The sequence below is a fragment of the Calidris pugnax genome, unplaced genomic scaffold (genome assembly GCF_001431845.1).
Source record: "Calidris pugnax isolate Ruff unplaced genomic scaffold, ASM143184v1 scaffold70, whole genome shotgun sequence".
In the NCBI taxonomy this organism is placed as follows: domain Eukaryota; kingdom Metazoa; phylum Chordata; class Aves; order Charadriiformes; family Scolopacidae; genus Calidris; species Calidris pugnax.
The window spans coordinates 7,976,272-8,104,941 of NW_015090862.1; the positions used below are offsets into that span (position 1 = coordinate 7,976,272).

Consider the following 128,670-nt stretch of genomic DNA (forward strand, 5'->3'; position numbering starts at 1 on the left):
CGTCTCTGGCCTAGCCTTTCCTCACCGCAGGGATTAGTTATGTAAATTGGGACTTTAATCCCCTAAAGGCAAATTTGCAGTTCAAGTCCAAGTGTCTGCTGGCATGGCCAACTGGAACCAAGACCGGACGGCGGATGTTTAACATTTTGCCCTGCAGTCTAGGGCAATCTTCCACCGCAAAGATCTCCTTCAGGTTACAAAGGCAACCAGCCAGATTCCGCCCCCCCCCCCCCCCCCCCCCCGGCTCCAAGATAACCGCGACTATTGTCATGCCATGCTCAAGCTGCCAAATCCCGCTGAGGAGCGGGTTCCTTGCGGAGCTAACGAAAGGGCACGATTCCCTCCCAGTTCAGAACCATGGACAACGCCTGCTCACACCTCCCTCCCAAATACCTTGTGGCTATTGATGTAAACAACGGGCAATTCAGTTTAAAGATTTTCGTCCAGTAATTTAGTGAAGTGAATTCCAATTCTAGAACAACACCCTACCATTAATTCATGCTAATGTTTCAAGTCCTATTCATTACTGATTTTATAGATTAATTTATAAGAGGGGGATTTAAATGTGAACGTGTATTAGTCAAGGACCTGGACAAGGAAAAGCCTCCTCTTTTACTTCTAAAAGAACCCCTACTGCAACATTAGCCTCCTCAGTGTATCATATGCGAATGTCATTTGCACTGAATACAGCTGTAATATTTTGCCATTTATGGAGTATTGGAAATACAGCAGGCAACTAAGTATTTATTGATCCACTGCCCAATCATTAGAGACAACCTTAACATAATCATAAAATGTAAAATGGCTTAAAGCATAATACAATTTGCAGCTTGTTTTTATTGGAAAAAAAAAACAGTGCTGAAGAATTATGGAGCAATATATATATGTATGGAGTACTGGGAAGAAAAGAGATGTAGTTGATACAACCTTTAAACTGTGATAATACGTACACTTGATGTTGTTGTATAGGGGAACAATAGAAAAGAAAGATTAATTAGCCTGTAAGCCTTCACAGCTGCACCAGTTTTGGATACTTACAGTGTCCTGTTTTCCTAGAATAACTAGAATGTGCTTGAAAAATTAAAATCTTTCTCATTTGGTAATGTAGTATAGGAGTTTTGAAAGCAGCATTAAAAAAAAAAAGAAAAGCATCAAAGTCCCAGTTAAAATTCAATATCATTTCAATGAGTCTTTGATTTCAATGCAACTGCACAGGACTAATGGCTCAATTCCTCATGATCAATAACACTTGATGAATTTATTCAAGTATGTTGTATTGTTTGTAACTTCTGAAAAAAATGCAGTACATAGTGATTTGTGACAGAAGGTTGATATTCCCCATTATGGAAACTGTTTTTGACTTTAAGGCAAAACACTTCTATGTTATGACAGAAATGCATTGACACAGGTAACAAAGAGAGAACGTATTGATGGCTATATACTTGTTTCCAGCAAGGTTTTCTGTAGTCTACTCAGTCAGTTTGACATATTTTACTGATCTTGTCTACTGGATTGTGTAGAACTTTGTGTCTAGTTTGAGTGAACCACACCTGGGTATTATCTGAAATATCACTTATTACCAGCTTCTGTGATGGAACAAGTATCTGAGGTTTTATGTGAGTCAAAAGATTTTTGAACTGTCAAACAGCAGCTTTGATGAAAAGCAAGGGGAAGGATTAGAGTCCATGTAAATTTCTCATCAAGAGATGTACATGGGCCAGGCAGTCAGGAGAGACTTTTTAGTAGACATTGTTCCAATAGGACTCATAAGGGATGTCTTTAATAATTTTGACAAAAGAACCTTTCACAATTTGCTGTGGTAATACAGTGGCTCTGAGTGCCATCTGACTTGGGGATCTGTACAATATGTCCTACATAATACCTAGTTTTAAGAAGTACAATGTCTGAAACATCTAAGTAGCAAAAGGGAGAACTTCGATAAGAGGGGAAGGAGAACACTCCACAAGATTTCCTCGTACTGCTGAAAGCCAGCCATTGTCTGCTGGCTGCCAGCTGACTTGAACAAAGCAAAATAATACGTTATGTCCCAGCTATAGACCCTCAGGTTTCTGTGTGTCAACACTGTGTTGAATCAGAAAAGATCTTTATTTCTGAGACTATAGGTAGGGAAGACAGAGACACACACCTTTATGAAAAAAGACAGGGACATCCTTATAAGACTTTTTGAAAACAAAAAATATAAGTTACTACTGATTCGTTTCATCATTGTGGACAGCTGAAGAACAATCAAATTTGATTAAGATAGTATTTCTGTTCTGGTTTTTATCATTGATGAGGATAGTAAAGCTGTTAAAAAAAAAAAAAAAAAAAAAAAAAAGAGTGTCTCTAACCCAAATATGTTGCTAAGATTTCTTTTAATTATGAGGATAGTAAAAGGATTAAAAAAAAAAAAAAAAAAAAAGAATAAAACCATGCTCTTTCCAAAGCATATTATTAAAGCTTTATTAATATGACAATGGGATGGCTTGTGAGGAGGGCCTCGTGTGTCCCATTGATCTAGAGAGCAATCCATTACCATGTTATAACTCTTAGTCAGGGCTGCCTTAGACGAGTCAACAGCTAGAGAGAAGATGAAAACAGACTGCTGGTTGACAAAACTAACAGCTGAGCAACTGATAAGCAACCCATTCCTGGAACAAACGATGCTATGATGTCTGCTCCTGCAAACAGCACCGTAGTCCTAGTGGAACCTTGTTCAGGCTTGTTAAGCAGCATTTGACAGTGCAGGAAATGTCTGTGCTCTGATATGATTCCATTGTTCCTTCACCCTGTCACTCGTCAGTTTTCTTATTTTCATAAAACGTACAGAGCTTGAGCTAAAGGTTGCAAAAGGAAAAGCTTCTTGTGCTTTCAGTGGGCTTCATGCATCACCTGTTGTGAACAGTACTTCATTATGAAGAATAAGTATCATCAAAGACAGGATTTATGATTTCTGGTTGTTCTGGTAAAGATAATTTCTAGTAAGCTTTTATTCAGGGATATGTTTGACATAATATTTTTTCTGGTTTTGGCTAAAGAGGATAACTAGAGCTCCTGTTTCTTTGCTGTGAACATATTGTAGTCATGTAGACATGGAGATGAAACATTACTTTGTACAAGAATTGTATGAACTGATCACTTTTTTCATGGAAATGCTTTCCATTTTGTTTTCGCAAAATATAAGAGCAATTTTAATTTTTTTTTTCCTTAATGGCAAACATTTTGGAAAGCAGGAATACGACATAGTGCTTTACTACTGAATGGCTTTCAGTTGTCATGCTTGGTGTGTTCTGTGCACTGTAACAGTGAAAGACAAGAAAATAATGATATCTTCTTGTGTTACTTCACCTGATCTTGGAAAATTCCTCAAAAGCTTTAGAATCTCCTGCGGATTTATGCTAGACTGTAATAGTAGAACTATCTAAGTCTGGGTTCTACGAAGATGAGGATAAGAGTATCCTTTTCTAATGTTGTTTTGAAGCAACTGTTGCTACTGATCAACCTGAAATCAGGATGCAGAGTGGCCAAAAGACAGTAATTAAAGAATGTGATTCCCAATATTAGCCAAAAAAAAAAAAGTTAAGCATATTTATCCTGTAATGGCATTACTAGGCTGACCAGTTAAAGTAAAATAAACAAAATATTTCAAGTGCTTCACAGTACCACATATTAGTGCTGGGGGGAAATGAGCTTTGATGCAGAAAATCTTGCTGTGGTGTATCGTTGCTTCCCTATTCAAAACAAAAAAACAAAACAAAAAAAAAAAAGAAAAAGAATAATTCAGGACCATATGGGAGTCTAATAAAACTGAGTGTCAACAATCCTCTCACATCCATTCCAGATGGTTTAGACTTTCCTTGGAACTGAATGTCTCATGCAAAATTAGCTCCCTGTTTATTCTCAGTTAATAACAGTTGCAAAGGTGAAGAGAAGATTAATATAGCAGAAAAAACATGAGAACAGCAAGATGTGTTTCTTGTAAAATGGTTAATATTGAAATATACAATTCCGGTATAAGAGCAGAAGGATATGACTGAAAATAAGCAGTTTGATTTACTACGTGTATTCAAACATATGATGACACGCAAAGAAAAGGAATCTTTCAGAGTAAGAAAGGGCTTGTTTTCAAAAGGAAGAAAAAAAAATATTCCTGACTAAAAGGAAAAATCCTGTCTGAAATTGGGAACTCTGTGTGATTTCCCATATCTTTTCCAGTTCTTGATGTCAAATAAACCGTTGTCTTTCACTCTGAGGCCTTTATGAGCAGAGTTTGATACTTAAGCAGTTTTTTGTTCATAACTGCTAATAACTGAGATTTAGGATGAAATAATTCAACTTGACGTAGCAGGCAATACTAGGTATTATGTACCAACAAAGAAATGAAAATTCATCTAACATTTCATCCTTACAGGCTAAAACGGTATCCTACATGTGGTTTTTTGTGCGCTGTGTCTGTAGTAAATATTGCGGTCTGCTGTTAATTTTTTTTTTTCTTTTAAAATGAGTGTGACTTTTTTCCTTCAAAATCCATCTCAACACAATTTGAAGTATGTTCTACTGATGGTGAGATATATGGGTTTGAGTTTGCATAACTGCTTTTACAATAATAAATCTTGCCTTGTCCGTGAGCTAGTTGACCTTTTGCTGCACAGGTTAAAAAAAAACCAACACAACAACCAACCAAAAAACCCCAATAAAAGTTCTTAATTTCACACTGTCACTCTCTTTATCCTATTTGAAAACTGGAGATTTCGTTTTCTCTGACAGAGCAGCAATTGTATAAGTGTATGAGGTCCAGCATGGAATATTACCACATTGGAGCAAAGAAAAAACAGTCTTGCTCCGTTTTCTTTCTCTTCCCTCTCACAAATATTAGGCATCAAAATGTTTAAAACTTCATGTCAAACAACATTACCTGTTTTGAGTTCTCTGTATCCATCTGACTTGTTCTTCAGTTATGTTTTTAAGGAAGAGTAAGAACCTAGCTTTTTTGAGTTGTGGGGTTTTTTTTGTTTGTTTGGGTTTTTTTTTTCATTTTGTGGTTCTGTGGGTTTTATTTGTTGTTGTTGTTTGTGGTTTTTTGGGTGGGTTTTGTGGGGTTGGTTTTTTTTTTTTTTGGTCTTTATGTATTTATTTAAATGCTAGTGGCAACCTTATTTATTTACACAACTATAGATATCAAGTGAAAATTCTGAAGTTTGAAAGCTGATGATGAATAAAAGACATGATCAATTACGGCTAAATATTGGAATTAAAGATAGATTTAGGTTTTGCATGAATTAATAAAGCCTCCTTTAGTTCAGGTATAATTACAGTTTCACCAGTATCTTCTTCCAAAGGCTTAGAACTGCAGAATTGGTGCAAGTAAGTGGAGAGTTGCAGTCAGCTTCAATTTTAGCTATGAAAATATCAAAAGAGACACATCACTGCTGTGAAGGAGAGGTCTATAGGAAGATGTATTTCCCTAACATGGATATTGTGACAAAATATTGCCACAGAGTTGAGTGAAAACATAAGGCTTTTTTGGTTGAAATAGGAGCAATATGAAGTCTAGTTGTGCTTTTGTATTGCTTTTTACTTAAAAATTAAATACAGCCAACATGTCTTAGATAATCTGGTTTGACTGCCTGTTGTGATGCAAAAATCTTATTGCATCTTAAAAAACATTTTTTGAGATTTCATGGGGTTTTTTCCAGTGTTTTTGGTGCAAAATTGAAAAAGAATTTTGGTGTGTCCTGACCAAGTATTCTATGAAGCCTGACGGGGTTTTGCCATTGATTGGCATATGGGTAAATAAAAAGCGTACAACATTTTATATACATACACGCACTTAATATAATCACCAACCTATAATAATCAGTCCTTTGATATTCTTTAGTAATAACCTAACAGTATAGTTGTCACGGACAGCTCTGTTGCTTATCAGCTGTATATCTTGTGCACAGAATTAGTCTACACAAAAATAATTATTTTTGTGAGTCATTGTTCTAGGCCCAAAGATACTATGCCCACTTGGCAAAAACAGATTGCTATTAATATACGAAACCTGCTCTGAAAAATAATTCAAACCAGTTTGCAATGATTGCCTTGTTCTTGTTGTTTGTCTTTAAAAGGTATTTAATTCTGAAGAGATATTGGATGCTGGGGATTTAAAATAGATCTAATGCAAGTTGTTCCCTAATTAATTTTAGAAAGTCTTGATGTAGTTTCTTTTGTACAGTTAATTTTGCTTGCACAATTGGCCCTACTTTACAGTCTAGATTTATTATCTGATATTATTAAACTGAATATTGTTTGGGAATACTATTTTCTAAGCATGACTCTTGATGGCTATATTTCATCCAAATGATGCTCTGTCACCTTCTAGGGGGTAACAAATGGGTTCAAGTATCCATCTAGTTTGTTCTCAATACGAGCAATTCCTTTTGCTCAATAAATTCAGTGGTTTATGTCTAGCTGTCCCATTTTAGTCTTTGCTGCTGTTTGAGGTTTACAAGGCCAGTTTCTCTCTCTGCTACGTGACTCTCTAAAAGCTGGAAGGAAGACACAAAAGTTCTGTTTGGTTAAACCAAACAAATAGTTCTGTGGCATCAGGACTAGAAGTGTCTGATTTATTTCTTGAGCTTTCTTTCGTTTTCCTTTTGTTTTGAACTGTGAGCACTGAAGTTTGATCTATGTAAGAAGGCTCAATCGCATCTCTGTTAGACATGTTCTGATGCCTAATAAAGTAAGAGGGTTGGTGGGTTGGTTTTTTCAGTTATAGCATTTCTCCCTTTTATCTTGCTGCATGTTTCAGAAAACTTGTGGGATTTGAAAATTTTAAAAATTCTCTTCCCTTCCTCTTTAATTTTTTTTTTAGTTCAAAAGTTTTTAGGGAGAGAGCACACAAATAAAAAGAATGCATGATGGTATAATCCTTATTTCTGGAATAAATGGGATTAGCAATGTATGTGTCATTCTTTGATTTCCACGTGTATGTATGCATATATTAGGTTAAAGAATCTGTGTTTCTCCATTTTGGTGTCCTACTAGGTTACATACAAAAGATATGATGCATCGAATTTCATTTAGTAACCTAACAGAAACATCATTAGTAAGGGGAAGGCAATTATTTCTCTTCATTAAACTTCTAAGTGCTTATTTTAAAGTAATCAAGAGATCGTGTGCTTTATAGTCTTGCATAGCTAATACGTACCCATTTCTGCATTTTCTGTAACACCAAAGCTCAAAATCACACTAAAGGGGTTAGAACGTATCTGTGGTCGTATAGTGATTTCAGAAACGGCTATTAAGAGGTGTTAATTAAATTCTTAGTTTTTCTAGATACATGTTTTAAATGTTAAACAGAGATTAATATACACATCTGGCTACTACAGGAACCTGTAAAAATGTGTTGCTGTGAATGTTAACCTGAAGTTAAATCTCTAAGAGTTGAAAAGGTTTAAATAATCTGTTTTGTTTGTTTGATCCACTAGAAATGGATTTGAAGCCAGTATCAGATATAAGTGATATAAGTGTTTTTTTTTCTCAAAGGGAGTTAAGAATCTGAACCCATTTAACGCACTAATCTTAAATCTATGCTCAACCAAAACTAAAGAAAATTAACAAGGCTTTAATAGAAAGGCTTGGGGTTTATTCGGGGTTTTTTTTTTCCTCTCAGCAGGCCATTTAAATGTAATTCAGTAGAGGGGGGAAGAAAAGGCTTGGTAAACTATAATGAATTCCATTGGAAATGGACTTCATTCCAAAGGGCAATGAAACACCTTTTAAAATCTTCACAATATGTATTTATTACTTATCAGATGTTCTTCCTGATGAATTCTGTGGTTTCTTCCATTCAAAATGCATTATAATGACTCTGAATGTTTGGGAATGTCTACTTGTGAACAAGTAACTCCCTGATTTTAGGAATTGTCTGCTGCTAAAGAGAGGGCTAAGGAATGAGCTTGGGCACTAGACCTCTTGTTTGCCTGTGCTGTAGTAATGTTAGTCTGTCCCTTGGCTGTATTTTGGAGAGCTTCAACTAGCTCTCTCTGGGATGGCTGAATAGGGCAGTAGATAAATCTCCTCCAGAATCCAGGCATTGTTTTCTCTGTTATGCCAACGGGCTTTGCATCTTTCATGTGATCTTGTATTTATCTCAAAGCATGCATGAAACCTTTAGTTTTGTGTAGTTTTATGCATAAAAACATACTGCTTTGGAAGGCTCTAGTACAGCCCTTATGTTATTTCAGACACTCGTAAGTGGAAAAAAGAGATCAAGGACTAAATGCTGTGTAGTATGTGGCCTAAGTCCCTGCTCTGGAAAGTTTCTCCCTTGATAAGCTGTTGTAGCTGTATTTTGTTATGTTATTATGTTGCTGCAAAATGGATGGATAAGTAAATTAAAGGTTTCAGAATTCTAAAGAAAAATAATTTATTAGTGTCATGAAATAGCACAATGAAACTGCAAATAGGAACTAGTTATAAAATAGTAAAATATGTGTTGCAATAGAATGATCACTGCAAAAAAAGAGAAAATGTTTAGACTTGGTGCAGAAAGCCAGACTGTGGCACAGAGTACAACCTTAATATTTCAGAATTAAAATACTATTAAAACTAATAATGGCAATGCTTTACAGATAAGATAAAGCATAAAGTATCTCATATGACAGCCTGTCGGAAGACTGTTACTTTAGGTTTTATGTTGTGCGTATGTACTGCTGCTTATTGCGAACCAGTTAGAAGAACATGATGTCTTTGCGGTAAATTTTAAAATATATTTAGAATTAATTTTTCCTTGCTCTCAGGAGCAATTGTAACACTTGGTGTTCTAAATCCCACTGACTTTACATGACATTTCATTAGACTGGCTCAGAATACTGAATTGAACCCCTGTAAACCACACATTGTAAGTTCTGATAAGTCTTGGTGAATAAATGTCACAATTCAGTTTATTTTTTAACTTTTCAAACTGTGGACTAAGATATAAATAGTCATTGACTTGTGAAGGCTCCACTGCAGTATTATTCATTAAGGGTTTTTACTGTGATCCAAGTCCAGTCTGTGGTATTTTGTTTGAAAGCCTGTGGTGTCACAAAAACACCATGCTAATTAATCAGCCTCTTCAGAAGCCAAGTGCTGCAGCAGTGTCTTAGATTGGTTTTGTCTCCAATTGCTCCTATTCATGCTCTGTCCCTGCTTTCTGTTCTACAGAGAACTCCTTGGATTCTCAGAGGACAATTGGGAATTTAATCATTTAATAAAAAAAAATAATGTGGAAACGAATTCATATTAGCAAACTTTAAACAGAAAATTCAGTAAATTTGGTTTGAAATGTAAGTAAATCAAATATTATGCCTTAAGCTGCTCACAGATTGATGATCTGTAGCTTGATAGTTTTAAAGAACTGGCAAACTTGGGCTTTCACTAGGTTATAAAGTTGGGAGACTATACCTGCACATCAGTACTGCATCATTGCCCTCCCTTTCACAAAATATTGTGGGTTGGTATGTTTTTTATTTCTCTTATTTTTCTTACAATTACCCAACCTTAGATTCTATTGTTAGTGGTAGCAGATAAATTGCAGTCTTGGCCTTCTTAAACTCAAGCTCTTCACAGGGCTTTTGAGGAGGAGCAGTTTCCAAAGAGCAGAGAGTGCCCAGGAGAGAATGCTCACTAAGGAGTGTATCTTTGTTTAGTCTGCACAAACTTCCTTGTCCTGCGAGTCACAAACCTCTCTATCTCATGCATGCCAATGTTTTGTATTAGCATGCTGTAGGAAAAGCTTTTACCCTTCTAAGAGGTAGTTCAAAACAATTTATCCTTTGTTGGATCGTGATACAGTTCCCATGAAACTTTTCAGAAATGATTGATGATAAATGACTCAAATTTTAGAGAATTTCACAAGCTTTTGTATTTGCTAGGTGACATTCTCCTGGTATAGCAAAGAGCTCTAGTGTGTAGCTGGAACTGAAAATAGTGAGTTGTCACTTCTTGATATAATTTTAAGTAGCTATTAAAAAACAAACAAAAAAAAATCCTTGATGTTCTTGCACTTTTTATTTTGAAGCAGGATACTTGCCAGCAACAAAGGAAAACGCGTGATACAGAGACAATAATTTACTGGTAAACCACTTAATAACAATAAGCAAGCAAAAATAAACCCCAGGTGGTACATTTTAGCAAGCCTCCTATATCTCTCTTAAAGTGTTCTCCTTGGATCTTCACAGCAACACAGAATAGCAGAGGTTGGAAGGGACTTTTGGAGATCATCTAGTCCGACCTCTCTGCCAAAGCAGGTTCACCTAAAGTGGATTGCACAGGAACTCATCCAGGTGGGTGTGGAATATCTTCAGAGAAGGAGACTCCACAACCTCTCTGGGAAGCCTGTTCCGCTGCTCTGGCACCCTCAAAGTAAAGAAGTTTTTCCTCATGTTGAGATGGAATTTCCTGTGTTCCAGTTTGTGCCTGTTGCCCCTTGTCCTGTCACCGGGCACCCCCAACGAGAGTCTGGCCTCATCCTCTTGACACCCCCCCTGTAGATACTGATAAACATTGATAGGATCCTTTCTCAATCTTCTCTTCTCCAGGCCCAACAGACCCAGGTGTCTCAGCTTTTCCTCATAAGAGAGATAGATAATCCAGTCCCCTGATCACCTTTGTAGCCCTCCGCTGGACTCTCTCCAGTAGTTCCCTGTCTTTCTTGAACTGGGGAGCCCAGAACTGGATGTAGTACTCCAGATGTGGCCTCACCAGGGCAGAGCAGAGGGGGAAGATGAGCTCCCTTCAGCCTGCTGGCCATGCTCTCTTTTAATGCACCCCAAGAGACCATTGGCCTTCTTGGCCACATCTTGACAATGTGTGGAGTCCCAACATTGATGACTATTATTCCCTCTACTTCCTTTGGCAGCGTGTCACAACAACACAATAGTATCTCCAGTTCTGACAACGAGGTGTTATTCCTGGCAGTGGTGGCATCATCTTCACCTGTAGGTTCCCTGGATACACTTGCAATAATGGTTGGCTTACCTTCTCATTTTTCTTTATGCTGCAACTTCCTGCTCTCCCTGAGTTTTACTGTACATTATAACCAAAGTATTGTCATATATTTATTATATCTTTCCTGCTCTGCTCACTTTTGGTTAAATTGTTAGATCATATGATTTACAGAGTATTAGACAAATATTTACTGTATACATAGTCTTATTTACTTACACCATGCATACATCTTCAGAGGTGCAGGCTCCGGCCATATATCCTGGCATCTAGGCAAAGGCATTTTTTACTGGATTATGGTCTCAGTGTTTGGGGGTTTTGACAAAAAATTGTCATTGGTGTGAAGGGGCCTGCAGACAATTAGATCCTGAACTACACTGCAGATTTTTTAGCACTGTAACCTTTCTCTGGAGCATGAGTTTAGCAAGTCAGCTCTGTTTTGAAGGCTTCATTGATATAACATGCTTTGAGATCCTAAGATAAAGTAATATAATGGATTGATAACATTTCTATAGTATAATTTTATCTTCTTTGCATTATTCTTTGTGGAAGAAGGAAGACAAGACCAATAAATATAGTTTCATTTGTATTTATACATCTGAGCTGGTGAAATTTCATTTGAAAACATTTCGCTTCACATCAAACAGAAAAAGACCCATTTGCAGCTGCTTTAGCTTTCATTCAGTAGCTGGATCTAATCCTTTTGCAAAATTTAATTATGTGCTTTCTGAAATGAAAGTAAGTGGCAATTTTCTTAATGCAGTTAGCACCATACTTAATATTATAATAATACTGATTTATACTCTTCTCATGTCTCTCTTGAACTATTGTTTAACACTGAAAAATGTCTTCTAACATTTGCTGGAATGAAAGAAGGTGAATATAAATACAAATATGCATATAGGTGTTAGAAGGTGCAGTTTCTGAATATAGCTATTTTGATCTATAATTACTTGCCAAGAATCTTTCAATGGCTGCTAAATGGAGAATGAAATTCAACTCCATCTACATATCATTACAAGGTAAGGTTAAGTTTATAAAGCATTGAATGAGATGCTAATCAGCTCTTCTAAAACTAAAGAGGAATTAAGTGATTGAAATCTGATGGAAGGTATTTTCAGCTCTAATCAGGCAGTTTAATGGAGGTGTGCACATTGTGCCAAATATATCCTTTTCTTGCAGCTGAGTTGACTGGTCTTGGTTTTGACCCACAATTATTTAACGAATAAAGAGTTATTATGAAGACATGCTCAGTTCTTGGACTGATAAGTTCCTAACTACTGTAGAAGTGTGATGAGGCTGCATGAAGTATTGGGACCTGCATTACTCACTGAAGGATCAATACACAAAAATCCACTAAAGACTAATGTTTCATTAGAGATGCCAGTTCTGCTCTGGACTATGGAAGAATGCCATAGAGTCACTAAATTAAATTAACCAAGCAACAAGGTAAAATAATCTAAAAATGTCATATTAAGAGAAAGTGAGTTAGTATCAATGCATCAAATTAATTAGGTTAAACTGAATTGCGCTTCGAATACCGACAGAGCCTTACAATTTCTCAGAAATCATTTTGAAACTTAATAAGCACTGTTCTATCAATCTGGATGCCAAATGGTACAAATTCCACTTGAGTAGACTGGAAGAACACTTTAGTAAAGTGTGGTACTTGAAAATAATGTTCTAATGCCAGTACTAATTGGAATAATGCCAATAAATTCTGTTCACGCTACCAGTGCTTAGTTTTCTCTCCACTTCTACACTTTCAAGCACTCTAGAATGACTCCACCTCCTCCTAAGGCAGCGTTTAATAACTGAACAAGACCATAGGAGTTTATCTGCTTTTAGCTTTTTTATATCAACAGGGACTTCTGTAATACGTAAGCTGTTCTTGTTGCATGAACAAATTTTCTGTGTGTGCCATCTGCTGGACTCTGCTCAGAGTGCAATGTTAACTCTTAGATCTCTTCAATTATATTTGTACCTACATAAAGTTAGCTGCACCTAAAGAGATGATTGCAAAAATATGAACAGCACAACATCATCTCACTTTATGAAAGGAGCAGAGTTTATTGAATGAATGTATTTCACAATATATAATTCTAAAAAAAACAGTTCTGGATGTTTTTGTCTTCTATGCATTGATGCATTTGAATGGAGTGATTGCTACAGTAGTGTAGATCTGTGGAACTGGGTGCTTTTCTGCATTGTGAAATGAAAGGTTTGTGTTTGAAAACATTGGAGTTATAACAGTATGTAAAACTAGCACTTTTATAAAAAGATATCATAAAGTTTAAGGGTTACAGTTACTGTAGATGGGTAATGTTGTTTTGAGCCCTAACAGTCTTAACCTTTCAAGTCCTGGGTAACTGCCACATTAAAATGGGTATGTCAGCAGCAAATTCCACTCTGAGATTAGAGAAGGATTTATTTCACTGTAGATCAGAGCAGATTTGGCTCCAATATATTAACTGTTTTCCTCTATCCAAGTCAGACATTCCTTTCTGCTCTAAACTTTCAATGGGCATTTTCTTTTAAAGTTAAGAATTTATCTTAATGGGATATTAACTGAAGCTATAACACTGCATTGTATTGGAGAATGCAGAAAGTGAACAATCTAATAAAACTGACAATTGTTTATTAATGGTTCAAAATTATTAATAGACCTTGTAAAATTCCATGATAAATGTTTTCACTGGGAGTATCTTGTGATCAGGTTACTGTCTGAAAAATCTATCCACTTGCACCCATATTAAAGAGTTCTCATGCTTTATTTTTTTTAATTTTTTGTTTTACCGAGCCATTTCCTACCTTCCTGTTTTCTGTCATGTAACTACCTCTTCCTCCTCCTTTTAAAGTTTCAATAAAGTGCATCGTTAGACAAGAAGTCTTGTATGAAATGAAATTACTTAATCTATTTCTGCTTTCTTACTGTTATTAAAAATATTTGCAATAGTATGCCCTCCGAAATCAAGGGGAAATCTGAGTTTAGAACATCCCAGATTTCATCCTTGTATTTAATACTTTTAGCAAGCAGTTCGTGCATGCATACACATTCATAGATTTAAATGCTTTATTGTGATTCTTAGATTGAGAAAACACAATCATGATTTAAAACTTGTTTTTGAGCGTACAACTTTTATTTCATTACTATTTTATTTTCTAACAACACCCACATTTATGTGCTGTGAGCAGCCCATAATCACAGTGATGTATAAAACATAGTCTTCAAGTCTGGTCTATGTTGATGTACTGAACATTAATGGAATAGCCACTTGATGACAGTAGAGTTGATGTGGTTTTAAGCCACTTAGATTTTTACAGTACCTGGTAATAAAACACCATTTAAAATCAGAGGTCTGTTTTATACAATGGCATATATACATTGAAAGGATTTAAACTGTTTATATCCACATGGCAAGCTTTGAAACACTGCTTCACCAACTGCAGTTCTCAAACGTAAGTAAGTATATGGGAAAGGGAAATGGATCTTACCATGCAAATATTCATGCAAATAGACCACTGCATAACAGCCATAACAGAGATATGGAGAATGGGGCTCAGATTAGCTAATAGCTGAGATTAATTAACAGGTCTGTTGTCCACATTTGGATGGAATTAAGTACTGTAGAAATTTGAGGACCAGAAACACAGCGTGCAAAGCATATCAGAAAGAAGATACTTAAAATACAAAGGGAAATAGTTCTGCAGGCTTGCTTACAAAAAGTAAAAAATGAACCTGCTTTATTTCTTCCATAGGATAATTATGGTAATCATGTTTCTGAAATTCCAGTCTACAAATTCAACAATATATAATACATTAAAAAAATCAGAACAGCATGCATTTTTCATATATCTACATGATTTTATATAATTGTTTCAAAATTTGAATGATAAAAGTAATTTATTAATTCCAACCTTGTGAAAAATTTTACTTGGGGGAGAGACCTATAATTATGAGATGGAAAATCAGAGAGTAACTTATCACTGTAAGAAATGTTTTTTGTGTGTGAAATAAGCAAAGATGTGTACTGCGTATGAAAAAGTAGTTTATTCCCAAGAAAAAAGACCCTTCAGTGGGCTTCTTTTTAAAGTTCCTGAACAAATGAGAAATGTGGGTCCACTGAAGTACCCTTTTTGGTATTTTAAAATACAGAATGAGTAAGAATGGGATTTAATAAGTTTTTGTGGGGTGGGTTTTTTTGGGGGGGGGTTGTTGTTTTATTCTCCCAACAGCTCTAGCAATTTCCTAGTTTAAAGGCTAGAGAGAATGTAGAAATAGAGGTTACATTAGATATTCCAAAGGTTCATACCACTGTGTTGCTTCATGACATAGTAGAAGTCCCATATTTCTATACATCTTTAAATGCCCAATTTTGTCTGTGTTTATGGGTGGTATGGGATTGCCCTTTACTATTGTTATTTTTGGGTACCATGCAAATGCTATGGAGAAAGCTTTAAAAGCAACCTACCTACAATAAATTATTCTGCTTTCAAGTTTGATTATTTTTTTTAATTATTCTAGAAAATTTACATGCTGTTTTGAGAAAACACCTAAATGTGCAGTTCCTCTTCTTTGTCAGCAGCCCCAGCCTGACCTAACTCATTGCCTTTGGCTGGAACACATAATTATTTAGTTGGTTTATGCAATTTTTCCATGCTGCTGGATAGATATTCCTCTGGTGAACCTGCACCTGAGAGCAGTGGTCTGAGGGAACAGATTAGTTAATCTAACTAATTCTAATTAGATATTTGAAATAAGGCCATACACAATACATGAACAATTTTTTTTTTCTTTTTACAGTTTAAGTGACTTGGAAGGAAAAAGTTAATATAAAGCCTATTGGTTGGTTGGCTTTATCAAGGCACTTTATCCAGAAAACTCCTTTCTTTGGGTTACACAGTATGAAAACTTGAGCTTACTGAACGTGGGAAGTCTCTGTCAATGGATGTGATCATTAAGCCGGGAGGGTTTTTTTCTTCTTGACCAAACCAATAACTCATCATTACACTGATAGAGATATCAATGAACATCAAGATTCTACAGATTTCAAGATAGGTCCATTTTCAACAAGAAATTGTGGGTAGTTATGTATCTTTCCTGTTAAGGACTAAGTATAATACTAAGCCTAATTAATAATTAATATAAAAATCTGTGTATGTAGAAAACCCTTTAAAAAATGTTATCTGGAAATCTGATTATTACTTCAGAACTTCTCTTCTTTGCCACTACAGAACTCTGAGCATTTACCCAATAAGACTGCCATCTTACCTTGAGTAGATGAGTGAAGCCCATTTTACCTTTAAAAAAAAAAAAGGTCTACCTCTTGAGCCAGTGTTTCTCTTTTGATGCTACTGGCTTTCTTTAAATGAGTGGGTGTGAAGCAGGATGCTTGAGAGCAGGATGCAGCCTGGTGCTCTTTCTGGAGAAGCCATAAGAGCTTTGTGAAAAATTTGGGAGGGACTTTCTCTCCTGCTGTGGTGTGGGAACATGGGCAACAACTCTGAATCTTACTCTCTGAAGTTGAATCAAGCAATTGAAACAGGATTTGGTACTGCTTAGGCAGCTTAGAGAGAATTTGAACTGCTTCACCAAACTGCGATGAGGTGGGCAGTTCCTTCAGTTACCCAGATGAGCTGGAGCTGTGACCGTTTTTCCTTCTGCCTTGTGTAATACTAGCAGTAATGTTTTATATTTATTACCTTTTTCTCAGCTGATCATTGCTAAGATGTTTACAGATCCTCTGTAGCAGGATACTGGGTTTCAAGTTGTCATATTACTTAGTGCTCTGAAAATTACTACCCTCAGTGCAATCTATCTGACACTGTAAGTCTTTGGTATCTGTTCAAGATGAAAGTAAAACACAGTAGAGAAAAAGTTTTGAATGACTTCTTGTACAAACATTTTTTTTATAACTTGTTTATGTCCTAAATAACATCAACTTTAGTATTATTCAGTCAGATGTTTTCAAACCCAGATAATTAGAGCTTTTGCAGTAGTTAAATACTGCTAGGTCCAACTTCAGGAGGTGGGGGCAAAAGGGGAGTAGTTCTGGAACTGAATACACATCAGGAGTGTTCTTTTGTTGACCTCCAAACCTTTGAACTTGTGCTGTTTGAAAAGCAAGGCATAACTTTGTCTGAACTTGAAGGTTTTATAAAGTAGTCAGGAATCCTGCATATAGTGTGGTGTCACCTAGGAGCTATTTTGTAGTTTTAGTCTTTATTACACTGAAGTTGTGGCCAGAGTTCTGCTGTGCAGGCAGAACAAGTTGTCATATGAAGCTGTAGTGATTTAGGGGCCAAAAATTGTTTTACTCTAGAACTTTACCTAGGAACAATGGGGCTTTCTTAGTGGCTGTGGCTGAGAAAGCCCTGTGACTTCAATGCTGGTGCCTGATCCATTTTAGTCATCCTGATTTTTGTTCGTGTTTCTTCTTGGTGTGAAAACCATCTCTAGCAGAGGCTGCCTTTCTATTGGGTGCATGGATAAGTCATTGTTTTTCTGGATGTTGTTAAGGCCTCTTCCCTTCATTGTCTGTACTCTGCACCGTCTCAGAAGAGTCACCAGAATTGCTTTCATCATTACCATGGCAATAAACTTTCCTACACAGCCCCGAGGGCCAAATCCAAAAGGTTGGAAGTAGCGTGAAGGAACCTGCACAGAATAATATGAAGAATAAACTTTAAGACAGTATTTAATTGGCTAAAAATTAGGATTTCCATTTTGGTCTAGAAAAGATGTTTACTTTTATTTAGGAATTAAAAAAAAAAAAAAGAATAAAATGGGTGGTAGATTCCCAGTCTCTCCAGAGCTACTATACTGTTTCACCTATCTGGAGAATCCTCATGTGGCCTTAGCTGTCTTGTACTGCTTGCACGGCTCTAGCTCTCTGGAGACTCTGTTTTGTCCAATGTCAGAGGATGTAATGGGAACTATGAGTGTCATTGACAAATTTAACTAGAAATTTTTAATTGGAATTAAGATGTCTGGAAAAAACTTTGTATTCAATATCATAATTATTTTTAAGAGGCACTTTGACAGGAAAATATCTGCCTAGCTTTAATAATAATAACAACAGTAATAAGCAGGATGTATATCTAGCTAGAAACATCAAAGGAAAAACAGTCTAATGGTCACAAAGTTCTTGATGAAAATAAGAGAAAGATACATTGTCAATAAATTATAACCAATTTCTTGTAAGAAATAAGATAGAAAACTTACATTTTTCTCAAAGTTTTCAAGAGAAAACTCATTTGGCTTTGGGAAGAATTCAAGCTTATGCATCCGTCCAATATTGAGAATAATGTTTGTTCCCTTTTTCACAGGATAGCCATCAATTACATCATCTTGTAAAGCTTTTCGCATGATCAAGTCCACAACTGGCTGATATCTCATGCTCTCATAAATAAAGTTCTCCACGATTTTTAAGTTTGGCATGTCATCACTCTGTATGTCTCTGTCACCTTGAGGAATAAAACAGATGGTAAAGAAGCTGGTTATGAACTGAATAGCTTAATTGTACAAATACAAAAACATTTTTGGAAGACTCTCAGTTCCTGAAATGGTAAGAAGGATCCAACAGCTTCTAATGAGTTTTATGTAACCATACATATTTGGGAAATCTGGTATATTTTTCATCAGCATAAACCCCAGTTTATTAATTTACAATATTCTCACCTTTTCTCCTGCATACATTATGAGTCTTTGTTCTGCTTTCTTGTTAATGACAAAACTCCTTCCTTGACTTTTGTATCACTGAGGGCAACAAGACACAGCAAATAAATATTTGCTGAAGAGTTGACAGCAAACGGAACCTGGGAGTAGTCTGCAGATGGGAGATAAGCTTGTGGGGACCTTAAATTTTCACCATGTGATTGGCTGGATATACCACTAGGTCCTACTGTGGCCTGACTAATTTTGGTTACCATGAGTAACTTCCTCCCGGCTTGATTCCGTCAGCAGCGGTATCAGCATTGCCAGTGGGAGCCTTACTTCAATTTTCAAGCCACGAGCAGTTTGAGAACTACAGGCTCACCACTGCACTGGCAGGTTTTCAACATAAAAGGCAGCTTTGCTACCCGAGTTGGTCATTTGCTTAAGGAAAAGGCAACAATATTTTACTGTCTTAGAAATAGGCAAGATGAATAAGTGAGTGGTCAACTTTCATGAGGGCAATAACATAAGGTTAATTGAAAGTACCTTAGAAAAAGAGTAAAAGACTTGTTATACACTTTCCAGTGTTTAACTGACCAGAAGAAATATTGAAAGAGAGTGGATGAAAGTAGTTTCTATATTAGTTCAGTATCAGGCTTTGAATGAAGTCTAGAGATATGGGAAAATTTGGAATATCTTGATTGTATTTTGAGTAGTTAGTAATTAAGGAGGAGACCAGTTTGATATCAAAACGGATGACAGCAGAATATAATTTTAATTTTCTCTAATCTTTCCCTTCTGCAGTCATAGTGAGACTTAGAGAGATTCCATGTATACACAGAGAAATATTGATGATTAGAAGTATTTGAAATGAGTACCCCTTTGCTATTTCAAGGTAAATGGAAAATAATTTCAATGGAACTTATGAGGCGAGTGTTGATTTGCACTACTATTGCTGAGGAGTGACTATAGTGCATTCTTTCTAATAGATTGTCATTTCTGATTATGCCTATTTATTTCACAGATTGCTCATCTTCTTTCATTTGAACTTGAATACAATCTTCTTGATATAATGGTAGTTTGCATATTTTACAGCACATGCTTCTGTTAGAAAAAACACTTAGAATGTTCAGCCCTTGAAGAATCAAAATTAGATCACTGCTGAAACAAAATTATATTCCCACATCACTGAGTTTGCAGCTCCTGCTTACCCATAACAGTTTCAATTTCTCTCATCATCTCCTCTTCCACTGTGGGGTGCTCTGCAATCAGTATAAGCATGAAGAAGAGAGTCACAGACAGAGTATCAGGAGCAGCAATCATCATCTCCAGCACGCACTGGTTCACGTTCTCGGCAGTCAGATCCCCTCTATTCTGAAAAAATTGGAAATTTTGGGGAAAATGTTGATTGCTGAACTCTGATGCCAAACAAAGGTCCTATAGCAGTAGAATCAGAAGGACTTAAAATATCTGCTTTAAACAAAAGTAAAAATCTTGACAGTCTTTCAATCTCATCTCATTTTTTGTTTTCCAGAGAAAAACAAAAAACTCATGTTTTGATGGGTGTGTATTATCTTTCTTTTATTGTCCAGAGGAGGCCACAAAGATGATCAGAGGGATGGAGCACCTCTGCTGAGAGTGTTGAGGTGGTTCAGTCTGGAGAAGAGAAGGATCCAGGGAGACGTTATAGCCCCTTCCAGTACCTAAAGGGGCTACAGGAGAGATGGGGAGGGACTCTTTATGAGGGAGTGTTGTGATAAGGCAAGGAGTAACAGTTTTAAACTGAAAGAGGGGAGATTTAGGTTAGATATTAGGAAGAAATTCTTCACTGTGAGAGTGTTGGGACCCTGGCACAGGTTACTCATGGAAATTGTGGATGCCCCATTCCTGGAGCTGTTCAAAGCCAGGCTGGATGAGGCTTTGAACAACCTGTCTAGTGGGAGGTGTCCCTGCCCATGGCAGGGGGGATGGAACTAAATAATCTTTGGGGTCCCTTCCAACTCTAACCATTCTATAGTTCAATGATTCTTTCTTTCAGAAAAGCAAAAGTTTGTTCTTAGCTCAGATTCTTATTGATTTATTGCCTTTCCTCACAGAGTTTGTGAGCTGTCAGAGATGATACAAGATAGGATTTTCATAGCATTTGAAGTGTTTGCAAGCAAAAGATAATACATCAAGATAAAAAACAGGGATTAGGGAAAGACTGGAGGACAATCAAGGATAGATGCAAGAGTTGTAAAGATGTTGTTTAAGCCATGAAAAAAATCAGACAACCACCTGTTCCAAAAACCACAACTATTCAATGTTTGAATTGCTGTTAGAGACTCTCCAGAACTAACTACTTTGTATCCCTTTATGATGACATGACTTCCAAATAGATACATGAAATTTAAGTTGCAAAGCCTGTATTGGTAGTGACAGGAAAATGTCAGAAAAGTCAAAGTTAACCATATTTTGAGTACATTGCCAATACCTGTGCAAAAATCAACTGGGATGCAAAATCCATGTGTTCATCCAACTTTTCAACAGTGGAAAGCTTTTGTCGTTTTTGTTCTATTAAGATTTCCATTGCTCCTTTCAGATCCTTGCTGAAAACAGGTGAAATCCAACACATTGACTTCTAGTATACACTAGCATATTATTAGAAACATAGAATTTATACCAATAAAAACATCTAAGAATGGCAGAAACTAAGTTTTCCTAAGAGTGGTTATATGGTTCTCTACAAAGGCATTCATAATTAAAGGAAAGGTATATTTTCTTATTATCAGCGAATTGCTTGTTAGTTTGGACTGAATTTATTTTTTTAATAGGAGAGACTGAAAAGGATGTGTATCCTATTAATGAATAAAGTTTTTAAAGATTTATTAACACTTCCAAATAATTTGTTTATTTCCTCCTGGTTTATACTGTATTTTAACAGTGAATAAAATGAACTTCGAGAATGTGAGGGACAATTCTTAGAGAAATGTAGATAAGTGTTAGAAAAACTGTACTGTCTTGAAGGTAGAGTTGGTCTAATACTCTGTCAACAGTTTGTATTTCTGTAGTGGAAAAAAGCAAAGTACAACAGCTTTTATAATTTTACTTGGGATTTTCAATTATCTATAGATTAGAAGGCAATTCTTTTTAAAAGGTATTTTGAAAAGCTTTTGAATGAAATTCTCATTTCCATTGGTGTTTGTTATTGTTGGAGTAGAAAATTTAACTGGGTTTTGTAGGGGTAAATGCATTTAAAACTTCAAACTTGGTGTAGTTCTTACTATTTATAACATTTTTTTCTGTATTAGAAATAGCAAATCGTCCTTTTTGCCAGCTTTATCAGAAGTCATCATATCCTGTGGTGGTCCTTTGCATTGCTTTAAGTCCATCAATCTTTATAATTTTTTTTACAGTAGAAATTTATGAATAAGTCTATTTTAATGGGATTGCTTTTGAAACATCATTTGCCTGCAGGGTAGAGTAATAATTGGGCCACCACAGTTATCTGTTATTAGAATCACAGGATAAAGCACTGATTGGTGCCATAATAAAACTGGCAAGCAAATGTTAGAGAAGGTACATCTTGTGTCTAGTTCATAAGAGTTGTCAATTAGTTTAGATGAACGTCCATCTTTCCCTTAAAGCCTTTATGTTATATTGCACTATCAAAACAATTTATTACACATGCTTCATAAGTAGTGGTTTCTTTCACTCGATGGAATCCAGATCCAAAATGCACCAACCGATTGCCAGTTCTTTTTACAGCCACTCTCTTTTGGCAAAAGACAGCAAATAAGATTGTAAAAAAAGAAGAGGCATTTTATGTTTTTGCAAAGAGGAAGATGGTAAAACATATTTGTTCCTTTTTTAGGAATAAAAAAGCCTCGAAATGGATTATCATGCTGAGCACCAAATTTTAACTCAAAAATGCATGTTGGAGGCACCAATACCTAGAATTGTATCAAGGGTTACCTCTTCTGGGACAATGCCACGAATGTAGATGGGTTTTCTTGTTTTGATGAATTGTAGCCTACTATTGACTATTCTCAACTAGAGAGCAAGTGTAACTTCACCCCATATGGTGACTTTTCCTTCCCTGTTTGAACCGAACCAGTGATTTCAATTTAGTTTCACATTTGGGCTGGTGATAACTAATATTTTAGTGAATAAACTAAGACTGGATAGGTAAGTGCTTTAAATCATCCCCCCGGATCAGCCACTTGTAGCATCAGTGGCAAATTTTGTTCTGCTGCTATCTTGGGTCTGCAGGTAGGGGACTTCAGCCAGCCACCTTTATGAGTTTCACAGTTTATTTTCTAAAAGGCAGAGGAAAATACCAAGGAAGATCTCTTTCTTAGAAAGAATCTTATGCAAATGATTTGTAATACTAATAATACTTACACTGCCTCTTCGTATTTCTTGCACAGCCAAGAAATCTTAAAAAAGATGTCGGGTTTTAATAAAAGTGCTTGCCAAGCATCAAAGTAGTTCTGAATCTTTAGTACAATGGCACTTTCTGAAAATAAACATTAACAGAAAACATTATAAAATATAAATCTCAATAGTCAAAGAACACAATTTTTTCAGAAAAAATAAGGCCCTGTTCCCTATTCTAAGTTCATGGGAATTTGATAAACAATTGGTTTTAGTATGTGGTAAACAGCATTAGAAAACATTCATAGCAGACTGTAGAAAAGGTATAGACCTATGTAAAAACTCCTGGTAGCTAGCAAAAAGGAGATAGTGATGTGTCAACCAGAGTCAAATAGTCTCCCACAGGAGAGCAGAAGCAGAACTCTTGCAGCATATTGAAATGGGATAATTTATACATCACAATAATGTTATTTCTATCATATGGTTTTGAGGATGAAGAAATTGCAGAGAACATAAATTTTCCAGTGAACTTTTCAAGGCAATCATTTAGTTTGGCAGAAAGATTTCCGATTCTTGCATGCGTATAATATCGGGATTGTACCAACTCAGTGTACAAAAATCCCTTTAAATGGTAGTACTTATTAAGGCGAATGTGACAAGCTAAATGTATATTTTTTCATATAAAATTCTCCTTTAGAACTAAAATAACTCATAAATCAATTTCAATTAATTATATGGTGATGTAAGAGTCTGTTCTGAAACAAACTGCTGAGTGATGTCAATGAGTTTTCTTTGGACTTGTGCTTTAGATCCATCATAAGGTATAAAAATAAAGGTGTTAGTACCGTCCAAAGGGATCCCGAGAAAAAGCTTGTTAGATGTGTCAAGCATGATCCGTCTCATGAGGTTCAACACGTTGATGTTTCCTACTTCAGTGGTTACCTCCTCTAGTTTGTCCAGGTGGTCAATTGTTGATTCAACACAAATTGCTATCATACGCACCAGACCAGGGCCAGACAGAGCTGAAATGCATGTGCAAAATGATCATAGGATTGGTTAACTTTCCTACTTAGTTACAACTTTCCAATTGGCAATAATGGTGTCGATAAAATGTGAAACATTACCATGTGAGCGATAGGTATAAAATCATTCTGAAACTTACTGATTTTTCATGTTTTGAAAGAAAATTGTCAGCATTTTGATTGAAACTGGCAATGAACTCGAACCCCAAACTTTCCTTGCATCCAGCCACCTCGTATCTCAGACACACATTTTATGTTGGATTAATACCACATTTAGGAGAGAGATTTGGCATTATTTGTGCTACCTTCCTGTGGGAAGGCATCCGTATCCTTATCTCCATTACAGGCACCGTGGATGTCCTGACTCATTTCCTTGCAATGACACTGAGCAGGGAAGACAGCTTGGAGATTTGTGGGGTATTTCTGAAAACGTAATCCCTGGGTGCTCTTAAGGTGCACGTCAGGGACCTACTGGCAACCTGTAATGTTGCTCTGGACATGCTGAAGCCTAGCCTGGTCGTGGGCTTTGTGTTAGCCTGCCTTGGTCTGCCCACCTATTGGTGGAGGTAATGTCATGATGGATTTATTGCATTTTAAGAATTCAAAATCAACTAAAACCAGTGGTCAGTTCTGCTGCTATGCAATTCAGTGGGATTTTGATAGGCTCCAGCTGGAATGGATTCAGATAATTTTTGAATGACTTTGGAAATCTTGCCACAAGTATTCTATTTAAATCAGTTTTCCATACAAGAATGGCTGTAATTGCCTCAAGGGCATTATTTTTTCAAATGTGAGAGGGTTTGTATGTTTGTAATTGAGAAGAGAGGAGGTTTGTTTTGTAAATAGAGCTGGTGGTTGTAGGAATAAGTAGAAAAACAATTTTTTTTTTTCCTGCCATCTTCAACCAGTACAAAGTTGCTGATGTTTTTCAATAGCAAAATCATGTAGGAAAGGCCTAAGTGTCATATAGGAGCACAGATATATCAACAGAACAGCACATAAAATTTAAACCAAACATTTCTTTTAGGTGTTGCTTTTGCTTTCAGGCTCTGGAATTACTGTCATAAACCACTGCAGTCTCAGCTGGTGAGAATCTGTTCTGAACCATGGAGGTTGCAGAGCAAGAAGTGTGGCAGTTTTGTTAGGAAGGCTGTAGCATCATCAGAAATAGCTAATACTAATGACGTCAAAGGCTGAAAATTTTCCATTTGTGGCAAGAAGGTGAATCAAAAAACTGCAGACTCACAAAATAGTAACACTGGAGTTTATTTAGGTAATTTCCTATTTGATTTCAACCTAGCGATATTAATTACTTCAATCTTTTTTGCTGTTACTACATTGATTTCTATCATATTAAAGCGATTAATAAGTAGTTCTGCTGTGCACATCTTCTAAATTAATTTTGAAACTAAAGCTTTTTTGTTTTTTCTCCAATTAAAATAAAACAGAAAGGTCTTTGAACTTGGTGGAGGCTGGGATAGGAACAGCCAACTACATTTATGGAAATGCCAGTTGAGCTCCTCTAAATGCAGGACTTGAAATGTAAAAACATTTAAAAACATGGCTTGTGGGCATTATTTAATTTTGTTTTAGTTGGATGAAATTAAGAATCTTCAAAACTACTTCAGGACCATTTCAAATAATGTATCAAGCAGGATAAGTGTGAAAGAACATGTGCAATAAAATATTTCTATGGGATATATAAAGAGAACCCATTTCTGTAATTTAAGTATGCAAAGGAAAAACATCATTTCAGAAAAGATAGACTATATATATATACTATATACAGTGTATTAACGTGCACTGATTTACCTTTGGTGAAAAAGGGTCGAATTTCTTTCCAGTGTGCTGGGTTGTTATTAAATATGATCCCATTTTCATACATGCCAATGCACTGTAATCCAAGCTTGCTCCCAAATCGAGAAACATAGTGCCAATGTTTCATTACATGGAAAACACTTGAGGATCTGGGAAAGAAAGAGGGAGAGAAAAAAGCCCAAAACATAGACTGTATGGAGCATTTTTATTCTGACATTTTGTAGTTGCTCTGCAGTGCTGACTTGCATTCTCAATTTAGCAGGAAGTAGAATGCTTGACATGAAATATTGTTCCTTTTACATAATTAAAGGAAATTGATGGTGAATGCATTCAGAATGTATAATAGATTTCAGATTTAAAACAGTTTTTCACTTAAAATGCAAATAGTTACTGAAATATTTTAATCTGAATAGTGCATATATATAGAGACAGGTAGATACACTTGGGCAATGACCAATGTCAGATATTTCAGAAGATGAGTTGTAAAATATTTGACAGTTGATGATTTTGTTAGACAGTTGACAGGTGTGTGTTGAATTACAGCTATATTTTTGTAGCTATTTGGTACATACAGGAAGCATAAATACACATGCTTCGTTTAAATATGCCACATCATAATAGGATGGTATGTGTGGGATAAATATTCCTCAATAGAAATGTTAGTGAAATCCATCACGTGTATAATTCTTTTTACGGTTCACAAGGTTTATTGGTATGTGCTAGCAAACAAGTTGTGACCAGCATTATTGCTTTAAGATATAATTTCCTTTAGAGGGAGCTAGTGTTTTAGAAATGCTGACACGATGAAAATCTGATCAAATGAAATCCAACAAAAAGAAAGAAAATCAGAACAGAACCTGAAATGAAACAATATGCTACTTTCTTTGTCACGTAGCATACTTTATGGACCAAATCCCAGGCTTCTTAGGCAGATTACTTTAGTTTTTCAGTCAGGCAAAGTAAATGGGACTCAGCAAAATACTGACTTTGGCAGTGCTAGGTTTTCCCTGTAGTTTTGCATTGCCAGAGGTAAAGTTAACAGTGAGATGCTGTACGGTACAAATAGATAAACATGGATTAAGGACTGGAGTAAAAACAGGGAGGAGTGTATCTGCAGGTCCAACCTTCCAAGGAATTCAGCATGTTTTCTCTTTTCTACACTTCTCCACATCTGCTCTCTTTTCTCATTTCCTTAAAGGTTTTTTGCATGTCAAGGAACACAATCTGTATTTTCATGAACATGAAAAGATAGTGTTGAATTAAGACAGCTGTGCTGAGGAATGGAAAGGTGCAGGAGGCTCATTTTGCTTTCCATTGCACACATCTACACAGGAGACACGTAATAATGCTTTACGGAAGGATTTTGACATGTGACCTTGTATAAGCAGGTTTTCCTTATGAAACTTTTTTATGAAGTCCTCTAAAAGATAACATCTGTTGTAACCGAGACTGCTACTCCTTTCTCTCTATGCATTAGCATCTTGGTATGGTTAGATTTGATGGTAAAAATTCAGATTACCTTGGTGGAAATAAGAATCTTTTATAGAATCCAGGTTATATTTAGTTTTGTGGTGAATTTATGATTCACTGAAAACTTTATTCTAAATTATTGTTTTTTTAAAAAAAGTTAAACACTAGTTCTTTATGTACTGTCAATGCTTTTAAGCAAAAATGAAGTCTGAAGAAAAGTGATGTATTGACTGTAAAGTCTGCTGCAGCTGTGGCATCGCCTATCGGCACTCCTGATTTGTTTCTGGTGAATTGGCAATACAGGAGGTCGAAGACGGCAATAAGAGTTCATAGCATTTTACGTTCCCAAAACATAGCACGTTAGTTGACCTTTATAAGACCTATGTAGGATAGAAATGTAAATAGTTTTGCTGTCATGATTACCTCTTTTTGCAGCCATAAAACCAGACAGAGATGAAGCTGACTTGCTTCACGTGGCTAATCCTGTGATAGTCCTCTCTACTACGTTGCCTTTTGAAAGCTTTTACATAATGAAAACTGAGTATGGGTGGATTGATATTGCTAATAAAAATGTTGTGATTCTTTATCGATTACACATGGTAAACGTTTTACTAGTTTTTTTCATAGCATAACTCAGAAGCATCCAGAAGATCTAATGTAAGAAGAAAGGAACCATCCATTGGAGCTAATAAAATGATAGACTGTGGTTTAGCATTATGTTTAATACTGTGTATAATCAAAGTCTATGAGCAATCTCATTAATTGTTGTTCCACAACAATTACTCATTATCCTATAACGCTGCATTTGTTTAATTAGCCTGCTGAATTTGAGCCATAATCTTCAATCATTGCTCCCATTTTAAAGAGAAACTTAAGAATTTTGTTTAAGGAAACAAAAGTTTGGCTAATCCTATGTTGCAGTCAGTCTAGGTTCCTGTATAGTACGTAATCCTAATATTAAATAGAATAGTAAGAGAGACAGTAAACTTTTTTAGGATTGAGCCACAGTGCTTACTCTTCCTTTCCATGAAGAAAATGAGAGAATACATATAGACCTCAATAGTAGAGTCTTTAAAGAAACTAAATACTAGAAAAAGATCTGTGACGAGCAGGAAGTAAAAGGCTTATATTAGGATAATTTTTGAAAAAGAATAACTTCAATCCTCCTTTAGAAAAAAAAGTAGCAAAGAGGTTGTAAAGGCATGCAAAAGCTCCTTATATTATTAAAGATAGAAAACAAGGATTTACTTGCTGATTATAAATGTTTCTTCACCACTGATCCAAACTCTCACAAATTCTCCATATGTCTTATTGTAGTAGTTGCAGGCGTTACCTACTCCCATCCAGAGAAATCTCCCATGTGAAATGAGGGGACCGATTCCCATACAGTATCCTGGCCCTAGGAAAGAGGGTAAGAAAAGTTTGGTCTGCATAGTGCTCACTGACGAGGATATATCTGATCATCACCCTTTTCAAAGGAGCTTTTTAATGGAACAGTCAGGTCTGCATTGCGCAGTTCACATATACGATCCCATTCTCTGGTTCTGTCATAAGGAAGATTGCATCTAGGTTGTTGACACCTATGTTAGCCTATATTATTATCCTATATTAATATCTGTGGAAGTCTATAGTCCATTCAATGTACATACAATAAATGATATTCATTACTTTTTATACAACTCCAAATTGTTGCTTTGGGACTAAGGAGAAATGATCTACAAAAAAGATATATATGGTTTATTAATTTGTGGTTTTAACAAATCCTTTGAGTGATTTTTGTGTTGAAGAGACATAGTAACACCTACAAAAGTCAATATCCTTTTGATGTAATTAAATGTAATTAATTACATTTATCCTAAAGTCATTAATACTATAGTGAGAAAACAGATATTTAAAGGAAAAAGTACTTTACTGCTGTGAATTTATGAAAACATGCTTAAGTAGGAGCTAAGAATAGATTAATAGAGCTTTAGTCAACAAAATTCTCAACTAATTCCTTCCACTGTAACTCAGCACCAAATTTCCTTCTTACAACAAAAAGGAAAAAGTGGAAACAACAGGAGAGAATTTGCCTGTAATTATTTTTAAAAGAAAGTTTCCTTCTTCAGAGAGAGCTTAATTTGCCTCTTTTATCTGCAAAACAAAAATCTAGCTCTATAAAATGAAACAAATCAATTAATTAAAAAATTCTTGCATAGGGTTTAAAAGTGTAGAAGTTGCTTATGGATCCACTGTGAACTAAATCATATTAATTTAGATCTATCTTCATTAACCAGATCAAGTATTCAAATAGAATGCATAACCTTCTGTGAGTACTTCCCCTTGTTCTCTAACTTTTGATGCGTTTTAGCATATTGAAGGATATTTGGCAAGGGTCTTTTCTCAGAATTTCATTCAGGTGCAACTCCATTAGTTCAGGATTATTCCTGTCAACACCTCTGGGAGGTGTGTGCACTGCTCTCACTCAGGCAGTAGGTCATTGCATTGCAGCTAATGAAAAACAGGTTGAATCAATAACCATAGTCCCCTGCCATAAGCCCCCAAAACATTACAGATGGGGCCCTCTGAAAGGAAAACCATTTGATGTTGTTCTGTTCTGTAGGGTCTTCTGTGCCAAACATGGAGAGAAAAGTTGATAATCTACTAAAAGCAGAATAATTTCATAAATAGTATTTTGTTTCCAGTAAAGATAATTTAGAAAGCTTACTTAAAGCATGTAAGAAATAGAAGTTTATAGTGCACATGAAAATGCGAACATCTAGAGTTTGTAAAATGGTATTATATCTTTGTAGCATATATATAATAAAGCAGAAAACTAAATGTCATATATTTATATAACCAAGCCAGGTTTATTATGGAAGTTCTGAGGTTAAATAGAGCCTGATTTCTTTTATCAGTTATTTTAAAAAGCTATTTTACTTAAAATGACTCAGTAAATTTTGTTGGCATACAATCATTATTCAGCATGACTTTCCCACTTAAATTTGAGAAACCAAAGCTTTTAGGTGATACTATAGCTAAAGTTAAATTACCTGGTATTGACGAAGTTTCTTCATGATTCCATATTAGAAACAGAAAGCACACAAGAATAAGTATGGGCACCGTGGCCACTGGCATCGTATCTGGTAAAAGGCTGGTGATGTTGTAGTACATTGGATTCAGAGTTTCCAGTACCATCTTTTCCAAGAGATTCTGCTTTGCTTTACAGAGAGAGAAAGGGGAAAGAGGCAGTTTTTCAGTGATTCAGCTTTAGTCTGTACCTCTCAACCCCTTTGTAGGTCCTGTAAATGAGCAAATTAGCTCTTGAGGTAGCTTTATTTTATAATGAGAGTGAGTGCCTGGACTGCTTGCCAGGACAAGCTACATCACAAGTCAAAACAGACATGCAGCAGACACTCTTTTTGCTTGGAAATAACAAAGCTTTTCTGACCTTGATATCGAAGCATAGTTTTGGATGCTTTGGCTGACAGAGCTTTTATCTCTGATATTGGCTTGGCTGGGCAATACTGAGGTTTACTCCTTGCAAATTTCTAACCAAAACACAAGAAATTAAACTTTCAGCACATGTGGAAGCACTGAATGAGTTCACCCACAAGCTTTTATCTCTATTACTTAGCTCTTTTCCTTCCTGCATGCCTATAGTGCCAGAGTCCTTGAACTTCCAGAGTCACTACATCAGTTTTTCGTGATGCAGATAGAGTGTTCTCTAGGTTTTTGTTTGAAACAATATATTGTGGTTTGGTTTTTTTTTTTTTATTATTGTCAGTCTTTGAGTGTACTATAATGCATTGCATTTCTTTATGGTTCTTCTGCTAAATACTTTGAAAAATACAGTGTATGCCATAACAAACAAGATCATGGATTGTCTGTTGCTATATTTTTCCAAGGGCAGTAACCGGCACTTGGCACAGGAAAGAAAAACGAAGCAAGTGGACAGGTCTATTATGCACAGGGGGAGTGGAAGGATTCCTTCAAATTTGTTTTGCATGTTTTTGCCTTTAAGTTATAAAATATGAGAGGTTATTGTACCTGAGAAGGAAGATGTTATTCTATGAATGAGAACTCACGTAACCACTGAAAGATATTGCCTGCATCTTCACAGTAATTTAGTAATACAACTTCTTAATCCTGCTCTGACAGTAATTAAGAATACATTTGCTTTGTTCCTTCCAGTGACAGTATTTCAAAATTGAAGGATGTATTTACTTAATAGGAAGCTTTTTGTTACTGTTTACTTTCAGCAACTGCTTTCTTGTTGTTCTTGTACTTTGATCTCACATCGCAGAAGAAAGTACAGCTTACTTTGTAGTAACTGTCAGTGCTATAGTTATATTAAACTAAGCCAAGTACATGACAGATGCTTTCTAGCTAGTAAGGAGGTTGGTATTTATGGTCTAAGGAGAAAACTTATAGAGGACAGGCAAAACCCCAGGGAAGAGAGCAAGCAGTGGCTCAAAACCTTGCAGGTGCAATCAACGGTCCGGTATTTTGGACAATTGCTCTGCTATGCTGCTCTGCTATTGGCATGCTATGCCAACAGGTAGCAATAAACCTCTTAGGAGAGTGTTCATGTACACAGCAGTTCTTGTGCATGTTCAACTGTTGTATTGTCTTGCATGTTGTGAAAAAAATGTTTTTGTATTTATTAGTTTCACTACTGTACTGTTGCACACTAATGATATTTGTTTAGTACAAGTAAAATGCTAGCTTTAAACTTCCTTGAGGACTATTCACTACCACAATAAAAACATGCCTACATGTATATATATATGAATACTTTTATTAGTTTCAGCCCCTTTCACTATATGAGCTTACAGCTCATGTTATAGGAGGAAATAACTACACTTAGGGCATATGGTTTTGCTCTTTTATTGCTTTTCTCTGGATCTGGATGAACTTCATCTGTGTACTTCTTTGCCAGAGGTGGGCTCTGATGTTCTTTGTTTTTTGTTGTTTTTTTCATCTCTGAGACATTCTGGTGTGTCTGTACAGTAGTTTCTCTGCCTCATATTCCCTATGAAGAGAAGTAATTAGGTAGTTAAGCATTCGGGTAGTATGAAATAAACACACCTATATGTACAAACCTGTATCTATGAATGTTAAATTCGTAGTTTATACGGTGGAGGCAGGGACGGGAATGGGGCAAAAAAGCTTTCAAAATCAAATAGCGGGAGGAAAGAGACTTATAATAAGGAAGTGCTTTTGTGACAAGAGATGGATGTGCATAGGCTGCAACGATTACTGTGGATCTTAACAGCTGGGAAAGCATTTGCCAGCAGAGGGCCCCTTGGATCACTGATCTTTAAGTCTTGACTGTAAAATACAAAACACTGAGAAAATTCTGCGTTCTGTCGGATGTTTTCTTGCAAAAGGTGATATGATGACAGGGTCCACAGTAAACAAAAAAGTCCATCTATCTAAAGGATAACTGCATTGACCCCTTTTATTCCAGTTAGAGCTTTGTACTTAATGACTGTATCAGTAGAAGAGCAAATTATGCATCATATTATGGAATTGGAGCTGAAAATTTCTGATAATTTTGAGATGAAGGTTGTAAAACTTTGTGAACACTCTTGAAGAACCATTCCCGAGTGCTGGAATTCTTTCCTCTGTAATGGTTCATCTGTCAGGAAAGATATTGGGGAAAAAAACCTGCTACTAGTTATAAATCTCTAAATGTTAGAGACTAATATCAGCAGTATCTGAAGCAATTACCTAGGTTTAACTAAACAGTTTGGAAAAACAAAATTTTAAGTAGACTGTTTTCAAATAAAGATAAATCTATTGGCTTATATAAGCCCAGTAAGTCTTTATTTTTCCAGATAAAATGTTGTAGCCTTCCTGTCTCTCTAGGAGCTGATTTTATGTATTGACTGTTTTTATGCGCTTGAGTTTGACAGTTTCCTGCAGACTGTAAAGGTTCAGTCTTCTATGTGTAAGTGTGTAGATAGCTTTTGCTGTGCATTTTACAACTAGAAGACTACTGTCTAGCTAGGTAAGTAGTGGGTTTCTTGTATTTGTTCTGTGGATGCTGCCTGAGTGTGCAATAGTCCAGGAGGACAATGGCTCATGGTGTCTGGTGGTTGAGTTTGTATTGCGGTCTGCTTTGATAGCAAACCTTCAGATTATTCCCATTCCCTTGCTTCACTACATATCACAGAGCAATCTCAGAGCATGCAAACTGAGGTCTTTTGGGATGAAAATAAATCAGGTAATGTACTCCAAAACTGTGTCTCATGCACACGAGATTTTAACAGGGATTCAAATGACAAAACCAGTATAGATCTATATTGAAGTGAACTCCAGTGAAATGTGTATAGTGTAGAGAGTAGATCATTACCAACTGGTTTTTTTTTAACAGATCTGCTCTCGTTGTATCACAGTGTTTGCCAATGTTGGTTGCAACCTTCATTTTGTGCAACATTCATCTTTGTGCCTGTCATTCTGGGTCATCTACTGAGATATCTGTTGGATTAAATTAGAAGTTGTCACGTTTTAAACATGGAGTCATTTAAACACACGTTTAGATATTGTGGAGGAGCCATGTAATGAGCTTGGAGCTGTAATTTCTGCAAGTTGAGAGTCAAATAGGTATCCTACAGGTGGCTCTTGTGATTTATATAAGTGATTTTTCTAGTACCATGGAGCTGTAAGCCCTGCCTTTAAACATTCCAAAGAAGTTACTGGATCCTTCCAGTGGTCCTTAATGCCAAAGATCTAATATTGCTGACATATAACCATGTACTGATCAAGTGATAAATTATTGCTGAAATGGCTAAATTAGGTTTTTATGTTGCTATTAATCATGGAGCTTAGTAAGCTTCCAAAATAAAGTATTTATAATCTACTGTCAGGTTGGTTTGGATGCTGTCTTTGGGAGTAGCCAGTGAAAGTTTTGATATTCTGAACGTCTTGATTGAAGTGTATCCTTCTAGAAATTGCTAGTTACTTTAGATGTCTAAACTGATCTTCAGAGGATGAATATTCACATCCTGAAAAATCACTTTCCACTAGAATGTTAAGTCTTCAAAGTAGCCAGTTGTAAAAACACGATTGCCTGTAGTGAGCAAGACTTGGAGTGATAGTGTGCTCTGTGTAAATAAAAATTGGTAGCCATCTCTCTCATTTCTGGCCAGTGTCCATACTACTTTCTTGTAGCTATTTGTACAACATGGATGTGCGAGACAAGGAACGCTATGTGCTTCCCAGATAACTGTACAATATGGGTTTCTGCTTTCTGAACAATCTGTAATTATATGGTGATTTTTCTTTCAGAAGAACAATGATCTGAAATTAGAATTTGTCTATGTCCTGTTCTGATGTTTTAGTTGCAGTCTGATGTATGATTTGGAAAAATAACTTGCCAGTTTCAGTACCTTTCACAAAAGGTCTGATTGTTGCTTAGGAACCAATATAATGTCCATTAAAAGTACTATCCACATGAGATAGTAAAAGGGTTTCATCTGAAATGTAGATCTCCTGAAGCAGAATAGGTGTGTCAGTGCTTGTAAGCCATCAAAAAGAGCTGTGGGGATGTGCAAACTTCTGCAGTGTTGTTAAGAATATATTTTACTGCCTGTCTACCTCAGAGTTTCCCTGGAATGCTGTAATCTGTACTTAACTCAAAGCTAACCAGAAAATGAGTTGTGGATGGACAACTCAAAAGTGTGTCTCTCAGGCACACTTTTTGTCAGACTTCCTTGTTACAACTATGGCAAAACAGACTCCATAAGGAGGGGTTTCTGTATGTAGCTACTGTTGGTTTTCCTCTACTCCTGGGTGGGTAGTTTTGATTCTAATTTGACAGATAGAAGGCCATTCTCTCTGCCATAATTATGTCTGCTGTAGTACTTTTATTGCTAGCAAATACTTTGATCAACTTAAGCAAGAAGTTAGTTAGAAAGGACTACTCTGTAAGAAATGTAAATTAAATTTTTGGGTTTTTTTCTGGCTATAAACACCAAGTATTCTATCAAAGTATGTAAATTAATCCTGAAGAAAATTTATCTATTTGGAAAAACAAAACTAAGGAAGAATGTGTGACTTCTCAAACCATTCTTCCTGCAAATGACTTTATTAATCAGGATATATATCATTATAATGTACAGTATTACTATATATATGTTATATATATAATAATTATTATTATACTAACTATTAACTCAGGTGTAGCAGCTTAAAGAAAGACAGCACTTTTCTATAGCCAGCACCAACTGAGAGAGATCAAGCCAGGATAGAATAAAAAAATTCTCTGGGTCACTTCCCGATTTGTTCTACCTGATGACCATCTTTTGACCTCACTCATAATATATTTTTTCCCTGCTGTTACAATGATGCTTGGAAATGTTGGATTGTCCGAATTCACTCGCCAACTAATTCCACATTGCTGTACATCATCAACAGTCAACAGTGTCCACTCCATGCAATGTATTCTACCTTAACTTCGTCATGATACAAATCTTTGCATGAAATGTAGTAAATGGAACAAAGTGCACTTTAGGGTACATAGAATGAAATCAGAGACCATGGAAACACTGAACAGCTTTGGTTTTTTTATCAGTGGAGCCTGATCATAGCATCTATAAAACCTAAAAACTTTTAGTATTTGTTGATGTGATATAAACAGTTTGAAAGGTTGAATGAAGTGAACGCTTTCAAAGGATGGTTGTTCTTTGAGAACATCAGGCTATTAGAAAGAAACTTTGTAGAATACTTACAAAATATATAACACGTTATTGTTATTTTAATACCAAGGATTTGGTTTAAGACCTGGAGATTTTCTACTAAAAAAAATAAATATATATTTAGATAGTGACAACATATAATTTACACAAAGTTAATTACAGTAACTCAAATCAAAGCAGCTCCAGAAGGCACACTTCCCACTCAAAAACAAAATAATAAACATTTCTGTAATCTCTCACACTGTTTGAAGAAAAAGGCTAGAAAACAAATTAAGAATTTACCTGTGTCGTCTTGTTACTTCTTGATTTTTACTAGTGAAGAGTGCTATCGTTGTTACTGATGTGCTCCTTTTAAAGATCTGAATAGGTTTTCTGGTGATCACTCTCTGTGGCATCTTTTATGCAGGTGCTTCTTGTTGCTAAGAGATCAGTTGCTTAGAGATGGAAGTTTGTTTTTTGTAATAGATCAGGGGCCATTGCTATTGAAAAGAAAATTTTGTAATTTTACCTCTACAGCCCAATGTATCTGCTGCAAATAGCCAATGATAGAGATACACATGCCTCATGCTGATTAGAATTGTAACTGGAGAGTAAAACAGAAAAGTAAACAAAGTTTCTAATTATGTTTGATGGCTCTGAATATCCAGGAAAGAGATTTGTCATTTAACTGGAGGTGAAACTAATAGAAGTTATGTTAATACTTTGCCTACATATCTGAACTTATTTTAATTTCCAACAGAAAGGAAGAAAATTCTGAAAGCTTTATTCTAAAATCGGGGTGCACAAAGTTGACAGTAATCTTCTGTAAGATACAATCCTGCACTGACATTGGAAAGTCTTACTGACTATGCTATATATTTTTGTGCATACTGTTTCCTTTATATTTCCAGTTGGTTTGCTAACTCTTCAGAATTACATTACAAACTAACAGCTGGTTTCTCTGCTTTGTGATGCTTCTCTTTTTTGCTGTAGACTTGTGCAACTTAAACTTAGGAAAATCCAAATGTTTTCAAGAACTGCATTAAGCAATTGCAGGAGACAGTAAAATAATGACTGAAGAGCTATAGGAGAAGGTAATGATGTTATGAAAAGATGATATTAACATAGAAGTATGAATAAAGTAATTGTGCCTGTTACTGTTTTGACACACCAATAGACGTCTGAATTTTCTCAGTTTCTGCTATGGGAAATCCTTAGCTGACTCAGCTGCCTTTTCTATGAATTTACCCTGAAGAGTCCAAATAGACTGTTTTGTGAAATAGGTTAAAATAATCTTTTTTTTTTTTTTGCTTAGAGCTGTCAAGTTTAGGAAATCCAGTCACTCCAGTCTGTTTTCAGCAAGGCCGTGTTACATCCTCTGGCAGCGAGACACCGTGCATCCTTGTCTTTCACTGCCAGGCCACAAATGTAAAAGATTCCCGTAAAATGTTTTCGTTTTTCTTTTTCTGAATTCACTTAAGGCTTTAGCATTAGCATTTAAAAGGAATAAAAAAAAAAAAAAAAAAAAGAACACTTTTAATAAGAAAACCCATCTAATGGGTAAATGGTCTTATATCTAAAGGACTGTGATCTCACTTGGAACAAAAGGTATTTAAGGGTTACGCACAATAGGTCTAGTGATGGAATATTTTTAACTCGGAGAAGTCTAGAATTTTATTGAATGTGAAATCTCTTTTGAGAAGCCTTTCTTAAAGTAAGCAAATAAATAAATAAATAATGCAGACAGTTTGGGGAGAATAAGGACTGAATTCATGCGGAAATGCTTCCGGCATTACTGCAACCTCATTGAAGATACACAGCTTGCACAAGCAGAAGCCAACATAATTTCAGTTTGAGAACTGAACTCTTGTTCTTTTTCCATGTGCACACACTCTTCCATATCTATTTATTATGCAGAGAATTGTCTTTCAGAATAATTTCACTGTATAATTTTCCTGGAATCAAAAGTACAAGCAGAAATGGGCGGAACTTTAGTGAACAATTCTATTGTGTCCTGTATTTAGAGCTGGTCATAATGATTAAAACCTGTTGTATAGTATTTGGTGTTCCAAAATTGATAGTACTACTTTGTTTTATTTCAAAAAGAGATGATAGTTGTTTTAATTTTTATGCCTACCTAAAAATTTTGGGGGAAGTCATCCGTTAACGTTTTTTTTTTGTTTTAACAAGCCAGCTGTATGAGTTACTGCTTGCAGACTAAAGATATTAACATTCTGGAGGAGCTAGATTTGGAGGCCGATTTTGGTCTGTTTCATGTTATATTTTTTATAGATTCTTAATGTGGACAAACTAGTATGAATGACCAGTTCTGAAGCAGATGGATAATTGTTCCATGGATACCAAATCAAGCTTTATGTAGCAGTATCAGAAAGTTACCATAGAAAGTTTCCAGCTCTTTCCCATGATTTGAAACTGGTTTACAGCGTTTAGTATTTCTTTGGTTTCAGCTGCTGAGAGGAATAACCGCTTGCACTGAACTTTGCTTGCTGGTTTTCTTGTTGTGTTTTTCTTTGAGTATTTGCCGCTGCAAACACATCTCATGGATTTTGTGTTCTGTCTAGGTTATAAAGAGAAGTTATAATACCTCAAACCCTTGTGTGGTTGCAGCTGTCACTCACTGACTTTGGAGATGGTATATTGTTTTATAGGTGATGGATCAGGCTGTAGTATTAGATAGTAACTTGGCTATTGGAAAAAGAGCTCTGGGAGGCATTACTTTAATTATTGCTGAATTACAAATAAAACAAATATGAGCTTAATTTGGAAGCACCTATATCCTTGGTAAGTATAAACGTATAAACTATACAAATGGTAAGTATAAACTACTTAACTATCCATGTTCTTTTAAAAAACTTCAGAATGAGGACTAAAAAAGTTAATACAAGGAATGCAAAACCAATACAATTTCTTTCTTTGTCAGCATGTGTTGCTTGAGGTTTAGGGGAGTCCAAGAATGATCTGGCTGATTTCCCACACAAACATGTTTTGATTCCTTGCTCCATGATCATTTATTTAATCAAAAGTACTGATTTCTAAAAGGAAAAATCTAGTAGTTTTTGTTGGGGCTCCTTCTTCTGTCACTGTTATGTATCTACTTACTGATATAAAGAATTTGTGCATGAATTGTAATTCAGTGCCAAGAAGCTAATTGAATTGCTCATGAAGAAGTCAGAATAGGGGTTAAATAATGTCAAAATACTTGTTTATAGTTAAACTAGGTTTTGTCAACACTGACTTCTGTGGGATATATCTTTAAATCAAATATTATTTCCATGTACCAGAAAATGTATTTAAGTTCTTTCATGCCAAAGAATTCCTGGAACTTTGTATAATGCAACCAGAATGATTGGACTTGTTGTTCACTACAAAGATCTATGGTTGAATACTGCAAATTCTTCAGAGCCTGAGTAGGCATTCACTGAATTAACAAAGTTCTTTTTTATACCATTAAAAATAAAGCCGTTTTTTTTTTTTGTCCTGAGTATTTTACAATAGACTTTTGAGAAAAAAGGATGCAAAATGCTCTTCATAGTTGAGCAGAAGGGTACACAACCCCATAGAGACCCTGTGGCTCATATGGTAAAATTGATTAGAGTTCTGTTTTAGTAATAAGGGCTTGAATCTGATCTAGTAACTATGTAGAAAGAAATTAACTTCAGTTAAATCAGTGGACATGAAAATCACTAATATAAGAAGCCGTATTGTGAAACTAGTAGTATGGGATCAGGCTCAGATCTTAGTTCTTTTTAAGTCCTGATGGTTTTACTGCAGTCATTAGGGTATGAGACAAATGCTTGCCTTACCCCAAGGATGGACAGCCACTGGCAAATCTGTCCCTAAGATACTCCATGCTGGTTTAGGATAAAAGGAAACAAAGACATCTGTATGAACATAAAATGTCAGCACAAGGTCACACTAAAGATCCATCTGAGTTGGTGCTGCATCTCAGACCCCAGAACAGATGCTAAGTGGCGAGTATAAGTATTGGGCAAATATATATACCTTCCTCTCCCTGCCTCCCCTCCACTATATAAGGATAAAGAAATTTAAAGTGACAGTCTTAGTCATCCCTTTGATTGCAATAATGGCTACCTGTCTTCTCTAGGAACTTCAGGAAAGACATTATAGTAATTTAACCAAGCATTTTACTCCTACCTTTTCTCTTAACTTTACCATGTATACTATTTTCCTGTTATCCTAAACAAGTCAATTGTCAAGTTCTGAGAGAGCTGAGACTACTGCAAGTACCTGTATTCAAAAATTTCCTGTGCTACTTTATAATTTAGAAGTGTATATTAGCCACAGGAATAGCTAATATTGAAACTGTCAGGTCTCCCGGTGAGCAAAATTATTCAACGAAGCATACACTGAATTTGTCAAAACTTATAATTCCCTTAAAATTTTCCATAGAGGTCTAGTTACTTCAATAACATCTAAGCCATAACTGCTTTCTGCCTTATATGTTTCTATTTTGTAATTAAATGAGTTAGAAAAAAGCCCAGATCAGCCAAATAAAAGAAATATAATTCGCATCTTTTTGTCTTCCCTTGAAGAATAATAAATAATAGAGGAAACTAGAAGAATAGTGGGTTCTGTGAAGCAAACACTTCTCCATGTAAAATCGTTCTAGAGTGACCAACTTTTTTCTCAGGTAATAGTTGCCACTGCGTTAAGCAGGAGGCTGAGCTACATAACTTCCCCAGGTCCGTTTCAACCTTAATTTTCCTGTGTCCCTATTCTTCTGACATCTTTCCAGCAGCACATCTGCTTCTCTGGTCCCAGCCCAACCTATCTCTACCTCACACCAGTGGCTTGGAAACGGAGGGGGTTTGGGATCCCATTTTCAGTCGTCCATAATTCAGGACTCTACTTAGTAAAAAAATTTTGACTACTGTCTCCTACTTCTTCCTCTTCAGCAAGCAAAGAGAAAGTTTCTGCATAAGCTTGCTGTAACACTCCTGTGCGTAGCAGCTAAATATTTGTGGTGGCTACTAATCTGATAATATATTATATGTAAAAATCAAAAATCTGTGTGTACAGTGCAGTGGTCTTAAGCAGACATTCCACATGCTTCCACTAATTACAGGATGCTTCCCCAGAATTTCTGCTTGCTGAAAATTCTTTAGATAAGTTTAAAGAATACAAAAAAGAAATAAAAGCTTTGGAGAAGCTCATTATGCTGTCAGGTACAAAGCATTCAATAAGTGCCTCTTGAAATCCTTTCTGCCTGTACTGCCTTGAGATAGGTACAAGTCTTCAGAGATTATCACCTTTGTGGATTTGGTGTTTATGTTTTGTTGAGTTTTTTTGGTTGCTTCTGTTGTCAATGGAAAGAGGTTATAAAAGAAGTTCTGTGTGGGCTTAAGCACTCAGAAAGATCTCTTCAGTAATTTCTTTTATCTGTCTGGAACAGATGCAGATGGAGGAAAAACTGTAAGTGGTATGGCTGAATGCAGCTTCTTTAGGAGCCACTTGTGTACACGTGCTTTTATTGTGTTAAAACCAGGTTTCACTTGGTGCATGTGTGCTCTGTGCTTTATTATGACCATTCCTTCCCTGAACAATACATTTGTGTGTAGCTGCACAGGAGCCAGTGGGCTAGTTCAGCTTTTCTTTTAAGGGCCATTTTTCACCCCAAACCTGTATTGCTTAGCTTAAAGGAGGAGCTGCACACACCACATTGTTGTTTTGGTGGTTTTAAATCTTTTAGCTACTAATAAAAATTATATAATTCACTCTGGGATTGTATTAATATGAGAATATTAACTGTTACTTGAGAATCGCCTACCTCAACTGCTACTGCATGAACTGATTACTGTTTTGGACTGTACCTTGGAATGTTTTGACTAGATTTTAAAAAATATTTGAATATCTAACAGCCCTTCTGTGAAGGGACTAGTGACGGCATTCATTGATAAGTCTTTTAGAAATACTTGTAAAGAAAAACTGTCTCTTTGCTTGGTAGTATTGTCTGTAGGAGGTGGTCATAAACCTATTGCCAGGCCTCCAAAAACACGAAAACCTTTCCAAAGCTGCAGTTTAGCTATAAGGAAGTGATGGGCTGTTTCCCCAGTATTTGATCAGGGCAAGATGCTAGTCCATATAAAAATACCAGATTCTGACCTCTGAAGGTTGTACTGGTGTACTGTTTGACTATCAGATTGATAGATTTTTTTGTTTGATGAATGAGGAGATAATTTTGACATTTCTTCTAACTTTCAAGAGCTTGACTTGCTGGGAACTTTCAATAGCATTTTGTTATACTCCTCATGCTTATGGCAATTTGCAGCAAAATAGATTTTTCTTAACACTGAGGCTGTGTAAAAAGGCCAAAAAAATAATGGAAAGCTTTTGAGAAATGGTGTCATAGGAAAGAGGGAAGTGATGGATAATAGAAAAATTATGTATTTGTATGTAGTTACACTACTATGTGGGGCCCAACTACCAATTTTAAAGCATTTTGCTGCAGTGCTAACAAAACATGACTGAAAGATGTGCTAAAAAGTCTCTCTGTGCTAAGGTGTGTGTAGGGCATAACGCTGTTGGCTCTGTACTTATAGTGTTCCCTACATTGAATATAAAAGTCTATATACTCAAAGGAGCACTGAGTAGACAGTGGAATTCAATGGAGTTTCCACTTTAAATGATGGGCTTTTTGTCCAAACTTCAGTAAGAATAGGATAGGTGTCATTTAAAGTATACAGGAAGATGATAAGGTAAGGTTCCAGGGAAAGGGTTTTGAAGTTTGATTGTTAAGGCTTGACTTGTCTCTGCCTATTTTAACCTCAAAATCTTCTCTCAGAAATCGAGCCTATGCTAGTGGTGTGCATTATGAAATTATCCTTCATCCTAATTTATGGTTATCTAGAAAACAAGTTCACTTATCTGCCATGTTTTCCAAATATATCTAATAAGGTTATTATTCTTTTTTTAATGATCATAGGGGTCCTAGGATTGAAGGGATGTACTGGGCTTTGAGATCCTTGAAGAAAAAGGATTATATTGCTATTGCCTTTTGAAATAGGCATTAGGTAGCTGTTACTCAGCACTTTTCTTGCCCATTGAGAGGATTTAACCCTTGTAATAAAATTAAACTGTGTTTTCTTGGTGACTTCCCCCTGAATAACTTTTCATTCTGTCCACATCAGGTTGGTAGAACAGTATTAAAAAACTCCTAATGAAAGTCAAAATGGAAAGAGTTAACAATATGGATATTTTTCTCCTACTAGTCTGCCTCCATAAATTCAGATCTTCAGACTTTGGTAGACTACACTTGTTAATTCAAGAAGTACTACTTATTTTGAAGATGGGGACAGTGTGTTCTTGTCACAGGCAGAAGCAGCTGTAATGAAATATTATAGGAACAGGTCACGAATGTGCTATGTAAAAAAAAAATGTAAAACTAACTCCGTATCAAGTATCTGAGCATCTACAGTTTCAGCTTGTTAGCTGTTCAACTTGTTTACATTTTTTTTTTATTCTCCTGAATTCGTATTACAGCTGGCGAGAAAAAGGAAGAGGTGAAGACTTTTTTGTCCTTGATGTGCAGGAACTAGTGAAGACTATCTCAGATTATCTCTCTTTGTCCATGGATATAAGACTAATTGGAGAACAGCTCTTTGGGGTATGGAGAAAGGTGGTTTGAAGGACAATCTGTTCCCTTGTCACAGAAAAACATTCAGGCTATTCCAAGTAGTTTAGGCTGAGTCTTCAGATTGCTACAGGTTTCTTTGACAGCTAAATTCTACCCCCACCCCCACCCCTTTTTTTTTCCCTAAGTTCTGCTGCCACAGTCGAGTGACTATCTCTGCAAGTCTTGTGCAGCATTCTCTTATGTGAAGACTACAATAAAAGTGATACAGACTTGTACTTGAATGTGCAGCCAGAAGCAGGGTACATTCTGATAAACTGTGTTTTTCTCAACCTGTTGGAAGGATTCGGGTTCTGTCTTTCTTTGAGAAAAGCTCCCAAGGAGATAATACACAGCACTGCTAGTTACCTCTTTTTTCCATTGTTAAGCTTTTCCCTTTCTTTTGGAGCTTGTCTGTTGCTGCTTACCTCTGCAAAAGTTTAAATTGCTAAGCACTGGTTTTGTTGCTGTAATTATTCCTACTTGATGGACTGTGAACAAACCTTTTCCCTAAATCCTATCAGCTCATCCTATAGAGAAGTAGGGATCATTGGGAATATCTGCTTCTCTGAGCTTTCTTTGCACTGTGATTCCAGTTTCTTGGCCTGTTTCTAAAGTGGATGTGGATGTTTTAGGTACTTTTTAACAAATAGGGATGCTTTCCACCAAAAGTTCAAAACAAAAATGTTAAACTTCTGCTAAAAGGAAAGTACAGCCGAAGCTCTAGTGCGTATAATCCCAACCAGTCAAAGCAGTCATTATAAGAGTGCTCACAGAACAAAACATTTTCAATGCTGAAGGTGCTGCAGGCATTTCCTCAGTAGAATTAAAACACTCAATACAATACTCGAGTTTAGCTCGGAAAGAAGGTACGCAATAATCAAATGAAAATGCTACTAACCACTTCTGGGTTTTCTGAATCCTCCAAACTGCTTTTTCAAGTGCTGTTGCTTATTTTGCTAATGGTACTGATTTCTCTGTCAAGACAGCCCTGGCTGCACAAGCTCTGAAGTGGACAGGGTTCAGAGAAGCCTCTCTGCACCCGCTTTCTGACTGCTGTACTGCTTGAAGGCATGGCAGGTTTGCAAACACATTTTCTGTGCACAGTTTTTATTGCTTAACTAAAAGCGTTTTTCAGTAAGTGGTTTTTTACTGTTATATAAATTTGCCTGTACATCAGTCCAAGTTCTGAAGTATTTTGTGACTGATCAGCTCCTCATAAAATGCTGTGTTTTTTCCATTTGTGCTGTTTTGGCAAATACCAAAAGCAAGGATTTTGAAATGGTCTATGGAGAAAAAAATATAATGAATCCAACTTAAAGCCCTGTAGAATTTCGGGTTGAAAATGCTCCTTTAAAATAATTCCCTCCGTGTTGAAATATATTGTTTTAAACTTCTGTATTGCCTTTGTGTTGTCAAGGCTGAAAATCAGTTTTCTAGAGTCTCACATTTTGTACATTTAGGCACTCTCATGTAAGTTTTTGATGGAATATTACAGCTTAATGCTATACAACACCGTGCAGTAATTGTAATTTTCTGCAGAAGAAGCTGCTGGCGAAAACAAAATCGTTACATGGGGTTATGTACCAAAACAACCAAAACTGCCCTGCAGGACTGCAGTCCTACAGCATCCAGTTTGTCGTGTACATTCAAAAGTCTGATAAAATTACTCTTTTCTTAAAAGTCTTTCTGACTTGATGTACTTATTTAGAAAATTACTAGGGTTTTTTTATGTCACAATTTGTGGCATTTCTTAACCTTTTGGTATCTTCAGATCTTTTAATGTGGAGACAAGAAACATAAATTCAGTAAGTGCAATCTGAGGAGGTTCTTCCCAGACTTGGAATGTGCCAAATTGCTTGCTTGCTGATGTGGGCTGTAGCTACAATGCCTGTAAAGGAACTGAGCATTCTGCCAGGGTGCCCCCTCCATCCCGTATTCCCAGAACAATTTGAATGTTGTGTCATAGCCGTGTGCCATTTTGAGATCTGCTCGGACTTGCACATTTTCTACTCTGCAAATTAAGACGTACGCAGCTCTGAAACAAAGGTGTTTGGGGAAGGGGAGAGAACACGCCCATTCTCCCCCCTGGAGAAACCTCAATCCCTTCCAATGTGGGTTTTTTTGTGTGTACATTCCATTATTGAGTTTTATGTGCGGCTTTCCTGAAAATTGTCTATCTAGGCCATTTATATAAAAAACACTACTTAAATTAAAGTCTAATCTGATAATAACAATCTAATATGTAAGGACTTCATCTCTTGTTTCTTTGTTTAGATGCTATTCCTGTTCTGTGACACCTTGAGATGAGATAATAAAATCTTTGAAATTGACAGTCTTTTAAGAAATGTGTCTGAATAAGGTCTATATTAGTGTCACACTTTCCTTGAGTGGTAATACTGCTATGGATACGATTCATTTTCCTTAACTTCAGACCTGTAAGTCTAAACCTGTCTTCTGGACTTGCTTTGTTAGCAGTAAAGGAAGAGTAGTCATTTCTAGGTTGTGATTCCTCTTGTTCTAAGGTAGAAGTCTGTGTGGTTGCTCAGTTTCCATATCTGTCTGTAAGAGGCATTGAGGTGTCTGGGAGCAGTATTTAAGGTTCCTTGTTGGTTAATCCAGTGTGTGTGATTTTTATCTTGATTATGGGTAAATAGGTACTTGGTAATTATTAGGTTACTAATTCTAACTCTTCTGACAGAAGAAGTTCCAATTCCAGATTATTAGTAGACTTTAAAGATGAAAATGGCAGATTAATTTAAATTCCTTTAATATAATTGTTTTAAAGTAATTCTAATGCATGATTTTACTATCTTTAATAGAGTCTTCTACTTATCTTTCAGTTATCCCTCTGTATCTTTAAAATTACAGTAAGTTTTGCTATCAGGACCTCAAGAAATATGTTCTGTGGGTTTAACTTGAGTTGATATATAGTGCCAATAATAATCTAATATAGCTAGCAGTTCTCTTTTTCTTGTGAATGTTCTGAGATCACATTGCCATCTTCTCCAGTTTTATAAATTATCCCAGTGCAGTTGGAGCATTTCTTTTGCAGCTATTATTATGTTCACTTTTCCAAAAGTTGCAGATACCTGTAGTAAATTCATTATTTGAAATTTCTTCTATATTATTTGTTAAACAGATTATATAGTGCTATTTCTTTCTCTCGGCTTTATACGTAGTCTTATGATGTATATTTATGTGTGTATAGTAATATATCAAATGAATACGTTAAAAGTGCTCAAATAGAGAAAAAAATAGTTTTAATTCCCTGTGAATCACAATGGTAAATAATATCAATGACAGAAAGTTGAGGGGAAAGAAACTCTGTTTGTATTCAATAATTTCTGGTTGAAAATTGCCAAGAGATACAGATAGCTTTAGTCAGCTCTTTGTTAGATTGCACTATGTTCAATACTCGCTGTAAGAGGGATGGATGCAATGTACGCGTGATATAATGTGAAGAGGAGGAGAAATTTCTGAAGCAGAGGGGCAACCTTAATGCTGCCCTACATTATATCCAACTATTTTTTTTCTTCCAGTCTGATATCCTTGGGCCACAGAGATATTGACACTTTCTCCTTAGACAGATTCCTGTTAGGTGGATGATGTAAGAGGGTTCCCATAGTATACAAACTTCAAATTTTCCCTTGGTTGTTGGAATGCCTGTACCAAAAAAATTATTTTTTTGCTATTTCGTCTGCTACTCTCAATATAGAGACAATTTTGGTTTGATAATTTGTTTGATAATGAATATTCAGTATTTGATTCCTGGCTGGGCTTGGGGGAGGTTGAGGAGTGTCCTTTGATTCCTTACTAAACTGCAGGACCCTTTGCAAAAAGCAAGGCCTGTTTTTCAAGGGTAGCTGTCTGTGGATTTCTCCAGTTCTAGTCATTGTTTGCACATTCCGGTGGTGTTACGAAGATGTGCTAGATCTGTTGACCTCCCTATCATTTGTCATGTGTTTTGATCAGTTGCTTTTATTCCCATACTTTAAACTATGAATGGGAGGTTGTAGCCATGGTGCTTGAATTGTTCTGTTTGACTTTGCTCCTTAAGTCTTCTTTCTGTATGATTCAGCTTCAAATTTTGTATAACATACGTATGTGTGTTGGAGGAATTCTGAGTAGTTTTCTGGGAAAATAGTCTTTAGCTGCCAGTGCCCTAATGATGCATCTCTAAGGCATCTTCCTCTGAGATTACTGAATGTTCGTTCAAAGACAGTGAAACAGTCTGCTGATGCCATTGAATAGTACTCTTTGTGCTGCACTACTTGCAGATATCTATGGGGTTTATTTTGAATTTTAAACACCGGCTTGGCTTACCTAGTAAGAAATTATTTTTCATTGGTTCTTAATTTATGTTTTATCATTAAGACCAGATATTCCAAGATAACAACCGGTACATCCTTTGTGCTGCGTAACTTTATTTATTCTTGCAACTCTGCATTAAGTAGGAATTTCCTGAAATCAGAGGTGGTACTTAAGATATATGTTTCTGATTCCTTAAGGAGCTTCACATCCTTGTGCCACTGATATACACAACGGAAGCTTGAAGCGTCAGCTTTTTCAGATAGTAACTTGTTAAGCATCATTTAGCTATTCCAATTTCGTGCTATTGCTTGAAAGGATGTTGCCCTATCTAATTAAATATTCCTATCACAAATTTTACTTATTCCAGTACTGTTCAATCTGTAACCTTTTTTTTTTTTTTAACTGGCTGCTGTTTTGGTAATAATGTATGTCTGTTTAAGGCCAGTCCAATTTCTGGACCTGAATTAATGATAAAGTCTTCCTGCCAAAGTATTGCAATGAAAAAATAATTACACACACATTTCTTCCTATTAATACTTTCCACCCCAGGCTGAAATACAAAACTACTTGCATTAACCTTTCTGCAGTACTATATGGGAGCATCCAAGGCTTCTTCCAAGAAAAAAAGCCCTGCCTCCCCTGATACAAAATGATCAGAATCATATTATTTTCTGTATATTTATTTCCTCTAATTTCCTCCTTATTTCCTCTAATTTTTCTAAAAAAAAAATTTGTTTTTTTCAATCTCCTTCCTTGAAAAGCAAGGCTGTGTATCCAATATGCTATAATCTCTGTGGAATGTGTGTGCAGAAATGGAGTGGGTTGCATTCTGGTGTCTCTCTCTGATACAAGCATGAAGTAATTCTGTGGGGTGAGGTTAATGACGGAGCTTAGCATATTCTGAATCACTGTAAGTCTGCTATTGTAGCTGACCTACAGCTACTGCAAAACATTTCAAACCTACGTATTTTTTCCAAACATGAATAGACTAGGACCTAATATGAATTTCAGAATCAAGCCTTTCTTTCTGCATGTGGTCAGAAGCCCTTTAACATTTTAAAGCTAAGCCTTTGCTTATAGGGACAAGGTTGGTTTCAGTGCCAATATTGAATTGCAACTGTGCTTGGAATAGAGGAACTCGGCTGCCAGTGTGTCACAGGGTTGGAGCAGTGATAACAGAGGTGAAGAGAAAGGGCGTTTCTAGCTCTTACTGTCCTTCCTGAGCATATTCAGGCTCAAGATGGAGTTGCAACATGTACCTATATCAAATTGTGGCAAAGAAAGCACAAGAAACTAAAAAGCATTAACTGTGCATCAGTTTGAGAGTCCAAAGAACAATCTTCCCCTTCTACTTTGTTGGTTTGGAGAGCAGAGTAGCTTTGGAATCCTAAAACAAATATATTAAACCTCTATCGTATTTCCTAAGAAGAAGGGGATTCAATAAAATCTGGCTGTTATCATAGGAGGGTAGGAAAGCTTTGTAAGACTTATTTCACTTTAACTAGCTCAGGAAAAAAATAATACATTCTTTCTAATAGCACTCATAAAGATTATAAACTGTACAATCTTTTAATGGCATCACTAGAGGAAGTTTCGTTATCTACTAAGAGCATCATCCTCAGCAACTCAGCCCATCTCTCAGCATTAGCTACCCAAGTGAAAACAACATGCCAGTCTCCAGTGGGCTTTATCACTGGGAGGCTGCCTAAATAGATGAGATTTCATTAATAACTATTTTTGCAAAGTAAAACATCAGTGGGAGCATTAGTGCTGTATGGATAGACCAACATTTCAGGTGTGTTATACAGGGACAAGAGATCTAGAAGGAGATGTAGGATTATAGGGCGGAAGCAGAGGGTGAGAAGATATGGATATGTTTGGATGAAGTACTGGTTAATATGGTATGAGGAGAGACTCGGTGGGAAGCTGGGAAAGGCATATCCGTAGCCCAGTAAGACAGCTGCTTCTGCTGCTGGAGGAGCCAGTAGGACTTTGTAAGCAGTCTGAGCTTGGGAACCCCTTTGCCATAAAACTGCACTGTCAACTGATTATTGACTTTAAAAAACAGGGCAATTTCTTGACAGAGGTTTGTGTCCTAGCAAACTAAGCATGGTACTGCCCAGACTGCCATGTAACCATATAACCTGTGGTATAGGTAGCAGCTTTGGAGCAATTAACAGTCTGGGGAAGAATCTCACAACTGTGCCAACTAAGCAGGATCTGTACCACAGCCTTGGTTAAGATCTTCACAGTGATCCAATGGCTCATTTTTTTAATGAACAACGTTCAATTTTTTTTTGATCGTGATGCAGAGAAAGTCCTGCAAGATTAGCCAGATTGGGAAACAAGAGTGCTGTATTGCTTCTGTTATTCTCCAAATGGTAGCTTATTATTATTATACTCTTTTTACTTAATCATTATGCTCTGAAAAGGACAATAAAGATGAAGAATTGCTGTTTGTTATCTATATGGTCTCTGGAGTGCAGTTTTATTTATGTTCTCAGAAAGAAAGCATTAGTTTCCTGTTATGATAGATACTTAATAGTTTTATTATACCTGTGAAATGATAAACTAAGCTTGCCTAAGATACAATGTCTTCTGGGAATTCTATGCAAGGTCATATTTCTTTTTTTTCCTTCACAAGATTAATACTACAAACAAAACTCAAATATGCACTTCTATGATAAGCTAGGATATCAACTGCAGAGTAAATAATTATTCCTGTAATCTTCATTGGAATCAGAAAGACTATCCACATATAAGTAGAACTTTGTGATAACTTCAGAATAGTCTGTCAAGGCCCAAGATGTGCTTTTTCAGGAGGTTTTTTACATATTTGGTTTTGTTATTATTCCTTAGAATGTCAGTATTTTAGAGGTGGAACACATTCTAAGACTGTTCATCCTGCAAAAAGATATGCACATCTGGATAATGTTAGTCGTCTTACACAGAATAGATTATCTGCAACAATACGGTAAAGAGCTCAAGCAGTAATTTACATTTCAGTGAGATTCTTTTTTTTGGTGAACATTTCATAGGAGGCTACTAGTGGGAATATAAATAGAATCAGATAATGAAGTTGCTGTTTTGTCAAGTTGTTTGAGTTTTTTTAATAACCAAATTAATTTTGAAATAGTGTACTGTTTTCTGAAAATAGCAATTCAGGTATTAGATTCCTGATTTTTTTTTTTATAGAAAGCTGGAAAACTTACTGTGATATGGCAGAATTTGAGCAGAACAGATCTGAGAGTCTAACTGGTTCCTAGACCATAATGTGTAGGAAGTACTTGCACGATACAGGGGAACTTTGGGGTTTTTTCCAAATCTGTCTGCTGTACAGGGTGAAAAAGGCATTTTGTATATATTTGCAGTATGTATGAGCTACCAAAGAGATCCCCGTGATCCTGCATTACAGCACACACAAGAGTAGACTTTTAAGATTGTGCAGTGATGCTACAGGACATCTGTTCAGAATTTTGAGAAAGAGATTAGCATTGCTGGAGCAGGCCCAGAGAAGATGATCAGAGGGAGATTCCCGTGAGGACATGCTGAGAGAATTGGGGTTGTTCAACCTGGAGAAGAGAAGGCTTTGGGAAGACCTTAGTGTGGCCTTTCAGTACTTAAAGGGGGCCTACAGCAGAGAGATGGGGACAGACAATTAAGCCCAGCCTGTTGCGACACGACAAGGAGTAATGGCTTTAAACTAAAAAAGGGGAGATTTAGACTAGGTAGAAGTGAAAAAATGTTTACAATGAAGGTGGTGAGACACTGGCCCAGGTTACCCAGAGAGGTGGTCAATGTCCCATGCCCGGAAACATTCAAGGTCAGGTTGGATGGGGCTCTGAGCAGCCTTATCTAGTTGAAGATGTCCCTGCTCATTGCAGGGGAGTTTCACTAGATGGCCTTTAAAGGTCCCTTCCAACCCAAACTATTCTGTGATTCTGGTCTGGTGAGCCTTACACCTTTGGATGTATGATGATTTTCTTCTGTCTTATTTGTCATTACATGATGAGATGCAATGATGTCTGTCCCTTCTACTTTCACCCTGCTCTACCTAAATCTATCATGACTGCTTCAGAAGGAAAGAGTCTCCAATCAATGCCTGAGGACACTTTTTGCAGTATTTTTTTATTTCAGAGAGATGAGAACTTTAATATGATGGAGTTATTTTGGCTTCTCTACTTTGTTAACTGATGCAGCGGAACCACATGTATTCAATTCGTTTTGACCAAATAGTTTGCCCTTCAGTGCCCTGTGGGATTAGTGTGAATTGCAGGTCAATGGCATAGTTAGAATGGAGGCCAAATGTTGTCCCTCTTCAGTTGTAGAGAACTGCCATTATGACAAAGTTGGGATCAAGAACCTGCTCTTGTAGGAAACTTGGTATTCAAAAAGCTGTGGATTTCTTGAGGCCGATTTGTAGTAGTAACAGTGTAAGAAAGCACCTCTGCTTTGTCTTTGAAATTAAAATGTCAACATTTTAAATAACTTTTCTAAAAAATGTTCTGAGTTTAGTAACTTTTATATTCTTCGAGCAATTTTCATATTCAGTCAAATTCCGCTCTTCTTTCAATAGTGTTATTCTGGATAATTCCTTTTCTTATCTTTCCTATGAATTAATTGGGAGCAAAATCTATTCCATTAGAGGTGTCCCATGTCACAGAAGGGTTCGCAGGAATAATTTCTGAAAAGCTTGTGTTTGAACATCTAAAGCGACAGGTAAAGTGTTATTAGTGAATGACAGGAGATGCTCTTAAAGCAGCAAAGTGCTTGTACGAGCTGCAGACTGACGGTGCGTGTGGGACGGGGGGATTTTGGCAATGTGCAGGAAGGGAGCAAAGGCGAACGCTGGTACCTGGGCAAAGCCATGTGCGATTGCGATCGTTTAGCAGCACGCCGTGAGCGCGGGCAGGGGCAGCTCAAGGCTGTCCCGCCCGTTCATTCCCCTCTGAAAACCACTAACCGCAGCCCCCGCTCCCTCCCGGCTTGGGGGCTGCCCGGGCCGCGCTCCCTGCCCTCGCCCCCGGTCCCGGCCCGGTGCCTCCGCTCCGCCGTCCCGCCGCCACTCCTCCCCCGTCCCCCCCTCCAAGCCGGCGTCCCACGGCTCCCGGCGGGGGGCACATAAATCCCTCCCCGGCCGCCGCTGGGCTCCCCGCGGCGATGGCGGGCGGGCGGGCGCTGCCGTGCCTGCTGGCCGCCCTGGGGCTGCTCTCGGCGCTCAGCGCCGCCGGCACCCTCTTCCTCCTGGCGCAGTGGCGGGAGCTGGGCGCGGCGCTGCGGCAGCTGGAGGCGGCCAACGGCCACCTTCGGGACCTGCCGGGCACCCCCGGTCCCCCCGGTCCCGGCCCGGCTCCCCCCGCCCGCAGCAAGCGGAGCCGCCGCGGGGAGCGCGTCCGCGGGGAGGTGCGCGCCGAGAACGAGGAGATGCTGATGCTGATGACCTACTCCATGGTGCCGGTAGGGCGGCCCGGCCTTCCGCGGGGCGCTGCCCACGAATGGCTCCCGCTGGGGCCAGGGCAGCGGCGGGGGTGCCCCGGAGGGGGCCTGCGCGCATAGACACGGGGCCCGCCTGGGAGGGAGGGAGGGGACCCGGCAACGACAGCCCTCGGTGCCACCGGCCCCTGGGGCTGGGGACTTTGAGGACAGCGGGGCTGAGGCTGGTCCCAGTTTCCACCTGAAGCTGGACCAGGCTGGACTCGAGATGCTGGCGTTTGCGGTGCCAGGTCTGGCCCACTGCTGCTGCGGGGTTTGTGCTGTGTAAAAATACTTACTTGATGCTTTCAGACCACAGTACCTAAGAAACAGTAGTCACCTGCTGTCATCTGAGATCTTAAGAGCCCATGGGCCACATAGCTTACAGGTTATGATTAAACTTTTAGAATTATAGTTGCATAGGCAAATGGAGTAATTTGTAGTAGCATGTATTTAACGAAACTTCAAAAACTTAGTTGCAATAAAAAGCCTTCCAGTTTCCAAGGTTTCAGGTTTTTAAATCTCTGCACTACTAAAGGACACTCCCCTCTCTCCTCCCCATGCTGTGTTTTCTGCTCTTCAGCACTGCAACACGAGGTGCTGGATGTTAGTTTACCGTCACATTTCTTTGTAATTGATGCATGGCCTCTCATTAAGTGTTGAATTTAAGGTGGTATTTGATGGGTTGGAAGAAGAGAGCTCTGTCCTTTCTCTGGCAAAACAGCATAGTTTTTTGCACTTCAGTGAAAAGATTAGCCTTGCTTGGTAGGAACTAGGTCATACAGTTGAAAAATTATACAGGTCATACAGTCGAAAAACTTTGAATAGATTGAAAAGCTTTTAAGTTCAGAGTCAGAAGAAATGCAAGAAAAATATTACTATTGAAGGAAACTTAGGGGAAACTCTTGCCCAGTAAGGATTGCGGCCCTGGGCCCCCAAAAAAGCAGGAAAGACTGACTCAAGCTCTTAGTTACTGAGGTAACTAATATCACTGACTTAAAAAATTACTTACAGGAAATACCTTTTCAGTGATTTCTGCTGGCATTTTTGTTAATCAGTCATTGCAATGATTTAACCGTGGTAGCATCTCCAGTAATATTAGATCTAATGAGATTGTAGAGCACAGATGTTCGTAGCATAGAGTTTTGATAATGCAGATGTTTTGGGTTTTAGAATAAATAATCATTACTTTTTTTACCTAAGGCCATTTAAGTCCTTGTGCTTTGAGTTTAGAATTTGCAGTACAAGACTTCTGTGAGAATGTCTTTTTTATTGAGAGGCAAGCCGAAAAGATAGTGGATATTTGGTTCTAATTCCTACTTCCACTTACTAAAGTAGCAACAGTTTTCACTGGACCCTATGTGCATCTTACTGGAGCGTTTAATTTCCTGAAGTCTTAAAACCATATGGTTTTCTACTCAAAATGGTCTTAAAAGTAACACCAATAATACACATTTCAGCTCTTTGTCCATTCATAAAGGAAATATATATTATTTTAGGTCAAAGTGGAATGGAAATCATTGGTTTTTGAACCATAGTGCTGTTACTGTTACTGAGGGGGCTATTTCAAATTCGAAGACTTAGATGAATTTCTAGAAACATAATAAAAAAAAGGAAAAAACCAGTATGTTTTCTTTAGATCTGTTTGGATAAAGTAATGTTGAAAAATTTGCTGGCCCAGTGAAATACTCTTCTATGCGTACCTAAGCTTTTCATCGAAACATTTAGTCAAAGCTTTATCCTGTTTCTTTTAAGAAATCATCTTTGTGTTTGGCAGCTACAGGCCATTGTGTTCCATCCAGTCTGAATCCCTTCTTTGAGTCAAAGGGATCCACAAATAAAATTATCAGTGAAAAGGTTCAGATGCTGACAGGGACTGAACGCTGTTAATGCTGTTCACCGTCAGGTGCTCAGGCTGCAATCATTCATGGCAGTGGATGTCTCGATGGCAGTTCAAATTTTTGAGCATCCCCCTCCCATACCTTCAGTTTTGTATGTTGTACTGAACTCACACTAATGTAATAACAAAGGCCTGGAGACTTCTGTAGCGTGAGACAAAGCTCCTTACAGCTGGCGAGGTAATCCCTGCTACACTGGTGGGCCATAGAACAATGTTCCAGCCTCTGTTGAAGGTGGGCCCTGAATGGAGGCTTTGCCTGAGCAGGATCTCTCCTGTAGTGGAGGCACAGATTTCTGCAGGTCGGTGTCAACATCCCTGCTCTGCACAGCTCTGCACAGCCGCTGGGCCGGGGGGGCCTGTTGTGGCCACTGGTCAAGAGTCTTTGAAATAACTTCAGGCATCAAAAATCATATTTTAGCTTTAATAGCATCTATGTATTTTAGGTTCTGTGCCTTTTGTTTATTTATTTATGTATTTATAAATCTATATATATTTATCTTGTAAGAGTAAATATAGGAAACTGGAAAATCTGCTGCTGTAGAAAGGCTGATGAGAGGGTAAAGGTCCAGTAAGTTTGTGAGTAGTAAGTCTGAAAGTGAGATGTAAAACAGTGCAAGAAGTGGTGGTTTATGGATATCTAATTATCTGAGTAGTGGCCCCATAGTTTAGGTTGTCTTTTTTTTTTTTTTTTTCCCCCCTCTCTTCATGAGAAAACTCAGCTTTTAGCATTTAAATAGGATACTTTTATCTGTAGCTTTTCTTCCTGGCAGAGGTGATGCTGGCCCGTTGGATTACTGGGGTACTCGTCTTTCATAGTTAAGCTGGAGGTTCTGTTGTGGGCTGTTTGCTGTAACACTCACTTCGAGTGCCATGTTTTTTAATTGTCACCTGACTTACACTGATTGGTAAAAATAATGCTGCTGAGCTCATTGGAGGGCCCCAAAGCAAGTTGTAATCACTTCAGCAAACATTAGATTTTCCCACAAAGAGTTGAGGCATTTCCAGTTCATAATATTCTCATGTTTCTAATATTCATATTTCTGCTGGATGTTTTGATGAGTTGCAAAACATTTTAGAGTGTGGACTCTCAGCATGCAGGACATGCCACGTGAACATTTGCCCAGCCAAAATCCATGTATTTAGTAAAGATGGCTTTTTAATTCATAACATGTAGCCTACTCTAGATTAAAAGCATCTGTATGAATGTCCTCTTCCAGCTTGGTTTTTATGAAGTTGAGATTTGTGATTGGGATGTTGGGATTTACAGATCTTGGTTATTCCAAGATAAGAAATCACTTGCCTGGAGCATAGGTCATCTTTCTCTCTGGATATGCAGTGCTGGAAAAGTTTCCATCATTTGATACAAATATAAAATAAAATTGATTATAGTTTTTGTTGGCTGATGTTGGCTCTTAATACCTTCCACTGGTAGAATCAATGCATAGACAACCCCACATGTTTTAAGTAGCGTGTGAACTTTAATGCCTAGATGATACATGGATTTGGCTGCCCAGTATTTTCTTCATATTTTCAGTAAGGTTTAAAATGAGGTATATTGAACAGATTTCCTATGAGAGAATCACTGCTGAAGAGATGGACGGTGTTATAATGCTAAAGTATTTCTAAATAGTTTATTTTTATAAGCACAGAGCAGACAGTCATATCGTTGTTTTTGGAATTATTTCTGCAGGCAAAGTAAACTAGATAGTTCTATGGTATGCATTGTTTTCAACTTTACTTTCTTTGCAATATTAGGTCCGAGTGATGGTGGATTTATGTAACAGCACAAAAGGGATATGCTTAACAGGTATGTTTATTGCCTTAGGCATTGCACCTGTGTTACCTTTAGGAACAGAGAACGACAATGTTTTAAAAGAACTTGAGGTCAATGGCTACGTCAAAGAACTATGCTATTTACTCTTATCAGAATTTACGTATCAATTGGGTTATTTATTTAAAAAACGATAATAGGTGCTACTTTGGGACTTACCTATACCTGCTCACTATAAATGCTGGAGCTCAGTTGATGGTCTTTCTTTTCTGAGGTATTTCTTTCCCATTTTCATAAGCAAATCTTATAGACTCAGGTATTTCAAATACTAGTTGAGGTTTAGTTTTGGTATTTTTGAGTATGTCCCCACACTTTGAGGCAAACGTGGGATGAACATATAGAGTGTGGAATCTTGCTTCCACTGTTGTAACTGTTGTGGAGCAGTGGGACGTTGATGAGCAACGTGTTTGCTCATCCTGCCTTGGACCATGGTAACAGGACGTTTGGTTTCACATGTTACCGGGGGGGAGCTGGGACAAGACAGTATGTGACATTTATGTGGGATTTGCTGCAGAGAATGTCGGGTAGTACCAATTTAAGGGCTATGGTCTAGCTTTAAAGCCTATAACACACTGAGTCGTGTTCTTTTTAGCAATGAAAAAATAAGAAATAAACCACTCTTTATAGGTTTAAGAAAACACTTCGCTTGCTGTCTGGTTTGTATTTTCAAATGGCTATAAGGTGCATTTGGCTCAACCGATTTCAACGTAAATGAGAACTGCCAGAGTACATGCAGATGTTAAGCACTTCTGAAACTGTAGATCAGTTCTGATTGCAACTGGGGCAACCACAGACAACCTGAAAGTTTGTTTCTTCAGGCTTCAGACTCCTGAATTCATGCTACTTGGTGCCTTCTGCACCCCTTTTGCTCTCTTGACACTATTAAATTTTGTCTCTATTACTGGCTTTCTCTGCTATGCAACATTTCCTACTTTTCAAGCACCTTTTTATTTATCTTATGCTTATGCAAGGAGAAATCAAGATCCTCAGTTTTTAAGATGAGGAATTAATTGAATGCACTAATGGACGTAACATTGTAGTGTGGACAAAAAAGGTCATTTACTGGAAAATTGGCAGAAAGATGTTAACTGATGTTACTGCCTGTACTGATTAAAAGGGATAATTGCTGTAATGGTATTATAAAATGGTTTTCACTTTACTCATAATGCTTTCTAATTAATGCTGAAAATTGTAATCTATAGGGAAATCGGGTAATTACTGTTATTTTCTGTTGTAGAGAGATTTGTTAAACAAGACAGTACTTTGCTGGCTGGATAAAAGGTCACAGAACTAATTTGATTCTTTAATTGCAGCTACCACCTTTCTTTGTATTCTCTTAACCTGCTTTTCCTGTTTGTTTTTGTGATGGTGTTTGATTTTTTTAAAATTTTTTTTAAATAAAATGTGTACTGGGGATCACATAAGATATTATTACAGAAACATTTTCTGGTTTACTCTTGCTTTACTCTTGTGCGCTTTGCTCTCTTCTCATTAAGGCCCTGTACTTGAACTGAGCCAGAGAGAGTGACAGATTTTATTGTGTTACATGTTGCTGAATACCTGAAGTGAGTCCAATTTCTATTACACCAGACGGGTTCTGTGGGGACCTTGGTCCAGTGTGGAGAAACAACTATGTGAGAAAAGCCTGGTTGGGATTTAGATGTAGTTAATAGGAATGACAAGACTGTTTTTTGGTTTTTTTTGTTTTTTTTTTTTCTTTCCTATTTAAATAGTCTGAATCCTGAACTGCAATGAAATACACATGAAACACAGAGAAGTGTAGTATGTAGTTTTATGTGTATTTTCAACAGGATTTTTATTTGTGACCTTCATCAGTATTGTAAGGCTATTCTTCTTCTATAGTAGGATCTTGGAGAACGCTTACATAAAAAAAAGGTGTTCATTTTGAAATCTTAGGGGCTTTCCTCCCCAATTACTGTTCTGATCTGGTGTTAATTCAATTTGGAATTGCTTTTTGTTTTCTTGCCAGGTTAAACTCATCATTTCTTCTTTCTTTTGCTTGTTCTTGTTGTAGGTCCCCCAGGCCCCCCAGGTAAGATACTTGGACAATTGCGGTTGCATTTTTGGGTAATTGAAACACTTGCTGGTACAAAATGTTGAAATGGATCTTTTAAAGAATAGTCTTCCTTTGCTAATTAGAAAGAGGAAGGGTTGAATGACTGCCTGCCTGCCTTTATAATTTTTGTATTTAGGTCAACTTGTGTCCCTTCTGAGAGGGGGGAGGTTTTAGACATTAAACTTTTTTAGTGCTAGGAATAGAATAGTTTCACATTTGCTAAAACATATTTGATCAAAACCAAATGGAATTAAGAGTGTTTAAGTAGCATTTAGCTGAAGAGATGAATATACATATATTAAAAAAAAGCCCAAGTAAACAATATTATAATTTAACACTAAAAACATCTCTTTAAAAAACGTTGGTTACTGATGCCTCCCCCATTACTTTTCCTCCTTTCTTATTTAATTCCCTCTCTCTGTTGTCACTCATGGTTGCTAGGCTGGATGAACAGTCACTTGTGCTTTTTTCTGTGCTGCTGTAGCTGTGGGCCTGCTTAGAATAATTCCCTGTATCGGAAAAGTGTCAGGTACTTTGTGGGGTTTCAAATAGCGACACAGAGAGAGTGATGTCTTCTCTATCAGCCAAACGTGATTTGGCACTGCAGTGTTCTGGACTAGTAGGTAAATGCTTTCCTTGCGTTAGACCAGTCTGGCTAATATCATAATTAACATTAAAACTTATGTGGCTTCTGGAAGGTTTTATAGTCACTGTCAAATTCAGAAATAGGATGGATTCCGCTGTGTTTGTCCTTCAAGTGGAATCCAGAGGGCTGATCTGTGCTGGCCTTGACGCAAAATGTGTGCAGTGTCCATTTCTTCCAGTTTTCTTATGTTAAGGCCAGGGAAAAGTTTCATAGTTTTCTGTTTCTTAGTTGTGGGTGGGTATTTTTTGTTTGTATTGTTTGGTTTGGTTTGGCTGTGGGATTTTTGTTGGTGTTTTGGTTGTAGTGGGTTTGTTTTGTTTTGCCTTTTTTTTTTTTTTTTAAGGAGAATATTCAATTGATATGGAAAACATAATGGTCAGTTAGAGGATTTTATGTGGTAGATTTAAGGATAAGTTGCATTTAACAGGGAAAATTCAGATATGCTGTTTGGTGTGTTCAGGGCCTCCTGGACTTGATGGATTGCCTGGCTACAATGGATCAGATGGAGTCCCAGGTATACCAGGACAAAAAGGAGAACCAGGAATAAATGGAAAAAGAGGAAAAATAGGTAAAATTTTTTGGGGAAAGGGGAAGGGTGCTTGTAAAAAAGAAATCCTTACTTACTGTTATATTCGGATGTAGCTACTTTTAGACCTTTGTACAGGGTGAACGGTTTCAATGTTTACAAAGTTGCACATTACAGAATTCTATAGAAGATGGCATATATAGGCTATAGAATATTGCAAATATCAAAAACAAATTACAGCTACCCAGTTAAATACAGGTGTAAAAAAAAAAAAAAGGTAGAGTGAATACGTTTTGTATTATAAAAATGTATTGATGGATGCTTAATACTGCAACAGTTGTTCTTGGTACTAAAATGCTTTTCATTTCTAGGTGTTCCAGGACCAAAAGGTGATCAAGGACAGAAAGGAGAGCCCGGACAAATAGGTTTACCTGGCAAGGATGGGATGCCAGGAGGAAAAGGCGCAAGAGGAGCCAAGGGTGAAAAGGGGGATGCAAATAACGATGTGATATTAGAAGGTAGGAAGAAGTGCTCTTAGGAGCTCTCTTGAAGCAGTGGACTCGACAAAAAAATACACTCTGCTTCTGAGGCGTGAATGTGACCTTCAGGAGTAGCACCAACCAGCACAACCATGTTATCCACAGTGAAGTTTGACTATTGCTCTGCGCAGGAGATTATGTTCTCTTTTTAAAGCAAGTCTTCACAAAAACTTTTCTGCTTGGGCTTTAGGTTGAGGTGTGCATGAATTCCACTCTTTCCAGTGCACTTTGAGACAGCTGAGCTCCTCCTGCTTTTTCTTGCAGTGTAGTTTTATTTTTCTATTACAAAAATGAGGGGCAGATTTCCATTCAGGAATACATGAAACAGCCACAAATATAAGCTGTGAAAAATTAATAACACTGTAACATCTGAAGTTGAGGTCTCAGAATACAGTAAGTAAAAGGCAACAGTGCTCTATAACTCTAATGTAATCCAGACAGATAAATTGCATTGAAGTCCTATAGCTTGGGAAGTTCCATATTCACCTTCTAACAAACAGCATCCCACTGAGTTTATTGTATTTCTATTTGCAGAAGCCTCTTGAGAAGAGAGAGGCTGTTTTAGAGATCTCTCAAAGGTGACAGGTGGGCATGTACAGTTCTCTGCAGGTTGCCTGTTGCCTACAGGGCCTGTGACGTTGTACTCTGTTTTGTATGTAGGTGCAAAAGGTGAACCTGGACCCCCAGGGCCCCCTGGACCACCTGGACCCCCAGGGCCTCCAGGGAAACGTAAAGGCAAAGGTAAAGCACAGCTTGAGGAGAACATATACAGCAGCAAATGCACAGGTTAGTTCTTTCCAGTGTTCATTTTAGTATTATGAAAAGGTTCAAGATTAAACCCATGGCTCCAAGTCTCACAAAACAATAAGCATGTGTTTCATTTTGTTGGCATCTGAGCATGTGCTTAAGTGTTTTGCTGAGGTATAATCTGGATAAGGCAGCAAGCTATCTCCAGTATATTTTTCATCTTTTAATCATGCTATAGTAATATTCAGGCAAAGTATTTATACATGGTGTTTTCTGTTAGGTAGGGTATATTTGGAAAGTAAGAGAAATGAAGTTGAGCTCTTTAGCTTTTAAATGCTGAACTTTAATTTTACATGTAAATATAACCTGTTAACTGGGCTATGTTTCACTCTATTCTACAAAATGAAATTGCCTGGTCGTAGGCAGAACTGAAGAAAGCTTGAACTAGATAAGACTTCTAAAAGCTGGAGGAATACAAAAGGATTCTCAGACTTTGAGTCCATTTGAATATGTAAGTTTGGGAGCAAAGTGATCATCGGTTCTTTCCCATTGTTGCTATTTATCATTATTTTATCCTGAATGACAGGGAGATCCTGAGTCCCTTTTATTTGCTGTAGCTGTGTTGATGAGATATACAGCTAATATTAAGAAAGGGAAATTAAAGACAGAATAGATTCTCTTCAAACTGGGACTGCAAACTTCACAGCAGATACTGTTAGAACCAAAATACAAGTATACAGACTGACAGGTCCCAGACTGTGTGCTGAAATGTGGCAGCTGATACACTTTTTCTTTGTAGTCACTGATTAGAGAGTCAGTGCTGACATAATTATGAGTTTGTCATGAGATGTCTGAGGTATGACTTTCAGGTGTGCTGGGTACTGGCCGATACTCATGGATTGAACTTGATGTTGTGGTTTATTGAAAAAATCATGTCAGTGTTTCACGTCACAGCTTCTATCCATGTCTTAGAAGATCTTTTTCTCAAATAGACTGAGATTGTGCCTCAGATAAAATTCATGTGTGTGCGTGCATGTGCCCATGCGTGTGTGTTAATGACCAAGATGCTGCCTCTGCTGTGTGGAGCACATCTAGAGAAGGTTAGTTGGCATAAACTCCCCCTCCAGCAGGTGACTGGTTGGATGTACTCTGCTGTCTTGAACAGTGCATTTTATAAATGCATTGACAGATACAGTGTCCTGAGCATATTTTTCCATGCCTGACATTTATATGGATTTAAATATATTAATAATAGCTAAGTACTTTGTGGAAGAAAGTGTTGGTGTCAATGTGATACCAAAGGCTATATTAATATTCTAAAATCCTTCCGTAGTAAAGACATTTCTTACTGTGTTTTTATGGATATTTATATTTATCATAGAAGAAATAATTTTAAATGGGATTTTTCAGATAGGCTTGTATTTCTTTTTGCATTTTGAGTGGGAATAGCTTCTAAGATGTTAACAGGGAAATTGTGACTCTCTGTGAAAGTATTTGCAACTTTTGTAATCAACTTTATTTTCAACAGCATTGAAAAGAAAATGTAATTTCTGTGATATTTGATCTCTCTAATGCTCTGAACAACTCTGTTTTGAATTAGAGGTATTGAATGAGGGCTTGATTTTTCTAATGCTTTTAAGTGCCACTTCAGGCACATTGAGAGGAAGAGTGGTCACGGTTGGGAAGACTGGTGCTTGGAAATCAAGGATGTTCTTACTCATTTTGTCATGAAAATCAACAGATGTCTTTTAAAAGTATTTTAAGGTGGATGTCTGAAGTTGCTGGACTTGTGAAAATTTTGGCCAAAAATGTTGTCCTCCATTCCTGAAAACTCTCTCTCTCAAAAAGTCTGGTTTTGAGACTTGCAGTTCAAATCATTTTTACATACTGGAAGAGAAGAACCTTTTTTTTATTATTATTTTTTGGCCAGTGAAGAATTAGCGGTAGAAGATGAGAGGAGCTGGTGGTTTGGATGATCAGAACCACGGGTTCCATAAACATTGTGGCATAGTGATAAGTGGAAAATTATAGTTTAAGCTATTAACTGATTGTGGAAAGCAAAGAGCGTTGTATTTCTTGCTTACTCCAGCTTGAGAATAGAAGCAAACTTTTGGGTTTGGATGTACATACTGGATCTGGCTGTCCTTGTCCTTTACCCCTGGATGGTGTTGTATTTAAGATGGTTGTAGCTTTCAGTGACTGTTGCTACCCCTGCAGTTTGGGGATGAATTTTCCTCCCAGCTGAGATACGGGTTTTCAGGGAGGTCAGAGTGATCCTGTCAAATAATAGCGAAGGATGTCTCAGTTACTAATCTTCCACATTTCTGGGAAAGAGGAGAGTTATCTGCAACAGCGTTTGGTAAAGTGGGGGTTCTTTTGTAATTGGGAATGTAGTTTTGTGACAGGCACACCAAAAGGGAAGAGCAGAACTTTGTGCAGTTATTAAGGGTGAAACAAGCAGAGCAATTTGTATGTCTCTCCATTAACAGGGTGATAAGTTTTTATGTCACCATCATAGTGCACAGTTTGCTGAGATGAAACATATGCTATTATTATAAATGCTTTTAACCAGTGGATGTTTAATACCGGGTGCAACGTATATCAATCACTTCCACCTCTTATTTTTAATATAGCATGTAATTTAGTAGCATGTAATAACCTCAATCAGGAGACACTGGGTATGGAAGTGTTAGAACAGAGTCCAAAGAGCCTCCTTACAATGGAAAGTAGGAAGCTGGAGCAGAAATCTCATCCTATTTGAAATTCAGAAATGCATGAACTGTTACACGAGATGGAATTGGACCATTTACTCAGGTACCTCTTTTCAAGTGTTGCAACAGACTGAAGTGCTTTGGAGGATAAGCCATCTGATGGATTTTAAATCTCAGAGTGCAAATGGGAGTTATACTCAAATAACACTCTGCAAAGGGATCTTCCTCAATGAGCATTTATGTTTTATGAGTCAGTAGGCTGTGAGATCCTATTAACAAAATTCAAAGTATAAAGCAGCTTTTGTAATTAAGTATTCATATCCCTTTGAAGAAAAGAGAATACACATGCTGATTTACAACTGTAATTAACTTATTACATAAGAATACAAGAATGTTTTTTTTTTTAAATTAAATTTCGAATCAGGTAAGATTTTATGTCTTCAAGAGAAGAGGGTAATTAGTTGGAATCTCAGGTGTATTTGTTCTCAATGGTAGTTAGCTAATTCTAAAGGAAATAAAACATCCCTCCTCCATCCTTCCCACCCTCCCCAGACAAACAAAATCAGTAGTTTTAATGTCATGTAAACTCCAGTAAATCTCAGCCAGAATATTTTAGGACAGAATCAGTAGGTTATTTATCTTTTTTTGATGGAAGGAAAGCAGTGGAAATTCCACATAAAAGTCTCTATCTTTTTAATCTTAGTTGCTTTCTGTTTCATGCACCTGAAAGTTCACAGAAAGCATTGCAAATATCCTCAAATCCAAATAGTGCACTCGGCTTCATAACAAACACTGACCTGGTCCTTGACTACTCCATAGTCTTAGATAAACTACTGTATTAGGGAATGGCTCATTCAGTTACCTGCAGCTATTAGACTTGGCACAAGAAAATTAACTTGTGCGTTGCAACTCATAATTTCTGCTGAGTGGATTCCTTTTTTTGAGATATTTTGAGATCAGAAGCTGGAAAGGGATCTAGAGGGATTGCTATAGGCTTTCATCGTCCGTGGTTGGATTGACTTTGTGCCTTATTTTGGAGATGCTCTGTGACACTCCCAACTTTCAATGTCGTATCGCAAAATGTCCTAGATAAATGCGTGGGAGAAATAAGCGTTGATCTTGCTCTGTCTTGGACTAGTTTCCTTCTGCAGGAACAAAGAGAAGATACAACCTAAAGGAGAAAAAAACAATCCAGTATTTTGTGCCCTTTCTTTCCTGAATGTCACACTACCCTTTCAGCATTATTTTATAGTTATTTCATATTTGTACTATCTTTCTCATTTAAACTACATCACAACCCTATAAATCATAGAAATATATTGGAAGGCAACAATTAAAATGCATGTCCAAAAGAATTTGGAGCCTGCATGCCAGACAGCGTGAAATGTGTGACAAGATAAAAGTTGGGAATGGAATTAGAAAACAAGGCTACAATGGAATGGGGATCTCTTCAGCAAAGAGCTGGGAACTGTTCTCTGTCATTATTCATTCTAAGCAAAATGAGATGTGTTGCGTTGTTTTAAAGGCAGAAGAGGTATCTGGCTTTATAGAGAAAGATCCATAAATAATTTCATTCAGGCATTGTTTTAACAGTGAACACTAAGAGAAAACCCAACCAGTTACAATTTAAAGAGTTGAGGGGTGTGGGAAAATGTTTTCAGGTGTTGGTTTCTAGTGTGAACCGTTTCCCTGTGTATAAGGAATATGGTGCAATTTCCCTTAGACTTTCACACTGCTTCTTTAGAGCCATGGATGGCTGACCTGCATTCGTATGTGTTGTGTGCTCAGTGTATTTGTTAGTACTTCATTACTCTTGGGCATTAGCAGCACAAGCAAAACTTCCAGTGGTGCCTACAGAATGGCCCCCCTCGATGGCGTATGCAGATTTGGGCATGAAGCTTTTGAGATTAGACATCACTCATTCCCAAGAAAGCATTTTTGGTGTTACTGCTAAATCAGCCAGCTGCCAGCTACCTCGGCTGTTGGAAGTTATCCAAGGAAAGGTCTTTCTAAGCAGCTGCTCTGAAATTCACAGCTAATGAATTAAATCTATTGAGCAAAATTATTTACTCCTTTAAAGTTGACTGTCAGCCTGACAACTTTAAGGAAACAAACCAGCCAGCCCAAACACTTCATTTTCTTGGTAGAAGTGAGAGCAAGTTGGTTTTTTTATCTCATTTTGTGACCAGACCAACCTAAGCTTTTTTCCCAGGTGAAACAAAGTCCCAGTTGTCATTCCTTTATTTCAGTGGAGTCACCTATGTGGACATCTGTCATGTCTAATCTAGAAAGATGACACGTGTTAACCCTTTCTCTCTCAACTCTAGGTGACACGTGTGCTGTACCGAATGATGATACCCTGGTTGGAAAAGCTGAAGAGAGAACCCCTGGTCCTTCAAAAAAAGCTGGTAACCTGCTACAGAGCGTGATTAACTGCTACTTACTGTTTTTATGTCACAGATAACGGACATGTGCTTTTTCTCTACTAGAATGTGTCATAACATCTGTAGGAAGTCCTGTTCACTTTGTCAGCGTCCAGCAAACGTTTGGAACTTGGATGCGGGAACCTGCAAATATAAGCGATGAAAGGATCTGGCTTACCATGCATTTTTCAGGTACAGTAGGAGTAGTCACTGATCAAAGCTTAGTTGTTATACTAACAGGGCTTTCTTAATTCCTTTAACTAAAACTAGTATTTCTAATCAAGTACAACTGCTTTTTTACCCACATAATTTTCAGAATATTTTCCTTACTACCATACTTGACTGTACATACGGTTATGGACATTTGTAGTCCTTCAGACATTTTTAGAGTCAACATCAGATTTTGGAAATAGTTTGAGGATTTTAGGTTTTTTTAACCAATCCAGGTTTAAATGCCTGTTGCTCATGCCTTTTTACTCATTTCTTTCAACAGTTTCCTATGGCTGTACTTCCCCAGTTGTAGCTCGGATTTTTGCCTTTTCATATAGCTGGGCATGAAAGCAAATCAGATGCTGCATGAACTACTTTTAGTGCAGGAAAATTTCCAGGACCTAAGTGAAAAAAGAACATATTTTCTGTATATTTACCCAACTGTGTTCAGAATTAGGGCCCATCAGGTCAGTGGGAAGCAGGCCCTTGAATGCCTCTATAGATTTTTTGGGGTGTTTGTGGATTATTTAATTGTGTTCCAGCAAGTTGAATCACTATTGAAAACACAAATACAATTGTTGTCTGTCTGTCAGATATTTGATTGAGAGAGACTTTCAGTAGAGATTGAATTTTAGGGTAGAGATTCCAAAATTAGATGAACCAAATCATAGTCCTTTTTTCATGTTTTCCCCTTTGTTTAGGAAACTCTATAAAAGAATATGAGAATTCTAATGCCTTGCTGAATGACAGCTACAGGATCATTAACATCACAGGATTCTTTTATGGATGTGGCCATGCGGTACAAAACAATCATCTCTACTATCAAAAGGGAGGAACCAATGTCATTCTGAAGTAAGTCAGACACAGCCGGCTTAAGGCAGGTGATGTTGTGGAAGGAGGAACAATGGGTTGGAGTGACAGAGGGGAACCTCAGCAAAGCAGACCACTTTCCTTGTACTGTCTGATGTTTCATTTTGGTCCTGTCTAGAATAGGAAGAATGGAAGAATGGTCAGAACAACTAATTCTTTCCAATCTGTAACTGGAATGTGGGCCACTGGCCTTTCATCTGTGCGTGCAGATGCTGTGGGAGGAGAGGAACGGGGAGGGTGATCTGGGTCCCTTACTCTGCTGTGACAGTCAGTTCTTTACGCATTGCTCAGCTCTGCGCCTAAGGGGTGAACTCGAGCAGTTTGATACATGATAGGACAACTGGCCCTCCAGATCAACAAGATGCCAAGTGCAGAGGTGACAACAGATTTTTCTTTTGCTGATCCTGGGGTCCGGTGGGTTTCAGTTATACATTGCATTGCTGAGGGTGGTGTTGCACTTGGATTCTTTGCTGTGTTCGTAGTTGTGAGAAAGCAAAGAGAAAAGCAATTGACTAAGGAATTTGGGGGTCAGAAAAAAGGTATTTGATTTAAAAAAAATAAGCTGTGCATCTACCTGCATCAGAGTAAGAATTGGTTCAGCTGCAGTTTGGGGGATACAAATGAGTGGTTATACGATTGTAGCCCACGTGTGGAACTTGGCTTATCCAGAGCTTCTTGCTGGGTTGCTGCACGTGCCTTGCTCTCAATAGTGCTGTTCTGAGCCGGCGGGGGCTGAGTTAGTGCAGAGGAATGCGCTCAGGCACCCGCTGAGGACATGGCGACCTGGGGATTGCACACCCCGTTGTGGAGGAGTGGCTCCGCTGTTTGATTTCCTGGTAAAAAGTAGCTCCTACAACTCTCCCAATGTATCTCCCTGAATTGGAACTGGGAATTATATCTCTATTTCTTCAGTTTCTACTAAGGACGGGACAGACAATACAAATCAAAACCAAAATCTCATGTTGTGGGAAGAGCCAAAGGAAGACAGTCCAAGGGCAAGTGCAAGATTGCATCTGCTTTCAAGTTCTCTTACATGACTCTGATGTTGGAGCCAAGAACATTACTGCACTTTGATGTCTATTCCCGAGCAGGTGTGAGTGCCGCCTTCCTATATTCATTTGGATGCCAAGGAATGTGAGCAAGCTGCTGGGATTCTATAATATTTATTCTGTCAAAGACAAGCCCACCCTTTGGCAACCTCCTTTAAATATCTTTGGGGCTTTTTGTTTATACACCTGTAAAAGGCCATCTCTGTGTAAGCAATATACAGTGATAGGACAGAGGTTCCACACCTTTGCTTGTTAATTGGGAAATGCCTTCACGTACAGATGAACACAAGCTATTTGTGGAATTTTCAAAATCTCTTTAAAGTTGCTGAGAGATGGCTTTTCTGTTCAGTTATTCACTCTAAGGTTATTTACCTTTAGCACAGATAAGATGAGGCACTGTGAATTCTGTGCCAGTGAAGTCCTTGATTTTGGGCTGCAGAAAAGCTTCTGGGAGTTTTGCATTGATTTAATAGAAAGAACAGATGAGGACCTGGTTGGTTTGCTTTGCAAATGTTGAAAAAAGTATTTAAAAGGAGTTTCCTGTCATATTTAAAAGCTGGTAAAACTAGGTTTGTCTGGCCTTTGGCAGGTCTGATGATGCTCAGATCCCTGACGTTGATTGCTTCATCCTTCCTTTGTTTCATGTGCTTTCCCACCTCTCTTATATTTGGTTAGCTTCATTCTCTTAGTGATCAGAGAAGTGTTTGTAGCTTGAGTTCCCTGCAGTTAATGAAAATATTACACTTTATCTTGTCATTTACCCCAAGGTGCCAGAAGATTGAGGAACCTCTGAACCATTTGGAGTTCTAGGCCAGATTGTCCTTCACTAGGGGAGAGAAAGAGAGAACCCTCAGGAGTGAAACCTCACTTTTCTGCTCCCTTCAGGATTTTCAAATAAAAGAGGAAAAGACAGGGTGTTCTGTGTTGCATATCTTGCACATTCCTAATGAATCTTGAGATGCTTTTTATCTTGATGGCTCTTTATAGAAAAAAAAATCCTGAAGAAAATCTGTGTATCTATGTGACTGTTCCTGCTACGGTCTGTCCTTCTAGCCCTTGCCCTGGCCCTTGTCTGGGGTTATTTACAAACATGAAGCAACTGATTAGATTAACTGGGTTGACACACATTTCTCAGAAACCTTCTCCAGCCTTGAAGCCCTTTTTCATTGCACGTACGTGATGCTGGAACATGGAGTTGCCACAGACAAAAAGCTGAGGGGAATCATCTAGTTAGTCATTCCTGACTTTTCTTAGGATGATGTTTCCAGTCTAGGCTCTCAACGCCTCTTCCACAGAAAAATTATCCTTCTATTTGTTCCTGGATCTGAAATGTTCCTGTCATTAAGCCCTGTTTTTCAGAAAATTTTTGTAACTGTAGCAGATTCCTGTATTGAGTAATGTTTTTCCTTTATTTGAGGAATGGAGCTTTCCAGCTAGATGAAAGTCAGACAATGAAATGTGCTTCATTACATTTCAAAGGATAAAGTGTACTCTCTCTGCCCTTGCTAAAGCGCTGCGTTTTTCAGTGATTAAATGTGAACTGCAAATGTGTCTTGATAGTAGCTGATTACCCTCTTCAACTAGTAGAGGAACTCAATTTAGCTGCTCGGTGCCGCTGTCCTCAGATTATCATCCTATTAAGGAATTTCAAGGAATAAAAACAATTTTATACCTCAGAGATGAGACATTCAGGCTGTCTTGCTGGAGGCCAGCATGAGGTCAGAATTTTGGCTCTGCAAAAGTAGAATTTTTATTCCTTTGATGTTTACTTGAACAAATCACTGCATTATCTGAACTGTTTTCAAAAGAGGAACTCTAAGACTAGGTGAACCTGCCCAGAACTCATGCTGGTTTGGTGAATCACATTTTCTCCCTTTAGTTCCCACCTAGTAGAGAGCAAACTCCTGTACAGATTTCATTTCCCAAGTTTGGGCCTTCACCTGGTATCTAATTCTTTTTCATACCCATTCCTTTTAGTTGCTGCTTTCATCCTAGTGATAAAAAAGCTCATAGACTAAATAAAGTGAAACCTACCCAAAGTGAGTTCATGCTCTTGCGCATCTTTTAGATTGGTTATTACTTTGGAATTTTCTCTTGGTGTTTTGGAAAGTGCTTTGAATAGAATACTTCATTTTAAAAGACATCAGGATGGTCCTTGAACTCAAGTATTTTCAACAATGCTTCTATCGCTAATAATGCACTTTGAATTGATTCAACCAACCACTTTGTATAAAAATGAATTTTTAACGCAACTGAATACTTTATCTCATTTCAGACTTGGGCTTGATAAAGCATCATTGGGAACACTGCTAATTGAAAATGCCTTATATCATGGTCGTAACTACCTCTTTTCTAACTCGAAGACGTATTTCAACGTAGCAGTGGATGAGAAGGGCCTTTGGATTATATATGCCTCAAGCACTGATGAAAATATAATAGTAGCACATATTGATGAAGAGACATTTTCAGTCATTCGGCATATCAATACTACCTACCCCAAGTCCAAGGCTGGTAACGCGTTCATAGCGTGTGGCATTATGTATGTTACTGATACTAAGGACACAACAGTAAGTTTTGCTTTTGATTTATTGAAAGAGAAGCAGATTGATGCGAGGTTTGAGTTACGGTCTTCACAGTCGGTTCTTGCGATGCTTTCATACAGCCTAAGGGATAAGAACTTGTATACGTGGGAGAATGGGAGCTTAATGGTATACCCTGTACATTTTGGCAGATGAATATATTTTAAAATGTCATGTATGGCAGCCGTGTTTGACTAAATAGATTATTTAAAGCAGTATGGTATACACACAGGGTCTTTTCACTTGGTATAATTTTCTGTTCACCGATGGTGGTCTGTGAGTGTGTGTAAAAGGGAGATTGGGGGCCCTTGTACAAACACACTTCAATTCTGTGGGCTGTTCTCATCTTTTAAAAGAATAGGTGTTCAATATTGCAGCTGGCACACAGCTAGCATGGACTTGCTTTTGTTTTTTCCCTGTTATTATTATATCTAATGTATGTTGATTATTCCATGGTCACGTGCTCGGCAGAGACTATTTATAACTTTCAGTTGTAATCATCTCATCTGCAGTCATTTGCTAGTCAGTGATTATGGTCTAGTATAAATGTCTAAATAATGAGCTTTTGTGTACAAATACCTTTGTCATTTTCACTTAATACTTTCCGCTGATTCCCTGTGAACATTTTTTTTTTTTGGACAAAGTTATGCAAGTTAAGCTGTTAAAAATAATAGGGCTGGAAATAGTTGTTAAAATAAGAAAAAAAAAGGAGAAAGCTTCAAATTTGACAAGTCTAGTGAAATAAAAAGCAAAATCCAGCTGAAGTACAAGGAAAATGGGAATAATGGCATTATTAAATATACATGAAATTGTGTTTAGTAAATGGAATGTGGGAAGAAAAATAATGGGGTATAAAATTGAAGATTTAAAATTTATTATTAAAATGCCTTTTTTAACAGTGAGTTGCTTGTGTTGCTACAGACGCTTCCTTGCCCCCCAGCTGCCACGTAAACTCTACTACTACAACTTGCTTTTACCTATACTTAAATTATAGTAAGGTGTATTTCTAAAAAATTTTTTTCCCACATTCATCTATAGAAATGGAATCCAAAAATGAAGGGTATACTTTTTTGCTGCTTAGAAAAATGAAATATCTGGAGCAGGAATGCATGTATTTGTCATAGTGCTTAGTGACTTCCTTTGTTGTTAATCTTCGTCCAGAGATTGCCCACTCACATTCAAATTTGTGAGAACTAGGGGTGAGAAATAATAGGATTTTTTTAAATTTAATTTTGTTCTGATTTTTGTTTCAGATTTCTGAATTTAACATTGAAACATAAATCCTCACTGCTACTTTGTTTATCTGTATTCAAAAATCACACTCTCAGAAAGCCGCTACCTGATATTGGTAGAATTCATGGAACTCATCCAAATATCTAGAAGCAAAGTATCGCTTAAACCCTGAACTCATAGAGCTGTTTAATACCCGTGTGACATCCAGGCACCATCAAAGGGATTAGTGAATTTGGGAATGTCTGTGCCTGCAGAACCTTGTCCAGCAAATGTGCTGGGAACATCCCTCTGCTGCAGCAGAGCTTCAGTGTGCGATACAGCGCTCCTGGCTTCTAGCACACACGGGCTGGTTTCACTAAGGCCAGGATTCAGGCCTTGCGTGCTACAGGGAGAGTGCAGAGGGAAATAAAAATGTGTAATGAATACTTTGAACCAGTATATACATCAAAACTCATACCAAGAGTTCTGTCTGCACCTGTAAAGTGCAAAACTTCATGGTCAAGAGTTACAGTTGGTGTATGTGGGGCTTCTTTTGGCTTTTGTGGGGTTTCTTTTGGTTGGTAGGCTGTTTCGTGAGGTTTTGTTGTTGTTGTTGTTGTTGTTTTAATTGAATTATGGTACTAATAAAGTAGACTTTTTGGCTAAAAAAAAAAAGTCTAGCAAGAAATGTGGGCAAATACAGGTCAAGCCAGATGTGACAGGTTCTAGGTAACACACATATCTTAAATGATGTTAAATTTCTGAATGTCATTGTTGAACCACTTGGATGAACCTCTTGGAGAAGGCAGGCCAGGAAATTCTGCTTTTTTCTCAGTGACAGAACCAGGCTGTGTTTCTTGCAGCTGCCTGTGTTGGAGATGAAGAACTAAATTCTGTTAACCTTCTGCTTTTCTAGGACAGCTGAAAATAAAATGCAAACAGCGAATCCTTTTTATCTCAGTGCAGTCTGAGGTGAAGTTAAAGCTCGCTCAGGCAGCAGCCAGTCAGTCTGCTGGAGGTCTGGTTAAATCTGTTTAAATATAAGGAAGAGTTCTGGAATGGACTGTTCCATGAAATAAAAGTAATTTATTTAACTTACAAAGGGAAAACTAAACAATGACATTTACTCATCTTTCTTTTCATACTTCCCATACTTCACAGCCTGCAATTTAAAATCACCTTTGGAGAAAGGTGCTTTTTATTCTAGCATATTTTACAATACAGCACAGACATCAAAATTTTCATTGGAGGAATAAGACAGTTTGTTAACATTTAAATATGCAGACATCCGTTCCAGTCTCTTAAGAACATGTTTTTTTGTTTACAACAGAAAAATACATCTGACAACAGTAGCTAGTTATATTACAAGCAAACAATATTGAACTCTGCATAGTTTATACAATATACTGTGGTAATAATTTAATTACCAGTTTTATCCACTATTTACTAGCTGGCCACATAAAGCCTAACATTCATCTGAAATGTGGCATTATACGTTCCATTGGTATTCTCTTAACAGCTTCATTTAATGAAGTATTTTCTGGACAAATGAATTTTAAAACTAAAAGCTGACTAGAATCATGGATGTCTTCACTACAAACATTTAGTGCTTACAATACATTCCTAAAGTAAAGGCAGGTGTCCAACAGAAAACATAACTCTCAGAAAGAAAGGAAGATTGTGTGCAAATTAAAAAACATTGCATTTAAAAATGTGTTGATGTGCAAGTTACAGTATCAACTGTGTATCAATACTAACTGGGAAAAAAAAGTCTCAGCATAAAACGATACGTCTCGGTACGTTCTTGATTGCACATGTTCCACGGCATTTGCATCCATTACACTGTCTTGCGAAAATCAAATACACTGAGTACCCTTAATTAAAACTAAGCTATTTTACAATGAGAAGTTGTACACATGCTTCAATTAGTGGGAAAAACTGGAATAAAAATAATCAGAATCACATCCGAAATGCTTACTGACGTGTAGAGCCACAGTGCTCGTTTAGGGACTGACAACCGTCAGAGTCTTTACAATACACTTACTGAATGCAGCTCGGGGGCTGCTGAGCAACAACCCACCTGTCGCTGCCTCTACTGGGTTCAGCTCTTTGCTTCTATAGTAGTGTACATGCATTTCCACCCGTGATCCCAATGGGCACACTCAAAATATACCTGTTGTAAAAGTCTTTTTTTTTTTTTTTTAATTTTTTTTCCCCATAATACTTAATGCTGCAGTAACTGCTTTGAAGGGAAACAGATTGTTTCCTTTCCACAGTGCATATCACCGTGATTTTAGCTACTTAAAGGGACATTATAGAAAACCAAGATTAGCTCACATAACGCTACAGAATGTCAAAAATGCCCGAAGGTACATTGAAAGCATTGGGAAGAACCCTCATCTTCAGCGTCCCATCTGCTCCACAGGAGAAGATACGATTGCCTTGCACCGTTTCAATCTGGGTGACACCAGCACCAATATTTCTGAAAATGGACTGCTTAGCGTGTTCATTTTTAAATGAATGAATTAAATTATAGCCAGTCAGTCTCCACACCTGTATCAAAAGAATGACAAATAACAAAAGAAGATTAAAATTAGAATTTGTATTTTTTCCCTAATGTTTGCAGTTCCTGGCTGTTGTAAACCCTATCCAGCAAAGATAAAAGGTATTTTTTGCTGATTATTAGCTACAACTAGAGTAAGCCCAAGAGTCTTGAGAAGCTCCTGATGAAGCATAAGGCAAGACAGTCTGAAGCTGCCCCTCCCAGCGTCCCCCCCTCAACCTGCAGAACTGGACAGGCTGCATTTGCATTTGTATCCAAGATGACTATGGTCAGCTTCCCAGCAGGTGGAAATGTGTTTCTGCTCTGGCATGCTGCAGAGAACAAGCTGCATAATTAATGAGCACGCAGACTGGTAGCATGACTGCCTGAGCTCTCTGCTGTGTCCCAAGTTACTGGAATCCGCATCAAGACCAGGCCATGAAGTTTGCAGAGGCACAGAAAGCTGCAGTCGACAGCTGCAGCCCAGCTAGAAGGAAAGAAACTGTTTTCTCCTTCTCTTTATGATGTTCTTGTATTTCCTTCCTTTAATATTCAAGAAATAAGTCCTTTAAAACAGGGACTGTATTTCTGTTTTGGGTTTTTTTTGTTGTTTCTTTCTATGACATCTCAGCAGCTGTCTGGGGCTACAGCATCCAGAGAAAAATCAAGCTGGTGTTACAGAAACTACATGATGGGTAAGTTACTGAGCGCCCCCTGTATTGCAAAGGGAAATAGCCAAAGGCAAAACCAGATTTAAGAGAGAAAAATAAAGCTAAGATTTCAGAGTCATATGCTCTGTCATACAACTTTAAAAAGACTGTTTAATTTTCTTTAGTGGAAAGAAAACCTACTTGCTTTAGGAAGGATATTAATATATTTAAGTTTACATTATAAAGGTAAGGCAAGCATCCTGTATATCAAATGTAGGTTTGGGGTTTGTTTTTGTTTTGTTACTGCGTGCACCTGGCTATTTACAGCACACTCATCAATGTATGTCCATGCAGCACTTCAGCTAAATACTGTCCTGTTCAGCTCGGCTCCTCCAGTGCCTTACCTTCATGTTACCTTCTGCTGAGCCTGTAACGAAATAGTCCTCAGAAGGGTCCAGTGCAAGGGCCTTAATGGCTGATTCATGTGCTTGGAAGGTGTAAAGGATTTGCCTCTGTCTGATGTCAAAGACGCAGATGTATCCCTTCCTACCTCCAGAAATGAGCAGTTGGTGTTTAGGTGCATACTGAAGTACTGTGGCACCGTGATCGTGACAAGTGAAGGCTGAAGAAGAAGGATGTCAGAATTTAATAGACTTGAAAATGTAAGTAGCTTTTGATCTAAAAATGCATTTCTTCTGTAAATTGTTATCTGAATATTTTCTAACTTTACAGATGCATTCCTTTGTACGGGCAATGTCTTACCCGTCTGTCAACTCAGACGGAGCTGTGTCTACTACTGCCTACAGTTGTCTTTTCTGCTTCAGCAGAGTGCTGGATATATTGGTTAAGTGCCAGTTGAAGTGAAAGCCTGCATACACATAAGAGTTCAATAATGCAGCCCTGCATTTTTTTTTTTTTTTTTTTTTAGGACTGTATTCAAATATTTCAGACTTTATTAAGACACAAAACCAGCTTTGTATATGACATTCTTTCTTTAGACTTTTCTCTATAGAGCAGTTTAACATCATGCCAGAGACTATACAGTCCCAGTTCTGGTGCACAGATTAGTGTGCAACACGTATTTACACCAATTTCCCCTTGCCCCAGATGCACACACGTGCTATTGCCTCAGTCAGTAAGAAGTAGAAGTTTAATTTTCACTGCAGTACTTACCGTGTATAAGACTGTTACCAGATGAAACCAAAGTGTCCCAGAGGCACACATTTCTGAGGGGACAAAAAAAAAAGTCATTATGTGCTAAGTGATTCCTGGGGTGACATGACTCAGAAAGTGTTCACATTTTATGTCAAAGCCAGAAGGTAGAACTGAACAAGGAGCTCTTGACTCTCTGCAGTCATTGGAGAACATGTGCAAAGAGTTAAAAGCTTTAATTCTTTCTATGCTCTTTTGTGCTCCTTAGTGAACTATACTTTCTGCCTTTAAGATGTGTACTAATCCTTGGTTATACCAAGAAATTGTAGTAGTTCTTTTCAGAGAAAAAGAATTACTTTGCCTTTGCTGAACATGTTTCTCCCCCCAGCAACAGCATTACTTCAAACTAGTTGCATTTGGAATGCACCTTGAGAAAAACCTGTTTAACTGTTGACCACTTCTCACAAAAACGAGATTTGGGAAACAAGCAAGCGAAGGAATGATGGTCAAAGACATGATCTGGCAAGTTTAAGCTGTAACAAAGCCTTAAAATGCCAGTCATGTGTTAATGCACAAGAGGTAGCGAGTTAATGGAGATGAATAGGGAGCTTTGGTGAAATTCCTCATTGTTTCTTTAAACACACCTGTTATCATTGGACTGTCCCGATGTTGCAACTAGACTTGAAGAGGTAATAAATGCAAAGTCACTTGTGGTTTTACTGTGGCACTGCCAACTCTATTAAAAACAAAACAAAAAGATGCAATCTTACCAGTTGTAGTCAGCATCAAAAGTTCCTATCAGTCTGATGTCACTGATAGCATCGCACACACAGTCTTTTAAACAAAGTTTAAAAACTATTGGGCAATGCAGTTTGAAATTCTCAGAGAACAGAGCAATGGATTAAAAATCCAGTATAAAATAAAAAGATTCTAAAATAAGTGAACTATAACAAATCCACAATATAGTGCCTCACAATAGCCTGAATTTCAAATTTAGCACAGTCTTTGTATACTGTTAAGTAGCAGTGAAAAGAACTGAAGAGTGTATTTTTAGTAAGTTTTTGGGTGGTAAAGTCATTAGTGTCAGCTCTGACTTTTAATTTAATGAATTATTATTAGAGTAATGCTGAAGTAGCATTTGTAATTAAAGTGCAGCTTATGGTTATTGCACAATCAGTTTTCCAAAGATGTATGACTGAAATGCTTAGAGTAGTTTTGATAAAATATGCCCATTAAAAAGCAACAATGAAAAGTGTCTCAGTGAAACTCTTACGCTCTTGGCCTGTCTGAAGTCTCAAAGACTTAACTTTCCTCTATAAAAAGGAAGCAATACAAATAAAAAATTCTGTTCACTTACCAGATAGGGCTTAGGATTCGAGGTGGTTTGGTTTACTTGCCAAATACTTAGAAATCCTTCCCCATCAGCAACACCACACTGCAAGGAAGGAACGGCATTTGTTAGCGTAACGTACTTGGTTACTGGATGCTTCACAGCAGCAAACAGCTGGGTGCACGAAAATCCCGACCTGAACACCAGAGCACTGCCTGCACATTGAACACCAACTGCAATCATTGTCATGTTCAAAAAAAAAAAAAAAAAAAAAGTTTTAAAGGACACTTTCAGGGATTGAGCCTATCCTGATTAAGTTAGACAGTAGGTTTTGGTGACTGAAATAAGAGCAGGAACAGGCCATAAACCCCAACTCAAATACTTGCATTGTTAAAAAAAAAAAAAAAAAAAGTAGTTTATAAGGCAAGTGAGTTCCGTGCTGATTGTTTAACGATTGTTGCTTTCCTACATGCCTAATTCTTTTTTGGAAATTGAGACTTTTTAAATGTGGAAGCTTATCTTTCAAATCCTCATTTTAAATGCTCAAACTTACAGAGGCATCATTATTTCAGGATTCCACTCGGAAATGCCTAGGAGGGTGAGGTGGGTGCCAGCAGGTCACAAAAGCATGGTAAGAACAATTATGGAACAATTGTACTATGTCATGAATGGTACAATGACTGAGTTATATTTGTTAACAAAATGCATAACAATTAATACTGTATATTCTATACAGCATATTATATACCTACAAATATTTTCAAAAATGTTTTTAGAAATATTTAGAATTATTTTTTGTATTTTCTCCTGTTAGTCAGGTTTCATGAGTCCTGCCTGAGAGACCTCCATGTGAAGCAGCAGGGACAAGTAGTACATTTTAGTTTTTTACTTAAAATTGATTCCTATGTGATGTTAAGACTGCCAATATCTTGAAATATAATCAAAACACTAAGTTCTACTACAAGTGTAAATGAGATTTTATGCTACCTAGGTATGCTGGGAGATACTTTATATTTCCAGCTATTTCTAAATGTTGGTCTTTTGCTGTTTTATAGCTAGTTTACAGTCATACCCCAAATGCTTTAATTCCCTTTTTATGGCTTAAGTACAATGAAGTTAAACAGTTTGTCGGTAAAATGCAGACAAAACCTGCTAAAGTAACAGAAGGGACAGCATGAAAAACTGCAGAGGTGAGTATTCCTCCCAATTTCTTTCTTTGTCCACTCTGTTTTCTGCATCTTATATACCTCAAAGAATCATTTCTGGCCAAAGTGTGAGGCTCTTTTATACCCTCTGCTCTCCACTGTATTGGAGTGTACTTAATTCTTTAATTAACAGGCTGCATTTATAGGTATCTTCTCACTAATACGTTCTGTCAAAACTTTATCTTGGCCAGAATGCAAAGGGTGAAGCACTTCTTGAAGACCTGTGCCTAGACCGATAGATGCTTGCTTCTACAAAATAAGTAAGCTCAGTATTTTTGATTAAATGTTTAATTTAAAAAGGTCACCACCCAGGAACACAAATTTTGGAACAGGGAGAACAAAAAATCTGCAAAGGGGATGTAGGTTAGCAGTGCGAAGCTGACAGAAGAGAAAGGAGAATAAGGGTCAGTGCTTATTCCAGGCTTCCACCTGCAGCCACAGTGAATGATGTGATAGTGCCCATGCCATCATCCTAGGAGAGCTGAACAGGTTGGTGTGTCACCAGTTAATGCCAGTTTAGAGGTCACAGCACAACCAAATGTTTCCTTATGAATAAAAAAAGTTAAAAATCCTAGATGTTCTTACCTTATTGCCCTGGGAATTGAAATACATTCTTGTAACCCTGGCATTGCCAGCCTGCTGGAAGCAGACCAACTGCTGCGGCCTTGTCCACTCAAACATTCGAACGCTACCGTCTTGCGCTCCTGTAAGATCTAAGATTAAAAGATAGATGTTCATTAATACTACAGTATTTTATAGATAATTATCTACTCCGTACTAGTAAATGGGATTCACTTACAATACTGATGGACTGGATGTGAAGCCATTCTCTTGACGTTATTCAGATTCCTTTTAATAAGCTTCATATAAAAAAAATTAAAATAATTTTGAAAAAAAGACACAAACACACTCTTCAATTTTGTTTATAGTCTACAAAGTAAGTGCCCCCCAGTTAAAAAAAGCCTGTTAAGCTAACATTATTTGCCTCTAATTATGTTTAGTTGCAGTATGGTAATTAAAGCCTGTTTATGACAGCTTTTATAGGCATGAAAGTTCAAACCAGTATGAATATTATCTTCTATTATACAAGAACTTAAGCACATACTGATGTATATGCTTTTGATATTAGTCCCAGTGCAAGAATCTAAAGTCTGGGATTGTTCTGGTTTTGGTTGGCTTTGGTTTGTCCCCAGAAACTCCAGGTCCTACTTCAGAGTTCCCTATAAGAAAGATAAAAACCTGATTGCTCTGTTATTTTTGATTTCACAACAATTCTGTGCCACAATAGACAATAAAACGCTTAGTTTGGCCTTCTTTTTGTCTAAGTCTAGGCCTTTTATGTCACCACTGAATTAACAGTATGATGACTAACGCACAGCAGCTCTCTCTACTAAATGGTACACTAAAAAAAGCAGCAGTGCCATGAGCTGCACGCAGCAGATGTACTCACCACACCAGCTCCAGTGCTAGTTTGGCCACTGCCCAGCCACGGCATAGATGGAGATGGTTGTATCTGACTGACTCCAAAAGACGGTGCAGTTGACTGAGTTAGCGTCGTGGTAGAACCACGGAAATCAACGTCATCAGAACTGTAAAAGAAGAGCAGTGTTCTGCTTTAAACAAGTGTTGCTTTGTTCTTACCAATTCTGTTTGCTGGTCTGATTGTCAAGAGCCTAATGGCAGTGGGTAGAGCAAGTGATTATAATGAGACTAGAAACTGATAACTCTTGCACTTACATTGTGTAAATGCTTTCCATGTGCTCCAGAGCTATGGGTGTTCAGGCTCAACAGATGATCCTAACTGTGGTAGGTAGATGTCGAGAATATAAGCTCCCTTGAGAAGAATATTGCTGGAATATTCCTGACCTGTGTGTCTATAGGTGACTCTGTCCTGCGCAATGGAGTGTGGCAGAGAGGAGCGCTTGCTGCAGCTGGTACACGCACAGCTCTCAGCACAGTAATGGAGGAGACAGTAATTCAGGCTGTTGCGTTACACAACTAGCATCACGTACCACAACTGGCCTCAACTCTGCAACAATGCAACTGCAGTGTTTCCAAAGTAGCAATTCCTTTATCACCTTATGCACCATGGAATTTTATTTCACTGTGCAGTGCAGACATGCCCAAACCTCTCAAAACCTTAGTTTCATCATGTGTAAAGCAAAGACAGTAATTATTCTTTTACCTTCCCTCACTCCTTTGTAAAGCAATCTGAAACCTACTGGGGAATAATTAACTTTTTTTGCATGATCCACTTGTGCTTAACACAGGTATCGTATATGCAGCCTCACAGAAAACCAATACTTTTAATGTAACCACAAAGAAACAATCCTACCTTTTAGACTCTCTGTCATATTCCTCCCCGATCCATATAAATGACTGAGCGGCCAGTAGAGCTGAAATGTCAAGTTCTTGAACATCATGTGTAGATGCCAAAACAATTTCATTGCTGTTTGCCTATGCAGCACAAATAAAAAATTTATACTAACTATAATGAAGATCTTTTTATTACACTTACTGTAGTATTTGAGGCTTACCTTATTAACTGCAAATGCCATTATCATATCTGACTCTTTGTGAATGATTTTTGCTTTTCCTCCAGGGTAGCCAAGGTCTGCTTCAACCTACAAAACATTTGTAAGAAATTTCAATTAGCATAAAAATCCATTTTGTAAAGGCACACTCAGACTGCAAAAATCTATACAAACTTCATGCAAGAAAAGTTCAGTGGCCTCAGCATTGTTTAGGAAGCTAAACTTGAGACTTCTCATACTCTTTGGTGTTCTAGAAGCCAAAAGTTATATTTGGGTGTAAGAAACACAAGGTTGTGTGTGCAACACTATTTACAAGGTGTTCACTCATCCCAATTATCAGGACATCAAAGTTAATTCAGTGATTAGAAGCCTGCCACACAGACTACACAGAACATATAGCTTCTGTTAGTCACGTTAGAGAAAGAAAAGCCAGTTCCACAGAACTTTTAAGAGTGTGCTAGAGGTTTGGGAGAAGGGATACTACCTTGGTTTTGTGATCTTCTGCTACGCAGTTTTGTTTGACCTGCTCCACACGATCTTCTACAGACTACATAACATCACACAGTCACAAACACAAAACACATGCACAAACAAATATAAAAAAAGAATGAAACATTCCAAACTAGATTTTAAAGGCCACTCTGTCAGTAAATGATGACAAATGTATTTTTAACTTTTTATAAAAGGCACAGAAACTAAGACAGGAATCTAAACAAACTCACTTAAAATGTTATGCCTCCTACATGAACACAAAATGTATGATATAGTAAATAAATGGAGGGGTAATACACACACAAACTCCATACTTACAGGAATTCCTAAAGATATTAAGTAGTAGTACACTTATTTTCCATGGTTTTTATGTGTTGGTTTAAATTTTCAGTTAGAACTCATTACAGTTGTAACTGGTACAATTCATAAAGCCCCATATTATATATTACTATATAATATTACTTTTATATGTATATATTACTCATGCATATATACATATACACAAAGTAATAGCTCATTAGAATTTCTTTCTCAATATGACACACAAAAAAACCCAACTATGTGAATACTCAAATTTATTTAATTATTACCATTATCGCAAATGTTCTGTTTCTTTCTTAGGACAGTATTCAAATACATACGGGCAAGGTGAGGTATGTCTTGTCTGAAATTATTTGTTTCAGTTGATATTTCAATAAAAAACATGACAGTCATTTGATTTAAAAAAAAATAACCCGAACACTGTTAAATGAAAGAAAGGAAATTGAAATGCCAACAAAAAGATGGGAAAAAATTTTTAAAAGAAATACTGAAGAGACTGAGGAACAGTTATAATTGAGCTTTCCTTTAAAAAATCCTTTGTTTACCTCACTTTGCTTTCTTTTCTTTGTGAATATGTATCTTATGAAAGTCTCCTGAAGAAGTTCTTGCTTCACAAGGAAATGCCAGAGTCTTTTTGCTGGAAGAGCTGAATAATCCTTTGATCTGGGTAAAACAGAAGGAAGGAAAAAAAAAAAAAAGAGGGAAAAAGCTTCAATGTAATTGAAGGTGGACAAAAAAAAATCTAAAATCTAAAAAATCTAAAAACACTGAATGACTGTAGATGAAATTCCAATTTGAAGAATAAAAAACGCCAAAGTTTAAGCTCTAATTTCTTCAAGGCAAATACCAAAATACTTTTTTTTCTTGCATTTTTTTAAAATCCACATTATGTTACTAACTTTCAAGTACTATATTTTAATCTGCTGACTTGCACTTACGTCTATATTTGCACTCTACTAAAATTGCTTTTATGTTGGAATTACGCTGGCTGTACAGAATTTCCTTATGTATTTCTTTTAGTATTCAAAGATATTTAGTTCATATATGAGCCAAATAAAATTAATTGCCTCAGGACAAATATTTCTAAGAAGCAGTGCATATTTGTAAGAATATTTTAATCAAATCCTATAGCAGTATCAATTGTGCAAATCCAAATTCAGATATAGTGAGTAAATCTAAAGTTGCATTTTAGTATATTGAGAAAAGCAAGCTATTTTTGAGTTGACTGTCTTTTGAGTTGCTGCCTGCATTTAAAGATACCTTCAAGCATGACACTGGGCTGAACAAAAGAGGATTGGCTTTAAAAGGACTGTACTACAACTTTTTCTCTCTCCTCCTCCTGACATCTGCACGTATTGAATAACTCTTTGTCTTTTGTTGCTGAGGTAGGGTGTGAGACAGCTGCTACTGGAGGAACAGTAAAAAGCTGAATAGTGTCTTTCCAGCAGCAGCAGTTACCCTTGATTTGTGGTCCTCCAAGCTCTGCTCTTTCCTTTTATTTTCCTTTCTTGCTGCAGTTGCGAAAGGTGCAGCAAAGTACAGGCTGCTGCAGAAGCAACAAAGGGATGTGGGAAAGCGGTTTCTGTACAGCATTGCCTAGAACTAAGATCTAACCAACCTTCCTTTGGCTGTTTAACTTTCAGTGGAAATACTCTTTAGTATTTCTATAATCTAAGAACGTGTTAGGAAAAAAATACTTACTTGAATGGTGTGTTTTCAGGTTCAATCATTGCTTTATTGCGGAGAATGGCTGGTCCCGCACCCACACCGAGGTCACTAGGGTAAGTATTGATGTAGTTTGGTGGTGGCCCTTCAAACTGGTCCATTCTATCTTGAAGAATCTGTTCCCAGTGTTCCAAATTTTTTATTACAGCAATGCCCAATGGTGATGTTACAGGCAGATCTAAAGATATATTAACAAAGTAAGGCTTAGAGAAAAAAAAAAATCCTGTATAAAAAGCCAGAATAATACAACCATCCAAAAAACAATCTTGAAAGGAAATGTACTTGTTGGCAATTGTAAAAATAATGTATTAAATAATTTAAATTTAAAAATGAAAATTAAAAAGCCAAGTCTGACAGAAAGCCACATACAGAAAGCTAAAATGTAAAGCAGAATTTAACGTACCAGTGAATTCCAGACCAGCAATGGGAAAGAAGTTCTTAACATTGTGCAGAACTAATTTTACCATTGTCAGATGCAGAAGAGCCCAGCTGTATGAAAAGAATAGGTTTAGGTGTGTTAAAAGAACATTAACACAGTTATCTGCAGAATGTTTTTCTCCTTCTACCAACTTAGGTAAGAAAGTGTAGATGGTTCACTGAGGTTTAATAAAGTTATTATATATCAACTATGCAACATAAGGATGCCTCTGAGTGCACTGGCTGTGACACTTCGTATCCCCTTCTCTTTTACAAATCCCAGATTATCATACTCTTCCCCCAGATAAAAGAGTGTGCGTGTGTGAGCCTCTGCAAGGCTGAGAATTAAGTACAAGCTCCCTGAAACGTCTCCGTGAAATTCTCTGCAAAATTGCATGTAATACAGACATTACTTGAGTTTGGCATTCATAGCAGAAGCTTTCACACTGAAAGAGTCTCACAATTATTAAAGACACAAATTCTGTACAGTAGAGGTGTAAGAACTAATGAGAGACTTGAAGAACACATAAAAGAGCCATCATTTTTTATATCAATATTATAATACTGAGGTCATCCACTTTACTTCATTTTATCTTGCAACATTTTCTCTTTTGAGTGTTCTATTTAATATGCCCCTCATTCAAAAAACTAAATGTCATGCTTGAATCAGTCATGCTAGAACATCATTCTACAGCTGGCATTGTCGTACCTCATGTTCTTTATGTCTTAAAAATTAAGAAAGGGGTTGTGTGTTTTTCTTTTTTTTCCCTCCCCAAAACCCACAAATCACAGAGCTCTGACTTCCTAATCCCATTTTTTTAGGCAAGTAAAGGGGGAACTGTTACTGGGATGAGAATTTGTCACTTCTGTAATCCTATTGCCACCAAGAAGTCTATTCACAGTACTAAAATTATTTGACTTAAACTGGATGGTGCAGAAGACCTGTATTTTATGTGGAAGCAAAGGTAAGCACATGATGTAATTATTCTAAAACAGTGGCAATTTCTGCTAACCTGTAAGAATTGGCATCTTTGTGTTCCTGGATCTGTACATCAGAGAGGAAAGCATCATCCTCTTCCTCATCACTGTGAATGCTTTCATCAGAATCATATATAACACCGCTGTCTGATAAAGGAAGGAATGGCTGCAACGCAGAATAAAAGTCTGCTATAAAAGCAATTTTCTGATCTCTTAATATTCAACTCTTACTTTAGTTATCACCATCATAGAGTTTAAATGACAACAACTTAATCCATAAAGAAGTTTCCCTAAAACATAAACAAGTAGCAAGGGGAAAAGCGTTAATCTCGATTATTGGCAAGAGTTGCGTTTTGAAACTAAAGTAACAGACTTGTAGCCTCTTCGTCTTTTATTACAAGGATAATACTCTGTGGCTTTCTATGAAGAGCTCTCAAAATTTTCACATTTTGTCCTTTAAAACTTAACAGAGAAAAATATATGCTTTTATGAACTATAACTTATATTTTCCATTTTAAATTACCTTTGCCATAAAATAGTCCCACATGCTGAGTTCTGGAGGGATAAACTTTTCTTTGTAAGAGGGTCTCTCTGCAGGGACAGGCGGTGGGACAGTGCTGTCTTTTACTGGTCTTCCTGGCACGAGCATTCTCATGTTGAACCGACGGCGATGTTTATCCATTTCTTCTGATGGAAGAGGTGGTGCTGAATTCAGGTAATAAAACCTGATATTAATATTGCATCTTTAGATGTGGCTGTATTTTATAAATTGAAGCAACTAAACCCATTGTTATTAGTACTAATTTCTACTGTGTCAGAAATCAAAGCAAGACTAAATAAAGTAAGTGTAATCATACAAAAAGTTAACTTCTGATAAATTCGGTACTTGTAGCATTTATACATTGGATTGGAAATACATTTTATTATCTGGATTAAGTTCTCAGGAAATGTAGCTTTTAAATAAAAAGCCTTTAGCTGAAAAAATTCTCAAATGAAGAACTACTTTTGTTAAGAAATAAAGGTAATACATAAACTTCCACTAAACTGTAAACTGTACAAGTAACAGTAGGTATTCAAAATATAAACCAAGGAAGTCTTAAGAGAGCGAAGAAAATGTGAATAGAGAAACAGGCTTTTTGGAAACTGAAGCCTATTTCAAAGGTTTACTGGCCAGGCAACATTGAAGATCACACTTACTTTATTACAAAGGAGCTAGATATTTAAAGACTTTTTTCTTTTTTTTTTAAAGCCACTACTAACATCCATCTACACTGCAAATTTTTACAAACCTTCGTTACCATCCTCTGAAACATCAGAAGCTGTAGCAGCTTGTAGGTTAAAGGAAAACAGAATACATCTCAAATGAAGACATGACTTTATATAAGTTATTCACATTAATATCTTGTCAAAATAACTGCCCTAAATGAGTTTAAGTTATTCCATGAATGACAAATATCTGTTGTACATACTTACAATGGTGCATTGCCGTATTACTGTTTTGTTTTATATTTCACATAGGGAACATCTAATTTTTGCGTAAGTTTCAAGCCTGTTGATGTTCTGAAGGCCTATGTGACGTGATTTGCAGTACGGTTGCAGTGTGAAGTCTGACAAATGGTCATATTTGCCTTTGTCTCCAGAGCCTGAATTCAGTCTCTGCCTTTGCTTTTCCTCATGCAGCATATTAAGACATGCTCATTTCTCTTTGCAAAATTCCTGCTTTTAGCTGGAGCTTACATGATGCATCAAATATTTTTCTGACAGATATCAGTATTTCCTCTCTGTGGTCTTGTGCAAGATGAAATCATATCTTACACTAGAAATTGTTTTTAGAAATACTGTTTCCAAGTTACTGCAGTCGTTACACAATAACAGTCATCTCACACACAGAAAACCATAGGTGTAACACTGGTGTATACCATCTCTTTTTTCACTAAGAAATAGTGACTGAAAGTCCTGAGAGATATTATACGCATCTACTGGCAATATAATAGCTGTACAGTTTTTATGACAAATTCAAAATGTGCTGGGTGCCATTACAAATGACAATTGCAAGAATAATATTTTTCCTGCTTTTTAATTAATATAAAAGTTTTCTTGCCAGTAGATATTTAAATTCTGCTTTTTTGGTTTTTGTCTTTAAAAGGAAGGAAACCTCTCCTATTGGGTTACTAAAAGGTATAAAATGCAAATAGTTAGTATGACCTTCAGAGAACAGAGTACCTGGAATATTCTCTGACTGCCTTCGAGGTTTTACGAGAAGTTTCACTCCTCCACCAAAAACAGCAGCCCACATTCGGCTGTTCAAAGGATGTGCTGCTAATCGAAATAATTCATTACAGGAATTGGTTGCCAGGGCGTGTATGAGGAGACTCAGGTAGACAGCTACAACAGCTTCACAAAGTAGGATGTTTAACTTTGGTTGATCTTCATCCTGAGCTGAACTTAAGAGATTTATAAGTGAACTCACACCTGCAAGAAGAAAAGAGGAGCAGTTCTACATTAAGAGAGTAGGAGTACAAACGGAAAAAAAAGGAAATTTATGTTAAACATATATGAATAGCCACACAATACTTCTATTCAGATGAAACATACTATTAATATTTTTCTGAAAATCATAAAGATCAAAATTTAAAAAAGCCTTCCTGGGTCTGGGATTTCTGTGTTGTACCTCTCTGCAAATACTATGAAAGTCCTGCACTGTTTCCACAGTTGACCTCAAAATAGTAAATTTACGCTTGTACATGGGGAGTAGTTGTTTTGCTAGCTATAGTGAGTCAGTATAGATGTAAGACAGTACTGTAGAAGCAGCTGAGAGAGACAGCTTTGCTAGGGGGTGAGGCATACCGGAGGAAAACATTTTAGAGAGACAGATTATCAATTTACTAAGTTTATCCTAAAGATTGTGGTCTCTTCTTTAAGCAAGATGTTTCCCATATAGAAAGTTTGTTTTGATATGTGAAAAAGTTAAAGGCTGTTATTAATTTGAGAACTAAATCAGATGTAAGAACATTTCTCCATCATTGATCATCATATTACAGAACAGTGAAATAATTCTGAAACGTGAAGCTGGGCCAGTGGTGCTAAGAATAATCTTATTTTTGTCTCACCAGGCCACTGAGCCGGGGGGGAGTTGGGAGTTGCGTGCTCTTCAATGCTTTCTGTCCTCAGCCTGCGTCGATCACTCAAAAGCAGTCCTTGATAAACCATCCCTGTGAACTGATTCGCTTCTGTTTGACTGCTAAATACAAAATAATTTTTTTCTGATAAGAAAAGATTTTATAATATTGTTCTAATATTGTATAATATATATAGTATATATACATGCTTCTCATTTTAATCAGAAAATGCAGCATTTAAAATTCTAGAAGAATTTTTTAATTTCATGGTATAGAATACATTTTTCATTAAAACCTGAAGTGTTTCTATGTGGCATTATCAATTTTAATATGGTAAGTGCATTGATTCAGATATGAAAAAGGCTTTTTTCAAAAATATTAATAATATATTTGTTCCTAATAATTTTTTCAATGTTTTTACTGCATTGTCTTTTAGTTCCAGTTTGGAATATAAACTGTCTGAAAATTCACTTCTGTTAGCGTCAAATGTTTCCCCTGCAGCCCTGTTCAGCAATGAACGTGCTGTGGAATACAGCATTCAAATATTTTTCAGAAGTATCCCAAGTGAGAGTGAACCAGATTTTCCTATTATTTATTGGAAAGAATCTAAATATCAAGTGTTATTTTCTCTACATAAAACTGATCTGGCTTATCAAGGCTAGCAATATGTAAACTGTGTAAGTATCTATACCCATACACAGATATTTAATCTCTTTTTTAGACACATGCATGAAGAATTTCTATTTTGGATACACCAAGTATACTCCAGCTGTAGAAACTTCTGGTTTTACCTGTAGCTGTGGCTGTCACATAGTGCTTGATAAATGGATGCAGAAAGTGAAGCTGCTAAAGAATGAAGCGTGTACACCTAAAATGAAAAGAGCCAATAAGCTATACATAAGTTTATATAAAGGTGAGTAAACTACAATTCTTTCTAAACATCACTGTAAAGGTGTTATTCAGGAACGTCCTAGTTTGAAACCAAGGGCTAGAAGTAGTAACTGAATGTTATTTTAAGTTTACAATACAGTACTTAGAAAATTGCAACTGCTTGTTCATTTCATTGCAGTCAAAACCTTCCAATATTATGTCAAGATAATTATTCTAATATAGAAGTGCCACAATGTATGAGCATACCGAAGGAGTCATTAAGTATGTCCTGTTCTGATAATGAATTTGATAGAATGATTCCTGGAAGCTGTATTACATAATATCATAGTTCAATAAAGTAGCAGATACTCAATATACATAAAATACAAATGTTTGTGTAATCATGGTATGATTTTTTTATCTATAATCTCTTTTATACCTCAGTTACGTGCTTATACATTTTTAGAAGTCTCCAGGAGTAAGAATAATAATACTCCGTTACTGCATCACAACGCAACAGAAACATTCCAGCTCTTAAACAGAAGAAATGCAGGGACTTCTTGGAAAGTCCAATGAAATCCACAGTGTGAAGAAAATGGTACTGTCAAACTGTTAAAAACGTAAACATTTTTGAACCCGTCCTATGTTCTTTTCCACTTTTTCCAACCATCTTCCCATTTATTCAAGTGCTAGATGTCAGATTAAAGCTATGAATTATCTAAATAGTTGTTTTGCAGTTAGAAAGTGCCATCTCTTCTTTCCAAAATCTCTTTTAAAAGAAAATGCATGTGAAGTATTAATTTTTAGAGTAAGAAAGATGCTTGCTGTAGAATAATGCAGGATGGAAAAGGATTCAACCGATATAAGACAGAAAACAAGATGTAAATGAACTTGGATAAAGTTTTAGAAACTTAATTATCTGGCAGTGAGACAACCCACTTTTGTTTCCTAATTTTTCCCTACTTTCATTTAGTTAATAGAAATTCAAATTAACTTAACGCATATGAATACTGATCTATACATATGAAATAATGATTTAGCATCTTACTAATTAACCATGTCATAGTCTTAAGCAATTTGGCTTTCCCCCCCCTCTATTTACAGAATCTGAATGGAATGTTTTCACCCCTGAGTATGGTGTCAGATGAAGTAATTCACCACAATTCTTCCTTAAAAGCAAGAACAGTTGAGGAAATTCACACTGGAGTAAGTCTTACAGTATCTATATTAATAGAAGGTTGTAACATAACTTACAGTCTCCCATCTCTACTTTCATTAACCTCCCTATCTGATTTGACCAGAGTGATAACAATTAGTTAACTTGTATGATCATCTTGTTTTAAGCGCCAAGAATTCAGTGAGCATTCACATTTGGAATAGTTTCCTGAGAATGACCAGAATTTGGATGAAAGGGAACTAACTAGATTCAAAGAGACATCAGAAAGCAAGCATTTTGAGTTCGCCAGGCTTATGGGAGAAGGTCAGGATTGTGAAAGGGTAAGTGTTGAAAGGTTAACTCAAACACCACATTTTATTTTTCACGTGCTCACTCCTCATTTAAAGAAAAATAATAATTTAGTATTTCCTGAAAGCTTTTCATTACCTTGACATCTTCAACGTTAGGATGCGGTGGTGATTTCATCTGCACAATCGTGTAAAGAATATCGTGGATGTGGTTGTTCAAATACAGCACAGGATTAGCGATCACAGTTTTCGTGGACGCTATGCTTGCCGAAAGCAATGGTAGTGTTGTGGGTAATGGAAGTGGAGACTGCAGTTGTTTTACAGTAGTTTCCTGTTTAAAAGAAAAGTCTGTGTTTAAAATTACTGTTTTGAGAAAACAAGTTTTAAAAAAATAATAATTTTACATCGTAAATGTTTTTCCAGGACGGTTATTTATCCTCTTCCACTGCTGTCTATTCAGTACAGGCAAGATTATACTGTGAGTGATGTCAAAAGTAAGTTCTAGTTTGCTATAACATGGATGAGACCTGATAGCCAAGTTTGCTGCAAAACTTCTTGAGTTAGTGCAGGAAGAGTATTTTTATGTAGTTCATCAGGAAGTGTTGGGATTGTCTATTAAGCAACACTAACTAAAACTGCATTTGCAGTAGCATAAATTTACATAATCATTGTTCTGAGTTTCATAACAAAAGTCAAATTTGCACTAATCTGAGTTTCCCAAGAGGAAACTAACAGAATCTTTTTTACTCTGAAAAGTATGTGCTAAGCCTACTACCACCATAACAGTTGTCTACTGCTCCTATTTGAAATGTGGGAGATCTAGGACCACAGCAGGTTAAATGACTTGTCCAGTATCAGATTATCTGCTGTAGCTCAGATTAGTCATTAACGTTTGCTGGAAAATATCTCTTCTTGTATGAAATAAATGTAGAAAATACCATAGTATAGTAAAAGGGAGCAGTACCCTGTCTGACTTGGTATTATTTGTTAGCCTTGCAGCTAAAATCCCATTCCTTCTAGCTCCCTTGCATGATTTGCAGAGGGGTAGAGAATGATGTGTTGTCATATTTCTGTAACTGTGAATTTAATTTAATATATACGTAGCAAGAATATTGTAAATCAAAATTATAATTTCATTGGAACGCACATATAATGCTGCAGCTATAATATAAACAGCAACATTTATATTCCATAGTTATTGGCAGCCTAATTCTCAATGTCATATAACAGATTCTTAGGAACCCAAGTAATCAGGATGTGGAAAAGCAGCACACCTAAATACCAACTTCTTTCTCCAAATGCATTAAAATTACCTTGACCGTTAGACTTGCAGAACACAAGAAGCATCTGTCTAGGCACAAACTTAAGCATTTGACAAAACTGACACTCCAGAACTGTTCAAACTTGTGAATAGAAATTAGTTGAATTTGGTTTACCTGCTGTGACTCTTGCAGCAAGAACTTGAGCTCCATCCTTACAGATGCTAAACCACCACCTTGTGCCCCATGAAGACTACAATAACTTAGAAAAACTCTTAGAAGAGCTTGGTTCTTCTGCAGCCACCATTTTCGTCTTTCAGCATGTTCTCGTTTTGCTTGTAACCTACGTCTTTCTATCTGGTGCCGTTCATACGAACCAATGTCTGGCTTATCCGTAATATCATCATGATCAAGTAGATCCCCATTTACTTTGGTGTAAGTTTTACAATAGTCTTTGCCCCCTGCATCATGGTTGCCTATTTCATGCATAGCAGCAATCTCTTTTTCAAGCCAGTTGTACAGCTGAAATCTGAGCTTTCCTCCATCTACTTCATAACCTGTAGCCAAAGTCCTCAGTTCAGTCATAAGGATCTTCAAACAGGCTCTGAACTTCAGTTGTTCAGCAATAACATCAACTTCAGTGTCTCCTGCATCAGAAATCTCTCCAAGTGGTGTTTGTGGGACGTTGGTGTCAGAGGTTCTCTCATCATCTTCTCCATTCTTAGAATCAGATTTTGAGGTTTTCATCGTTATACCAACATCCTTGTCCTCTTCGTCTGACCCATTTTTGTCTTCACCCCAATCAAGCGTAAGGGGCTCATCATCAAATTTTACTGCTGGCTGACTCCAGTCAAACTGTGCTGAAGATTCAACGGTATTCTCCAAAGCAAAGGAAGTTGAAAATGGCTTTGACCAGTCTATGTCTCCACCTCCAGCACCATCCCTTAAGGCTTTGGAATCCGAAACACCAGCCTGTATTGGAGGACTAGATGAATCTTTCTCTGCAGCTACAGTAGACTTTTTTCTTACTTTTGGAATTTTGGAAAGGACTTCAAGAGCTAGTACAGGGCAGCCCACTTTAAAATGAGCATTTGCAGTAGTGAAGAATAGCTTTCTTTCTATAAGATTAATTTTATCAACAAAGCTTTTCTCAGTTTTTAGACCTAAGGTGGCCAAAGTCCCTTCTGGTGAACTGAAGTATCTTCGGATGAGCAAAGGGTGGGTCCGAAGATAATTGTAAAAACTGAATACCACAGGATTGCATGACTTGACGATAACTAAGGAATTAAACAGATATGACATCTATTGAAAATGGCTTTAAAACAGAATCATTCTGGTTTGCAGTATTTCCTTCATTACAGAGATTTGTCAAAACACAAAAACAAAGACACTTTTGGGTCTAGTTGCCAAAAGAAAATGAATTACTTATTCCCCACAATAAAATTAAAGGTACGAGCCTGGATAAGTTGAAAGATACTAAGTTCTCTCATTTGCCTCGCTGTTATATTCCACTCAGCTAAGCCTTAAAACAAAAAGCTGAGATGATCAGCTGGGAAGAGATTTCCCAAGGGAAGATCTCGAAGGCTACAGAAACCTGTGTAGCCACAGTGTCACGTAACATTCATCTCAGAAGAGAAGGATAGGAAATCCTGCTAGAACACTGCTAATTCCTAGAAGTAAGAATGTGAATTTATGTCCATTGCAATAAAGACTAGCCAGCATTCACTAGTAGAGAGGTACTGTAGGGAAGAACCAAACCAAGGTGGCCTTCCTGAGCCTATTCAACAGTAGAACTAAGTTCAGTATTGGGGGGGTTGGAGACAAGTCCTTGGAAGAAATTGGGAAAAGATACATTTTTTCTAAAGAAGTAAAAATAGAGCACACCAGTACACAACCCAACTAATGATTTCAGCATAATGGCATGTCAGGAGAAGGGGCTTCATGCATACACAGAAAGTATTTCTCCTTCTCTACTTTGTATTACTAAGTTTGTTCCATGAGACTAATGTTTTTCCCTTACCTGGGTTTTCATCATCATCTTTAGGGGTTTGTTCCAATAACGTGTCCAGTGCTCTTGTGTAATCTTTCATTATCCAGTATGCAATGCTCCTCAGAAATGGATCAGAATGCAATTTAGTACAGCTGAACCCAGTTCCATCCTTACTGCAACCCAAAATCTTTTCATAAAGAATGGAGGTGTACGTGACAGAGGTTTCAAACTCTGATTCATATAAACGTGCAATAACCATAGCCAACTGGATGTCTTCCATTTTCTCAAGGCACACCTACAATAAGAAGTGGGGAAACGGATGCTTTATGAGGGAAAGGTTATTTTTTTAAAATAGCAATGAAGTGAATAACAATACGTGTTTACAGAACAGATATTTTTTTTTATCATTTTATCTGTTCTTTAATGTATATTCATCTTTGGGTCAAAAATGTGGTGATATATATCTAATTAACATTTTCTTCTGTGTTTGGAAAGAGGTGTGCTTTCTTCTGTTTCAGGAATTATGATATGCATAGCAGCATGTCAAAAATTAATATAGCAGAAGTAAAGATAAAGATGTTTATTTCTATTCTACCTAGTAGAATAAACAAAACTTCCAACTTTAACGTTAATACATCACTGGTAAGATATTCTTCACACTGTCTCATCTGCAGAATTACATTTCTGAGGAAAATTCCTTGTGTTCTCAGGTAAAAGCAAACATACTGCATACAAATAGACAAGGTAACTAAAGATTCTCTCATTTCCATTCTCTCCTGAAAGGTACTGCTTAGATTATGATCCTGCTTACAGCTCTCACCTCCCTTGTGGCAGGCAACATCACAGCTCCCCTAAAAAGGGATCCTACAGCTGCTTTATAAGAGAACTCTGACTTCTTCATTAACTTAATGTTGTAACAATAGGTCATGCAGAATAGCTGGAGGCTGAACAGAGTGCTACAACCTGACTGTACTGATCAAACAGAAAATTTTGCCACAAGGGTCATGACTGGTATTCCCAAGAGTGCTTCCACTCAGGACTGACATATCTGAACAATTATTCTGGCCTTTTAATCAGCTTCCAAGCTGCTTTTCACAGCGTTGTGGAGGTAAATAGTATGTCTGCAGGGCACAAGGGGGTTATGTGGGGACATTCCATACCATTTGTGCTGCCACAATTTGTGAAAACATGAGCAGAGAACAGCTTGTAAGGATGCAGTTACAGAGGTCAAATAAGAAACTGGAACTTAATTTCTCAAAAGTGGATACCTCTATAGCATCTTTCAGTGAACCTGCTAGCAAGAAAAATGCAGCTGATTGTTCAAAGCGTTGTTTTCCCAACAAAGCAAAAGCGTTTTTTAATGCAGCTTTGCGCCATCTATCTTCACTGAAGTTGTGGCTGAAAAAGGCAGTCATCTTTTCATCATGCTGGGACCTGCATAAAGAAATGCAATGTATACAACTACTTATATAACCTTAGCATACAATCACTTGAACATCATCACTTTAAATTAAACTCAAATCTTGAGTGAGTTCTGCTTTGCAATCCTGGTTCAATTCAGATTTAATCAAACTTACAGTTAGCAGAACTCACCTAAACAGACCCCACACCACTGCCTTTTTCTTCATAGCAAGGTAAAAAAGTGCAGCATCTAAGGCATCATTGTTCCTCTGGAATGAAGCTTTTGCAACCTGTAGTATACAAAGCCTACTATTATTACTGAAAATATAACGGCTGCTTTTAGCTAAATAACATATATGTTCTCTGTCAGGGAGAATGGTGCAGGTGACTGTATTATTACTACAAAGCAACAGTAATTTCTGTCAGAATGTTTTATTCGTATATGACAGCTCTTCTTACACTGCAAATGTTCTTTAGAGTCAGAAAACCAGCACTACTGCAGACATTAATACCTCCCAACCAGTGGGACATAACAAACGTGCAAATAAAAATCTTTTCTTTAGAAGTGTTACAGTAACTGATACTATCAGGTGAAATTCCTCTGGCAACCTATTATTTACATATACTTAAGCTAATACAGGTATTTCTTTAATGCACATTGTTTGGTTTCATATAGGACTCAAAGATGTAATTGCATTTGAATTGGAATATTGGATTCTTTGAGTATCCTGTAACTTTTTAAAATGTATTTTTACAGCAGATGACTTGGAAATTTAGTAAACTAGTAAGTACTTCTGTTCCACAGACATTTCAGAGATTGCATTATTTGTTGTAATTCAAAGCAAAAGCTAGTAACTATTCAAATCCATGAAACTTCAAGTTAAAACTGAAATTCTTACTAGAGCAAGAATTTAAATCTCATTTGTAGCTATGGGAGAGAGTTTTTGATATTATCTCAAAAATATGTTGCATTTTATCCATTATAAGACCTCCCATAAGAAAACTCTGCATACAGATGAGATTTGGTATTATTTTGGTTTTGCATAAAGTAGATGCGTATTTCTATAAAACAGTAATTATATGACTCTTCAGAAGAACAAAACCTGTATTTATTTGCAGTTCAGATCTTTTATGTTCTATAGTACTCCATTATAAAAAATACAAAATTTGCAAAAACATCCTTTATATAGTTTTTATTGACTAGTATTTTTAGATACTTTAGATTTTCTTAAATAAGACTCACTGCTGAACTGAAAGCATAATCCCCTGTTTAATCTACAGATAATGTCTCATATATCTGAAAGTGAGGTTTTTCTTAGAGTACTTAATATGATCCTTAGCATACTGTAAAGTATAGGGGTGGGAGGGGAATGACATGCTTCGGAAATAGCTTTTTCCTACATCAATTGTATTATATTTTACTATTGAATAACATTTGTAGGCCAGGACCCCCAACATTAGTTGGCATAGAAAAAGGGAGTTACAGAGTCTCCTGGCTGGGCTGGGTACAGAGGATCTGCTATATACAAGTGACCGTGCGTATCTGTTAAGGCATATCTAAGAGCATGTCATATAGTTTGTAAGCAATAAAAAGTACCTTCTCAATGCACCTTCGGAGTGTGTTGATATTCCTGACCCACCAACCAATACCCATAGCTCTTAACTCAGACCACTGTGGGTCTCCTTTCTGGATCGCAGGAATCATATTGATCAGCTCCTCCTCAGCCTCAGAATGAAAAGCCCATGCAAAATGGCAAGTAGATAGGCCTAAACAATAACATAATAAAATTCAGAAGATTAAGACTTGTTAATAAGCAAGTGGAGTACGTCAGAGATGCAAAGTGGGATCTCCAGGTAGATCTGAGGGAGACCATTTCCCTCTACAGGAAGTAGAGCTCCTAAAGAAACACCTGAAATAACATTTTGCTCACTAGGGACGTCTTCTCCTCTCTGTGTCTTCCATCATTTTCTAGTACCCATTTCATACGCGCACTAGAGTTATACAGTGAAAGACTGAAGCAAAAATATTCTGTTATGGCAGAGGCAGACCCATTCTAGGCCAGAAACCTTTCTGTCTGCTCTTTAGGTGCTTAGTGCTTTTCTTTCCTGTATTTCACAACAGCATTTACTCAAGATTGAGCAAGGGAAAAAAAACTGCTGTGATGAAAATAATAAAGTAATCTTTAAGGTAAGATAAAGCCATGTTCGTGTAAAGCAGTATCTTTATTCCTCCAGCAAAAACAATGACATATACATGCAATCTGTATGTTATCTGATTGGGGGACTTATTCACGCCTCAAATTGAATGGGCCTTCTCTTTTAGAGCCTTCCTTTTTTTTTTGCTATTTACGGTATATATAGGGAAGCCTATACTAAGCCTCTGCACGATAAAGGTCTTAATGGAATACATATAATCTAAAATGAATATGAAGATAATAAAAATACCATAATATTATAAATCAAACATAACCAAATTTTGGCAGCTCAAGCGGATCAAATGAAAGCAGTATTTCACCCTCTGAATTACCTTGGTGAAGCAGCTGAACTCGATAGAGAGGTGGGAGTGATGTCAGAAGGCAGGTGTGCAAGCGCATCGCCAACAAATAGCGTAAGCCACATTCATCCAAGTTATCTCTTCCTGTCAAATAGAAAATACTGACTTTAGAACATGCAGGTGCCTGCAAGAGGCATTATATACAACTTATATGCAGTGTGGGAGGAACATACATTTCTCAACTTGCTAAAAACCTGAACTACAAGCTATTACTATGTATGAAACATAAGTAGAAATTTATATTTAGTGGTTTTCTTTCTTATTTTAGCTAATCCGAATAACCAATGCCAGCTTTCAGCTTTGTTATCCCAAAACACCCAAGGACTAAGTTTACCTTTGCTGAAAAGAACAAGTGTTAATTTAATAATATGTGAGCTACTAACCTGAGTAATTCTTATCTCTGTTCTCATCTAGTTCAGTGCTTGTTGTGGCCACAGTGTCTGCCAAAGCTACAAGGAACATCTGCTCCAGTCGAGTGAGGCCTGGCAGACTTGAGTGCATCAGGTGGCTGGAAAGGACACTAGCATGTTCTCGGCCAAAGTAAGTCGGACCATACTGTGACAGATTAATAACTTTGGATTTACTCTCCCTCTTTTCAGGCTCAAAATCAATGAAGTCTTCCGTTGTAATGGGCTGAATCTGGAACAGATCTGAGTACTGATCCTCTGTTTTTCTCTTAGCATGGTCTTCAGAGCCCTGAGGTATTTTAGAAGTTTCTTCAGAAACATAAGTGGCATCTTGATCTGCAGCCAGCAGCGCATACAGTGGCAGTGGGGGAATTGAGTCTATCTCTGTGTAGTCTCGAGTCCCATCTTTTCCAGCTGTGATGGTGTCCTTTGCAGTACTGCCACTTACACTAATGGTGCGAGAAAGGTGGCGTTTAGGGCCGGTTCCTTCTCCAGCTTCTGCATCTTTAACTATTGCAACTTCTCCTGCGATACATTTAACTAAATGCGATAGAATGGCTTTGGCTCGGCGAACTTTACCCAGATCCATGAGTTCTAATAACTGGGTTGGATGATACTGGGGTAGAGTAGGTGAAAGAACATGAGCAGCTTCAAAAAGGCCACCATCCTGAATTACAGTTGGAGTGCCAAAAACATCATCCACAATACCCGCCCCATCAATTACACTGGTCTTCTTCGCTATCAAGCTTGTTTTGAGTGGATCTTGTGTTGTTGAGTCTTCAGTCGTAAAAACATCACTTTCTCCATCACCAAACTTGACAGCGTGTTTCCACTGGGCATAAACATGCATTTCACAGTCCATTCCCACTACCAGGATACCATCTCTCACCCAGGACAGAGAAACAGGCAGTGAAGGCGTGCCGTCTACAGACGATACCAAATCAATTGATCTCAGCAACACCCACTTTGACTTTATACCTTGTTTTATGCTACCACCTAGTGGTAAAGTAATGACAGCTACCCCCTCTTTGCTGCTCGTCTGATCTGTGACAATTCCTGAAAGCCTTCCGTACATGAAGATGTTGGCACCAACTCCAACTGTCAATATATGTGAGCCATCTTCTTTTGATACCCAGTCCAAATGCACCAAATGCTTGATACTGGGCACCAGGTACTTGTCTTTATTCAAACAAGCATCTGATTTACTGTAAACAAATAAGTTACTATCTACACTGACCCTTGAATCAAGTACGCTTCCAACTTTAACTAAATCATCCAGATGAATTGTCTGTTCCAAAACCCACTCTGATCCTCCAGTAGACTCACATTCAAGTATACAAACATGCATGGAAAATTCTTTGGAAACAAAGCCGTTATGCTGTATGGGTTGTTTGTACGCTACTGCCAGACGCCCTGTGTAAGAACAGCTAACGGCAACCGGCCTTCCCACTATGCTCACTGTACTGCTGTTGTCTTCTCCTTCATCGTTCATTAAAGGCCATTTTCTCCAATGATATGTTTCCCTTTCTTCATTGTTGCTGTTTAGGTCTGTCTCTACGGAACATCTCCAGAACCGCACTCTGTTGTCTGAACACGATGTTACTATCAAATAAGGTGCAAGGCAGACTGGGTATATGGACGAAGAACTCAGGTGACCTGAAGTTAGAAAAACGTATTTAGTTTTAGTACTGTAAAGTAGAATGCCTGTAAGACAGATGTAACACTGTCTAACTACAGATAGAGACCTTTACAACTTGGTATTATTTTTCTAACCTGGAGTTGGGTAAGGGCAAATGAATTAAAACTGATAAACAGTCTTGCAACTTGAACATTACTAATCATCTGCATTTCTGGTCACTGTTCAAAGAAGATAAATGGAAACTGATATAATTCAGAGAAGGGTTGTTAGAATAGTGAGAGGAATACAAGGCCTTAATCAGACGAAATTAAAGTAGTTAAGATTAGGTTCATATAGCCCACCAAAATGAAACCTGAGAGGGAAGGGGAAAAAGAAAAAAAGACAGGAGAAAGACAAACAGAACAAGGTGTAAGTGCAACAGGTAAAACAAGCACTATATATCCAACACATTAAAGCTGGCAGATGACCAAGCAGGTATAAATTGTCCATTAATAAATTAAGTCTAGAAGAAGTTAAGTTTCCAACTATTAGAGCGGTAAGTTTCAGGGGACTTGATAACGTTTATGAAAGGGTAACATGACATGAACACTAGGATTTGAGAGAGCCTTTTTAGTCTGGTGTTCCCTGTAGTTGTATATCAGAATACAACAGGCTGAGGAGATACAATCTTAGTAACCAGGAGTAAATTAGAACCAACTTGATAGAAAAAAAATGTGTTAAATTTACCTGCTGAAGGAGTTGCTCGTACTACTTCTACACCAACAGGAAGATCCAGAGGTTGGCTATACACAAGTCTGGAGCTCAGAATGAGTTTACTAGCAGTCTGAAGATTAGCAATTGATGAAGATCGTGGAATGGGACTTATGCCAGGTGATGTATCTGGAGAAGAATCCACAGTCTTTTGTTCAGGTACACTAAGCTTACTCTCTGATGAAGCGGCCTCAGTTGGTTTTGCTATATTAAAAGAAAATAAATTGCCAACAGTGTTAAAAAATTGTTTATAAGTAAAGACAAGGCATGAATATCCTATAATCAGATTTATTTTTCTTAGCAGTGCTTAATTTACACAGAAAATAATTATGATATGTACAGCTTGCATTAGTTTTATCATATGCTTTGACTATTTGTTTTAAGATACCCCTAACATTCTGAAATACTGATAGTGTAAAATAAAGAATCCAACGCTTAAGTCCATTACTCGCCCCATTAACAAATTTCTATATTACTGTTGGTGTAGAATGCACCAAAGTTTGTAAGGAATGCTTACTGCCTCTATTACAGTGATAGATTAGCCTGAAGATTCCCAGCTTTGAGGCTTCTGCTTGACAAAGGTGACAATTTATTTCAAAATAAACCACCAAACTTTAAGTTTTATTTTAGATTATATAAAAGAAATGTCACAGTAACAGTCACTCACCTAAGCAGGCTTGCACAGACTTGAGATGCAGATGCCACATCTGGAGGACAGAGCAGCCATTACTATCTTTCTCAATTACTACTAGGTAGAACTTTTCTGAGAAAGGTGGTGGACGATACCCTGCAATTTAAACATACTATCACTATCATGAAGGTTACGTTCAACATAAAGAATTTTCAATAACAGAAGAATCTCTAAAACTTATAAAAAAACCAGTCTTCCTCTTTGAAAGAAATTGCTTGTTTATAAAATGAAATATTCAAACAGAAACCATTAATAACATTTTTAGTCAACATTTTGATTGCTCATGGGTACAGAAGAATTATGAAAATAAAGAGACAGAGTGACTTACAGACAACCTGAGTATTAGTGGAAAATCTCATTTTTTAGATACATTTGCCTTCCTAGTTAGTTTGAACTATTTTGCTAGATCATGAAGACCAAATTCACTGGTTACTTTCTATTGTATTAACTTGGAAGTCAGATATATTCACCTTATCACCTAGAACTACACGTTGATGCAGAAAATACCCTTTTGTTCTATTTTGTACCCTTTTTCATATATATCATACAGCTTTTTGAAAAATGGACTTTGTCATATAAGTTAAAATGTTTCACTCTAAGCAAATGAGAATGCCTTTGTTTAATACTGTTACCATGTAAACAACAATTCATATAAGCAACAGGAAGCAGCCATTTTACTGACTTCTACAGATTCTCATTAAAAAGGAAACTAGTATATGCTTGCTAGATTTCAGTATTTTTTAAGAATGTTTTTGGTGCCTAGTTCATTCATATAAGTTATCTTTATGCTATACCTTGTGATGGCTGGAAAAATATCTCAGTTTCCTTCCCTTCCACATCTTCCTTATGTGGTTTGTATCCCAAAATGAAGTCTTCTTGAAAGACATGAAGCAACTGTGTGTTTGAGCCACACTGAAACATTAAGCAACAGTTATGCTTCCAGAACAGTAGAGCAACATTTTATACTAATGCAATTATTTCTTCTGTGCAATCTAGCTATGGATAAGGACCACTTTCTTTTACAATGTTGAAAAATTTTTTAATGCATCAGAAAGACTAAACGCTTCAACGCTTCCGTCTGATAGCATATTCTAGAACTGACTGTACATTTAAATAATTTCACTGAAATCTACCATGCTAGACAAATTCTGTAATAGCATTTTTGCCACAGTTATTGACAGATGAATTAGAATCTGATTGGTTTTATTTCTTTAGGTGTTGAATAAATGACAGTGGCAAAAAAATCTTAAGACTTTTATCCCTGCTCAGCAGGAAGACATGTCTGCAGTGAATTGCTTGGGAAATTTATGGGAATAAATTGCAGATTTTCCTTCTCTCTGATACCTCAACATCTGCCCTTCCTGACAGCAACAGACCTCTGAGCACTTCCTCCTCTCTACAATGGAGGCTGCTGGCAGTGAAATCCTTTCCTGCAGGCAAGAAATAATGTCCCCCAAAGACAATGATGGCAAAGTTTTCATGTTGCAGAACACCCTCTTTTTCCAGAGAAATATGGAAAGAGATTATTCCCTGTAATCACCTATAAAAATTCTAGAAAAACTTTTTATCAATCTGAACTTAAAATTGAAGATTCTATGTGATTAATACTCAAAAGATACGGAAATTTATTGACAAGTAGATAAATACATCCTTATATATATCCAAAACATTCATATGTCTAATTAAGAAATGGTAAAATGCACTGTTTTCACAGGCTGCTACCTAACAGAAAACAGCAGGGGAACGTGTCTGATCAAAATAACTGTGAGTAAGAACAAGGTGTAATAATACTGCCTTCTCATTGTTTGTAATATATAGCTGTGTTAACAGATAAAAACTTGTCTTACAAGACAGTCAAAAATACCTGAAGTCATACATGTCTATGATGCCTACATTTTGGAATGGTTAGGTCTAGTTTTTAGGTTTGAGTTTTGTTTAAACATTGTTCATCTTTTTGTTTGTTTGGGTTTGTGGCAGATTGCTGGTTTTTTCCCCTTTATATTATGACAGTTTGTAAACTAGTCTTTATTTAAGTTTTATTTTCATCAAGAGTTATGCTTGGAAAATATTGTTTACACTGTAACAACAGGCTTTAAGCTCCCAGGAGCTAAAGAAAAGTTATCTGACTTATACTTATCTGTATCAACATCCACAAAAATTCAATGCAATCATTATCACCATAGGGAAATGTTGTATCTTTTACTTATTTTCAACACATTAGGTTAATTAATAGACAAAGCTAATTTTAGACACCTTTATGTAATACTTTTTAAAGAGTTAACCATTTGCTTACTTTGTTAGTTATTGCATCGAGTTCAATAATGCATCCTGGTCGAGCAGTAGATTGTTGGCTCACAATGTTAAACACTTCCCCAATAAGTTTCTGAAACAGAGCAAAATGAGAGGAGATAGTATTTTTCCTTCAGACAGAAAGAAACTGCAGTCATTTACAATAAACTGATGCTTTTGTTTTTCTTGTTGGCATACACTGTAACAGATTTCTTCCTGTTGTCATTTTGGCACTTATGGATAATGCGTTTATCAAGACATTTGCCCTGGTGTGCATCTGCAGCTATTAATGGGGATAGCACACCAGTTTTTATTGAAACTAGAGGTTGTTTATTTAAAGATTTATCTTTTCATAACACGTGTTTCTCATGGCAGAGATACTAAGTGTACCGCTTCACTTTTGTTTAAAGCTTCAGGTTTTGTCACAACATGTTAAAAAAAACCAAAAAACATACAGCTTTTATAAAACTGAAAGCTCTATTGATTTTTGACGGAATGTTTACAATCATCGCTCCTAGAACAGATTCCTCAGGCTGACCCAAATACTGACAGACTCTTATCTTGCAGAATAGCTTAACAGATAAGAGAAGAATGGGGAAAAAAAGGAAAGATATGCTTCTTTATACAGTAACAGTGCAAGTTCAGGCTTTACTGTCCTTAGTCATACAAATGAAAGATAAAAAGGATGAAAAAATTACTTATTACAGAAAAAATAAGAGCTAGTATTACCCTTAGAAATAACCTGTTGATTCCCCCATCTCTGCCCTTCCTCATGTATAAATGTAACTTAGGTGGTACACCTAAGTCTTGCTCTTCTGTCTTCATCTTCTGACTTGCTCTTGACTCCCCTCTTTTGAGAGGGCAAAGACAGACAGAATATTTTTCTTTTCCCCACCTGCTATGTGTCAGGGAAATTTTTTTTTCAGTCCAGCCAATTTTAGTAGTAAGAGCTGCATTTCTGTCTGCTAATGTTTACTGACAGCTGCAAAACATGTAATTATGCAAGGTATAATGCATGAGATCCTATACATGGACTGGCACAAAAATTATACAGATGTGAAGCCAAAGCATTAGAGGGAAAAAAAAGTTACCTTAATTAGTTTTAATACTTTTAAACCATTGCTACATAAAACTTACAGATGATTCAGGGTCAGATAATTCATCTAGAAGTTTTCGTGCATCTACAACAGCTTGATAGAGTCTCAGGTTTTTGCCATCAGACGCAACAAAACAAGCACTAGCAGAGTTGCAGTATGTACCTAATAGAAAACGCAAAAATTTAATAGTGAAAAGAAAAAAATGGCAGTCAAATGGCATCTGGTACTCTATTACAATTCACTTCACACTATCTGAATATGTTTCTAACCTAATTTTCATAAAGTACTGAAGCAAAAAATGTAAGCAAATGTGTGCATTAAAACACCATCATTTGAACTTTGAAATAACCCCCTTTCTGCTCATTTGTGTAACTGAAACTCCTCATAGAAGTTGAATAATCTAAGCAGAATTCATGTATGTTCACAAACATGGTTCACATATGCAAAAACCAGTACATAGTACACCTAATGGAATGCTGCCATTCCTTAAAATGGTTATGTTCTCTTCACTGTCACCTCTAAGGAGATGCTCAGAAGAGCTAACTCTAGCTTCCCTAGGTTGTCAGAGATAATTTAGAGTAGGAGTCCAAGGCAAGCAGTTCAAAAAAGCTGTATTAGCTATAGCTTTTTCCCTTGTTTACTGTCTCTAGGCTCTTTGGATAAAATTAACCTCTATGAATATTCCCTTCTACCCTACCCTTTTGCGCAGATACAAAAGTGGAAGGAGAAATATATCTTTAGTAGTGAATATATGTGAAAACCTGTAACAGAGTGTCTTTTGTTTCTCTACAGCATAGGGAACAGGCTTGACACAAGGTTTTCTATTCTGGTACACGTTTCCTCTTACTTTTTAAGAGGGAAGCAGCTAGCTCTTTGTGTTTAGAAGATTTTGTAGGATTCAGACAGCACAGAATGTTACTATATGAGCACAGAAAATGGATTTACCTCAAATCAAAGGTATGTTATGCATTTATTAAGCGTATTTAGGATTTTTGAGGTTGTACATCTTTGACCCCCATTTAATCATTGCAAAGGTCAGACTGACCTTAGCATAATAAAATAACCTGGCATTATTAGTATACAATTTAATGTTACATCCACAGCACAAATGACATTTTTAGTACTGTATACAAAGATGACAACTACTACAACTGCATAATTAAAAAATAAGTATCTGAGTGTCTCAATAGAGTAACATGTGCAGAAACAATTATCCTAACTCCAATAGAATGCCCTAAAATTAAATACAAAAACTGAGGAATTGTCCTAGGGCATTACACATCAGATGTTGTACTACCTGCCCTCTGAAAAAGTATTGTTTGCAGCTCTGTCAAGTTAATGTAGTCTCTTTCTTTAAAAATCTTCTGTGCTCTAACAGGCCTTTTGTAAGCCACTGATGGCCTGAAGAACTTCAGTATTGTTTCAGGATCTTCTAAGCAGAGTTCTTAGCCAGCACATTAGAAGATTTTGATACTGTAAATTTTGGATTAAAATCTTTCCCACTAATTCATATGTTCTAATAGTCCAGATACTAGTTCTCACTAGTTCTGTTCAACCCACTGCCTCCTCTAAGGCTATGTGGCCAACAACCCAGATGCCCAAGTCACCAGAACACCTACATTATTAATACCAATACACGTAAAACACTGAGGAAAGGAACAATCCTGTTCTTTGTGATAGCGATGATTGTTTACTCACACAGAGAGGTTACTGAATGTCAGCTGATCCACAGTAACTACAGACACACTCAGACTAGATTAAATGTTTTGAAGTAACTTAGCCCCAAATGAAACAAATACTTAATTTGCATAATATAAAAAATTGCTGTAAAGTTAATATAAATATACTCCAAATACAATAGTAATTTATTTTAAGAAATTAATTCTATGTCTTATGGTGTTAACTCTCTATGGAAACATGCTGAGTATACTCACCAAGGCAATAGCTGGGAATAAGAGTTGGAAGCCAGGCTACGTTAGAGAAAGCGGAGGTATGAAGAGAGTTAATTCGAGCCAATTCAGATACTCCTCCAGTATATGATAAAGGTCCTATAGGGTCTACACGCCACAGAATCAGCTCACTATAGATTGCATTTGGGTCATGGAATGTACGGGTTGCTGCATTTTTAAGTTGCTGCCTAGAAGAACCTTTCACATGTTTTATAGGATCCATTATTCTGTTTATTCTGTCAGAGTCCCAGGAACTGTCTGATTCAGGAGTTAACAGAGCATTATGATGAGAAGATGTTAGCAGTAATGGTAACACAGAATGGCAAGCTAGATCATTGAGATGGAAACGGTGACCGCAATACCTAAATTTATGTGATACAGTTAGCACAGTAGTGAAAGCTGATTTATCAGCAAAAGTAACTGCCCACTGATTTAGAGAGCCATCTATATGTTTGGAAATCATCATTACTATGGGAGAAATTATATTCACATTTGCACTGTCCTGGGCACAGCTTGGTCCTTTATTTCCTAGAGTCTTATCTGGAAAGTCCATTGTATTCTGATGTACAGCATTACTGTCATCTTTTAAAAAGACAGGGCAAGCATACATCATAATATTTTTGCTAAGGGAACTAGCATCTCCTGATGGAAACGCAACAGGAATCCTAGAAGAAAATGAAACCTAAAAAAAACAAAAAAGAAAAGAATTAGAATCTAATAACTCAGCTTAAGACTGAATAAATGTTAGCTGTTTCACAGGCAGTACTTAAAATTAAATTCATACTGATGTTCAGATATAAAAGAAAGGACACAATGTTTGTTGATTTAAGATCATAAATAATAAAACAATTTCAAAGATACAATACCTGAACTTGTCGAAAGATGCCCGGAGTGTATTCATCCAAGTATTTCACATGCCACACCAGAAAGGTACCGTCAATAGGGTGAATAGTAAAAAGCATATCTGGATTTCTGTTCCATTCAGTTAAGAGCAAGTCAATTTTCCGATCTAACAAAACTGTTGGGAGAGGCATGCGTGGGCCTGCTAGTAGAGATGTCTTGGGGCTTCCCTCTCTTTCTCCATCTTCATGTTCTGAAGAGCCTGTACCAGTCCCTGTCTCCGATTCTCTGTCTATAGACAAGTCTGCAACAGAAATGTGCCATTTTATCCACTGCAAAGATTTCCCTGTAAATTTCTATTCAAAACAACACAGCGTTTTAAAAGGCACTAATAGTGCTGTATTTATGCAAACTGAGGGTAGAAACATGTTTCTTTGGTCTGTCTGTACAAAAATATGAGGCCCTGGCCTTTGACTATTGCTTCTAACTATGCAATACACGTTGTAATAAATATAACAATAAAAATCTAGCTACTAAGCAATGCCCTGCCTAAGATTATTCTGGTCACCTCTATAAACCCACACATTTTATATGAATGCTGGTTCCAAATTAATGTGGATTTTTCTTGTATTTAGGAGGTAATCATCAAATACATGGTATGTGATTGTTGATGAAATAGTATGTATTACATGTTCAGTAAGAATTATCACGTGCTTAACTACTGCATTGGTAATCTAGATTTTAGGAACCTAACCGGTCATAAATGACACAATGTATCATTTGTTTACTGTCACTAATTGGTCTTCCAATACTGGAAACAGTGCAGTTGTATTAAAATGGAGCTATGTCCAGCCCTTCTTAAAGCTTGCCATAAATTGGTATGTAATTACTGACAACCTGATTTTAAGGTAAATAGAGAGAAGGTCTCCGTCACAATTTCATAGTTCAATGGAATATATCCAAAATGGAAATCAAAGACAAAAACTACCTTTCTTTTTCACTGTGTATATTACTATTGCATTCCAACAGAGAGTACATCATTGAATTTTTCATGCCTACAATTACCACAGCCAAGATTTCAGCTGTAAATGTCTCTTTTACCTGAGTGATAAAATATTAGCACTTGTAGTTCTTGTGCTAAAGAATTGCATTATTACATCAATGTGCTTCAAAATAATTCTTGTGCTACATATCTCAATATTACTAACCATGATCTAATTTCATTACTAACCATGGTCTAATTTCATATGTAAACCTCTCTCTTTTTCTTCCATTTCTTCTTCCTCTTCAACGTCAATATCAAAATCTTGTTCTAGTTGTTGTTCAGTAATTTTTCTTAGATGTTGCATAAATACTTCAATAGAGGATGTAAAATTAAATTCTTTATTATTCAACCAGTGAACAACGAAGCCTCCATTTCCTTCATCTATATTAAAAGCTGTTCCAGCCAAGACTGATGGAATATCTGTGGACAATTTTAAACAAATAAAAAGGCTATATATTAAACTGCCCATATTTTTTTATATGTATACATACATACATATATAAACAGATTTCTTAAGTCATTTAACTTGTTTTAGGTAGAAAATAATTTGCACCTATAAGATTAGACAAGGTAGCATGCAGATGAAGTTTTTATATACAATTTTAATTAAAAAATATAACAATATTTTAGCATTAATAAATTTACATGAAAATTGATTCTTACATCAATGGTAAATAATACTCAACAGTTCTAATTGCTCAGTTTCATACATTGCAGTGTTGTCATTTCATGGTCAGATTTTAGGTAAGGCACATGATTGCTCTTCAATCTTTTCCTTGTTTAAAATATTCTGAACTATTCTATAAAAAGCAGCTGCTTTCCTGCCAAAAAATCCAGTACAGTTTTTTTTTGTTCACTATATATTCTGTAGGATGCAAATACTTTATTCATCATATACCATTGCCTCCCCAAAAACAACAATGCTAAGCAGACTTGAAATTCAGGTTTCTTTTGCTTTTTGATGTGCAAAGATGAATTTAATTGGCTTTTAAAAACGCTGAAGGTATTCAGAAAAAATTCAGCCTCGTTTGTCTTACAGAACTCTATACCGAGTAACAGACTTGTGAAATAACAGTCTTCCTACAAATTCCCTGTATTCAATTAGGCAAAGCAAAGATCGTGCATCAATTTTTTCTCATTTTGTGCAAATATATTATTACAGTTTAATAAATGGTTGTGTTTCACCTGTAGTAGGGTTGATGCTTGCTGCTATATGGAAGTGACCAAGTGCATTTGCGTGATGTGAAATGTGACGCTGAACTTCGTGAGTACCCTGTTGATCTGGCAACACATCTGTGTGGGTAACAAGAACCGAAGACCTCCTTTGTCCTTTTCTCATATTTTTCAAATGGTGAATTGTCTGGTTTAGTTATAAAAAATAAATTAAGAAATACTAAAAAACTGTAAGGTAAAAATTCACACTTACATAAAGCCTAAAGCTTTTTAATTTCCTTCTAAGAAGCGATGACTAATTCCAAAAGGATTATTTTAAATAGATTGCAACAGAGATTAGTAACACTTATGTACATCAGTTCCGGTCAAAGGCAAAGCTATTCTAACAGTCTTCTGAAAGTTCCCTTGATATCTGCTCCAACAACACCACAAAAATAGACAGTATTTTGTGTAACATCCATAAACAAGATTACAACAATCTAGAAGCAGTAGCCTTCACAATATTATTTTATCACGAATTATTATTATGTAACTAAAAATTGCTGAAAGCACAACTAATGCACCAGCCCAAAGCATACTTGGTTCTACTCTCCCTGTTTCTTGATAGTCATGATATATAAGAAGTAAAAACTCGGTCTGATTGCAGTAATCTACAAATTAGTGTTGAGGTGGCTGGGTTTGGTTTGTTGGTTTTTTTGTTTTTTTTTTTTTTTTTTTGTTTTCACATTGATAGGTTTTCTTTTACTGTGAACTTAATAGACTTGGTATGACTGCCACTGAAATGTGGAGCCCCATATTACCACCTCTGGAAATGCAATTATCAAATCAGAGAACTAAAAATTAAAAGTTTATTTATTGCTTCGACTGTTTTTATAATTACAGACTTTCAGACCCAATCAGAAATTAAACCATCCCTCACTATTCCATGCTAAACACTGTCTTTTCCCAGCACTACTAGTTAGCTATAGAAAAAGCAGACTGAGTTTTAAGAACATGGAGCTTGGATGCAGAGATGCAAAGTCTCTGAATTCTCAGTGTTTAATAGGCTGTTCTTCAGTGTAGTAACAGACTTCAGAGAGTAGTATGAAATAATTCAGATTATTCTGTTATGCTTATAACAACTAGATAATACAGATTCTTAAGAGTTCTACATCCTTTAAATATTTAAGTTTTAAGAATCTTGAAATAAAAAATTGACAGAATAAGTATTTACTTACTCTAGTGCATTTACGTACCTCTAGTGCATGCTGTATTTTGTCCTTTTGCTTTCCAGATTGAGAGATGGTGCTGCTAATGCTGGAAGTGCTCGTTTCACAGATCTGCTCACCGAGAAGAGTATCTTCTGGTAACAACGTCTCTGCCCACAGTCGACAGATGCCATCAAGACATGATGTGAGTAACACATTACAGACCAAACCCCTAACGACAGATATATCAAGGTTACTACCCAATGTAATTCAATTAGCTATATGGACACAGCAGAAATTGGGGGAGTATACAAGTATTTAGTAGTTACTGTTTCATCCAAATTTCTGCCTCTCGCTTAACTGAAGGTTTTATATCAGTAGTGATTTTTGGCATGCTGATAAGAACATAGATTATTGGAAGAAGTTCTTGTTAATGGTTATTATTTGATGAATGCAACAGTTATTATAAAACTGCAGTTATGAAACTGCCTAAGCTATCTGACTTGCTGGACTATGTGAAAAATGCATAAGTGCTACTAAAGAACAAAACGTGGAATTGAACAACTAATTAAACATCAGTATATACAATTAGGCACAGAAGATAGCTTACTAAATGCTAATAATTAAAAAAAATATTTTATCTCCAATGTCATGGCACCATTTGGTGAAGACGAAGCCTTATATCCATGCTTCCTGGATTAACTTTTGAGAAGGCACTGAAGTTTAGACCATATTTTAGAATAAATCTCACCTGTTAACATGACTATCACTATTGTACTAGGTAATACAGAAGGTTATGGGAAGATGTTGACATGCTTTATTTCTTGAAAGTATAAGCAGAGAAATCTAATCACGTTCTTGATGGCCAAACTTTAAGCAGAGTGTTAAAAAATACTTGGTCAAAGACTTGCTTGCCTCTTTGAAAAAAGAAAACTTTCGAACCTGGGCATGTACTTGCTAGTGTTACGCCATGAAAATCCTGTCACTGCTCGAGGATGTGCCAAATAAACAAATGAGAAGTGGACAACCCCTGAGCATTTTTTCTTCTCTTCGTTCTCTTGGGGCAGAAGAGAGGACTTCCAACCAGTCATAGGATACCAAACCTTTAAAAGGCAGTCATCCTAGGTAAAGCAATAAAAAACCATGGGGTTAGCTAGCTATTATTAAAAATGTCCTTCATGAAAACTTGATCTGTGGCCCAGAACTATGGGCAGTTTTTCAGACAACCCATTTCCGAGACCACTTAATTTCATTGATGGTCATTCTGGAACGAGTTACAGGACTGAAGAAATATTCTGCTGGCAACACTCCACTCCCATAAGAAATATTTCTTCCAGTCCAGTTGGCCCCCTACTTTCCTCTTGGTTCTCTGTGCATTTTCTGCATAGCACATACGCACGCTTAAATCCCATGCCCATTTCCCTGCAAAGATTGAAGCCAGAAATAGGCTGCCACTCACACTACAATATTAACCTCATTAACACTCTAGTTTCTCCACTGAGACAATTCATGCTGTACGTCCCTGTTGGTTCCCATGCACAGGAAACCTGACTTTCATGGAAAGCACTGTACCTACTGAGCGCAGGCACGCAACAGAAGAGCAGATGCTCCACCAGCACAACCTGTGCTACCTTTCTGGTTTGAATGGTTGGACTCCACTGATGTAATTAATTGAAATAAAACTGAAATGCTGACACAGCAATACTACACAGGCTGATAAGTGACACTGGAGTATGACTACACTGATGTGAGCTAAGGACAACAGTACATTACACTGGGAGGAGGCCACACCCCTGGATTTCAAGCACTTGCTGCTGGAGTGGAGATACAGAATAAATTAAATAAATGAATAAATTACAAACCTCCAGGAGTAGATAAAATAGATAAACGATAGTATTTCCTGACAAGCATCAAAAAGTACAGTATCTGACCAAAGATTTTGCAAGAAGGAAGTCTGTCAGGCAGCCCTGTTAAGAATTATGATCAAAGCTGTGTATCTCATGAAAAAACTAATACAGACTGTCCTACAGACACAAAATGACTTCTGGAACCATCTGCCTCAACTACTTAACCAAATTCTTAGCTATATAAAAGTATATTCATGGGAAATAGAAATATGGAATGAAGAAATTTTTTTGATAATTTACTAACCACAAAGATTCTAAATGCAATATTTCTTACAGTGCTATAAATACATTTTTAGTCATAAAACAATGCAGCTCATGATTCAGTTGTCCTCTTTAGTAAGTGTAAGGAAACAAAGGTTCCTAAAATTCATCTCATTCTTCAACCAATATTAAGTGCCAGCAATAAATGCTTACCTAAGCAGCCTTGAAAACCAAAGGGAAGCACTCAAATGAGGTGACATTAAAGAGAATTATTAATTGAAAATTTAGCTTGAAGAGCAATTTGACAAAAAATATGCCAAACTGAAATAGAAGTTAAGAACTGGTAACTGAACCCAGAATTCATTAAATAGAAAATATTTTCTAATTTATCCACTGAGGTGTGCATATTATACCAATTTAAATGTGTATGTGTTCTGTCATAATGACCTAATATTTTTCTACTTCTGTTGGAAATAATGAGGATAAATATGTTTATGCATATCTTAAAGTTCATTTAAGTATACTTTATCTAAAATATATATACAAGTCTGTATCACTGTCACTGTTGATTCTCAAGGTTGATTTTCAAGTATTCAATCCTTGTTGATTCTCAAGTATTCAGTAAGAGGACACAGGTAAATCCAATTTCTTGTTGCTGAAATTCATGGAATTACACAAGATGATAATTTAATTTAGCTTAGACTACAATGGAGTGTATGGTCCAGGACAATTTTATAATACTTATTTACTTTTCTCAAACAAACGCAGAACATTGCACGCGCTTATTTAATTATTCTTTTTCTGTACTTACCTTCCCAGCTGTTGCAAAGTATTCACCATCAGGAGACCATGCCATCAAATGTACAGATATCGCAGTCCTAAATAACATGAGAGTACAGTTTTAAGTTGTAAGTAAAGTCTATTTATTCTATAGTATTATTCCATATGTATTGAGTTGATTAAGTATTATTGTTCATTATTTAAATGAAATATATTAGTATTTTATAGTTGTTACTTTAAGCATACTTTAGAAATAGCGAAGCATAAAAAGTATTTGCTATAATGAAACAAAATATTTAGTATTTCCACAGTTTTACAGAAAAACAGCCCATAAAATAAATTGTTTTACATAGGGCAAGCCTAGGCTAGATGCAATGAGATCCCAGAAGTGAAGTTTGTCTCACCTGCTCTTCTACTCCCAGTGAGGCCAAGACAAATAGTAGGAAGAAATGAAAGTGAAGATCTTTTAGATAACTTGTGATACTATTTGTCTGTGACTACAGCTTATGTGTCAGCTGTCTGAAAGAAGAAACCACCCTATACAGTGCTTTGAGGGCACAAAATCTAAAATGTCTTCAAAAAAGTCAAGAGAAAACAGGTTCATAGGCAGCTGCTTCCCAAGTCTGCACGTATCTAGAAATGGCTGATCATGAAGCACTTCTGTAACATGGATCTCAAATAGAACTACGCAGAAAGAGTTTCACCACCCTCTTCCTAAGATTCAGGAAGCAGCTCATCTTTATGAGTGCAGCATACCTGCCTCCTACCGCTCCTCTGTTCCGTCTCACCCAGTATCTCAGCACTACTTTCAAAGATGAGAAAGCAGGGACAATTCTGATACGCTGCCGGTGCTACAGTGTGGGTAAGCCTTTCACTAGGTTGACTGGGCTAGCTGGTGATAGGTCATTTGAAAAAGTGAGGAATTTTTATTTGGAATAACTTACATTTTAAGATGTTTTAAAAGCAGATTTGAAAATATGGTTTTGGAGAGAAGACAGGGTTGATATATGAGGTGGCATTGCAATTTCTCTTAAAATAAAAATTATCTCACTCACTTGCACTGCCAGACACATTTCCAGTCATTTAGAACTGGGAGAACTTTATCATCTTTGATCTGATTGTCAGTATCATAATCTTCATCTTCTTCTAGAATGTCACTAGATGGAGGGGCCCACAATTGCAAAAAGTCAGTTGCTGTCAGCAGCCTATTACCTGAAAGTGAGAAGTATCAAGGCTGTGAAACCATGATGATGCAGTTATATTGAAAGATTAAGCCTGTCATCATAATTTGTTGAGAATTAATCAAAACAGGTTGAAAATTCAACTTCATAAAGTCAATTTGAAATGCAATAGGGTATTCAATTATATGTGGCTTTATTAAAACATTTTGAATTTATAATACTGTTTAAGAAAGAACATCAAGGTTTTTTGGTGACTTCAAATGATAAATTGTATTTAATAATTAATCTTGCAGATGCTAAATAGCCATTCACATCGCAAATAAATACACATTGTTAGACATCTTATAAATGTCTGTGTCCAGGTACATTGCTGACTTTAATTGTGAAAAAATTCAATTTCAGTGATTACTAGTGGTAATTTAAGTCAGTTAGCAACTTAACGCTGTGATTCCCAAACTAAGATCTTGCACAGGAGACTCAACACTTGGCACAGCAGCTTTACAAATGTGAACTGTAACTTTGCATTTTAGACAACACTACTTGAGAACAGATAATCTAAAGTTTCCATATTCTTGCTCTCATTTTATTACAATAAAAATAATTTATGTTCAAGTTCTCTTAACTACAAATGTTGAACAAATACTTCACATTACCTTGAGGATCCCATGCCAGGTTGTAAGTCATAGAACTGAGGAAGAATTGCCCAGTTTTAAGCCACTGACACTTTAGTTGCTGTGGTTTTAAAACAGTAAAGGATTAATTTTCACATCAACAGCAAAATACAAAGATATCGGATTTTCTTTCTTTCTCCATTAAGCCTGTTGCAAAAGCATTCAGGACCCAGTAGTAGATTGCTGACTGTAGTTTTAATAATTTCTTTAATTGTTTTATAAAAATTATATGCATGACAGAGTGCCCTGCAAACCAGACCTGGACCTGTCAGGTACAAATATATCTATAGATTACTTCAGTTAAGTCATACATTTATAACAACGTAACAGGGGATAATATAGATGCAACAAAGATTGTGAAACTTGCTTGAGACCATAATTAACGCTTGAGTGCTCAGCCATGGCTGTGCTGTTAAAACAAGCCTGGATACATGTGTACACATCTAAGTCATATTTCTGTATCACAGATCTTATGACCTCTTCGAGTTAAAGAAACACCAACTTGTCACCATGTCATTCCAGCAGAGATTCAAGAACAAGATGTTGTGAACTTAGGAGTGCAGTCCCCAGTTCGATTCACACAGTGGAAGATTCTACCCATCCAATTTTATTATGGATGGTAGAAAATGTTTATCCATTAGTCTTATGTGTGCCAATGTAATACAGTAATAATAACTGGCAGATAGACTTTGCCTAAGTCTGAGTACCTAAACCAAATTACAATAATGAAATATATACTTACACAATTTCTTTTATGAGAATTTATACCAAGTGGTTCAAAAATACAAACAGCATTTCCATACGATGCTGCAATCTGGAAAGAAAATATTGAAGAATCAAAATGTAAGGTTAGGAGATAAATGTAACTGTTATTTCAAATTAGCTATTTAGTATTCCAAAATAGGTAAGGAATTTCCAGCACCTCTTCTATGTGCTGTTGTTCAAGAAAAGTAAAATTAATACAAAAGTCATTAATTGTGTTATAGGTATACTCTCCTAAGGAATTTGAGAAATACATACTTCTGAACAAGCCTATCTTTATGATTTTAACTCTAAGTAGGGAAGATATTCTGTTCAGTGGGATAAACTGTCAATCAGATCTAATATATTCCTCTAGGGTAACTACTGTTAATGCATAAGGGAAAGCTGATGCCTTCAGTACTTCTTCTCACGTTCTGGCTACTTCACAGCTAACTAATAAATTAATTATAAGTGTCTGGCTCTCAATGTGTTCCCAGATTCTATTTTGTACCACTAAATAATAATTATGAGGAACAGGAGAAAATGTAATTCTATTTTGAACAGTTAAATACATTTTGAGGGGAAACGGTAAACAGAAGTCTTTCACCCACTGATTTCACAGAAACCTCCATACACAAAATGGTCTTTTTGGGAATTTATCTGGTCATGTTCCTCATATGCATGTATTTGTGAGTACTTTTGATTATCTTTAAAAGTCCTTTTTCTTCCTTAAAAGATTTTAAAAAGAAAAACTGTTTTAAGTTCTTCCCATTCAGGATTTCTTTCCTCAATACAGAAATTATGTAAAAGTTTCACAACATTTATTATGAAATCTTACTTCCTCTTTGGGGGGAGGTTGCAACAACACGCTCCCAAATTAAAGAACAGACCCTGAGTTGAGAGTGTTGAATGCAGAACCACCCAGGGGTTCATGGAGATCTTTTAGGGGCCGCCTGTGCAGCTGGAATCTCTCTTCCAGTCTTACTGGGCCTGCAGTGCTGGGGCCTTGTCAGATGAACTTGCCCGACTCCTAACTAGGGCTTTCTCAATACTGCAACCAATTTTTAACTAGCTAATATTAGTGGGCAGTAACAACTGACAAACAAAATTTGCTAAGTGCACTCTACCATAACTCATAGAAAGTAGGTTTTTTTCTTAGCAATCTAAACTGTCTCTAAACTAGCATTGTTTAGGGATTAAAAACAAAAGCCCATAGCCAGTCAAGGGATCATGCAGTTATGACGACTCGTACTGTAGCACTTCTAAACACGCTAAACATGCCTAAGGTTCTCTGAAAAATAAAGTATTTCTAATTATTACTTTGGAGGACATACAAAGACACATATGTGTGTATATATATGCATACATGAATGATTTATCCATGTCTTCTTTAGCTAGATGAAAGTATACAATAATAGAGACAATAACAATTTAGTATCATTCCAGTTCTGATACTATACTGTAACTAATACATACTTCCACATTTTTTGAGACCTGTTATTGAGGGTTCTGGAAAGGAATAAAAATCATTGTTACAAGATGCCTTCTGCCCCCCACCCCCCCCTTAAAACATAAATTGATATTAAATTAAAACAATTCTCTAACACAAAAAATGTTACTTTAAAAGTTACAGATCAGTAAAAACTGATCTTTGTCATTAAATTAACTCATTAATATCATTAGTATTATGTAGCTGTTGAATTACTTAGACTATTCAATTTTTTTAAAAACATTCTATACAAATTTATTAAAATCCTTACCCTGCCTTGTCGTTGGGAGCACTCCACACAACTAACTTGGATGTTTCCATGTTTAGCACCAGGAATAATTTGCACACATTCAAAGTCATTTGCCAGAATAACAATGTCACAACCAGAGCCATATGCCTGAAATATTTGTTAAAAGAAATACAATTAAATATGTATTTTAAAAACTAGCTGAATACTTACTAGAGGACTTAGGTTTTTGAGAGATCTGTTAAAATCTCCATTGCAACAAGATGTTACTATGTAGCTGGTTTATTCCTCATCAATCCAGTAGCACCAGCAGAACAAGCAACAATTAAAACTAAAGTAAAAAAGTAGCAAAGGAGACATTAAAAAAAAAAAAGCCCAAACCAAAATACAACCCCCAAATGTATTCTAGAACTTAAGCTCTGGTTTTTTTAGGGTTTAGATTTGTTTTTCTTCCTCTCCTCCAATTCTAGTTGCCTCTTACACCAGGGCAGCCAAGAGCTTAAGTGATTGTTTTCTGTAAGAATCCAATTTCTGGGTTTTTCTGAGTTTTAAGAAGTGCACATTACTCGACTGTAAAGATTTGTCTTGAATATATTGTATCTTGTGCAATACACATAACAGTCTAAATAATTTGTTTAAGAATAAGTTATAGAACAACGATAGCTTGCAGCACCTTTTATTGGCAGGATAAATACATATATATATTGGTCTGCCATCCTTTCACCTGGCCTAGTGTGCTAGAGTATTTTAAAAAGTTTAGTCACTTCAGATGATCTGCTCCACTGAACTCCCACATTCAGGCACAGAAATCCCTCCCTAGCATCAATCTACCAATAACCCTTTTTAAAGTAAACAGTTGTAGCTAGAAGTCTCCTTAAACTAAGTTTTCCATTGATTCCAATATGATAGACAGAAATTTTATGACCGCTGAATTAAGCAAAGAGCGTGCAAGTCCTTGTCAATTCCACATGGTACGAAATTACTTTCGTCATTTTAACATGTCCCCTTCTTCTTTCGCGATAATTTCCAAGTTAGTGTGTCCTAGTCCTCTTCTTTGAGGCCAATTAGTTTAAAAGCTACCTGTATTATTTTTGATAACAGTATGAGAAGTTGTGAGTATTTCTATAAATTTACAAGATGTAAATTGATGGGCACACTAAGATAATGCTGCAAGATAACCACTGGAACTAGAATGGACAATTTAGGTCTCATGACCTTCTATGTCTATTTTTGATCCTCCTGAGAAGGAGCAACAAGTGAGAAAGTCTGAAGAAAAAAGCTTAATTTAGTTAAAATACAGTCACTGCTAAAAAGAAGAAAGGAACAGCAATACAAGCAGCAAAGCAGAAACTTGGGCCTCAGAAATTAACACACCATACCACTGCACACACAAAAATAAAACTGCGTACAAAACAGATTGTCTAAAAGATTTCCAAGGTCATCTCACAAAAATAAAGTGACACAGAGTCCTCAAGCCCACAACCGTTGTTCTGGGAAGCTCTGAGGAACTGATACTGGAGTTATTTACAATGCAGGCAGGAGAGGAAAAAACCAGCTGCTAAAAGGTTGTTAGAGGGAGATTATCCATGTAACAGACTGTCCTAGCTCCTTGATGACCAGGCTAGGCAATTATTACACCTAGTCTGGAAGGGAATAAGTTATTATTAAAATGGAATAGGATTATTTCCAGAAAGAAAGATGAGATTCTGAGATAAACTCTGGCATTAAACAGAAAGTCTTGTCTTTTTGCTGTTTTCCTACTTTGTATATTAGAATTTGTTACAAGACCAACTCTACCAGCAGTGTGGAATGCTGGACAGGCCAGCAAACGTTTACAAGTGGGAAGGAAGAAGATAGAGACCAGGATGCAATTATCCATAAGTTGACAGGAAAATAAAGGTAGGTCCTCTTGTTCCAACAATTTATTCAAAATTCTAACGTTCACAAGCACTTGATTCTGCTACTATTTATTTCAAAGCGTGAGCATTTAAAACAGCAAAGAATTGAAAGACCCACCTTCTTTTCAACTGTCTGCCTCATAACTACTAATGCAAACCTACTGAAAGGCACGATTTAAATTGTTCTCTAATGCAGTAAAAAAATGGAACCAGTCCACTTCAAACAAGGACTGAAACCTTTCATACCCCATTTTTTCATTGTTGGTACTGATAGTTTGAAATTTGCAAGTCGAGTTAAATTAAACAGAATTTATCACTAGTTGCAATCCTGTTAGGAGGAGATATGGACACGTGCCTCAAATGATAGAGGGAAAGGAAAAGACTTCTTGACTTTAATTTCCTTACACTTATAGTTCTTAAACATGCATGTTCGTATGTGTGTGTATAATTGATAATGCATGAAACAAAATCTTTTATACTTGGGTATGTCTGTTAACTCTGTGAAGCAAAATAATTTACTATGTTCCATTTGAAATGTTTTAGTTTCTCTTCTCTCCTGTCCCCTATCTGCACTTCTTATTATAGAAGTAAAAGAGTATTTTTCTGGCTAATTATACTATTTAGCACCTTTTCACAAAGTTAAGTAAAAAGGTGGTTGTGAATTAAAAGCATGATTTACTGTAGAATATTTTTTTTCTTAAAGAATCATCAAGATGTAGAGACCTTTCTCCTAAGTGAAATCTTATTACTGTCACTCACATTCCCTCCTACTCTTTGCCTGGATTTGGCACTGCACCAACAAGTGACTCAGCACACCTAAGTGTCCTATGCCAACAGAGAGGATTTAGTCCCTTGGAGACCGTAGTCAAACACATTCCCAACAGAAGGGTATCAGCCTTCAGCTCTTGGTTCTCTGAGCAAGGGCTGTTGCTTGGTTCTGGGGCCATTTTCTCAGTGTAGATATTTATTCTGAGAATGTCTCTCATTTCTTGAAAGTATATTAAAGTATATTTACCTTAAATCTTAAATTTACTTTAAGAAGTACATTTATTATAACCCCAACTTTGAGAAAAGATGTCCCCTCATTTTAGAACAAGTGCTCACTTTTTCACATTTATAGTCCCCAATTTTCTCAAAACAGAAAAGGTCAATATACTTTTCTGTACTAAAAGATATTCCACATTTCACATTATATGTTTAAATACAAGTTTTCAATTTGATTGCTTTTATGAAGCTTTTCTAATATATTCAATATATTAGCATGTTTTTACTTGAATAGAAAACATTTCTATTAAATGCTCTTTTTATTTGGTGCTTTCACTCATTAAGCTGGTAATGAAGTAGAAGTTCCCTACAGTGGGCAAATAATAGGGAAGTGTCATAACATGTATTATAAGTAGTTCCTTCTTAAGGATTCAGCTGTTATCTTCAGGGAGATCATTCTGGCCACCACAGGTCTCTCCTGCCAGAGTAACAGTGGCCACAATATTTATGGTAACAGACTAACAATCTGCATAGCCTGATAAAAGGAATGGAAAATTGGTCAGCCATACAAAAAAGAAATATGGAAAATAAGATGCTGAGATACTGTAATGCCTGACAGCAGCCCAGAGGCCTTAGACAAAGAGAATTATAAGCAGTCACTGAATGAAGCAAGTGCAGTAAAAACCACCCACATGGAGTATCTGCCAACCTCCATTTCTAATGTCACTGATAACTTCAAAGAGAAAATTAAATGGAGTTGCAAAGCTGCCAGAATGCAAGGATGACTTGCAGGATCCATAAGCAACTAATAAGCTGTAGTTTGCCAATGTCTGCTCTAACTGTCAAGATCTGGGACCACTGAAATGAACAACGACAAAGCTCTAATTGAATGCAGGAGCACCAGATAGAAGTAGGACATTCTGTCCTACCATAAGAGAGTTTATGCTATATCCTCAATTTTCAGATAATACGAAAGATGCATGAGCATCTCTCTTTTTCAGCTGTCCATGTTTTCCTGTTTGGTTCTCTAATTTTAGTGTTGAACACTGGAACTACCAGACATGGAAGCAACATTTCTTCACATTTTCAACTTGGTTTTCTTTATAAAAATATTCTTCTCTGTATAAAAAAAAATAATAAATCATTCTTCTCTTTTTATAACCTGCAGCTCTTTACAAATTTGGCATAAGTGAAATAGTCCAGATGTCCCCAAGCTCCAATGTGTACTAAAGGTACGGGGACATTTCAAGATGTTCAATGATGTGGAAGAAACAGAATCAGCTCGAAGTGGTATTAAAAAAAAAAGTTCATAGATATCTAAAATGATATAAATTAACTAAAATCTGTATTGGAACCTGAATTAAAGCCTATAATGGCATTATGGTACTCCTCCAGTATAATAAACTTATCCGTAAGTTTTTGGTTATGGATAGTAAACATATAAGATGCAGAAATCCTTCCACCTTCCTGTTAGTGGTGAAAACACCTGAATTCTGAAACATTTCCAAACTCTCAAAGGACACAATACTTACACTCATCCCTGATAAGTACTAGCAGAATTACATACACTTAATGCAAACTAGCAAAATAACTGGGGGGAAAAAAAACCACTACAAGCCTGTAGAACAGGCTTTCCTAAACTCATGTTTGAGACAAATTGATGATTAAAAACACTTTACAATATGCTCACACACAGAGGTTAAGATAAAAAAGAATGTGGCAAGGATTCAGATGTTGTGTCTGTAATCCAGTTTGCATAAACATGTGGGGAACATATAGATATATGCAAGTATTAATAAATAACTGAGAGGGATTTTTTAAATAAGGGGTTTAATAAGTAATTTTTCAAGAAGGATGAGGTAGAGGACAACCCAACACAGCAGAGAAAACCTATTCTCAGTTGTTGTATCTTGTGGACATAATGGTGTGGATGAAGAATTTGCTGTTTTCAATGAGGTAAAAAAGTTTACATGAGTGTGGGAGACTTCCCTCTGCAACAGCTTCTGAAATTCATTACACACAGTTCCAGGCCCAGTATCTATACTGGCATGGAAGATGCCAACAAACTTGTCCTTTTAAAAATGATAAATTATAAATTATATATTTTTTACTTCTATCAGAAAAGTTTTTATATACAGATACCCCTAAAATCTGATATTTTGATTTTTTTCATTAATAACATTTGGAGCTCTGTATTTTGTGCATTTAATAACACCTCTTACAAGAAGTAAATATTCATCATCTTTTGTGGGACAGTAGCAAGAGCTTGCAGTTTTTATACTTATAGAATCTAGCTTTTAGGTAACTGACATATATATCTAGATTTTTCAGGTTTTTTTTCAGCCTAGACTTAGAAACAGCTACATTCTGTTCAGCATTTCAGGGGGAAAAAAACAACCCTGAGCTTTGACAAAGAGCAGAAGTTATAGAAAGAGAATCAGAACAGCTCATCTTCTTTATTTTAAACCACCATATCATGAAAGTCAAGTTGGTAACATACATTCCACTCAGAACTTCTGTCATTTAGTACTTAAACCCTCTGCTTATCCAGTGTCCTGTTTGGAGCTCATACAAAGGGAAGCTGAAGAGACTGCCTGGTAGAAAACAGCATTACAAAAATATTTGTACCCTTCAAACACCTTTTCCTGTGTATTACCCACTCTAATAGACTGGGCACAATACAGCTACAACATCCATAAGCCATTTTGTTAACAAAACATCTCTTCATTTCATCCCTTGTTTGGGAAATGCTAGGTACATGGTGGAATTGCTGCAGGCAGATGTGGGAGCACAGGGAGGAAAGACCATCTGCATTTCAGATAAAGGATGCACAAAACCTTTTTTGCCAGCCTACAGCGACTCTTTAACCCTCTATTTCTTTGGATTTGTTTTGCTTGATGGAGTCACTAGTACTTGGTTTAGCAGGTAAAGAAAAATTAATGGCAAAATTATTTCTTTTCTCTTTCTTACTCCCAGAATAACTAGATAAATTTCACTGAAGCTTTAATAAACACTGCCTGTTGAGGCAGAACATGTTATCATCTTAGCTCTGGCTACGCTGACTTGGAAACTAAAAGCCTACCTTTATCCCCAGCCATGTAAACAAGCCAACAGCAAAACACAGAGGAAAGGATGGATGAAGAACCTGAGAATTGCAATGTCCCTAATCAGGTCAGAAGATAACACGTTCCTTCTCTCAGAATCCAAAGATTACTGGAGTTAGGCATCTAAAGCAAGTTCATCTTAAGAGGACATTTTTCCTCCACCTTCAAAAAAGGGAAATAGCTCCAAAGCTATTAACTAGTGAATACATATATACACATTCTACTGTTTAGTAGAGTAACTTTAACATAATTAATTTCTGCATATATAAAAAGCTGTATTTTTAAGTCACTATGATGAATCAGTTGCAGCAATTTTGAACTCACATATTTTAAACGAACGTCCTAACACCAACCAAAACCATAAGTGAGCACATAAACAATGGCTCCTCTGCTACAGTCTAACTTCCTGGGGATTCACGTGACTGATTTCCTAAGAATCTACATACAAGACCCCACACTATTTGCACACAGATATTTTTAACTGTACAGTTTACTACGGGATCAAGGTCTAGGACAGCAGGAAATAACACCACTAATACAGAGAAAGGAGAAAAAGGGCAGAAGAAAGTTAAAGCTGTGGAAGTCCAGAAGATACCTTTATTAAAATATACTTATCCCTTCAGTTCCTTCTACACTGTATTATAAGAAATTGGATGCAGCAGCCAGAGAATACAGTGAGATCTGGTACATGCAGTTCCATAGTTAACGTGCTACCAAATGATTCTGCATTTTTTTGTAAAACATGACTTTTGTTCTTGGAAAATTCTTGTATAAACCATAATATATATTGTTATTCATTTTTATGTTCTCAGAACTATTTTAAGAATTAGTATCTCTGTATTTTGTGCATTTAATAACACCTCTTACAAGAAGTAAATATTCATCATCTTTTGTGGGACAGTAGCAAGAGCTTGCAGTTTTTATACTTATAGAATCTAGCTTTTAGGTAACTGACATATATATCTAGATTTTTCAGGTTTTTTTTCAGCCTAGACTTAGAAACAGCTACATTCTGTTCAGCATTTCAGGGGGAAAAAAACAACCCTGAGCTTTGACAAAGAGCAGAAGTTATAGAAAGAGAATCAGAACAGCTCATCTTCTTTATTTTAAACCACCATATCATGAAAGTCAAGTTGGTAACATACATTCCACTCAGAACTTCTGTCATTTAGTACTTAAACCCTCTGCTTATCCAGTGTCCTGTTTGGAGCTCATACAAAGGGAAGCTGAAGAGACTGCCTGGTAGAAAACAGCATTACAAAAATATTTGTACCCTTCAAACACCTTTTCCTGTGTATTACCCACTCTAATAGACTGGGCACAATACAGCTACAACATCCATAAGCCATTTTGTTAACAAAACATCTCTTCATTTCATCCCTTGTTTGGGAAATGCTAGGTACATGGTGGAATTGCTGCAGGCAGATGTGGGAGCACAGGGAGGAAAGACCATCTGCATTTCAGATAAAGGATGCACAAAACCTTTTTTGCCAGCCTACAGCGACTCTTTAACCCTCTATTTCTTTGGATTTGTTTTGCTTGATGGAGTCACTAGTACTTGGTTTAGCAGGTAAAGAAAAATTAATGGCAAAATTATTTCTTTTCTCTTTCTTACTCCCAGAATAACTAGATAAATTTCACTGAAGCTTTAATAAACACTGCCTGTTGAGGCAGAACATGTTATCATCTTAGCTCTGGCTACGCTGACTTGGAAACTAAAAGCCTACCTTTATCCCCAGCCATGTAAACAAGCCAACAGCAAAACACAGAGGAAAGGATGGATGAAGAACCTGAGAATTGCAATGTCCCTAATCAGGTCAGAAGATAACACGTTCCTTCTCTCAGAATCCAAAGATTACTGGAGTTAGGCATCTAAAGCAAGTTCATCTTAAGAGGACATTTTTCCTCCACCTTCAAAAAAGGGAAATAGCTCCAAAGCTATTAACTAGTGAATACATATATACACATTCTACTGTTTAGTAGAGTAACTTTAACATAATTAATTTCTGCATATATAAAAAGCTGTATTTTTAAGTCACTATGATGAATCAGTTGCAGCAATTTTGAACTCACATATTTTAAACGAACGTCCTAACACCAACCAAAACCATAAGTGAGCACATAAACAATGGCTCCTCTGCTACAGTCTAACTTCCTGGGGATTCACGTGACTGATTTCCTAAGAATCTACATACAAGACCCCACACTATTTGCACACAGATATTTTTAACTGTACAGTTTACTACGGGATCAAGGTCTAGGACAGCAGGAAATAACACCACTAATACAGAGAAAGGAGAAAAAGGGCAGAAGAAAGTTAAAGCTGTGGAAGTCCAGAAGATACCTTTATTAAAATATACTTATCCCTTCAGTTCCTTCTACACTGTATTATAAGAAATTGGATGCAGCAGCCAGAGAATACAGTGAGATCTGGTACATGCAGTTCCATAGTTAACGTGCTACCAAATGATTCTGCATTTTTTTGTAAAACATGACTTTTGTTCTTGGAAAATTCTTGTATAAACCATAATATATATTGTTATTCATTTTTATGTTCTCAGAACTATTTTAAGAATTAGTATAAAGTTGTCTTTTATAATGGCAGTTAATTGACTTTTCAAGTTGTCACAGTAAAAAGAAACACATTAGAATACAAGTAAACAACTTCTTATATAAATATAAAAAGTAAGAGAGGTCCCTTTAATAGCAGTATGGCTGCATAGCAGCAGAACAAGGAAAATAAAGACAGACACGGCACCTTTTATTTCTTAGGACTTTCAAGCATTCATTACTCAAATTAGACAACAATGATGATCTAATGTAAGCTTTAAATGTTTGACAAGTCTGCTGACAGTTATCTTAGACTAAAAGTGATGTTCTGTATCATTTAGCTTGGAATTGTTTTGTGGCTGGGATATAATCTTGTAAATCTTAATACAAAATCTAATGAGACAATTTATTCCCAAATAATAACATAGAAGATAGTATGCAAAACACTGCAGAAGCTGATCACTCATTAAAATCAAAGAAGCATATCATAAGCTAAAAATTTGGAACTTGACATTAGAATTGACAAATAGTCTGTGGATGATAAACAGATTTTATTATATAAATTACTAGATTTTTGAAATTTAGTTAATGTATCTCTTCCCATTTCTTTTCTCTCCTACTTTTAAGAGATGCATTTCAAAAATTTGTGTTTTATTAACCACAGTAATTGAAGCCAGACGCTCAGCAATAGCGGGTAGTGCAAGGGTATTTCCTCTTTGCAGGAGGACCATACGCCAAATAAAAAAAAAAAAGAAAACCAAAAAACAAGAAGGCAGTACCCAGCGCAATTTGGAGACGCACAATTTGGGGGTTTCCCTACTGGAATTCCGAGGATCCAGGGAGCACTCGCCCGAGGGGCCGGCTGCACCCGCGGATCCAGCCTGCACCTGCAGCTGCGCCCCGGGCAGGGCGAGCGGCGAGCCCCCTCCGGGCTTTGCAGCAGCCGGCGGCGCCGCGCTGCCTCCTCCGGCCCCGGAGGAGCGCTCCCCCCACCCACAGACGTGCCGGCTCTAACCCCCTCGCCTTCCCCCCGCCGCCCCGAGGCCCCGCTCGGAATCCCCGCCTCAGCGACCCCGGCACCAGGGCCCGCAAACCGCCGCGGCAGGTTAATCCCCTCCGGCCCCTCC

General features: G+C 36.8%; 3 protein-coding genes across 4 annotated transcripts; 1 reads left to right on the plus strand and 2 right to left on the minus strand.

Moving 5' to 3' along the window:
* Positions 1-13,506: 13,506 nt before the first annotated feature.
* On the minus strand, positions 13,507-36,377 carry LOC106889446 (aromatase). The gene is made up of 10 exons (XM_014944444.1): positions 36,267-36,377; positions 30,333-30,500; positions 28,549-28,699; positions 25,825-25,979; positions 23,836-24,012; positions 23,018-23,132; positions 21,108-21,222; positions 19,846-20,008; positions 18,203-18,444; positions 13,507-17,635 (listed from the first exon to the last, which is right to left on the minus strand). Exons 2-10 carry the CDS (start codon positions 30,475-30,477, stop codon positions 17,384-17,386), a joined length of 1,515 nt encoding a protein of 504 aa, XP_014799930.1. The 5' UTR covers positions 30,478-30,500; positions 36,267-36,377; the 3' UTR covers positions 13,507-17,383.
* A 16,745-nt stretch (positions 36,378-53,122) lies between these two features.
* GLDN (gliomedin) lies at positions 53,123-73,567 on the plus strand. Its single transcript, XM_014944445.1, has 10 exons — positions 53,123-53,385; positions 57,056-57,107; positions 59,167-59,184; positions 60,315-60,422; positions 60,752-60,898; positions 61,580-61,705; positions 66,705-66,785; positions 66,867-66,992; positions 67,712-67,862; positions 71,205-73,567. The coding sequence occupies exons 1-10, from the start codon at positions 53,353-53,355 to the stop codon at positions 71,662-71,664; spliced, it is 1,302 nt and encodes a 433-aa protein (XP_014799931.1). The 5' UTR covers positions 53,123-53,352; the 3' UTR covers positions 71,665-73,567.
* Positions 73,568-73,786: 219 nt separating this feature from the next.
* Positions 73,787-119,157, minus strand: DMXL2 (Dmx-like 2). 2 transcript variants are annotated; one of them, XM_014944442.1, is made up of 43 exons: positions 119,032-119,157; positions 117,273-117,344; positions 116,513-116,591; positions 115,734-115,890; positions 114,710-114,776; positions 112,733-112,911; positions 111,839-112,022; positions 110,616-110,790; positions 109,617-109,850; positions 108,412-108,689; positions 107,531-108,227; positions 105,637-105,758; positions 104,504-104,593; positions 103,005-103,122; positions 102,187-102,306; positions 101,496-101,723; positions 99,107-100,786; positions 98,697-98,807; positions 97,767-97,936; positions 96,362-96,459; positions 96,037-96,202; positions 94,799-95,063; positions 92,956-94,055; positions 91,659-91,850; positions 89,977-90,053; positions 89,177-89,307; positions 88,290-88,538; positions 86,590-86,771; positions 86,102-86,232; positions 85,075-85,160; positions 84,648-84,849; positions 83,492-83,609; positions 82,618-82,680; positions 82,137-82,223; positions 81,935-82,056; positions 81,050-81,188; positions 80,399-80,459; positions 80,185-80,312; positions 78,422-78,499; positions 77,709-77,800; positions 77,086-77,138; positions 76,317-76,534; positions 73,787-75,273 (listed from the first exon to the last, which is right to left on the minus strand). In XM_014944442.1, the coding sequence occupies exons 3-43, from the start codon at positions 116,541-116,543 to the stop codon at positions 75,064-75,066; spliced, it is 8,889 nt and encodes a 2,962-aa protein (XP_014799928.1). In that variant the 5' UTR covers positions 116,544-116,591; positions 117,273-117,344; positions 119,032-119,157; the 3' UTR covers positions 73,787-75,063. The 2 variants fall into 2 exon arrangements, with proteins under 2 accessions (XP_014799928.1, XP_014799929.1); XM_014944443.1 differs by lacking the exon at positions 82,618-82,680.
* Positions 119,158-128,670: the final 9,513 nt, after the last annotated feature.

What these genes read in the sequence shown, in the direction of transcription:
- LOC106889446 (XM_014944444.1), bottom strand. Translation starts at nt 30,477, where the DNA reads ATGGTACTGGAAACTCTGAATCCAATGTACTACAACATCACCAGCCTT. An exon ending in AGAAATTGAAACTGTTATGG is followed by an intron (nt 18,445 to 19,845) that starts GTAAGCAGGAGC and finishes TTATTCCTCAAG; the next exon opens with GTGACAGAGACATACAGAGT. An exon ending in TTGAAAACTTTGAGAAAAAT is followed by an intron (nt 17,636 to 18,202) that starts GTAAGTTTTCTA and finishes TATTCTGTGCAG; the next exon opens with GTTCCTTCACGCTACTTCCA.
- GLDN (XM_014944445.1), top strand. Translation starts at nt 53,353, where the DNA reads ATGCTGATGCTGATGACCTACTCCATGGTGCCG. An exon ending in TAACGATGTGATATTAGAAG is followed by an intron (nt 60,899 to 61,579) that starts GTAGGAAGAAGT and finishes TTTTGTATGTAG; the next exon opens with GTGCAAAAGGTGAACCTGGA. An exon ending in GGAACCAATGTCATTCTGAA is followed by an intron (nt 67,863 to 71,204) that starts GTAAGTCAGACA and finishes ATCTCATTTCAG; the next exon opens with ACTTGGGCTTGATAAAGCAT.
- DMXL2 (XM_014944442.1), bottom strand. Translation starts at nt 116,543, where the DNA reads ATGACTTACAACCTGGCATGGGATCCTCAAG. An exon ending in ACGAGCAACTCCTTCAGCAG is followed by an intron (nt 100,787 to 101,495) that starts GTAAATTTAACA and finishes TTCTAACTTCAG; the next exon opens with GTCACCTGAGTTCTTCGTCC. An exon ending in CACTGAAAGATGCTATAGAG is followed by an intron (nt 95,064 to 96,036) that starts GTATCCACTTTT and finishes TTCTTATTGTAG; the next exon opens with GTGTGCCTTGAGAAAATGGA.